This window comes from Cajanus cajan, chromosome 2 (assembly GCF_000230855.2).
Source record: "Cajanus cajan strain Asha chromosome 2, NIPB_CcT2T_4, whole genome shotgun sequence".
Taxonomy (NCBI): Eukaryota; Viridiplantae; Streptophyta; class Magnoliopsida; order Fabales; family Fabaceae; genus Cajanus; species Cajanus cajan.
In genome coordinates this window covers 64051872-64192014 of record NC_138518.1, presented here as the reverse complement: position 1 = coordinate 64192014, position 140143 = coordinate 64051872, and the positions used below count along the sequence as shown (strand labels likewise).

Genomic DNA, 140143 nt, shown 5'->3' with positions numbered 1-140143 from the left:
ATTTTTTTTTTCTTTTAATGTTTTGTAAGTTCAATTTTTTATACTCTCTTACATTAATTAACTCTCATTTATCTTAAATTAGAAAGTCTCGAAATTATAAAGTTTAGATGTTCTTTCAAAATAAGATGGTTTACGAGTAGCGATATGTATTAGCACTATTTATAGTTGTAAAAATTTTCACATTGTTTTTATCTTGTTACATAAAATATTTAGATTTTTGACACATCAAATTCTTACTGCATCAATTTAAACTCGCAACATCAAATATTTGGAAAATCATGCCATTGTTAGTTATATGGAGAATTTTTTTATACTTTTGTTTTTATTGTTGGTTATCATGTTAAATTATTATTATTTTATTTTCTAACAGCATCATGCATCTAAAGTAATTTTTGCGTTGATGTGTGATAAATATCATTTGATATATAAAACAAATTTCAAACATATATAATAAGATTGATTCAAGCCAGTTCCTATTATTATAAGGAGTGTCAATGTAGTTTGGTCTTGGTTAAAGCAGTTCATCTCTTTTTTGATTATTTATTTATTATTTGTGATGTGGTCAATAAATTCTTCAACTTGGATGGGAAAAGGGCATGTTGAGGAGTATTATCAATGAGATTTATATGGTCTAAAGACATACATCATGCATGTCTTAGTTAGTGTTGTTTGTGTAGGTTGATTATTTTAGTGGTGTTTGGTTAGTTTGTATATATATATATATATATATGAATTTTTGGTATCTCTTGTACTAATTTAATATATATTATTATCTTTGTTTCCAAAAAAAAATAAAATGAGAGACTACCTTTTGACCAAGAAATACATTAAAAGTTTGAAATCGCAACACTCTTGGTTTAGAGTCAAATAGAAATTGATGTAGTAGGATTTAAAAGAAATATACTTTGTAAAGTAAACAGGAGGGTACAAGTGTTAATGAGGAGAGAGAAAAAAAAGTGACATGAGAAGGAGGAAGAAAAAAGGAGAAATTGTTGTTATGGATTAAAAATTTCTCATATAAGAAATATAATAAGTTATTTCTAAGGAGTAAAAAGTAAAGGTTGTATATGTTTAAGGATCAAAATGTAAAATTATTGTAAGTATAGAAACTAAAATGTAAAGTGCAACATATATAAGTACATGTCAGTGTTACATCATCTATCTTTGATGACATTAACTTTTTTTTTTTTTAATGATAATTTTGGTCTATTATCACATGCTTCCAATAGTTCTATTGTGAGCCATGAGGTTTTGTTGAAGATCACTATGTAGGTCACACAATAGTATCCCCATATTCAAAAAGATTTGATTAGGAAGTTCGCGAAGTTCGAATTTATGGTTTATTGTCAGCAATAAACAATGTGTGCACCTGTTGAGGTATTTGTGAGTAGTGGTTAATGGTATTTGAGACTTTATTGATTGAGTCCCTTGATCACTCCATAAATTAAGCTAACGAGGTAAGTTCTAAAAACTTTTATTGTATGATCAAGACATTTATTGAAAGCGATTTCAGTTAATTATCTTATTTATTTAATTTTTTTTATTTTGTATTGACAACTGAAATAATTAGTAATATCATCAACAAATTTTTGTTCATTTTTTTTTTTTTTGATATTGTGTGGCTTGTGAAACAAGTTTGACTTACTATTAGTTTAAAACTTGTAGATGATCATATGGGTCAATTACTTGACATTTTTTCATCCCGGATATAGTCTCCCTTACATGTGCAATGATATCATTCCTTCTTTAGTGTAGACAATACACGAGTCCCATTGTACATAAACCTATAAGATGTTCTAGAGATAGTGGGAAGAATCTTATGCTTAACATTTCGGTTATATATAGCTACTGGTAATGAAAGTAATTTAATTATTTTTTTTATTTTGTTATTTATGTTTAACATTTACTTTATTCATTTTAGGCACTAGAACCAATTAAGTCGAGAATTTGGAAAAACATATTTGTACGGATTACTTGTGCCTCAATTCATATAGAAATTCAGGAACAATAACCTATACTAATATAAAATTTTGGGGATATGGATGAATACCTCAAGAAGACATATATTTTTTTTTATCTCTTTACACCAACAAGTTAGCATAAGTTAACAACATTAATTAATTAATTAATATTCATATTGTTACTAATTAGTTTCTTTTTCTATTATAGGTGTCACTGACAGTACATTGTCATTATTCTTGGGGAGTATATAATGGTGTCCTTATGTTCCTTTGCATATAGGAAACCCATCTGTGAGATGAAATCCTTATTACTGGATGAAATCCTTAATAAACTAATATATTAATTAACCAGTGTTGTGATCAGCAACAATGTGTTGGGTGGTATGTCAAATGCAAGATATATATACACGAGTGTGACTATTTATGTGATGTATTATAAAAGTTATTTGACGTATTGGATGAAGCTCATAATTAACGGGAGCATTACTGATTCTTGAAAATAATATAACTTGTATTTTGACATCTTAAAATAACTTTAATTTAATATTTATGATACATTGTACACTAATATATTATATATGTTTCAGTTGTTTTAAAATGCTCACTTAGTGTCTCATAATGAGATTTTGAAAATACATGATGAGTGGGCAAGATATGTCCTTCAAATTAGAAATAGTTAAAATTATATATATTTTAGAATTGTATGTTTTTAATTTGTTATACCTTAACTTAAGTAATTAAGTATAAAATATATAGGTACTTATTGTATTTAGTGTATGATTTAGAGTTCTTTGTGTGTACTAATTTGGAGGAACATTAACAATTTGTTGGATTTTAATGTTATTTTTATTATGTATGATGAACTATTATTTTGGATACTTGATTATCTTAATTATATATATTTGTGAATCTACCTGGTATGGATGTTGTAATATATTTAATTACAAATGTTAATAATTTATATACATAAAAAATAGAATATTAAAAAAGATACATTTTTTTTCTCCATTGTTATCACCTTAAATATTTATCCTTTTGATGTCATAATATCATTTAAGATTCTTTTTTTTTCTTCTTTTATACATATTAACAAATCATAATTTCTTTTTCATATAAATAATAATATTTATTACATTAGTAATAATTTAAATCATTGGCAGGACTTTTATATATATATATATATATATATATATATATTAAAATGTAGTTCATAAATAAAAATAATATAAAAATTTAAGAAAAATCTCTAAAAATGCTTGTTAGAAAAATCATCTAAAAACACTTTTGTTGAATAATAGTTATTAAAAGTACTCTTGATTCTAATTCATATACAGAGACATTTAAAAATATTTAAATTTAATTTTAAACTAAATAAAAATAAATTAAAAAATATGGGAGTTTGAAATTTTTTTTGAAAATGTTTTCATTAAAATATATTAATTAAGTAAAAATTAAGGATAACAAAATGGTTCAATCCACTTAAAGCAGGACATAAAAATATTCTCAAAAAAATAATTAGATATTGATTTTAAATTTATATAATAAAATATTCAATAATTTTTAAATTGTTTTAAAATTTACAAATTTCATTTATATATTAAAAACTTTTTATTTGATCAGTTAGATAGTTAAAATTTGTTGTATAACATGCATTATTGAATAGAGTCAATGAATTTCTCTTCACACACACTTACATATGCACACACGCATACACACGCGCGCACACTCGTAGACACACACGCACAACTGTAAGGAAAAAAAAAAGTTATGCCTAATTTGATGGAAACAGTGGCTGCTTTTTCTCTAAAATTATTGATAGCACTTTACATTTGCATTATTTAAGCACGAAACTAACACAAGAACTTTTTCCCGTTCTCAAGGATAAGATTTTCATTTCCTTTTCCCTCGTAATATTTTCGTGCTTGTCTTCATGGACATACATTGAACTCACGATGCCTCACAAATTATGTGCAATTTACTCAGTGCTGGTTTAGTGGAAAGCACCCACTAAATTGAATCCTCACAAAATTTCTGTCTATATACAATAAATGATGGTAAAGGACCCAAAAGGATGTTATCTTCACCTTTCTTTTTAACTCTAATGCGTAGTGATTTGGAAGTGGTTGTTTTGTTTCGCCTTCAATTATTTTTGTATCTTTATGATTCTACTTTAAAGTTGTTCAGTATGGTGTCGTTTTGGTGCTTCTTATTAGGGCATTTTAATAGCAACACTCAACGTCTTTCACGTTACTTGCCTTCCTTGCTATTCTCATTTCCTAATGTAATATATTCCAATACTCAACACTTTTCTTCTTCGTTCTACGCAAACGTAGCCACCTTTATTTTATTTTGTCCAATTGGTCTCTTCTACTTTAGTCTCATTTATAGCCTTTTACAGAATATTATTATTAATAATGTTACATTCATAATATATATGCGCAGAGTCAGTATCTCTCGAGAATGACCATCGATCCAATACAGGAAAAAACAACTAGGTGTGTATGGTTTAAACTTTATGAGCTAATACTATTCTAATGACAGACACGCTGTCTGTGGAGAAAAATAGTACTATTTTACAATTATGGCATCTCTCATGATCATTCTGAAAAGGCAAGCTGTCTAGATAAGGTACAACATCAAATAATGGATTCAATTTCACATTTATTTATTAGTTTTTCTTAATTTTTAAATTAACACAGAGAAGTTTCTAGAAAATTATTTGTTAGAGTTAATTAAGAAGGAAACAAAAGGTCTATTCTTTAGTTCACAATTTGATATGATTGATTATATCATATTTATATGGCATATGTATTGCATGTGATGTATGCACACTTCCCTCCCATACATAGCCCACAGATCGAATGTTGATGTGCATTTGTAAAAATTAACCTAAATTTATGGGGGAAATGCATATTTTTGTTCCACTTAGAAAATGTAACTTATATTTGAATATAATTTGTCTAGACTCGCTGATGATGCGAGAATATTTTGTTGTTTGAAGTATGGACAATATGTACATAATTATTATTATTCTTTTTTACCATGTAGTGTAAAACAGCTGCAAATTCAACAAAAAGGAATAATTTGTTATAAGTAATAATCGATACATATAAAATCACATGGAATTATAACTTTTTATATCCTCATAATATTAAAATTTTGTTGCGACATACTTTGACGTTTAATGTAATTTAAAATCACGTCTTATAAAATAATGTAAAATTACCCTTCAATAAAACGCGTAATTGCAACGAAAGAAAGCTTCACTAAATAGGCAGTGAGTTGATAGCAAGGTAAAAAAAATAATAAAACACTTTATTTATTTATTTTTTTTATCTATCAGAATTACTAGAATTCAAAAAAGATATTTATTTTTGGGAGCACCTAAAAGACAGTGTGCATATATCAAATGATTCGTTAAATAAAAAGTTGATCATCAAAAGCTTTCAGCCAAAAACAAAAGCACCCAATTCCACGCATGAAAAGAAAAAAACTTGAATTTAAGCATTTTGCCACAATATTGCGGAAATAAATTTCACTCGCACTAAACTTTAATTCAACAAATAAAAAAAAGCTACAAAAAGGTTTTCTGGTCTTATTCTCAAAACTATATGCCACCAGTAAACTACATAATTGAAATTATAATAGTTACAAGACATAAGCCATTTGCTATTGTGTAAGTGGAAAAATATCCACAATTGAAAACATTAGATACTTGAATTTTTCAACAAAATGAATGGATGTCCATAAAATAGTAGAACCGAAAAACACTCTTAATACTATCAAATAGAGTGCTAATGACATACTCCGATAGAGACTCACCTAAAGGATTACTGCACAGGCTTGAACCGCAAACAATTCCACCCTTGTATATATGTATTATAAATGGAAGAAGTCTCACATTGATTAGTATTATCTTTAAAGAATAATTTATATATCAAATTGTGATATAGTCATATACAAGGAGGCTAACAAAAATGGAAAAGCTCTTGCACATATACATGAGTCAAGTAGGCTTATCTTTAGTGCAACCTGGAAAGCGGAACCTTTCAGAAATCATGAATGATTTGATTAATATTACATGTTACATTAGGACATATAAATTCTTCTTATATAATTAATTACAAAGCTTGGACTTAATTTATTTTCATGATAAAAATATAAAAAAATGTGATATATGTGCTGAATCAAAGTTAACTAACACACCTTGTCCTTCTATTCAATGTGATTCTCAATTGATTGGTTTAATTTATTCTAATCTTGTTGATTTAAAATAAACTATGTCTAGAGGTGGTAAAAATTACTTTATTAACTTTTATAAATGATTATTTAAGATATATTAAAGTTTATCTTCTTAGACATAAAGACGAAGCTTTTAATATATGTTTTTATCTTATAAAGCTAGCTAGAGTAGAAAAATCAACTTAATAGAAAGATTAAAAGGATAAGACCAAATACGGGAAGTGAGTACACTTTGTTTAATGTTTTATGTGTAAAAGAAGGTATTATCTATGAAGTAACTCTACCTAATTCACTAGAGTCCGAGAGTAATGGAATAGCTGAAAGGATTAAGATGAATGTTTTGCTTATTAAGATGAATCTTTGGGGAGAAGCTAGTTTAATTATTTGTTTCTTCCATAGTAGAATCTTTTATAGGAAAATCAGTAATACACCTTATGAGGAAATTTGGTAAGAGAGAATTTTTTTCATACCTAGGAATCATCATTCCTAAGAATTACAAGTATTGGGAACCATGATTCTTGGGAATAGTTAAAATATATTTGGTTACTCATAAAAGTTCTTGTGAATATTCATATAAGATTATTAAGAATTAAAGATTTCAAGTATGGTTATACTACTGTATTCTTGAGAATATAAATATATATAATTTTTTTTACAAAAATAGCCTTTGTTAAAATATACTTATTAGATATATTTATTTACTCATATCTTATTACAAATATGACATTAAAATATTTTTAAAAAATTGAAAATTCATAGTTAAAATCATCTAAATACATAATTCTACAAAAAATAAACAGAAAAAAAATGTTACATAGTAGTTAAGAAGAATAAAAACATATATTTCATTTTATTCAAATAAATAAATTAAAAAATGTCAACAAATACTATTAAACTATAGAAACAAAATAAACTTTAATAATATTAATAAAATTGATATGGTTAAGAAATTATGAAATACAAGAGAGAGAGGAATAAAGATATGGGAGGGAGGGAGAGAGGGGGAGTGAGAGAGATAGGGAGAAAGAGGAATAAAAAGAGAAAGAGAGAAAGCAAGAAAGAGAGAGAAGAAGAGAGGGAGAGGAAGAGAGGGGGAGTGAGAGTGAGAGAGAGGGAGAAAGAGAAATAGAATGGGAGAGAGAAAGAAAGAGAGAGAGGGGGGTAGAGGGAGAGAGGAAGAGAAATGGAATGAGAGTGAGAGAAAGAGAGAGAAAGAGAGATTTTATGTTTTACCCCCCTCATGAAAATATTTTTGTGAAAAAGTAGGATAAAAATAATTTTTAGAAAATTACATTCTTAAATATTTTTTTTTTAAATAGTTACCAAACATAAAAATTCTCACTTTAAGATTTCTAAGAATGTAAAAATATTCTGCATACCAAATGTTTTTTTATGAGTTGTCAAAATTGTATTTTCTAAACTTGAATTATTTTAGGATAGTATTTAGCATACCTCGAAAATTTTATCTGTTCTCAACTAATTCATACAGGTGCCAAGGAATCTTTTTCAAAAGGTAGAAGCTAACAGAGCAACAGAGTTAATCTATGTTTTTGTTACAATACTGCAATTTGCTGTGAGTGGATCTATGTATTTGCTATTCTTTGACATTACAGTATTGAAATGTGGATTCAATGATACTATTGTACTAATCTCAATTGGCACTTCTTGTGCACAATTGACTTTATTTAATAAAATTATTGCCTTCCCAAAAAAAAAAAAGGGTTGCCCATGAAGCAAGAAAAGTGGCATTAGAAAAGTGTCATGTGGTATAAAATTTATAGCCAACGATTTTCTATACTCACCCGCTACTATTTCATAATTATTATGCGTTAGCAAAAACATGTAATATAGTTGATAGATAACATATGATTAAAATTCGATTAAGTTAATTCTTAAAAAAAGAAGTTTATACGATAGTTACACTTACACATGTATAATAAGACCGACATTAATTATAAACGTACGCAATTGCATCTAACAAGTTTTCTCCTTAAAAAAAAGGTTTATAGGATAGTTAGAGAATTCCAATTGGAAAGGAGAGAAGAGTGACAATACTTTTTATTAATTGGTGTAATATGACCATGGATAACATAGGTACATAAAATACACCCATCAGCACTATGACAACTAACGTAACACGGCTAAATTGTCTAATAACAGTACTAAGCGGTGCATGCATTGGCCCACAGCACATTAAACTAAAACTTTTCGTGTCAATTAATTCCATTTATGTCAATGGACCCTTCAGAAATGTGACACAGAGTCTCTTCCAAGCCTCCGTATCTGGCTCCCACATTGCATTAATCCTCTCCCTTGCTTCCACAGCTATAGCGTCCTGCACACATTCAAAACATCCACTCTTAATTACTATAGATATTTATTCAACACTTTCCAACCACTTTACTTGGCCAATTTAAAAACATGTCTCGTGACTTATAAAATTGAGATTCAACAGTTTGTGAGCGCGTACTATGATGTAATCTCGTTGAATCAGACGGTCAATAAGGTGCAAAAGAATGTCTTTGGAGTACTCAGGGTGACCTTGGATTCCCATAATGTGATCTCCATATGTGAACATTTCTATTCCAGTCTTATCCGAATAAGCAATCACTTCTGCCTTCACTGGTAGCTCTCGGACCTATTTTCATACAAAGGAAAAATCATCACTTAACTATAAATTATTTATGATCACAGAAATCAAACTCAGAACAAAACTAAGACAATGACAATATTTTTTTATGGAAAAATACACACCTCATCCCTGTGGCATTCAATAATAGGAAGCCTTGAAGGAAGATCGAGGGAAGACAAAGCGAATGGCAAAGATGGTGAAAATGTTATGGTTCTGACACCAATGTCCCAACCAGTTGGAGAAGGAATCACTTTCCCTCCCAATGCACGCCCAAGTATCTGATCAAATTAAACATTATCCTTTACTTATACATTGCCAAGTGCCAACAATATGTCATTGATCACAAATCCACATACATAAAGCAAACTGCATTTTATATATTTAGATTATCAAATTAAACACGATCCTTAACTATTATTTATTTTGCCATGCATGTGCCAACATTGTGTCATTGATCACAAATCCACACACAAAAAGCAACTTTCATTTTATATGTTTATGCAAACACACACACCAGGAACTACTTAATTATTATTTGATGGCATATCATATCATAAAGTTAAGTGATGCATGTGATAATCACATCATAGTGGTCCACACCACGCAGCCGAGTGAGACACTTTTCAGAGGTTTTCATGTTGCGGTAGGTGGTAAAACATTCTTGAAGAGAAATAATAATAATAATTTTCTGGAGTTTCTGGCAAACATTAATAAGAAGGGGATAAATAGAAACCGACAACCACAGTATCGTCTTCACTTACCTCTTTCTTGTTTTGGTCAACTAAAGATCAACTTTTTTATCAATTGGGTCAATTTTTACTTTTTAGTATTCAACAATCCTACGGGGCATGTCAGCAGGTTTAATGCAAGACAAGTGTTGTAAAGATCAGATCTTTTGACACTATTCAGATACATATGTGTACACTACCCCACTACCCCTTAAAATAAGAGATAGGAAGAAAAAAATGTAACAATATACGAAAAAGTACCTGAAATATAATATTTTAAGAAAAATTCTAACATAAAATAATAAAAAATATGGTAGAAGCATTAATTTTTATTATTAAATTTAATAATATAATATAATAATAAACTTATTATCCACAAGCGAAGGCAGAAAAGTGGCATTCTTGACATAAAAAAACATGATACCGGAAACTCAATCCAGATTGAACTTCCATGTCCTTAGCCTAACAGGGGAATTGGAGCAGGGCTGGTTACCGCGGTTGAAGGCAATGATATTGGAGGATTGACAGAGTGAAGCCTGAGCTCTATTTAATAGAGGGATTATTTTGTAATTTCAAACAAGTTACAATTAAAACTCTTTATTATCGGTCAAAAATCACCTCACCCAACCTAACTTCTTTACTTTAGAAGCGTTCATATTTTAAATATGAAATTAGAAAAATCATCAGGTCATCGAAAGTCCAAGTCCAGTGCCTTATGTTATATATGAGTCATGTCATTACCATGGTTTCCAAACTAGATTTTTTTCATAGAAAACATGGATAAGTGGAAATCTAACTAATCGAATATTTAAATATCTGCGTAAGTACTATTCCTGCACAAATGCCAAAGGGTGAGTGTATACGTACAGTTGAAATTCGTACGTTTCAATGTCCCCTGTGTTTTCGTTATAGTGGACCACCTGTACAGTGGATTTAACGAGATGACAGCACAATAATGGAGGATAAAAATATCTCTCCATTGCTTCACATCCACAAATTCGTTCTAAGCACCGACATTCTAATTAATCTTTCTTCATTGAAGAAAAAAGCATAGTTTAAAAACGGTACGGATGAATGATTATTCCATGTATTATTGGATAAATAAGAAGAAAAAAGGTAAAATATTTAAGTAAATTCTAAAAATAGTTATGTAATGTTGATTGGAGATAGTAAAAATGTAGGTACCTGGTGTCCGAAGCAAATGCCGAGGATTTTTTTGTTGATGGAATCCAAGTTGCGAAGCAAGGTGAGAAGGTCGTGAATCCATTTGTCGTTACCATGTGCGTCTCTGCAACTGCCAGTGATGACATAGCCTTGATAGAGAAGCAAGTCATGATCCTGCGGAAACTCTCCACGCAGCACCTTGTACACGTCCCAGGTTTCTCCTTCCTCCGCCAGCATTCTCATGAACACCTCAAAATACCCTCCGTACGCTTTCTTCATGTACTCCGATTCCTCTGCGCACATCAACACCGCGAACCTCTTCTTCTCCATTGGGCCCCAATATTCTTCTCTCTCTCTCTCTCTCTCTCTCTCTCTAACACACACAACTAGTGCACGAATAACAGGTGCGCTGAGTGTGTGTTTTTGTTTGTTTGTCGAACTACAACCTTAAGGGGCTTTATAAAGGGTTCAGGTTGCGTCACCTTTGGTTATAGTAATAACATGCCCTCACTCAAAACAACAATTTAGAGTTTGAAGAATCAAAATAAATTTATCTTAAAGAGACTAAAAATATATTTAAATATTTTATATATATATAATTTAATTTATCCTAAAGTTGGAGTTTGCCAAAATTAGCGGAAGAAGATGTTTAGTTTCATTGAGATGAATGTGGCCGGAATGTAGTCTATAGGGTAAAATCAGTAATGAATCTGTTCATGAAAGAGATGTAAATGAATCAAATGGAGGTGCATCCTATTCCATGCTTATGTAAAATTCCACGGTAATAATAATGCGATTACCATCTGTTTCAACTTTCCAAAGTTTCAAATTTTCCGTTTTGCCTTTTTGTTTAGACTTTTTTTTTTTTCAATTATCCGGGTTTCTTAAAAAACTGTTCACATTTATATATAGCTTTTTAAAATTTATAATACTAATAATAATAATTATTATTATTATTTGTCAATTATATTCTTATAAGTATTTTTTAATTTGTGTAATCCACATGTTAAATCTTTATTATATATAATTAAAATTTATAATAAATTATATATATATATAAATAAATATTAAATTAAAAAATTTTATGAATAAATATTTTTAAATATAAATTATTTTTATATTATAGTATAATATTATTTTTTTTTATGGTGAATTTATTTAAAAATTTTAAAATATAATTTATAAATAATTATGATAAATAAAATAAAATGAAATAAAAAAAATAAAAAATATATATAAATTTTATGTCTCAAAAAAAAATTAAAAAACGTTATCATATAAGAAACGTTTGTGTTTAGTATATAGAATTTATTTTACTTAAGTTTTAATTTATTTACATGTTTATAACTGCGATGTATTTATTATGAAATATAAATGAAAAAAGTATATTAGAATACCTGAATTTCTTGATTTGTGTATAAAAGTTGTAAGGACACTTAAAAAGTAACGGACTTCATGATTTATTATTGTCAGTGAAACTTTTATATATCAATCCCGTTCAATTTATAGAAGGCAGAAATATAGGTAATTTTGTTTTCTTTTTAAAGGTAATTTTACCATATTCAGCCAAAGTTTCTAAAATGTTAAAGCAAAGGTTTTTATTTTTATTTTTTATGTATGTTATAATTAATATATATTGGTGTCAATTACATCGAATTTTAAGATATCAAAATTTTAAAGATATCAAATTTTTGGTGTCAATTAACATCTAAATTAAATTTAAAGATAAAATTAATAAATATTTTAAGATATCAATTTTTTATTGATTATATTATTTTCTTATTTTATAAATGTTCTTTTATCTATATTTATATCTAGGCCTGAGCATCGGTCGGCCACGGTCGGTTTCGGACCAAAATTCCTAAAATCATCCGAAACCGATTAAGAAAAATCAGGGGCCATTTCCGACCGACGAAGAACTCAGATTTTGGCGGGTTCAATCCGTGCGGGTTACGGGTTCATCGGATGGATTTATCGGTTTGAGAAGCTTCCTCGTCGCCATCCGTCGCCATTCTTTGCCGGTCTCTGTCGCTGCTTCATTTGGGGGAAATCACGGAGTTTCAGATCTCCGCATCACCACCTTCATCAACCAGAACAGGAAGTTTCTCAGCAGCGGTAGCCATGGAAGAAGAAGAAAGAAGCAGAAGAAAGAAGACGAAGTGAAGAAGAAGAATAAAGAAGACAGTGTGAAGAAGAAGAAGAAAGAAGCAGAAGAAAGAAGATGGAGTGAAAAAGAAGAAGAAAGAAGACGGAACGAAGTAGAAGAAGAAAGAAGACGAAGTAAAAATGGAGAAAATAAACGGTGAAGACGAAGGTGAAGAAGAAGAAGATAAACGGTCGGATTCGGGTACATCGGATGAGAAAATTCCAATACCGAATCCGACCGTTCAAAACCGTTTGAACCCGAAATTTGCTTCAAAAAAAATTCGATATACCTAAGAATCAATCCGCCTCACCCAATCTGATCATCGGTTTGGCCGGTTTCGGATCGGCCGGAAATTTTTGCACAGGCCTATTTATATCATATCTACATGCATATTATAAAGAGAATATGAATTAGTGTAATTATTTTTTGTTTTTACTTTTAGTGGATCATTACATCTTTAAAAATATTTTATATTTTGTGAATAATCATGCATAATCGCTCTTAAATTATTTTATGTTTAATTTTAAAAAAATTAAGACGCACGAAATACTTTTTTTTTCTCCATTAATATATATAGAGGTGATTATCTACTATGGTGTATACAATATTTTTGACAAGTTTTACTAAAATAAAAAAAAATTGTACAATAACAATTACTAAATGTCATAAAAATTTTAAAATTAAAAATAATTGTTATTACATTACTATCTATATTCAAGTGGAGGCACGCCTTTTTCTCTACTAGTTATCTATATATATTAACATATTATAATGGAAATATGGTATAGTGTAATTGTTTTTGATTTCCACTTTTAGTGGACCATTATACTATACCTCTAAAAAAAACTTCTCGTATTTTGTGAATCTACTTACAATCACTCTTAATTATCTTTCTTTATTTTCTTTTAAAAAAAATAAGAGACATGAAATACCTTTTTTTTTTTTTCAAAAATAAGAATGAGTGCTAGAATTTTCTCCATGTCAATATGTTGGTCGATCAAGTGAAATGTTCAAGAAAAAGGTCATTAGGGGAGCCCTCAGTAACCTCTTCAATATGTGACCTCCTCAAGGAGGGTGTTATGTTCTTGGAGTATGAGGTGGTGATTGTTTCCTTCTGAAGTTCACTATTGTTGAATCAATTCCTCTGTAAAATTGTGTGAATTATGGAAATAATGTTTGGTGGTGAAATTGTTAGGGGAGAGCATTGGTTTCATTCCCATGTGGAGGAGGCTACAAACGCTTTGGAAATTATGAGAGGATTTTAAGGTAATGGATATATCACATGACTATTTTATGGTGGAATTTGATCTTGATGTCGATAGGGAGCATGTAATACAAGGAGGCACATGGATGCTCTTTGAACATTACTTGATTGTCAAATTGTCACTAAAGTTTGTGACATCTAAGGCGGAGGATGTTTGGGTATACCTTTTAGGGTTAGGCATGGTGTTTTATGACGAAAACGTTCTTCTTACCATAACCTCAATGATAGGAAGACCTATTAAGGTTAATCTCAACACCCTTAATATGACTAAAGGGAGGTTCGCTAGAGTTTAGGGTTTAGAGTTTGTATTGAAATTGACCTCTATAAATAGGTGTTAAGCAAATTTAATCTTAACAATGTATGGTATAAAGTAGAATACGAAGGCTTGCATTTACTTTGTATCATATGTGTGGTTGTTATGACCATGTTGCTTGTGTGTGCGTAAGTCCTCCTACAATATATAATAGAGAAGAGTGCCTAATGTAAGGAGTTAATGCCAAAAGGTAGAGGTCGATTCATCAACATTGAGTGGAGATGTTAGCATTAAAGAGAAGATGGAGGAGAAATATTAAATATAATAAATTTATATTAAATATTACACTGTTTAATAATTTTATATTAAATTAAATTTTATCGATCTAATTGGTGAATTATAATTTCATATGTATAACAAATTTTTATTAAAATTGAATAACAATTTGAAGGTAATCAAAATATTTATATATATATATTAATATATTTTGATATATATATATATATTTATATATATATATATATATAATTTTTTTTTATGAAAATGAGGTATCAAATCATCGTAGATTAATATAAAATTTTGTATATATAATCTAAGAATAAATAATTTTTAATCTAACAATAAATTTTGAAAAAAATTTAAAAAATTTATACTAATTCAAAATATGATAGGATATCTCATTCTTATAAAATAAAATTAACGTAATATATATATATATATATATTTATTTATTTATTTAAATATATTAAAATATAAATATTTTGATTATATTTAAATTATTTAATTTTAATAAAATTTAATATATGCATGATATTAAGTTATAATGCATTATTCGGTAAGATGCGTCATATAATACGCGTCATATAATATTCTCTCGGGGCACGTTTGCTATATATACTTTATGGATAGGCTCCCTCTTAGTGGCGTAGTTTCTCTTTCGTTTTATGATTCCGTGAATCATAAAAAAGTAAAGATTGGGTGGTTACGTGAACCGAATCACATGATATTTTATTAGTTGGTAACTAGGGTTGGATGCCAATATAGATAATATGCGAATTCCAAATAATTCAAATTGATGGAATGAAATTGAATCGAATTCTTTAAATGTTTAATCACACCTGATTTAATCCAAATAAAACTTAACACTCTATAAGTCGAATAATGAATATTTTAAATTTTTATCGTACTCAACCCAATAATAATAATAATAATTTATAATAATATAAAAATAATATTTCATTTTTGTGTACATAATTAATATGACATTTTTACTCTTTAATAATAGTATATTTGTTATTTTATTTACACAATTTTTTTAAATAAAAGTATTTGGTTACTTTTTTTTCCACTCTTTATTTTTTTATACTCTTTTCTTATTTATTTATTTATTTTTTTATATTTTTTAAACATAAAGACATATAATGTCTCATTTCCTCTAATAGTAGTAGTAGCGACACCACTTTGATTCGATATGTCAATGGTTTTACTTCACAACACTTCATATAATGACATATTGCAAAACTTCTTGTTGGTTAGAACCTTGCATTGGATAAAATCTTTCATGGATAGTCCTTTATGAGATGTTCGTCTGCTTTTAAAATCAATGACTAACCCACAAACAAACATTATACTTTTTAACATGTTTTATCCTCACTTACACGTTTTTTTGGAAATTTTTCTAAAAGGTTATCCATCCCTAAATTACTCCAAGTGAAATACACTTAACTATGGAATTCTTATGGGACGAACTACCAAAAAGTAGATACATCTTGTTGGTATAGGTAGTGCAAATTAATTCATTTAAGTTATCTTCAACTGTATAATCTCATACTCATACAATCTTTGAATCCCTTTAATTCTGATGTGTCCAAGTTATTATAATAGTAGAATATAATAATAATAATAATAATAAGTTAGTATGATTATTTACTTAAGATAATACTCTTTGTCACTTTTGTGCAATAACAAATATGTACTTTTAGGTTGACAACATTGTTATAATATAAAATATTTATTTTAAATTTTATTTTGTATTAGTTTTACTTGTTTGAGATGATAATACTGTAACATATCAACAAATTTATTTAAAAATTTAGTTTATATTTTTTTTATTGATCGATAACATTATATTTATAACAAGACATCAAATGATTTATTACATCTATCATAAAACACTTGAATTTTATAAAAAAATAATTAAATATAATTATGCTGATCTGATTGACCCTATCAAATCCAACCCATTCATGATTGGGTTGAGTTAAGTTGGATTTCTAAAAAACACAAGTTCGACAACTCAACCTGTTGAATTTTGATCGATTGAATAACAGATTCATTCAAACCTAACTCAACTAAACCTAACCTACTTACACCCCTATTGACTACTAGGAGAGCTTGGCTCGCCTTCCTCATTCCATAATATGTTTTCTAAACATGTGTCATGTGTGACTTTAATTATAAATAATTTAAACAATAATAACTCTTTAGGTTTTTATCAAATTAAGATTTATTAATTTTAGTTTTGTTGTGTAATTTCTTTGTTGTAGATTTTGTATATTATAAAAAAAATAACATTTATTACTATAATAACACTTACCTAAACTTTGTTTTTTTTTTTATCCATATAAATTATAACGACAATAACTATAAATCTAAAATAATGTGTATATTTTTCAAATCTTTACTACTAATTTGATCTTTCATAGTTATCATTACACCTATCATAGAATGTGTTGAGGAGTGTAAACTTTGTAATTGACCTTAACCTTTCTATGACAGGTATAATGATAATTGACATAAAAAAAATCTTTTTATGATGAGTGAAACAACACTAGACATAAAATGTTTTAAAATTTTAGAAAACACAAATCACGTTTTTCAACTCAAACTCTTTTTTTAGTTTCATCTTCTTTCCCTTTTCTTTGTCCTCTTCCTTCTTGCACATCCCGGTAATTATTTTCCTTTTTTGCTTTATATTTTTGTGTTTTATGTTGTTATTGATTAAATATTGATAATGTGGTGATTTGAAAGCAAACATGGTAGTGGAAGACAATATGAAAATGATGTTATAGAAACAAAGAAATGCGAGAAGAGAAAGTGCACTAGTACAGAATATACATTTTTCGTCGGTTATTTTAGGGGTTTTACGTCAGAAAAACCTCCGACGTCGAAGCGGGAGATGTAAATTTACGTCTGTTTTCGCACCCTGACGTAAATTTACGTCGGACATTACAAGGTCTGACGTAAAAAGTTGTAAAAAAATTTTAAAAAAAGAAAAATGACCGCAAGCAGAACGGGCCGTTCTGGTTGGAGAACGGCCCGTTCTCCAAGCAGATTGGCCCGTTTTGCATGGAGAACGGCACGTTCTGCATGGAGAATGGCCCGTTCTTCAACCAGAACGGCCCGTGCTGCAACCTGGACTAGGCCACTTCCCTCTCCAGCTTCAAAAACTCAGAATGCACAAAGAAAGTAGTAAGTAGAAGAAGATGGATTACCTTAAAGACCCTCACGAGGACAAATGCAACCGCCCCAGAAAACCCCATGTGGATCATGGTGAGCGTAATGGGGAGGGGAAAGTTGAAGTATTTGGGCGAAAGAACCCGCTGCCCCAAGACATGAAAAAATCCATTTTTTTCAGTGAGAAAACATTGTCAAGTGAAGAAAACGAAGAAAAGGGGAAATGGGTACCTTGTTGTACAAAATGACGCCGGAAGAGAGCAAGATGTAGATGAACAAGTAGACATAAGTGAGGAAGAGCCACGATTTGAGGAGGAGGCGGAGGGATTTCTCGCTGGGTTCCATTGCACAACGCGCGGGAGATGAGTTTGTGTTTAAATTTTTGAAATCTCCATTTCGTGAACTTCCTTTTAATTAATGGGCGTGAATTATTTACGTCGGCCCTAGTAGGGTCCGACGTAAATTTTAACATCTATGTCGGACACAATGCATAGCCGACGTAGATGTTAAAATTTACGTTGGACCCTAGGAGGTTCGACGTAAATAATTTAATTAAATTTACGAACCATGCCACCGCGTTTTTATTACGTCGGGTGTTTGTATGTCCGACGTAAAATGAGTGACGTAGTATCCTAATTTTCCACTAGTGGTGGTGGCAATGAAATGCAAAACACAACGATGGCAAAATGCAAAGATGTGAGAACAAGAGGAAAAAAGTCTGATGATAGAATGTGATGATATGCGACAACAAAAGGGAAAAAGTGTGATGGCGAAACGTAAAGAGATGAAACAATAAAAATAGAGCATGACAACAAAATGCGAAAAGAGAGAAAAAAAGACAATAAAGAAGCAATTATTAACCCAAAAATAACTTTTTATGTCAATTATTTTTATAACCAACATAAAAAGTCAAGACTTTCTATATTTTCGAGATCTATGACGAGTTTATAGTCGACATAAAAAGTTTTTTTACCCATCATTAAAAGTGTCAAACATGCTAGTAAAAAAAAATTAGATCAATCATCAAATCGATCAAGATATTGGGTCACATGACAAATCGATGAGTCAGTAGTTAAACCACATAACTTGATATTTATTAATTTTTTTTAAAAAAATGTTTACACCATATACGTTTAATACCTATATATTTTTATAAATTTTAATTATAGTTAATATAATATCGACAGAACAATAAAATTATAGACTAGTTGAATTAAATAAATTAATATATAATTTTATACAACACATTGTATATAAATAAAAAATGGTTACTACTTCCTTAACTTATTGGTTATTAGTTGCTTAAATATGCCTTGAGACCATTATTCGAATCATCATGGATATATTATTTTGACATAAATTTGTCGTGTAATTCACTACAAATTATATTTAAATTTAAAATTTAAGTGCATCCCAAATTTTGTTTCAATTCAAATTTGAAGTTTAGCTTTCTAAGTATATGATTGCACAATTTGACAACTGACAAGTTAATGGGCTCAAAAGTGTTAGATGTAAGTGTGTTTGGATAATGTGAAAAAAAAATGATCAAAGTTGACTCTGATCCAAGTTGAGTGACCGATTTTAATCGATTTAATAACAAGTTATCCAAGTTTCAGCAGGTTAAGTGTATTTCCAATCTAAATGTAGGACCAAATTGGACATATAAGACCGGGTTCCGATTAATTCGATCAGATCGACAATGGTCCGAGTTTTAAAACATTGAAAAAGTAATAGAGATGTATTATTTATGGTGGAAGATGTAGTTAACAAAAGCAATGTTAAATTCAACAATTATGATTCTTTTTTTTATTATTATTTTTTATTTATAGCAAACTGGTCCATTTAGTTTTTAAAAGTTAAATTTTAAAAAAGGAAATAAAAAGTTTGTCAAAATAAGTTGAGACTGAAAACAAATATTGGCTCAAATTAAGTTCCAAATCATTCTAATTCACCTATTCAACTTGTAACTCACCCAACACCCGACCCATCCAAATTGATGTACATTGTGGTTGAAAAACCTTAAAAAAAAAATTGTTTGCAGGTTCGTTCATATTAGACTTTTTAGACCCAAAATCTAACCAATGTTTAACCCTAATACATGTTATTGGTTAGATCCCTACTCATATATTGACGATTAACTTTCTGATGTATTCATAATTTGGTCTTTGTATACGTAACACATTCTTAATTTAGTTTCCTTACTTGTAGTAATTTAGCTTTTATATACAGATACCAAATTAATTATGCACTATATATATGTATAGAAACAAATTAAAATTTTGTAATAGAGTTAATAGTGATAAAGACCAAACAAGTGATTACACGTATAAAAGATTAATTTAATAAATTTTTATATATAAAAATTAAATTGATAATAATGAGATTAAATTATATGCTTTAACTTACATATTATTTGTTGGAAAATAATAGATGATATGAATAGATATTACGAACAATTTGATGAAAATTGAGTTGTACTAATCTTAATTTGAAAATGATAATTAGTAAGAAATATATATACAAAAGTTAGAGTAAGGGAGTTGAGCTCTAAACTATTATTTTTTGGCTTAATTGTGTTTTTGATCCCTCAAGTATTACAATTGTGCAATTTTGATCCTCAAGGTTTTAATTGGGTAATTTTAGTCCTTAAAAGATTATAATTGTGTGATTTTAGCCCCTTAATTTTTAATTGAACAATTTTAGTCTCTCAACTATTATAATTGTGTAATTTTAGTCTTTTCCATTAAAAATTTAGTAATTTTAGAATTTATATATATATATATATATATATATATATATAATATTATACAATTGTTTGCTTATTTAATTTAACATATATTATAATTTTTGTAATATATCAAATAATATATATTTATTGTTACTAAATAAATAAAATTTATACATTATTAATATTTTAATATTATTGATAAGTTAATATCAATAATATTTTTAGTATATTTATAGATAAACTAATAATTTGATAAATATGACTTAGTATATATTAATATATTTTTACAAAAATATAAATATATAAGAAAAGATATGTATATTTCTAATTAATATACTTATATTTTTGTAAAAGTATATTAATATATAATAAATTATATTTATCAAATTATTAGTTTATCTATAAATATACTAATAATATTATTGATATTAATTTTTCAGTAATATTATAAAAATAATAATATATAAATTTTATTTATTTATTAAAAATAAATATATATCATTTGATACATTGAAGAAAATTATAATATATGTTAACTTGAATAGACAAATAATTGTATAATTTTAAAATAAATGTACAATGAGATAGACTAAAATCACATAATTATGATATTTGAGGGACTAAAATTGTTTAATTAAAAATTGAAAGACCAAAATTGCACAATTGCAATGCTTTAGACACTAAAATTACCCAATTAAAATTTTGGGATCAAAATTGCATAATTAAAATATTTAAAGAATAAAAATGTAATTAAGCCTTACTTTTTTATGTTCTCACATTCTTAAGGAGGCTAACTTAGTAGCTGATTCTTTTGCTAAGTGAATTTTTAGAGGTGGGTGTAACTGTTTTTGAGTCCCCTCCATCTAATGTTTCTCCGTTGGAACAAGCAAATGTTTATGCTATTTAGTTAAGTTAATGTTTAGTTCTTCGGGCTTTTAGCCCCTGAATTCACCAAAAAAAAAACTTTGTTAGGTTATGGTTTAGCACTCTTTGATTAGTAAAGTTTAAATTTCTATGCATTTTTAATAGTTGTTCTCGTAATAATTTCTCATACTAAATAGCACGTCTACTTTGATTTTTGTCAAATTTATTTTTATTTCATATTTGTTATTTAAATTTTATCCAAGCAAAGGTTAACATACATTTTGGTGCATCATTCATACTTTATTTTTTTCTCACAAATATATATTTCTTCAAAAGTCAATCTTATTTGTTACATGATCACATAATAATGTAGACACATTTCCTAATGTAAATTTTTTTTAATAAATTTGCAGTTAACTTAAAAATAGTAGAATAGTTATACAAATTAATTAAAGGATAAAAATATATTTAACAAATTAGTTAAAGGATAAAAGGATAAAAAAAGTGGATAAAAAAAAGTATCCCTATTTTAATATCATAGATTTGGCCGTCCTCTTATTTGCTATGAATTATGACATTTGAAAAATTAATTTTGATATTTAATATTAAAAATTGAAAATATTATATTAAAATTAAAATAATTTTATTTAATTATTACCAATTCAACTATAGTTAAAGTGATCATTTACTGTATGTTTGATTTTCTGTTCAAAATCTACATATTTAGGTTTAACGTCATAGACAAAAAAATTTATTTTACATTTGGCTCAAACGACGCTAAATATTAAATCAAAAGCCTTCAGCATCTCAAATCAATATCCTTAAAAAGATGTAAACTAAACAACTAATAACAATTTATTAATGACAGATCGAATCTAGAACGTAACTGAAGCTTTTTATTTAATATGCAACTCATGAAACTGTTATATGAATGTAGCTAGCTAGTGCTTAGTGCTAACTTTTCCCAAACATTAGATCTTCTGTAGCTGTTGCACTTGCACAGCGGAGCAATGAAAATAAAGACTAAGCGAGACCTTGTGTCTCTCTCGAGAGATCACGGGGAATCAATCCCCATGCTTTATTATGATCTAGATATTATTTCCACCAAAGTCTTCAAATCACGTGACCTAGCTGCCTCTCTCACAGTTTTCTTCACATTAAGAGCATTGTCTCTAGTCTTCTTCCCCTCTTCCTGCACCAAAATCAGATTCAAGCTTTTAAGCAATCCACTTTTGGTGAACACTCTACCTTCTATTATCACTCCAATCTCCCAAATCTCCTCTATCACTCTTCCACACACCTCTTGGTCTCCAAAGAATGGCCTGCAGATCATAGGAACCCCACTCCAAACACTCTCACTCACAGAGCTAGATCCACAGTGAGTCACAAAAACTCCTACAGAATCATGTGCCAAAACTTGGGTTTGTGGAACCCAAGACACTATTTTCCCACGTATGCTGCTCCTCTCAATAAACCCCTTTGGCAAAAGACCCGTTAGATCTTCCTTGAGAGACCACAGAAACGGAAAACCACTTTGTTCCAATGCCTCTGCCACCGCCACAAGCTCGTGTGGAGGTGGAACCACCACACTCCCAAAGCAAACATAAACCACCGATCTAGAACTCTTCTTATCCAACCACGACAAGCACCCACTTGATTCTGCGTCGGGTGGTGGCAATAACGGTGAGGGAAGTGGTTTAACATAAAGCAAAGTCTGCAACTTGGATCTCATGTCTTGAACAAACAAAGGTGGGTCTAATTCCTCAAAGAAATTCATAACTACAGCCTTAGCTTGAGGAAGCACCCAACCCAGTGAAACTAGTTCCCTTGAAAATATTGTTTCCTTTTCTCCAACATCGAGCAGATCCTGTGGGATATCTTCAACACGCAGCTTAGACAACCCGGGAAGGAAATCCAAGGTTGAATTTCCAGCATGGTTTGCACAGTGATGGCGTATCAAGTCAGTGTAGAAATATAGAGAAAGTGAACATGACACTGGAAGCCAAAACGCGATCCAAGGAACATTGAGTTTGTTGGCGACGAGGAGAGAAGAGGTTACAAAAGCATCGGCAATGATGCAAGTGACTCTCTTGTTTGTGTCAGCTTCCGCTAGTTGTATACCCTTGTGCAAGTTGTCAGGACCAGTTTCCAGAAAAAGATTAAGTTTCTCGATTGGGTTTTTGCCTAGCACGTGACCCTCTGGGATTCCATCACTTATGCTGTAGGGCTTTATGTTACTGGGGATATAGGGTTTTGGGAAGAGGATTGCGTTGGATTTGTGTGTGCCAATGAATGAGAAGGAATAGTTTGGAGCAGCGTGAGCTAGTTTGAGGACAAGGTTTAAGAGAGGCATAAGGTGGCTGCCAAAGGGGAAAGCAAAGACTGCTACATGTTTGTTTTCCATTGTACTGTTTGAGAGTGGACAAAGATCAACGGAACCAAACAGGGGAAGGCAAATGTAGATTGCGTTTGAGAGTAGTTGTTTGTTCCTAGTAAACTATTTACACTGAGCTAGAATACCTCCATAAATTGATATAACAACATGTGATACATACCACACCACGTGGTTAACTGAACAAGAAAGTGATATTAAAAGACCTTGTGTTGTACACGACCTTAAATTATTTTGGATTAGTCATTTTTGCTGTATTAAAACCAGCCGTCCAGCTCATACCTTGGTATCATACGTTTTAATGGTATTATTATATATTATTTATATTTTTATTTATAAAATTCAACTTAAAATATTAATAAGATCTATTTTATTTGGTCTCATATATTAATTATTTAAATTAAATGCGCAACAGCTACAACTTTTTAAATTCTACCCGTTGACGCAAGATTATTTAACTAATGGGTCCAATGACTTTGATGCCTTAGATAGGCCGGTAGTAATAGTAAGGTTTTGCTAACCATAAATACATTATTTAAGGATCAATATATGAACTTTTATATTAAAAATTATGTTAAAATATTGTATGAGAGTATGCTATTGCATTTTTTTAATATTTTTCTTTAACTTCTTAATCAATATGTGTCTTGAGGATATTTTCATCATTTTTGTAATAATAATAAAGATTATTTGTTAGAAAACAGTACTAAGCTCAATTTTTTAAGTAAAATTTTATATTTAAGTCATATGAATGAAAAAAAAGTTGTTAGAAAATATTGTTTCCTTTTCTCCAACATCGAGCAGATCCTGTGGGATATCTTCAACATGCAACTTGGACAACCCGGGAAGAAAATCCAAGGTTGTATCCCCACCACGGTTAACGCGCAGATCGTGTATCATTTCAATGTAAAAATATGGAGAAAGTGAACATGAGACGGGAGGCCAAAACGCGATCCAAGGAACATTGAGTTTGTTGGCGACGAGGAGAGAAGAGGTTACAAAAGCATCGGCAATGATGCAAGTGACTCTCTTGTTTGTGTCAGCTTCCGCTAGTTGTATACCCTTGTGCAAGTTGTCAGGACCAGTTTCCAGAAAAAGATTAAGTTTCTCGATTGGGTTTTTGCCTAGCACGTGACCCTCTGGGATTCCATCACTTATGCTGTAGGGCTTTATGTTACTGGGGATATAGGGTTTTGGGAAGAGGATTGCGTTGGATTTGTGTGTGCCAATGAATGAGAAGGAATAGTTTGGAGCAGCGTGAGCTAGTTTGAGGACAAGGTTTAAGAGAGGCATAAGGTGGCTGCCAAAGGGGAAAGCAAAGACTGCTACATGTTTGTTTTCCATTGTACTGTTTGAGAGTGGACAAAGATCAACGGAACCAAACAGGGGAAGGCAAATGTAGATTGCGTTTGAGAGTAGTTGTTTGTTCCTAGTAAACTATTTACACTGAGCTAGAATACCTCCATAAATTGATATAACAACATGTGATACATACCACACCACGTGGTTAACTGAACAAGAAAGTGATATTAAAAGACCTTGTGTTGTACACGACCTTAAATTATTTTGGATTAGTCATTTTTGCTGTATTAAAACCAGCCGTCCAGCTCATACCTTGGTATCATACGTTTTAATGGTATTATTATATATTATTTATATTTTTATTTATAAAATTCAACTTAAAATATTAATAAGATCTATTTTATTTGGTCTCATATATTAATTATTTAAATTAAATGCGCAACAGCTACAACTTTTTAAATTCTACCCGTTGACGCAAGATTATTTAACTAATGGGTCCAATGACTTTGATGCCTTAGATAGGCCGGTAGTAATAGTAAGGTTTTGCTAACCATAAATACATTATTTAAGGATCAATATATGAACTTTTATATTAAAAATTATGTTAAAATATTGTATGAGAGTATGCTATTGCATTTTTTTAATATTTTTCTTTAACTTCTTAATCAATATGTGTCTTGAGGATATTTTCATCATTTTTGTAATAATAATAAAGATTATTTGTTAGAAAACAGTACTAAGCTCAATTTTTTAAGTAAAATTTTATATTTAAGTCATATGAATGAAAAAAAAGTTGTTAGAAAATATTGTTTCCTTTTCTCCAACATCGAGCAGATCCTGTGGGATATCTTCAACATGCAACTTGGACAACCCGGGAAGAAAATCCAAGGTTGTATCCCCACCACGGTTAACGCGCAGATCGTGTATCATTTCAATGTAAAAATATGGAGAAAGTGAACATGAGACGGGAGGCCAAAACGCGATCCAAGGAACATTGAGTTTGTTGGCGACGAGGAGAGAAGAGGTTACAAAAGCATCGGCAATGATGCAAGTGACTCTCTTGTTTGTGTCAGCTTCCGCTAGTTGTATACCCTTGTGCAAGTTGTCAGGACCAGTTTCCAGAAAAAGATTAAGTTTCTCGATTGGGTTTTTGCCTAGCACGTGACCCTCTGGGATTCCATCACTTATGCTGTAGGGCTTTATGTTACTGGGGATATAGGGTTTTGGGAAGAGGATTGCGTTGGATTTGTGTGTGCCAATGAATGAGAAGGAATAGTTTGGAGCAGCGTGAGCTAGTTTGAGGACAAGGTTTAAGAGAGGCATAAGGTGGCTGCCAAAGGGGAAAGCAAAGACTGCTACATGTTTGTCTTCCATTGTACTGTTTGAGAGTGGACAAAGATCAATGAAAACAAAGAGAGGAAGGCAAATGTAGATTGGATTGTGTGGTGGTGTTGGAATTGGCAGAATTTATAGTTATTCTGGAAACCCGATCACACCAATACCTATGAACTCACAAACTATTCTGCGCGTGTTTCGTCTGCCGTCAGGTACCAACCGTCGCACGTCCCTTAAAAAGAATAATTATTATTCTGCTGTAGTCAAATTAACAAGTCCTAACCGACCAAGAACCGGTTCATTTATTTTTTCCCACATTAACCAGTTCAATTTTTAAAGCATTGGATTTTATACACTTGGATTTTGCGAGACATGTCAGTGGACAAGTTGGACAAAACCATAATGAAAAATCAATGGTAACCCCAGCAGTACGTCTAACCAAATAGGGCAACCAACCACCGGTTTGAGAGAATCATTTGGATACTTCCCGTTGTACGTCTTCACTCGAAAGTTTAAAGTCCAAACTAACCACCATTCTGCATAAATTATATTAATATCTCAAAATTCAAATTGTCACTTTTACTTATCAAATATTTGATACTTACCTTTGATATTTTCCAATTATTTATTTATCTTATTTTGAAGTTTTGTCACATTTCTCTCTACATTTTGTTTTTAATCTCTATACTAACTTCTTAATTATTTGAAAAGTAATAAACAAATACTCTCTCTCTCTCTCTATATATATATATATATATTATTAACTTTTAATCTTAAAATTAAAACATATTATGCTCTTGTGAGGAATGTCGTTGTAAATGCTAAAAAGTAAGAAGTTGTGCACAATCTCAAGAATAATCGATCAAATAGAGTTACTAATTTAATTTACTCTAAGAAAATGATATTTATACAACATATTTTACTATATATATATATTTATTTATTTATTTATTTATCTTTCTGCATCATATCATTTATTACATTCATTAATGATAAAAAAAATATTATATGAATTTAATATTGTATGATTTGTTGCATGTGTATCCTTACTTTTTACTCTAATAATAGTTTTTTTAATCTAATAATTATTAGTTATTATTGTGACCTTAGTCATAACATTTAACTACTTTTAGAATTCTGTAACGATAATCTTTATAGGTGCCTACTTCCATTTCATGTGTTATTATAAAAATTAAATATATTTTTATCTCTATAAAATATTTTTGATCATCTTGAATTAATATAAAATTTTGCATATATGATTTAAGAGTATAAAACCTTCAATCTAACAGTTGAATTTATAAAATTCACATTTAATATAAAATTATTAAACAGTATAATATTAAGTAAAAATTATACCGGTATTATTATCTCTCTCCTTTTATATATATATATAACACGTCATCCATCTATACTAATTTCATTCCAACAAAATTATTGATCGTTATTTAATTTGCATGTTAGTAAAGATCCTTGTAATAATCGAAAAAATGTATGAACTTTTGTAACATTTTTTTTACTGGTATTTATAACAGTTACTGATATTAGTTTTTAAATGTTTATATAACTACCTATTTATTGACATTTTACTATTATCACTAAAAGTGTAATAAAAAAGGATTTTTCTATCTTATGTACTTTTTAATTACCCTATCTTTAGTTGATGTGAAACTTGTAAGGTGAGAGTTATCCTTTATTTATATACTCTTTAATTATCTTATTTTTAATCAATGTGAGACCAACACTATTGAGTTTGATACATGAATAAATGATGGATGGTCTAATACCATCTTAGAATAGTAAGTTATGAGTCTAACTCAACCTTACAAAACTAATTTGTAAATTAAGGGTTGTCCTTCATTTATATACTCTTTAATTGTCTTATCACTAGTTGATGTAAGACTTAATTTTTTTTAATAAAATGAATTAAAAGTTATCCTCACTTTTTACCGATCATTTTCAATAATTACTCTTATAAATATATCTTTAGTTGTTGTTATATATTAGTCATTAATATTTTTATTATATAATAAAATAGAGGCAATTAATTTATTATCATTAAATAATTATCGCTAATAATAAAATTTGATATATATTTTTAATGACTATTATTTATTATTTATTAATATTTTTATTAGAAAATAAAATATAAATAATTAATTTATTATCATTAAATAGTTGTTGTTAATAATAAATTTGGTGTAGTATTTGTATATATATGATAATGATAGTGATTATTATATTATTTTTTTAAAAATTATCTTTACTAATTTAAATTCTTAAATCTACTATTATAAATAGTAATTTATACTTAAATAATAATATAAAACTATTTTACATGAGTCATCATCGTTAAACTCAATGATTTCTAAACTATTGATTTACATTAATATAAAATCGTCATGCCCTTTTGTACGTTACTTTATTGACTCTTTACCAAACATTTTATATTGTAAAAAATACTTTATGGATGGGTTCGAAGTTCGAACATAGGTGTAGAAAATTGATACTTACTATATCGATTTCCATAAACCGCTATAGAAAGTATTTTTTCTATACAAGTACTTTATACGTACAATTAATCTACAAATTAATAAGTGCAGTTTGTGCTTGTCCGTTCATATTTCTACTACTACTTTTTATTCTTTCTAATTTTACAGCTCTCTTTTATGGCTGGGCAATGTTAAAATTAGGGATGACTAGAAATTTTATATATGTGGGTAATATTTCTATTTATCTTGATTTTGATAGAAAATATTCAGTTTAATCAAGTATAGGTATGATATGGAAAATATTCAATTTATTAAATCAAATATAAAGATAAGAATGTATATATAGTTACTTGATCCATACCTGCATCTGTTTTAAATTTTTAGAAACTTACTTTTTTAAACACTACAAGAAAAATGTAAATTATCGATAGATACAAATTTGTTTAAAAATGTATATTTTCGACAGATTTTACCGATGAGAAAAAATTCATAGAAAAAGTTATATTACCGACGGATAATTTCATATAGATACAAATCTGTCAAAAAAATTATATTTCTGACGGATAATTTTTGACGGATATAACTCTGTTGAAAAATTTATATTTCAGATGGATAATTATCAATAGATATATCCGTTGAAAAAATTTGAAGAATTAAATTATTTTCGACAATTTTTTTTCAACGTCCCTTTTTTCGACGAATTTGTATCCGTCGAAAATTTTTTTTCCTGACAGATATTTCTTTTTACCTACGGATTATGTCCGTAAAAAATTTACGTTTTTCTTGTAGTGAAAAAATTTACTTATTATTTATATAATTCTTATTCTTTTTTTAAAATTTAGGTCAAATGAAACTTAACTAATGTAATTTTGCAATTGTTATTCTATCATGAAATTATTGTCTTTTTATATTTTTTTTAAAAAATATATTTAATTAATTTTTAGATAAATAAAAGTATACTCAATACCTGATCAGGAAAAGGATGGGGACACAAATCATACTTGTTAGGTACGAAGACGAAGATAGGTATATGATATCAAAATAAGGATGGGAACGAGAATAATGAAATTCATACTCACCCCATCTTGTTGTCATCCCTAGTTAAAACCCTTATTTCTTTTCATATTTGAAACCAATTTTATTTGTTTTGAAGACTGTAATGACATTGAAACCATTATTTATAACATTTGTGGAGATCATTTTTCTTGTATTTATCTTTCTTTCTCTTTCTTGTTGTCTCTTTTTTTACATCTTTCTAACAAATTTTTGTTACCTTTTGTTGTTAGCATGTTTGCTGTCTTTTGGCGTACATTTCTTCCTTCTCTATTACATTCGGGGTTTTCTTGGTGTGCTTTGACAAAGTTATGTTCTCATTTGTAACATTAGATGTATGTATTATATATACAAACTATTGTGGAGACTTTTTATGTTGGTTATTTTAGACATTCAAATAATGATTTTTTTTGTGTTAACACTGTGCATGTTGATAATAGGGGACAAATTAACTTCAATTTGATAAACCTTATTCTTCTTTTAGGCCCCAAGAACTTTAGAGTGACATTCTTGTTGTTGGGAGCATTTTTGTGTGCTTGAGACATAGGATTAAAGCATATCAATGTATATAACTCAAAGTTACTTCCTTCTTCCTCTTCTTTTTCTCCTCTTTAAGTTAACTCGAAGTCAAGGTAAGGAAAGTTAAGATTAATAGTGAATGAAACGGTTGAATTACATGCTGCTAATTTTGATCATGCATGAATGTATAAATGATTTGCTTTATTGAATGATGAAAGGGGGTTTTGGTTGTTCTTGGGGTTGCTTAGATATGAATTGGATGACCTAAATTGAAATTTTTTGTTGCATGTTAGGATTACGGTGCATAATGAACTTTTGATAATGTATATGTGTGAACTGTGGAGTTGCATGCATATATTGTGGTATGAGTTAATTAGGTTAGCAATGGTGAAGATGGTTGCAACGTTGCAATTCTTGAACTTTAAATATGTTGGTTTTTGGGTATTCTCACTCAAAGTGTCCATGAGGGTTGCTTTGGAGGGAGTAAGTGTGACCAAGTTGAGGATGGTCTTTGATTTAACTCGCTCAAAGTGAATCGTTATCACTTAGAGTGAGTTTCGGTTGCTCAAAGTGAATGGAGGTGGAAATTCAGGAGTAGTCCTTGACTTTGTTTGCATAAAGTGAATTGAGGAGAGCTTTAAGTGAATTCAGTCGCTCAAAGCGAGGACGATGTCGCTTGAAGTGACCAAATTGGGACTCTAGGGGTGTTCTTTGTTTGGGCTCACTCTAAGCGAGTTTCTTGGCGCTCAAAGCAAAATTGTCTTGCTAAGAGCAAGAATCTTGGACACTTGAAACGTCAAGTTCCTTCTTTGTGGTATGAGTTGAATAGTTGTATGACATAGAATGAAGGTTTAATTTAATACCTTGTATGTTGATTATCCATTGATTTAGGATGATGTATGATGATGATTAAATGTTGTATAGGGAACATGAATAGAAATGCTAGAGTCTATTACATGTTGTATGATGTATAATGATGATAATGAGTATTGATATGCTATGTATGATGGATATGTTATAATTTGCATGGTTAGAGTGTTGATAAAGCATTGGTATGCTACTTTGAAAGAGTTGATTGGCATTGGTATGCTATGTATGATGGTGTGACTTGATCTATATATGCATTGACCTGAGATAATGTATATAGATGATGTATGTTGAGGTGTTAATGCTAAAAATGTTGTAGGTATTAAAACATGTTGATTGATTTAGAACTAGAAGAGAGGATGTTGTTTACAAAGTTGAAGATCCCATATAGGGAATCTTGTTTTGGCATTTTAGGAGGCCAATTGTTGAAAATCCTCGTTGAATAGGTGTGAAATTCTTGGAGCAAATTTTGTTGAATCTCCTTTAGGTCCTTAATTAGTCAATGTGAAGTAAAGTATGAAGTCGAGAGTTATCACCCTTAATTGATTATTGGAAAAGTTGCATGATTCCTTGAGAATAATTAGTGGGCTAACTCCATAAGTGACTTGGTAATACATGTTGAGGTCGTAGTAGCAGTTGTGGTTGATTTAGTAGAGTCAAGCCACTTAGGCTACTCATGTGTATTAGGAGATCTTCGTAGATGAATGTGTAACGACGCATTAGATGAATGTGTTTATATGCATTAGATGGATGTTTTATTGCATAATACTACTTGGCATGAGTTTGGCTGCTTGGTGTGAAGCTTTCAAATAGGTTGGTTGTTGTATGATGTGAATCATAAACTATTGGTTGTTGGTTTACATGTTGGTGAATATTTGATTACTTGGTTGTTAAAGTTTTCAAATATATTGATTGTAGTGTAAATTTATTTATTTTTCTATACTTGTATGTTTTTGAAATCTATCTTATCCTTACCTGTTTTCATATGGATAAACTGTAATAGTCATACTGATATGGGAGTAGAGTAGGGATAAATCTGCATAGGTGAGTAGTGGGAGCCATCAAATGGATGGTAGTACTTTTGCACATTGTATGCTACCCTCATATGGTAGTTGTATATATATTAGTGTTTGACCAGTACTTAGGATGCATAATTTACTCTTATTAAGTTATTATAAGTAACTGACATGACACTATTAAAAGATATGATTGGTTGCTAGTGTAGAAAAACTTTACACTGACAGTGCATAGGTGATTAACTCATATATATATATATATATATATATATATATATATATATATATATATATATATATATATATATATATATGTATGTATGTATAGAGAGAGAGTTTATATTTGTATAGTTGTTTTACTGTTATATGCATGTTATATATTACATATCCAATTATTAGTTAATGTATGGTTCTAATTAATAGTAGCTTTAGAGCGAGTGGGTGATTCCATGAAGTATGGTCATAGTGGGTCGTTACATTTTTCTTCCATAAAATAGGTTCTAAACAAGTAGATGTCCACCACTTCCAAATTTCCTCTAACTTTTCATAGCTAAATGGATTTAAAATTTTGAATACCTACAATTTCAAAATGGAGATGAGTTAAACATTAGTCGATGATTAAATAATAAAAAATTAATTAAAGTAAGTAAAGATTTGCATGTATTACCTCACCATGAGTCTTTAATATTGTTGAAGATAATGTTGAGTATGTGCTTATTAACTTAATAACTGCATTCATAATTACCCAGTTGATATGAACACTACAATTTAAATATATACAATTATAATATATTTGAATTTATAATTAAGTGTTAGGTTGATATTTGACTTACTTTTGAGATAATATATTGAAGCTTCTTCTGTGTTATTAGTGGATGCTCACACAACCAAATTAACCAAATTATTAACCCCAAAAGTATGAAACCAAATTAATGAAATCAACCCCCAAAAGTAAGCAACCAAATTAACAACCTTATAAAAATCCAATCAACTCCAATAACTATAAGCATCATTGGAACATCACATGCAACTCTAGTTAGCAACATATAAATTCACAAACTTGACAATATATATGAGTCAAATCAGCCCACAAAAGCCCCCAAAATAAGAAACCAACTTAACTCAAAACCAATCCCAAATTAACCACCAAAGGATGAACATCCGATCAACCCCAATATATAAACACCACCAATTAACAACATATAGACGACCAAAAAGCTCCAAATTTTGGACATGCATTTCATCAAATTCGCAATGTTCATTAACTTAAAAAAAAAAATCAAACCATAACATATATTTAACCATGTCTAAGAACACAATACACATACAAGATTCAATACCAACTAGAATAACTCATTTAATCACAAAAAAAAAATCATTATAGAAAAAAAACAAATAAATATAAAAACCATACATGGGAGCTCATTGAAAATGAATATTGTTGTAGCACCTTGAAGCGTCGTCAAAGGTTGCCGAAGAAGATGGAGCAGTTGGGAGCACTTTCACAGGGGAGAGGTAGCTAGAAAATGGAGTTCACCAAAAATGGGGGTTGTTGGAGGTTAAAGACAATGGAAAGCATGGAAGGTTTGTGCTCTCAGAGTTTATTAAAATATGTCGGGTATTATTTTACCCGATATAAAAGGTTTCATCTATGTCGAGCGAGTCAACACTCTTCATAAAAAAAGTTTTGATCAATTACAATTATTGACTATACACCAACATATTCTATGACAAATGTTGGCTCACCCTACATAAAAAAACTTTTCTATGTCAAGTGAAATAACAATTGACTTAGAAGGTTTTTCCATATTTACAACTGAGTCATTGCATCACTTTCTACATGTGTGGATTGAATCTAACATAAATTCTTCATTATAGAAAGTCCTTTTTACTCTAGTGACATGTAGATTATCTAAATAATGTGTTAAAAATTGTATCTAGGCTTAATTTTTTAATAATTATATTTAAATTATGTTTTATTGAAACTAATGTTGATTAGTTGATTTCTACAATTCTCTTAGGAGTATATTCTAATGGAATGTTTTATTTAGATATATTATGTAAATTAATCTAATATTTATTACATATACATAAAAAAAATATAAATATAAATAAATAATATATGTTTTAATATATAAATTTTATTATTTTATTATTTTATATAAATAAATATTTATAAAAATAATATATATAATGACGCATTTAAAATTATTAAATTAAATTTATAAACATATATAATAATAAATACACATTGAAATAGATAAAATGTTTAAAATTTTTCTAAAATTCCTTTCATTAAAAAAAGTGTCTAATAATACTCTCATAAAACAAAAACTCTTAAAAATTCTCCCGAAATAATTATTTATATTTAGTTTATATGAATGGATTATTAATTGTTTTCTTTAATTAATTACTATTCACAATTTTAGTATAGTTCATCAAATGCATTACCTATTTTCCTATTCAAAAAATGTATATTATGTTTGCGTAATACACAAGTAGTTTTTAATTTGTCCAAAAATATGCACAGTTTGAGATTGATAAATTTGCATAAAAATATATTACTAAGTCTCTATTTTTTTTTGAAGAAAAACAATTAAATTGAATTTTTTTATATTATTTTTATGTGCACAATTAATTAGGATGATAATATTGCCTTGATCAGGGAATGCTACCAAAATTTTCTTAGATGAAGAATAAAAGATAATCTAACGTGAATTTAACAATTTTAAATAGGATGGGACCACACTACCTTGCGTATATATAGTTGTGTGTTAAGCATGTAGTTAGCACTATAAGCAAATGATGAATGTTATCTTGAAATTTCTTTCAAAACATTGGGATAAAAGTTAAATAAATGCCAGACACAAAAGTGAAGAATATAAGACTCAAGTGGAAGCTTTTTTGGAATTTACTATAAAAAGAAAATATTTCTCATAATAATAGGAGTTTCTTTTATCCTCGTGTAAAACATTTAAATCAGTGACTAAATGTTATAGAAATAAGAGAATATATACTTTGTGACGAGTTTTGCAATAGTTGCACAAAACAAATATGCACGATGAATTATTACAAATTTGTTCTATTGAGTGAGCCCTAAAGTTTTGCACAAAATATAGATATGTATGATCAGATAAAAGACAACATTCATGAGATTGATGTAGAATTCTTTGAGTGGAAAAACAATTGGTGCACTGATGTCGACACCACTATACTTCGGTTGTAATAATTCTTCTTGATTATTATTTATACGTTGAAATTGTGCAATTTTTCAAAACAAAACAAAAGGGTGGAGTAATAATAGTCTTACAAAATTGTTGAGTTTTTTTTTTTAAATGCTTCCTATATATGAAAAATACATTTCCATGACGTAAGGAAAATACTCTACCCAATAAATATATGATATTAAGATATGCATGATTGTCGTGGCAAAGAATATTGTGGAGGAATGTATTTATTTTTAAAAGAAAGTTGTGATAAAATTATTTTATTTAATATATAATTCATATTTTATATTAAATTTTAATAATTAAATTATTAAATTTATTTTTTTTAATACATAAATTAATTATGTAAATTTTTAAAAAAATTTAAAAATCATAAATTAATGTTATATATATATGTGTGTGTATATATCCACATACATACATTACATACATACAGAAGAGAAATTAGTTTACTTCAAGAATAAATTTACCTAGACTTATTACTCAATGACTTATATTTTATATCAAATTTTAATAATTTAATTGTTAAATTAAAAGTTTTTAATGCATAGATTAATTTTGCAAATTTTTTAAAATTTGAAAACCATTTATTCATTTCATTAACTCAAATTGATAAATAATTATATATGTATATGTGTGTGTGAGATGAATGATCTATTTCCTGTAAGAATAAGTTTATTTATATTTACTCCACTTAATAATCCATATTTTACATTAAATTAAACAACTCAACTATTGAATAAAAAATTCTTGATACATAAATTAAGTCTACAAATCTTTTAAAAATTTGAAAATTATTTTTATTCTTTGTTTTATTAATTTGAATTGATGGATAATCATAAAATTATTTTATATATTGATTTGAATTAATGAAATAAAGTATTAAATAATTTTCAAATTATTTAAAAAATTAATTTATGTAGAAAAAACTTTTAAAACATTGAATTTTTTATTGTTGTGGATTTGTAAGATAGGTCACTTCATGACTAAGACAAAAACATAATGGAACGAGCCAACCACCATTTTCCAAGGAATGGGTTGGATCGATATAATATTCACCTCGTGTTCACCACTACGTCTTTCAAACTCCAAACCAACCACCTTTCTTCCATGGATAATATGGGATACTTACTTTTGGATGAGACTTTCTAATTTCTAACTCAGAATTATATAATATTAATTGGATGTTTCATATGGGCATAACACATCAAATCCCATATATGATGCGTGAAGGAGATCAAATGATCTTCAATATAAAATCCATTTTTGGATATACTGACACATCAAATCCCATATATGATGCGTGAGGGAGATCGAATGATCTTCAATTAAGCAATATAAAATTCATTTTTGGATCTACTGAAGCATCCTTAATTGGATATCATGGAGATTGAAGCCTAGTCAACATGACGGAGGTTTTATAGGTCCAAGTTAGGTGAGTACTATCCTTTAGTTAGAGAGAAATATCATTTATTTAATTGAAATTCTATTATTAATATTAATAGCTTTTTTATATTATATTAAATTTTAATAAAAATAATAATATATGAAAAATATTTTAATTAAGATTAATAAAATTAATAACATAAATATTTTTAACTAGTGGATAGATTAGTTGATTTTGCTTGAATTTAAATCTGGATGAATATCTCATCATTAAATAAACAATTCCTCAAACTACTAGCTTATATAAGCAAAATGACTTTGAGCTGTGGTCGACTCTATAACTTGAATTAGGTTGATTGAGTATTTTCCCACATGATACAATACTCAAAAGTATTCTTTTAAGTTTTGAAGTTAGATACTGAAAACATCAAAGCAAAATATTTTTACAATCAAAACCTATTTGTTATTAGTTATATTGAACTTGTTTATTTAATTGTTTTTAATAAAATAAACAATTTTTTTTAATTTGTTTTTCTAAACTTTTTTTTATAATTAAAAAATAATTTTATATTATTTTAAATAGCAACTCTTATTTACTTCTTTAAAAATCACATTTTTTATAAATACATTTTTAAAAGTTTGGAGAGAACTTAGTTGTCCACCAAAGTCTTCCATTTTAACTACAACTTTTTTTTCATTCATATGACTTAAATATAAAATTTTACTTAAAAAATTGAGCTTAGTACTGTTTTCTAACAAATAATCTTTATTATTATTACAAAAATGATGAAAATATCCTCAAGACACATATTGATTAAGAAGTTAAAGAAAAATATTAAAAAAATGCAATAGCATACTCTCATACAATATTTTAACATAATTTTTAATATAAAAGTTCATATATTGATCCTTAAATAATGTATTTATGGTTAGCAAAACCTTACTATTACTACCGGCCTATCTAAGGCATCAAAGTCATTGGACCCATTAGTTAAATAATCTTGCGTCAACGGGTAGAATTTAAAAAGTTGTAGCTGTTGCGCATTTAATTTAAATAATTAATATATGAGACCAAATAAAATAGATCTTATTAATATTTTAAGTTGAATTTTATAAATAAAAATATAAATAATATATAATAATACCATTAAAACGTATGATACCAAGGTATGAGCTGGACGGCTGGTTTTAATACAGCAAAAATGACTAATCCAAAATAATTTAAGGTCGTGTACAACACAAGGTCTTTTAATATCACTTTCTTGTTCAGTTAACCACGTGGTGTGGTATGTATCACATGTTGTTATATCAATTTATGGAGGTATTCTAGCTCAGTGTAAATAGTTTACTAGGAACAAACAACTACTCTCAAACGCAATCTACATTTGCCTTCCCCTGTTTGGTTCCGTTGATCTTTGTCCACTCTCAAACAGTACAATGGAAAACAAACATGTAGCAGTCTTTGCTTTCCCCTTTGGCAGCCACCTTATGCCTCTCTTAAACCTTGTCCTCAAACTAGCTCACGCTGCTCCAAACTATTCCTTCTCATTCATTGGCACACACAAATCCAACGCAATCCTCTTCCCAAAACCCTATATCCCCAGTAACATAAAGCCCTACAGCATAAGTGATGGAATCCCAGAGGGTCACGTGCTAGGCAAAAACCCAATCGAGAAACTTAATCTTTTTCTGGAAACTGGTCCTGACAACTTGCACAAGGGTATACAACTAGCGGAAGCTGACACAAACAAGAGAGTCACTTGCATCATTGCCGATGCTTTTGTAACCTCTTCTCTCCTCGTCGCCAACAAACTCAATGTTCCTTGGATCGCGTTTTGGCCTCCCGTCTCATGTTCACTTTCTCCATATTTTTACATTGAAATGATACACGATCTGCGCGTTAACCGTGGTGGGGATACAACCTTGGATTTTCTTCCCGGGTTGTCCAAGTTGCATGTTGAAGATATCCCACAGGATCTGCTCCTTGTTGGAGAAGTGGAGACAGTGTTTTCAAGGACACTAGTTTCACTAGGTAGAGTGCTGCCTCAAGCTAAGGCGGTAGTTATGAACTTCTTTGACGAATTAGACCCACCTTTGTTTGTTCAAGACATGAGATCCAAGTTGCAGTCTTTGCTTTATGTTGATCCACTTCCCTCACCGTTATTGCCACCGCCCGACGCAGATCCAAGTGGGTGCTTGTCGTGGTTGGATAAGAAGAGTTCTAGATCGGTGGTTTATGTTTGCTTTGGGACTGTGGTGGCTCCACCTCCACACGAGCTTGCGGCGGTGGCAGAGGCATTGGAACAAAGTGGGTTTCCGTTTCTTTGGTCTCTCAAGGAAGGTCTAGTGAGTGCTTTGCCAAGCGGGTTTGTTGAGAGGACCAGCATGCGTGGGAAGATAGTGGCGTGGGCCCCACAGGCCCAAGTTTTGGCCCATGATTCGGTAGGTGTTTTCGTGACTCACTGTGGAGCTAACTCTGTGAGTGAGTGTGTTTGGAGTGGGGTTCCTATGATATGCAGGCCGTTCTTTGGAGATCAAGGGGTGGCTGGAAGAGTGATAGAGGATGTTTGGGAGATTGGGGTGATGATGGAAGGTAAGGTCTTCACCACAAAGGGGTTGCTTAAAAGCTTGAATCTGATTCTGGAGCTGAAAGAGGGGAAGAGGATTAGAGACAATGCTCTTAAGGTCAAGAAGATTGTGCAAGATGTTGCTAGGCCTCAACGCCAACGCGATTTCAAGGCTTTGCTGGAAATAATTTATACATCTTGAAGCATGGGCAATGTTGTAGGCATTCAAAATGTTGTAGTTTAGAAGGGAGGAAATGTTGTAGGCATTCAAAATAAATTCTTGCATAAGAACTGACATTTATCTCGACCCAAAAGATAACAATTTGAATTGCCATTATTACATTCACCCAAATAAAATAAAGCTATTGTTGTATGATATTTGCAAGCTAAAATGAGACCCTTTTTTTCGGCTATTGCTACGGTGCCTATTATACGAGGGGGTTTTGGTGCCCCTTATGTAAGAACCAATCATATATTGACATGTGGATTCTATAAACTGACTCATTGTGAACTGGTCAAGGGGTAATTTGACATTTTGACATATGGTCAAGGGATAATTGGGTAATTTGCACTCAGGGCGTTACTGTAAACAAAGGAGTACTCTAGGTCGTCGTGTGACGACGACAACCACAATACCCACACCGCTAGCACTGCCTCGGGGTCGGTGGTTTCCGGTGCGAGTTTGTTCGGCTACGCATCCAGGAAGACATGTGGGATGGCCACGCGCGTGAGAGTTGCTGTTTACAAGGTTTGCTGGAAGGGAGGGTGTTTCAACTCCAACATTCTGGCCACGATTGATAGGGTGATAACGGACAACTTAATATTTTTCGTTGTCGCTCGATGGTGGAGTGACTGATTATTTCAGAGACCACGTAGCTATCGGAGCTTTTTCTGCAATGGAGAAAGGGATTTGGGTTTCTTGCTTCGTTGGGAATGCGGGTCCTACTTCTGATAGTCTCTCCGATGTGGCTCCATGGATTACTACTGTAGGGGCTGGCACTGCCTCGGGTCCTACTTACGCAGGGAATGCTAGCAACACCATGAATGGGAATTTGTGCGTGACGGGATGCTGTCTCCGGAGAAAGTTGCTGGGAACTTGCGTCACTTGCTTCGTTGGAGATGATTAGGGTTTAAGGCTCACAAACCAACTTGTTTCGTCGGAGAAGAAGACGGAATTTTCAGATCTTCAAACTTGCTTTGTCGTCCGAGAAACAGGTTTCCGAACGGGTTTCAGGAACCAGGTTCAGGATCGTTTTCACATATGTCAAAATCCTAAATTATCCCTTGACCAGTTTACAATGAATCAACTTATAGAATCCACATGTCAATCTATGGTTGGTCCTTACATAAGGGGGGCATTGAAACCCCTTCAAATAAAAGGGCATAGTAGCAATAGCCATTTTATTCCCGTTAAAATTTCAAACAAAATGGAGATGGAGAGAGTAGCAAATAGTACGATAATGCATCCAAACTGTTAGGTTGTTAGCTGGTTGGAGTTTTTCATTTTCATAATAAGAAAAGTGTTTCTTTAAAATTAAAAGTTATGTTTAAGATAATATTACTTTTTTTCTTAATTATAAACAACATAAAACAAATTGTTAAGATTAAGATAAGTAATTAATATGGTTAGTTTTAATAAATTTATGTTTTATTCCAAATATATCATTTACTTTAAGTGATTGATATATTTAATGTTAGTTATAAGTAAATGTATAAGAAATGGAGTAAACAATAAATGAAGGGTATAAAAGAAATTTAGTATTATGTAGCTTTAAAATCTAATAATTATTACTTATAATTAGGATTATACCAGGAGGACATAACCAATAAATGAAGTTGAAAACTCTTCTGTATATCCTTACAATAATGAAGTAAAACAAGTTACTCGCAAACCCTATAAACTTTAATGGGCTTGCTACATGGGGCCAAGCCCACTAACTTAGTATAAATATTGATGATGGAGAGAGAAAGGGGCACTTTTTGATATTTATTACAAAATTAATTGCAATTGACTTATCTGACATTGAAAACTGACTTAAACGTTAGAGTGCTTTCTGTAAGTAACTTCCCATTCTCATGACTGAAGGCAAACAACACACAAAGTATAGTAAGTAGCAAGATGAAGACTAGCAGAAGATGACTTAAGCAGTGGAATTATCGATATGCCCCATGCAAATACAAGGACCAAAGAAAAATTTAATTTGTTGTTTATAATTAGGATCAATGGTAATAATAATTAACTTTAATTAAACCACACAAATTATCTTGACATTACATTATAAATCAAAATCTTAAGATATCATATATATATATATATATATATATATATATATTTTTTTTTTTTATGTCATTTTCAGTTATAAACTACTCCATATACTAAATTATATCTCATGAAATTCTCTTTTATGCTTGAAAAAAATGGCAAAATTTTTAAAATAATATTATATTAAAAACTTTTGTTAAGCCATTATAAACTGAATTTTGAACCGTGAGCTTTTGGTTCTTTAACCAAGTTTTTGCTAAGCCAATTTTGTAATTTTTTTGAACCTGTCAAATGATTGCTTCATCGATTTTATGGTTCAATTTTCAAAATAGAGTTACAAATGTTGTGGATCGTATTATATGGATTGTGATATGAATTGTGCACAAATAAAAGAAAATAATATTAAAATTTTATGTATTATTATATAATTTTTAAAAACCTATAATTAATATTTTTCATCATTATGATATATCAAAGTAAAAAAAAATATCAATTAAAATGTAAATAAATTATTCTCGACTAATATATTTAACAAATTTTGCATTAATAATTTATTAGTTATTCTCGGTTATGATAATTTGAACTAACGACCTTAGACCTTTGCGTTGATGGCTTAAGGAAATATAAATAAATTATATTAATCATTTTTTTTCTTTATTTAACCACAATTGTCCATTTATACATATTTTATTATCTAGTTAAAATTGATTAAATATATGTTAGCATAAATTAAAAGATGTATTCGATATAAAAGAAAATACTCCGTTTTGAATATAAATAACAAAAGTTTATATTTGTTGGTCTTAAATGTATATAAATTTTATTTTATTTTATTTAATGTTACAATTCCTAAAATTGATTAAATATATGTTAGCATAAATTAAAATATTTATTCGATATAAAAAAATACTCCGTTTTGTATGAGACCCGTGGCTTGTTTTCTCACTTTCTATCTCTCAACTCTCAAACTCTCACTCTCTTCTTCCATTTTTGCTGGCTTTGCTCTCATTTGTCCTTGTGGTGAATTTGGATTGAAGGTGCTGAGTAGGTGGTTGTTTCTTCCGGAGCCGTGCGGAGATCTCTCAAGCTTCTCATCTTCCCCTTTTCTACTCCTTCTTCATTGTCTTCTTCGTCCCAGAGCTCGGAAATTCTTGTACCGAAGTAAGGGAAGCTAGGTTTCTTAGCCGATTCTGTTGGAATGAGTTCTTAAACTCATTGTGTGGCTGATTTCTTGAGGAATGATGGCTGTGTGTGATGAAATTCGTTTTCGGGGTTTTTCGGGGTTTTGATGAAAATTTGGGATTTTTCTTAATTGTGGTTGCATGTGTAAAAAGATGATGTTTTTGAACTCTTTGATGAAAATGTGATGTTTTGGGCCGATTACATGTGGATTTTCATCTATTTTGCAGATTTTTTGAAGAGATTTTCGAACTTGGTGAGTTGCTGTTGAGTATCACGCCGGACGCAGTTCTTCGCGTCGGGCGCGTGACCACCAGAGGGCTCCATTTGGGCAAGCACGTCGGGCGCAATGGTGTATGCGCCGGGCGAGCTTGAGAATGTGAGCCTCTAGATGGCCCACGCCGGGCGTGGTGGGACCGTGCTGGGCGCGATATCAGGAAGTAACTTGGTTTTTTATGGTTCTAGTGTGGTACCGGGCGTGACCCTGTCTCGCCGGGCGTGGGGACTCCTTGGAGTCTTTGCCAGAGGTGGCGCCAGGCGCAATTCATATTGCGTCGGGCGTGAGACCTTAGGGAAGTCTCTGCTTACCTTGCGCCGAGCGCGGGTTTGCACGTCGGGCGTGTGAGACCTTTTGAGGTCTCTGCCTCCTAGCACGCCGGGCGCAATAGGTATTGCACCGAGCGCGCTTGAGCCCTGATGCTTTCTGGTTGTGCTACGCCGGGCGCGACCATGAGTGCGCCGGGCGCGACCATGAGTGCGCCGGGCGCGAATGATATGTTGTCTTATATGCTGTTATATGCTTATATATGTTGAATTATGCTGAAATTGCTGATAGATGTTGTTATATGTTGAGCTAAGCTGTAAATAATGAATATTCCTGTGCTGTTAGATGATAATGCTAAATTATGATGTTTAAGTTGTGCGGTATAATGTTGAGCTGTGCTGTATGTTATTATTGCTGAAATGTTGTGCTGTGCTGCATGCTGATATAAGCTGTTGTAGGCCGTAAGGCTGAGCTGTTGTAGGCCGTAAGGCTGAGCTATTGTAGGAGATCTCCGAGCTGATATGCGTGACGATGCATTATGTGTTTATTGCTGTTTACGATGTATAGTTGATGAGTTGTATGTTGATGATGTGCTGATAGCTGTATCTGTTTACTATTCATGTATTTCCATATATGTATGATGATTCTTTTCACTAGCTTACCCTTTGTTGTTTCCATGTGTTTGGACTACGATGATCATACGTTGTATGGGAGCAGAGCAGGGCTAGGTTGGTGAGTTGAGGCAGGTCTAAAGCTGGCTGATAGAGCTGATTCTTTTGATGTTTTGTTGTTTTAGCTACCTAGTGTGGCATTGTTGGATGTAATTTGTATACTCTGATGTTAGCTCAGATTGGACCTCGTGTATATATATATATTGTAGCTACTTATGTATATGCATGTCCTTTCTGTGTGGTTCTATGGTGTTGGGCAGAGTGTAGTGGCCAGCCGGGTCGTTACACTTTAGTGGTATCAGAGCAATTCGAGTCTAGTGGGCACTCTTTGGGGGTGGTTCTTTTAGGCTTTTGTTGTGCTGAACTCTATGTTATGCTGATTTATTGTTGTTTGCTGTGCTGTTGATTGTTGTTTGGTTCATTTATTGTATACTAAAGATGCTGTTACTTTTGTAGACAATGATTATAACCAATGAGCAGATAGCCCGTGCCATGGAGATGATGGCCATGGCTATGCAGCAGCAAAATGCCTATTTTGCTCGGATGGATGCTGATAGAGCTGCGGTTGGTGCAGCAAGGCCCGCGGGGTCACAGGAGAGCCGGGATCTAGCTGAGTTCCGGAAGTGCCATCCTCTACAGTTCAAGGGAGATGCAGACCCAAAGGTAGCTGACCACTGGATCTGTGAGCTGGAAAAGATCTTTGCTATTTTGGGATGTTCTCAGGAAAGGAGGCTGGCATACGTTGTTTACATGCTGGTAGGAGAGGCTGAGCATTGGTGGAGGGGCACTCACCATATGCTTACTGCTAGAGGAGTGGCTGTTGACTGGGAGTGCTTCAGGAGAGTATTCTTGGAGAAGTACTTCCCGGAGAGCGTGAGGCACGCCAAGGAGGCTGAATTCATGTGGTTGCACCAGGGAGGGATGACAGTGTCTGAGTATGCAATGAGATTCGAGCACCTGACTCGTTTCTATTCGCAAGCTATATCTGAGGCCTGGAAATGCAGGAAGTTTGCTGAGGGTCTGAAATATGAGCTAAAGGGGGTGGTGGTGCCTATGGCCATCACTGAGTTTCCGGTCTTAGTGAAGAAGGCGAAGGTTATTGAGCGGTTGGAAGGTGGCAACCGTGTGATGAAGACTGTTGAGGGACCAGTTGGGTCCCAGAATGGAGGAAATCAAAGGAAGCCATATGATAGGCCCCAACCACAGCAAGGGGGTCCTATCATTAGGCAACTTGCTGATGCTGCTAGAGGAGGGAGACAGGGTGGAGGTGCTACCCTTAGATGCTACAGGTGTGCTGAGCCCCATTTGGTCAGGGATTGTCCACACACGGAAAGCCGGTGTTTCAGGTGTCAACAGATGGGCCATGAGTCGTTCAACTGTCCCACTAGAAACAGACCGGAGAGGGGTATTCAGAAGAGTGATACTCAGAGAGGCGACGCTCAGAGGGGTGACAGACCCACTACAACTGGTAGAGTATTCACTTTGACTGGGGCTGAAGCTTCTACTTCCTCAGATCTTGTGAAGGGGAAGGGCAGAGCTGCTGGTAAGGATGTGATGTTTTTGTTTGATTCTGGAGCTTCCCACTCCTTTATTTTTTATGCTTGTGCTGCTATGTTGGGTGTGCCGGTATGTGATTTGGGGTTGAGATTGCTAGTGTCGACACTCGCTTCTGCTTCGGTAGTTGCTTCGGAGCTGTGTGCTGGTTGTCCGAATGAGGTGAATGAGAAGAGATACAAGGTGAACTTGATCTGTTTACCTTTGGTGGACATTGACATAATCTTAGGGATGGATTGGTTGTCTACCAATCACATCCTTATAAATTGTGAAAATAGGAGGCTAATCTTTCCTCAGGTCGAGGAGGAGCTGTTGATTTCAGCTGGTCAAGTTGAATCATTGCTGAGAGATGGAGCAGAGTGTTACCTTCTGCTTGCTGCTATGAGTGTGGAGACCGAAAGGGTCATTGCGGAGATTGATGTGGTGAGGGATTTTGTTGAGGTGTTCCCTGATGAGGTGTCTGGGTTGCCTCTTGTTAGGGAGATGAAGTTTAGCATTGACTTGGTTCCAGGTGCGGAGCCAGTGTCGGTGGCTCCCTATAGGATGGCTCCTGCTGAGTTGGTTGAGCTGAAGGGTCAGTTGGAGGACCTGTTGGAGAAGTAGTTGGTGCGGCCGAGTGTTTCGCCGTGGGGTGCTCCCGTGTTGTTGGTGAAGAAGAAAGATGGAGGTAGTCGACTGTGTGTTGATTACCGGCAGTTGAATAAGTTGACCATTAAGAACAAATATCCACTTCCTCGGATAGATGACTTAATGGATCAACTAAGGGGAGCATCGGTATTTTCCAAGATTGACTTAAGGTCAGGTTATCACCATATCAGAGTGAAGGAGGGTGACATACCGAAGACTGCTTTCAGAACTAGGTATGGTCACTATGAGTATGTTGTGATGTCGTTTGGTGTGACCAACGCCCCGGCAGTGTTCATGGATTACATGAACAGGATCTTCCGGCACTTCTTGGATAAATTTGTGGTGGTGTTTATTGACGACATCCTGATTTATTCAAGGACCCTAGAGGAGCATGGTGAGCACTTGAGGTTGGTGCTGGAGATTTTGAAAGCGAAGCAGCTGTACGCTAAGCTTTCAAAATGTGAATTTTGGTTGGATGAGGTGAAGTTCTTGGGACATGTGATCTCAGCTGAGGGGATTGCTGTTGATCCGGCTAAGGTAGAGTCGGTGTTGCAGTGGGAGCGTCCAAGAACTTCCACTGATATTCAGAGTTTTGTGGGTCTAACGGGTTACAATCGAAGATTCATTAAGGGATTCTCCAAGATAGTAGCGTCTCTAACCCAGCTGACAAGGAAAGAGCATTCGTTCATTTGGACAGATGCTTGTGAGCGGAGTTTTGAGGAGCTGAAGAGGAGGTTGACTACTTCTCTTATGCTAGTGTTGCCCGATTTTGGTGAGCCTTTTGATGTGTACTGTGATGCCTCTCACCAGGGTCTGGGGTGTGTGCTGATGCAGAACAGGAAAGTGGTGGCATATGCTTCAAGGCAACTGAAGAACCATGAGAGGAATTATCCCACTCATGACTTGGAGTTGGCGGTAGTTGTTTTTGCCTTGAAGATATGGAGGCATTATTTGTATGGTGCTCGGTTCAGCGTCTTCAGTGATCACAAGAGTCTGAAGTACCTGCTTGCTCAGAAGAAGCTGAACATGAGGTAGAGGCGGTGGATAGAATTTCTGAAGGATTATGACTTCCAGTTGATGTATCATCCTAGGAAGGCCAATGTTGTGGCAGATGCGCTGAGTAGGAAATCAATCCACATGTCTAGTATGATGGTGAAAGAGTTGGAGTTGGTTGAGGAGTTCAGAGATTTGAATCTCCGTGTGGAGTTAGCTCAGGATCACATTAGTTATGGAATGATTACCATAACTAATGAGTTCTTGAGGTAGGTTGGACTTAAGCAGTTGCAAAATGTTGAGCTGGTGAAGCTTCTTGGTTTGCTAGGAACCGAGAAGGTTGTTGGTTTTGACTTGGGTGACGATGGAATCTTGAGGTTCAAGGGCAGAATTTGCCTATCTCAGGATGCTGAGCTGAAGAGAGCTGTGTTGGAGGAAGGCCACAAGAGCAGACTTAACATACATCCTGGTATGACTAAGATGTACCAAGACCTCAAGAAGACTCTTTAGTGGTCTGGTATGAAGAGGGAGATAGCTGAATATGTGGCGGCCTGTCTGACCTGTCAGAAGGCGAAGGTGGAGCATCAGAAGATGAGTGGGTTGATGCAGCAGATGGAGATTCCGGAATGGAAGTGGGATAGTATCACTGTGGACTTCATCGTCGGGTTACCTAGGTCGGCTAGGAATAGTGATGCTATCTGGGTGATTGTTGATCAGTTGACCAAGTGTGCACATTTCTTGCCTGTCAACATCAAGTGTTCCTTGGAGAAGCTGGCGCAGTTATATGTGAGAGAAATAGTACGGTTGCACGGGGTGCCTTCCAGTATTATTTCAGATAAAGATCCGAGGTTCACTTCTAGATATTGGCAGAGTCTACATCAAGCCTTAGGCACGAAGCTGAAGCTAAGTTATGCTTATCATCCGCAGACGGATGGTCAGTCAGAAAGGACAATCCAGTCCTTGGAGGATTTGCTGAGGGCTTGTGTGTTAGACCACTTGGGAAGCTGGGAGGAGGTCTTACCACTGGTGAAATTTACTTACAATAATAGCTTTCATGCTAGTATTGGGATGGCGCCGTTTGAAGCCTTGTATGGTAGGAGATGTAGGACTCCTCTATGCTGGTATCAAGATGGTGAGTCAGTGGTTGTGGGACCGGAGCTGATCCTACAGACTACTGAGAAGGTGAAGATGATTCAAGAGAGGATGAAGACTGCTCAGAGTAGGCAGAAATCTTATGCTGATAAGAGGCGAAAGTCTTTGGAGTTTGCCGAAGGGGAGCATGTGTTCCTGAAGGTGACCCCAACCTCTGGTGTGGGTAGAGCGCTGAAGGCAAGAAAGTTGACATCGATGTTTGTTGGTCCCTATCAGATCATACAGCGTGTGGGTCTGATTGCTTATCGGTTGGCCTTGCCACCGTCCCTTTCAAACTTACACGATGTATTTCATGTATCCCAGCTAAGGAAGTATGTTCATGACCCTAGTCATGTGGTGGAGCTGGATGATGTGCGGGTGAAGGAGAATCTGACACTTGAGAAGTTGCCAGTAGCTGTGATTGATCATAAGCTGAAGGAGCTGAGGGGCAAGTCCATTGCTCTGGTGAAAGTGTTGTGGGATGCACCTACTGGTGAGATTACTTGGGAGGTGGAACAGCAGTGCAGGGAGCGATATCCATTTCTATTCCCAAGTAAGTCTGTTTTCGGGGACGAAAACTCTTGTTGTTGGGGAGGTTGTGAGACCCGTGGCTTGTTTTCTCACTTTCTTCCTCTCAACTCTCAAACTCTCACTCTCTTCTTCCATTTTTGCTAGCTTTGCTCTCATTTGTCCTTGTGGTGAATTTGGATTGAAGGTGTTGAGTAGGTGGTTGTTTCTTCTGGAGCCGTGCGGAGATCTCTCAAGCTTCTCATCTTCCCCTTTTCTACTCCTTCTTCATTGTCTTCTTCATCCCGGAGCTCGGAAATTCTTGTACCGAGGTAAGGGAAGCTAGGTTTCTTAGTCAATTCTGTTGGAATGAGTTCTTAAACTCATTGTGTGGCTGATTTCTTGAGGAATGATGGCTGTGTGTGATGAAATTCATTTTTGGTGTTTTTTAGAGTTTTGATGAAAATTTGAGATTTTTCTTAATTGTCGTTGCATGTGTAAAAAGATGATGTTTTTGAACTCTTTGATGAAAATGTGATGTTTTGGGCCGATTGCATGTGGATTTTCCTGTCTGTTTTGCAGATTTTTTGAAGAGATTTTTGAACTTGGTGAGTTGCTGCTGAGTATCATGCCGAGCGCAGTTCTTCGCGGCGGGCGCGTGACCACCTGAGGGCTCCATTTGGGCAAGCACGCCGAGCGCAATGGTGTATGCGCCGGGCGAGCTTGAGAATGTGAGCCTCTGGATGGCCTATGCCGGGCGTGGTGGGACCGCGCTGGGCGCAATATCAGGAAGTAACTTGGTTTTTTATGGTTCTGGTGTGGCGCCGGGCGTGACCCTGTCTCGCCGGGCGTGGAGACTCCTTGGGAGTCTCTACCAGAGGTGGCGCCAGGCGCAATTGATATTGCGCCGGGCGTGAGACCTTGGGGAAGTCTCTACTTACCTTGCGCCGAGCGCGGTTTTGCACGCCGGGCGTGTGAGACTTTTTGAGGTCTCTGCCTCCTAGCACGCCGGGCGCAATAGGTATTGTGCCGGGCGCGTTTGAGCCCTGATGCTCTCTGATTGTGCTACGCCGGGTGCGACCATGAGTGCGCCAGGCGCGGATGATATGTTGTCTTATATGCTGTTATATGCTAATATATGTTGAATTATGCTGAAATTGCTGATAGATGTTGTTATATGCTGAGCTAAGCTGTAAATAATGAATATTATTGTGCTGTTAGATGATAATGCTGAATTATGATGTTTAAGCTGTGCGGTATAATGTTGAGCTGTGTTGTATGTTATTATTGCTGGAATGTTGTGTTGTGCTACATGTTGATATAAGTTGGTTTAGGCCGTAAGGCTGAGCTGTTGTAGGTCGTAAGGCTGAGCTGTTATAGGAGATCTCCAAGCTAATATGCGTGACGACGCATTGTGTGTTTATTTCCGTTTATGATGTATAGTTGATGAGCTGTATGTTGATGATGTGCTGATAGCTGTATCTGTTTACTATTCATGTATTTTCATATATATGTATGATGATTCTTTTCACTAGCTTACCCTTTGTTGTTTCCATGTGTTTGGACTGCGATGATCATACATTGTATGGGAGCAGAGCAAGGCTAGGTTGGTGAGTTGAGGCAGGTCTGCAGCTGGCAGACAGAGCTGATTCTTTTGATGTTTTGTTGTTTTAGCTACCTAGTGTGGCATTGTTGGATGTAATTTGTATACTCTGATGTTAGCTCATATTGGACCTCGTGTATATATATATATTGTAGCTGCTTATGTATATGCATGTCCTTTCTGTGTGGTTCTATGGTGTTGGGCAGAGTGTAGTGGCTAGCTGGGTTGTTACACTTTGAATATAAATAACAAATGTTTTATGTTTGTTGGTCTTAAATGTAAATATGTTTTATTTTATTTTCAGAATTCGGAGCAGGGACGGATCCATTCATATCATAGTGGGGCAGTTGCCTCCACTAAAATTTTACACTTATTTATTTATATATACATAAATTATATATTAATTTATTACAAAAAAATTATTAAGTAATGACACACATTTTATAGAGATATGATACTTGTTATTAAAAATTATTTACATATACTACAGATACAATATATGTTGAAATATTATTAAAAAAGATGTAAATATAAACTATAGTAACACTTTTTGTATGTAATTATATGTAATATTTTTTGTAATAATTATTTTTATATCTAATATGTTAAAATATATTAATATTTTATTTATATTTTATTCTATTGTATAATTTTTTTCACTTTATGATGAAATTGTCTTAATTTTTATTATTATTAGTATTATAATATACTTTATTTTTTGACTGAAAATTTTATTACTTCTTTATTCATTAAAGATGTCATAATTTAGTTTGCAAATATTGATTATTTTTTAAGTTTTATTTTAGTTTTTAACCCTTTTAATCTTGTATATGTACATTATCTATTGGTAGAAGAGGATTCAAATTAAGTGGAATGTGAGTAATTGTTACACAAAGTTTTTATTTATTTTTTTACTTAAACATATTTAATAAAAAATAAATTTACTCTTATAAAAAAAAATAGGTGTTGTTCTTATAAAATATTTTTGTTTTAAATAAACGTAAAAATTTAGAAGAGATACAAAAGATAATAAATAGTAATTATATTATCTTTATCTTAATAATTTATACTATTTTGTTCCTCTAAAATTAAATAAGTCACTAAAAATTACAACATCACACTTAAATATAATATCACGCAAAAAAAAAAAAAATTATCATTCTATTTGTGAAAAAAATTTAATTTATAAATAATAGGTATATTAAATTTTTATCACAAAAATATACTTTTTAAAAATTATGATATTTTTGATAAAAAAAATATTATAAAATATTTTATTGTCCCTCAGTTAACAAGTTTTCTATATTTTTAAAAATTATTATATTTTTGATAAAAAAAATATTATAAAATATTTTATTGTCCCTCAGTTAACAAGTTTTCTAGATTCAAAGAGGTACTTTTGGACTTCGACAATTTTTTTTCTTTGGGTGATTTACAGTTCGAAGTTGACAATATTTTTTTTTTATTGATCTTAAACTATATATATATATATTATATATATATATATATATATATATATATTATTTTAGTAAAATTATTTCGATTACTTTAATTTCAAACATTTTATGATTTTTTCCTATCATTGAATAAATTTCTATAAATGATGGCGTGATAAATAAAATGTCACATCATCGTGACACATGTCGTGCTATGTTTTAAAAACTTAAATGAAAAAATAATTTTGCTAGTTACTTAAAATATAAAATACCTTAATATAAATATTAAAATAATTAAAATAATTTTATAAAAATTAACAAAATAAATACAAAATCATATATAAAGACTAACAATATATTTAAACATAATTAAAATAAGATACAAACCATACAATAACATTAAAGAAAAAAAAATCATTCACCACCACTTATGCAAATTCTCTATTTTTATCCTTATATCATTCCAACCACTAAACACACCATACTAAGCAAGGCATTCCAAAATCTAAACTCGAACCAAATTGCAATCCTGAATTATGAATTCTTTTAGTAACATCGTTGGCAATACTGCAATCTTTGATGTGTGACACGTGGCTTTTTTTTATGTGACATGTCAATGACACACCTACACCAAAGCAATCATTTCACATGATCTAGTGGGCAAGGAGAAGAAAGAATAGCTTATAATGTTTCCCCTCCTAGTCCTAAGGTTTCAAAAGACATTGAATAATTGCATTTGACACTATAACGAAAATTAAAGATGATGATATAATGATGACAACATCAAATGAAATGTGGTGAATTTTAACATCCTTGACTTTGTGGATAGATAGAGATGGTGGATAAGAAAAATAGTGAAATACAACACAAGCAAAAATAAAGCCAAATGGGAAGAGGTGGTGAAAGATTCGTAATTGATAAAAACCACATGCATGTTTCATTACTAAAGAGTTCATGTTTATGACTTGTAGTTTGACTAGAGTGAGTTTAACTTATAAGTTGGCTTGCTTAGTGTGATGACTATCGTGATTAAGATGATGAAGGAAACAAATGCTGAAAAGACAAAACAAATGGTTTATTATGTGGTGAATGAGAGTGTATAATTTTCCTATTGACTTAAATATTTTTTTAATTAGTCTCTAAAATTTGATATTTTAATTTTTTAACCCCATAAAATTATTTTGGTCATTTTAGTTGCTATAACTTAGTATTTGTTTAGCCTTCATAAAATTATTTTTATTACTTAATATTCCCTAAAATATATGCCTACATAGATGACACATGGCACGGTGATATCATTTTTTGTTTTTCATGTCATCTTTTAATAAAAAAAAATTTAATGGTGGAGACTAAAAACACACAGAAAAATATTTTAGAGACTAATATGACAAATATTTTTATAGGACTCAAAATTTAAAATGTTTAAATTATTGAGATTAAAAATATATTTAAGTTTTATTATTATTTAAAAGTCATTTAGTTTGAGAAGTTAACTTGGATTAAATTATTATTATTATTATGTTTAATAAATTAAATTATTTATATCAGACTTTAAATATTGTTAGAATCGTTTAAATAAAACATTTGTTTAAACAAATGCATGCATATTTAATTTAGTTTCTATATAAAAATATCATCACTCTTTTTACTAGTGTTACTAAAATATTTTTTATTTTATTTTTTCAAAATTTAAGTTGAAATATACATAATTAAAAACTATTCAATTATTAATGAGATTTACCTTTTGTTGACAGGTCATAATATATATATATATATATTAGCATATTGTTAGTTATAGACATTATTGTAGGTAAAATAAATTATTTGCACATGAATTTAATAAATAATTTATAATTTATACGAGTTAATGATAGAAAAATACTAACATTAATTATAAAAAGGAGAAAATATTGTAAAAGTAGATAACATGGCTAACATTTATTATTACTGGTAGCTAGGATGAAAGGATAAAATTAATGAGTGGTTAATTAATATTTTAACAGTTAATTAATGGGTAATTTTTTTGTTACATATAGTTTTTTAAGGTAATTAATAAAAAGATAAAAATTAGAAAATAAATTGTGGACAAAAAAAGTAATATCCCATTTATTATTTATATAGATTATTAAACGATGGATCAAAAGGTTCATAAGTTTTGTTGTGATTGTTTTTTTGCAACTGTCTAATGAAGCTCATACAGTGATATTTTGTTAAATCAAACTTAAAACAAGTAAACTGATCCAAAAACAATAACCTTAAAACAAGTAATCGATCCGAGTTGTCCGGATAACGGTTACACTACGTAAATGTGCATGTGTTTGAATCAGCGTTTCATGACGTTGAATGTAAATCTATTCTGATAGGAAATCTCACAATCTCCCCGTTCGGCCATTTCCGACGCCACAATTTGTTTTCTTGATCTTTCTTCACTCTTAGTTTCAGCTTCCTAATTATGTCAAACTCAACAGAAAACAAACATATAGCAGTGTTTGCTTTCCCCTTCGGAACCCACGTTATTCCTCTCTTGAACCTTGTCATCAAACTAGCGAAAGCCGCTCCACACTGTTCTTTCTCATTCATTTCCACAGAGAAATCTAATGCACTAAATTTCCCAAAACCCCACATACCGATTAACATCAAGACACACAACATAAGTGATGGAGTCCCAGAGGGTCACCCACTAGCCAACCACCCGATTGAAAAAGTGAATTTTTTTCTCAAAACTGGTGTTGACAACATCCACAAGGGTATACAACTGGCGGAAGCAGAAACAAAGACGAGAGTCACTTGCATCATCGCCGATGCTTTTGTAACCTCTTCTCTCCTCGTGGCCAAGAAACTCGATGTTCCTTGGATCGCGTTTTGGCCTCCCGTCTCATGCTCACTTTCTCTATATTTCTACGTTGACATGATTCGTCAACACCATGCAAACTGTGATGCAAATGCAACCATGGATTTCCTTCCCGGTTTGCCTATGATGCACGTTGTAGATATGCCACACGATCTTCTCTTTGTTGGTGAAAAGGAGACAACCTTTTCAAGGGAATTAGTTTCGCTGGGTACGGTGCTACCTCAAGCTAAGGCAGTAGTTGTGAATTTCTTTGAGGAATTAGACCCACCGTTGTTTGTTCAAGACATGAGATCCAAGTTGCAGTCTATGTTTTATGTTGTTCCTGTTAGCTTCCCTACATTGTCTGTCACAGATTCAAGTGGATGCTTGTCATGGTTGGATACGAAGAGTTCTAGATCAGTGGCATACGTTTCCTGTGGGACTGTCGTGATTCCATCTCCACAAGAGCTTGAGGCGATGGCAGAGGCATTGGAAGAAAGTGGGTTGCCATTTATTTGGTCTCTAAAGGAAAATGTATTGCCTCTTTTGCCAAAAGGGTTTGTTGAGAGGACCAGTGCGCGAGGGAAAATAGTGTCTTGGGTTCCACAAACCCAAGTTTTGGCACATGATTCGGTAGGAGTATTTGTGACTCACTGTGGATCTAACTCTGTGACTGAGAGTCTTTCAAGTGGGGTTCCTATGATCTGCAGGCCATTCTTTGGAGATCAAGGGGTGGCTGCGAGAGTGATAGAGGGTGTTTGGGAGACTGGAGTCATAATAGAAGGTAGAGTGTTCACCAAAAGTGGATTGCTTAAAAGCTTGAATCTAATTTTGGTGCAGGAAGAGGGGAAAAAGATTAGAGACAATGCTCTTAAGATGAAGAAGACTGTGGAAGATGCAGCTACGCCTGAAGGGAAAGCAGCACACGATTTCATCAATTTGGTGAAACTAATTTTTACACCTTGAAGCATGGAGGAAGTCGGTAGTATATAGTATCGTATGCATTATTCATTCACCCAAATGAAAGAAAAGAAAGTTGAGTTGCTTTACATATACCGTCATTAATAAACTGTTAGGAGTGGCGTAGTTTAGACTATCAGAGAACAGAGAATAGCACCAAAATTTTTGTGTAATACAACCAAAATTTAGGGATTTTGTTCGAGTTTTTTCTTCATCTATGAGAGGAGAGGGGCTACAGGTTAGACAAAATTTATTAGTTAATTACGCGGTAACAAAATAAGGTGCTTCCCAGTCCGAAATCATTTCTTACGAGAAAGAATTAATAAAATTATATTTTATGTCAGTAAAAATTGGAAGAAAATATGGTAATTCCAAACTACCGAATAATTTCTCCTCTCTGATGAAGAGGAATCAATAAAAAAGCAAGAGAATTACTAAACACAAAAAATTTTGTATTAACTCCAAACTTTGTCAACTCATGCAAATCAACTGACATGAGATTCTCATCGAAGTTGCATATAGTCTCTAAACAAATAAATAAACTCTCATGGATTTGAAACCCAAGAGGGCAGCTGTAATAACTAATAAATAATTAAATATGCTGCAATATCCTTATGATGCAAAAATGAACGAGTTCATGGTCTTAATCATAAGGTGGTTCAACGAGTGGCTGGGTTAACTACGATATGTGTGAAAGTGGAGTAAAAAGTGGAACATCCAGAATGTACACTAGATAACAATTTAACAGGCTCTATATTATATATCTAAACTTCCTTTCAAGGAAAACTCGTCTACAACTTAATACATATATACTTCAGATTAAACTTCTAACTTTTTCCATATGCTTCTTCCCATTTTTGTGAGAGGCCAAGGTAATGTCGCAAGGGCATTTGACATTACAGATTTCACATCTGAATTTGGGATGATTCGTCCCAGCAGGTACATATTGTTTCTTTTGCGGATTTTGCACCTTCTGATCCATGACTTCTTTTCCTCCCTTCAACATGTTGTTAACTATACTCTCTCCATCCTTGGTCTTGGAATTTTTCTGATTGATAATGTTCTTCTGTTTCAATGCCTCTTTGTACTGATCACTCCGCAGCTTCTGAGAAACAGGTTGATTCTTTACTTTCAGAGCTTCACAAGTAGCCCTGTGTTTCCTCCCATGCATGTGTTCATTCAAAGTTTTCTCGCTTGAAGTTGTTACATGACATAAAGCACAAGTCCACTCCTTCTGCATTTCCTTATGTGTAGAACTCTGAGGAAGCTCTACACCGGCTGTCTCTTTCCCCACAATTCCTTTAGTTTCCACCATGGCTGGTGAAGCATTCTGACTTGGCGCATGGTTAGGCACAACAGGAATATCCTGCAATATTCAAGATTAACATAGAGGTAAAGTACTTATTGTAACCAGACCCAATATGATCAGTAGAATACATATTTTTGAAAAAAAAAACATTATATATTACTACAGTTACTCATGAATTAAAGGAGATAATTCAAACTAGGCCTCTTCTGAGTTGTGAGAAGAGGTGCAAATGCAAACCCTATTAAGCTTCTTTATATGTGGATTAGAAAACAAAATATTATCTTTGATCCTTCATTTTCTAAAGATGACAAACTTCAAAAGTGTCGAGCCCTTTGCTCATTGCTCAAATTTTTCACCACTTGTTTCCCATAGTTTCACCTTGTTTTTTTTTGCAATCAAAAGAAAAAAAATAAAAGAAAGGAACACTGCACTAAAAGATCTATTGATAAGAATAAAAACAACTATAATCACATTAGAATCAATGAAAAGTAGAAGAAAAAACAAAAGACAATATAACTAATTCAAGCACTTAAAAGAAATCCTCTCAAGTCCATGGCCACCCTGGGACTTTACTATGTTAGGAGTGAGTGTGACAATCAACAACGGAAGGTTAGCTTTTATTTAAATAAGAATAGAATATATTGACAGTATTTTATTTTCAGAGGAAAATACATAAAAACCTCGAATAAAAATAAGAATAGTATTGCTGAAATTTGTCTCCATCACCACCAACAAATGACTATCAAGATTTCTAGATGACCATATCCACATAATTCAAACGTATTTATAAGCCAAAACCTTTCACAATTCACCATAGCCTCAAGCCTAAAGTTTTAACCTGTCATTCAGAAATTACTATTTTGAATGAATATGATAAGAAACCTTACTTGTTTGCTAGCAGGATTTTCTCTTTTCTCGATGACCTCTAAATCTTTGAAGGCTTTGTGCTCTGTTTGGAGCTTTTTCTCAATTGTCTGCACAAGATGCTCTTTCAATAAGCACACTCACAACGAAACCGGGATGGGTGGAGCTGACTCAAACAAGAACTTGTAACAAGAATTATATTAATGATACAACTGCAATAATAACATAAAAAAACTTGACCTGTTGCATTTCTTTATTATCAGTGGCTCTAATTGCATTTGTTGCTTCAGCATCAAGTTTATAAGTTATGTTCTTCAATAAGAGAACAGGAGAATTAGCTTAAATTTTCAATTGCCAGATTCATACATTTTTATGGGTACACAAACTTAGCAATGTAGATGTTTACCTTGCTGGCAATGAGTTTCTCTAAGGCTTCAGTTCCATTCTCTTTTACATATCTTTCCGCATGCAGTAAAAAGTCATCTTTCTTGACAAAAAACTTCCTCCAGTTATTTAACCTACATATGACTGCATGTGGATTTAAGGAGATGCAAGAGCGAATAAGGTTATAGGCATTAGAGGCTTGTCCGAAGTCTGGTATGATGAGCCAGAAGATGATCATTAGCTTAATGTATGGCCAGAATTGGAACCTGATGTTAAACATGTGAATGAAAAACTGAAAAAGTTAAACATATTCAAAAACTGACTCAGAAAAACAAAATGAAAAGAACCATTTGCTACAACCAATTTTATTTAATTATAATCACATTCAATACAAGTTCAACTTTAAGAAGCCATTAGATGATAAAAACAGTAAAAATATGTAGAATACTAAGTTGAAATAATTATATCCACATTCATAATTTATTTCTATTACTTGGCTGAGTTTCATCAAAAGCTAAGACATAAATTAACTAGATAAACGTATGCTATTCAGCTTAACCAAATGAAAATCAATAATTGATAACTGAATTATAAAATCCCAACTTCAGAAAATGAAAATACTGTTTATCCAAAGAATGCTCATATCGATTCTTGACATTCAAACCATCTTAATATATTGATAGAATGAATTGCTTGTATTATAGAATGGTTAGGGGTCTGTAGTACAGTACAGTATAAAATAAGCTAGTCTATTAACCAATATTATGCAATTCATTTCTATAGTGAAGAAACCTAGAATAATGCAGCATGCATCTTCTCTGTCACAACATTTACTACAGATTTATGTATTATTCATCATGGTTATGGCTCCATGAAATAGAGCAATTTGTTTTTGACTAAATTACGCTTCAGGACCAACCAACTCGGATCTCAATTTGCTTTCAATTCACAGAACCAAGGCTCTAGAAGTAATGCAAAGAGTAAAGTAAAATGTTGCTTCAAAATAGTTTTTGAAGCAACAAAAGAGATAGCTCATGTTGGAAATCTCTATACCTTGAATGAAATTAATTTTGTCTGTCAATTAGGGAATACCCTCAGAACACACAAAAAAGAAGGGAAAAAAGTCCTAGAAGGAATTCCACGTCCTAATCTCTTTATTAAAAAAAAATAGAAAATTCGTGACACATTGGAAGTGCATTGATTGATCCTCCAACATTGATCTTAGAGTTCAATCAGATTCTGAATACCAGTCAAAGAAAAAGAAGTTACTAAGTTTCACTATTGAGAAAAAAAAAATGCTCTTTGTCTCTTACCAATTACCATACTACCATGTAAAACGACTTACCATAGAAGAAGCCTCGAAAATGCATACTCAAAGAGGTATATTAAGGAGAGAAGTATCCAATATGAGACTAAGTCCCTAGTTTCTTTATAGGAATCAGTCTCGATTGCTTGTACGGAAGCACATCTGTCAAAAACACAAAAAAAAAAGACGTAATCACAATCAACAAAGCCAAAACAACAGCAGCAATTTTTTGAATAAATAGCCATGAGAAACTTACAGAGGATACCCCAACGCAAGAAGAGGCCTACAAAATAAAGAAAATAAATAAATAATAATGATAATAAAACAATTAGTTAGCTAGCATTGAACCATACATAGTAAGAGACCAAGTACAGGTACAACATTGGAGAAACAATATGTAGACAAAAGTGTAAGATAAGATTTTGATGCGCGATCAAGTACGTAAGGAATATGGAGTGAGGAAATAATGAAGAATAAAGACGCATTGCGTACCATGCGACATGATCAAAGCATTTTAGGGCTAGTTTAAGAAACCAGATAGAAGGCATCTGTTGTAGCATTCGATGGTTGATGTTGTGATGTTTTGGCTTAGGACAGAGGAAGAGGAAGAAAGAGAAGTTATAAAGTTGGTGGGAAGAACATGAAACGGTACAAGAAGAAGACTTCGTGATGAAGTCAGGTGTTGATGGTAGTGGTGGAAGCCAAAAGGACAAGTGTTTTTTTTTATTTCCGAGGAGTGTCAACTCTTTACGACGCGCTTCTAACACGCTCTTTACCTTCGGCGTCAAAATTTATTGAATTAAAATGAGGGAGTTGCTATAGGAAGTATCAAGGATGGAGGGTTTTCAGAAGATTCTCTAGTACAATTTTACACACCAAATTTTTTTAATCTTAAAATTGTAAATATTATTTTTTAATATGTCACACTTTTGTTCTACATCGAAAACTCTAGTATGGGAGGTCTGACAAAGTGACAATGTGTTTTTTTATTTTATTTTTTTTCTTTAATTAAAAAATTAAGAAAATGTATTTTTAATATATATATATATATATATATATATGAACAAAGTATAAAGTTGTAAAAAATATTAAAGTATAAACTAAATTTAAATAAAATAAATTACAAAGAAATAAATATTTGATTTTTTTATTATTCAAATATAAAATATATTTAAAAACATATTATTATTATTATTATTGAAGTTGTGTATTTTTTTTCTTGAGTGTTTAGTAATTTGGAAATAATTATATCTTTCGTATTTTTTCTAAGATTCATTTCAGTGTGTACGAATAGATTTTAGGGAGGTTTAGAGTTTCTTTACGAATTTTAATCATAATATCATTGTTTTTAGTTATATTTCAGTCACTTATTTTCATTGAATAGTAATCCAAACGAAGTATTATATATGATGTGATACCAACTGTCGATTAATTTGTATGGTATGATTATTAGGATAAACTTAAAAGACTTAATTAAATAAAAAAATGATTTTTTTTCTCAAACGCTCCTTTGTCTAATACAAAAAAAAAAAAAAAAAAAACCTTTGTAAAGTTCTTTGACGTATTGATTTGTATGTGTGATTTTAAGGGGGGTGTATTGGATTAGGATTTTAAAGGACTTTTTTAGTTAAAAAAAATCCTGCAGATTTTAAAAGACTTTGCAGGATTTTCATGACTTTTAAGATTTTGCAAGATTTTATAAGACTTAAAATCAGGATTTTAATGGATTCTGCAAGACTTTTAAATCAGGATTTTAAGGGATTCTGTGAGATTTTGTGGATTTTGTAGAATTTTTGTGGAGTTTTGACATTTGATAAGATTTTAAAAAAAAATTCATACATTCAAATTTAAAAAAGTCAAAGACAAAAATAATAAAAAAAACAATAATGTCTAGATAAATAATAATAATAATAATAATAATATTAATTGTCCATAATATCCTATCCTCTTTTTATAGCATCTACTATCAATTGTAACAATTCATCGGAATCCTCCTTATTCCAAACTTCATATTTTTTTCTCTTTTCCTTTTCCTTTATTATTTCCTTGTAAATCTCCCATTTGAATTACTAAAACAATATATGTTGAAAACTAGTTATATAAATAATTATGGATAAGAGACAAAATCAATAAAATTATATTATTATTTTTAGAAGTACACCAATCATACAAGATCAAATATATCTTGGCTATCCCAATGGATCAAATACCTCAGCCATTATAAAAAAAAACATGCAAAAACAGAAATATAGAAACATAAGATAATTTTTTATATAAAAAAATCAGTATATTTGATACTGGGAAAATATTTAGATATATAATTTTTTTTATATAAACAAAAGTATTTAGATATAGAGAATATATATATATATATATATATATATATATATATAATTTTAGTTATATATTATATGATAATTTTTAACGATATTTATAAATGTAAATTATTCTAACAAATATTTTAACAATATTTCCTTTTTTTAAAAAAAATAAGCTAATGAAGGCATAAATCCTAAATCCTAAAAAATTATATACTACAATGTCTTATGTTAATTTTCTTTTTTTAAAATATAAAAAAAATCCTAATTTTACAATATAAAAATAAAAAGAAAAATTCATAGTAAAAAAAATAAAATAATTGTTGAGTCATAAAATGAGGAAGGATAAGAGTAACAAATTAAGGGAAGGAGAGAGATCGCAATTTTTATGCTGAGAGGGTTCTTCTCCCAATTAAGATCTATTTTCATCTCATTATACTCACAGAAACCCTAACAAATTCATCTTATATATATATATATATATATATATATATATATATATTGTAGAGATTATGATATCAATTTCATCTTTCACCTTTTTCTTTTCTTGACGTGTGTTATAAAAAAAAATTATCACTTGAAAGTTAAAATTTCAATCGTTTTTTTGTGTTATATAAAGGAACAAATTCAACTACATAGAATAAAATAAAGCAAGTCAATTAAAGAGAACTAACAGAAAAATATAACAAGTCAATGACACTATCATTTACATATCAGAGTTTCACAAAATAGGGGAATGAGATGAGAACAGTACTACAATATTATATATGAGCAATGAATAATAGTGTAGTATTATTAGTAGAGAAAAAAATGGAGAAGACAGGAGCATAGAAAAAAAATATGAAAAATTCACTTGAAAATTCTTGAAACACTTGAAAAGTCACTTCAAACAATCCTTCAAAATCCGATGGGTTTGGATGGGATTGTTTTATGAATCTGGTATTTATAGATAACACTAGAAAGTCCTTCAAAATCTCTCTCATACAACAATCCTTTAAAATCTTTATATTTTTGAATATCAATGGATTGTTTTTAAGTTGTAAAAAATCTCAAATGAATACCAGTGGATTTTAATTGACTCTTTAAAAAATCTTGAAAATCCAGATTGAATACCACTGGATTGTTTTTAAGTGACATAATATCCTGATTGAATACCAATGGACTTTTTTACTCAAAAAAAATCTTTTAAAATCCTACGAAATCCTAAACCAATACACCCCCCTAAACTTCAATTCGTTGGATGCAAGATTAAAAGTAGGATAATATTATAAGATTGTAATAATGCTATAAAAATATTAAAAGAAAAAAGTTAACAAGTAATAGAAGTGAAAACTAATTTACATTATAGAAATTCAAAATTTTAAGGTAAAAAGACAAAAATATGCTAAAAGATCATTAAAAATAAACTACTTAAATATATAATAATACTATTACAAAAGAAAAATAGAGCATATAGAATAAAAATAAAACGATTAGATAATTTAGAAAGAAAATGTAAGGATAAAATACACAATAAAATATATAAATAATTTAAAATATAATAATATTGTATGAATAAATTATTAAAAATAACAAATTTAGAATAAAATTGATAATTTCAACTATAACGATACTCTTTCAATTAAGAAAGGTGTTGTAGAACTTTCATAAAAATAATATGATTATTTGTCCTTTTTTTAATATATTTTTTTAGTTGTTATACTATTTTTTTGTACTTATCTTTACTTGTAACAAATTATCTGGTCATTACACTTATTACGGTCCAACAATAACTAAGCGAAAGTACAAGTATCAAACATTTGCCTAGGATATCATGTAATAAGTAAGTAAATCTCATATAGCCAGTAAGAAATAAAATAATTGTTTATGAACATATATACATACTTCATACAAAAAGAAGTAAGTATATAAAATAAATTTAGTCGTGAATCAAGCACCTATACATGACCTATCTACCTCAAGGATATTCAAAAGAGATTCACTTTCAACGTGACTCACCACTGAATAATACAACTTGGTTCGCTAATCTTGTCCTGCTCACATAGTCACATACCAAATATGATCATAATAGTCTAAACCACAAGGAAAAACACAAGATAGGTTTGTGATATAAAAACAATGTCATACAACAACATGCAACATAAACAACTTAAAAGAAACATCATTCATTACATCATATCATGTCTTGCCATACAACTTAAAGTATCCAAACACTTATATAACTTAGGTAATTTCATCACAGTTATCAAATAATACATCACCTTCATATAATATCAAGTTTACATTGTTCAACATATAACAATTCATACACCTTTGCACCTTCAGTTTAACAACATTTACATATATAACCAGTACTAGTTATGTAATAGAACAACATAGATATATAGTTGATGTTTTGTCACACATATCAACCACGGAGATTTCCTACAACTAAGGTTATCAATTTAAGTGGTTTAACCTTATTAAATCACGACGACTGGTATAATACCAAAAAATAACGATTGATACTAAGGCCAAAAAAAAGGATTAACATAAGACTAGAAACAACAACTAGCATAAGCTAGATTGATTTCTCAACTTTCACCACTTAAACTATGAAGTATGATACTACGTCATTGTAAAATAATTGGGTTTGAGTTTATCACAATATTAACTTGTAACACTAAGTCCCCTATGTGATTAGCCTAATAACTACCCTCCAAATAGCACAAGCCCCCAATACTTGGTTAGGGACTAAGTCTCCAACCTCGTACTTTACTAGGTTGGTCACTTGTAATTAGTATAGCTCGATGTTGCCTCCATACTATGGTTACTTTATACAAATATGTCTCAACCTTACACACATATGAATACCACATAAAACTTAGAGGAGACAACAAAAATAACATACCCATTTAAAAGTCAACTTACTTACTAAAAGGTTCAACACAACATATATCCACACAATGGGGTATTAAAAATCGAAAATATCTTTAACTCTCTTCTAGTTCATATGTATATAAACATAAACATGTATCACAACCACATTCCTAACAACTTATCATTGTCGCTAAAGCTTATACATCAATCAACTTATGTCTTAACCATACAACAACATAACATCATATCAACTTACATCTTGATAACTTAACCATATATCAACATGTATACCAACTTTTAACTTAACAACAATAATACACAATACTTAGCATGTACCTCATTACATAGAACATCAATGTACAACCATCTATATGATCAACATATCATTTCATCACACATCTCCAGCAACTTAATATCATACAATTCTTATAACTTATGCGTCAACTAACTTACATCATTCAACTTATAGTACTTCATAGTATATAAAACATATCCATAAACCATTTTTTGCCTTATCCACATAATTATCATATATCATACATCATCCATCATACAATTCATATATCTTAATTTAATTATAAGACAATTTAAAACATTATACAACATGTATCAACATACAACTTATCAAAATCAACTATCATACAATGACAACCTTCATATAACACAACACAATTGGAGTTCAATTAATCTAATCAAACTCATATATATCTCATATGAAAACTAAAAAAATTATCTATAACTCTTATGAAGACTTCAAGTTCTTACTCTGTCATCTACTATATTGAAAATCACAACGATTTATCTAAATGTTGACAACTTGACCCTTGTTTATTAAAAAGGTCATAATTAGAGTTCTCATCAAGTGGTTCATATACTATAAAGTGTTTTGATTTCAACCTTTTTTATGGTGTGTTTAATAAAATTAACTTATTTGAATTGTCAAAATTTATAAACTGTAAATTAGAAGCTAAATAGTTGAAAGTATTTAATAAAATTTACTCATAAGTTAGTTAATAAATATAAAATAACAATAACATGTAGACAAAATAATTTCTAAATTAAAAGGATAAAATATTTCAAGTAAAACAATCCTTATATATTAAACATAAATTGCTTGCATAAGTATACTTAAAAACTTTTCTTTGATGAGAAAATTTGTGAAAATTCTTTTAACTCCTATGTAATTCAATTTTTATTTATTATAATTATTTATAAATTCAATATTAATATTTTAAATTAAATTATCAATAAGTAAAAATATTTTTTTACAACAATATAAATTATTTATAATGATAAAATATAATTTATATGTTTAAAATATCTATTAAACAAATTTTAAATATAATTTATATATTTAAATATAATATTTATTTATATATAAAATTTATGGTAAAATATGATTATATATAAAAAAAATGTTTTTTTTTTCATTGCATGGGCTAAAATAAAATATTAGTTAACTAAAAAAAAAAAAGAAAAAAAAAGTTATAAGTTATAAGATATTTCAATTAACTAATAGAAATAAATTTTAAGTTTCTAAATAAATTCTAACAAACAAACTTATTTTGATCAAACTAACTTAAAAATCCCTCAAATGTTTTGTAAAACACAATTATGTTCATCTATTCTTTAAATTTATGCAAACTTAATTCCTCTAGTGTTTTTAGCCAATTATGTTCATCCATTAATACGGGTTCATGTGGATCGATGTGATATTAATAGATTAGGCTCCATGGAAACCCTCACTTTAGAGAATAAGCCAAAGAATCAAAATAGTCCAGGTGGAAACACGAAACATCAGAAGTAGGAAAAAGGAAAGAACGAAGACAAAGCATAACAGAAAGGGACCTTGACATTTTATTTTTATCCAAGAGCATAATGATTCAGAAACAACATTATATTACACGCTCTGGCTTATCAATATTTTTGAGAGGTTGGCATTGCCAGGTTAATCTTGCTACTGCCAGTTGAATCCTTCCACTGCTGTGTTATTGTCTTGATCTGTGTAAAGAAGTTAACCCCTGCCTTGCCTGTAATTCAACAAAGCATATCAAATTCAAACAAAATACTATATCCCGATATATCATAAGCAAAATGTAACTCAAAAAATGAAGTGATAAATGAAATTGCTGAAGAGCCAGATTTGGGAGAAATCATTATAATTATACCATAAAAGTTGAGATCACCGGCAAACGATCCCTTGTTGCCTGTGAATGAGAAGAAGGGCAAAGGAACTGGAATGGGAACATTGATGCCAACCTGGTTCAAATGCAGTGAAAAGTCATTATCCAAAGGAGTAAGTAACACTATCAAAAATATACCCTATTTATTAAAAGAAATGTAAGTATTTAGTGTTATTCTCTCATCAGAATTAGAATTTTACCTCGATAATATGAATTCACATTTCATGTAATCTTTAATTATACATATTATTGAGGTGAAACTCCAATTTTGATTGGAGAACAACACCAACACTATGGAAAGTATTGTATTTAAGTTTTTCCTTTCAACTAGTACGAGTGTATAGGAAACAAAGAGTTAGTGTGTTGTAATTTGTTAACACTCCTCATTTATTAATGCAAAACAAAACGTCTCACTTAGGTAACATTACCTGCCCAGCCTCAACCTCGGTCTGAAATTTCCTTGCAGCAACACCAGATGTAGTAAATATAGCAGCACCATTTCCGTACCTGTTGGAAAAGTCAAAAGTAAGAATAAATAGCAGTTTAACAGAAGGCAATGACAACAACTAATTGTCCACAAATACTTGTTATTGTTGATAATGTTTATGGCCTCTTCCAAGCTGTCAGCCTGAAGTTGAAAAGACAAAAGAAAAACAATGTATCAGCGTATCTGTCTATTGTCAAAAAGAAAAATTCAAGATTATTGAGTCTCTGATGTGGAAATATTTGCAATTTAGAAATAGTTTAACTCCTCAAGCGGTTAATCAATTCTAAAAGTGGTTATTTATTAACCATATAAGTGTTGATGGGTTAATTGTCCTAAATAAAAATATTTTATCATGAATTATACTTTTGTGATTTTTTTATTTATGAAAAAATACAATTCTAACGATGAATCAAACAGACACACACCTGCATCGAAAGAAGAACTGGGCCAAAAATTTCCTCCTGCAAGTCATGTTAGAGACAGTCAAGTCTAATATACATACAAACTTCAATTCTCTATTTAGTGGAAATTCTTTTAGTAGACACTTTTAAGATTGGATGCTAGTGAGTAACCTGGTAGCACTCCATGTTGGCAGTGATATCTGATAAGATGGTTGGGCCAATAAAATTGCCAGATTCATATCCCGGGACCTACTTGCCATGCACGTATGAATTCATAAGTATAAGGCAGAGTGCTATATTACATTCAACCGGAGTTTTTTTAGGAGGATATAAAATCTACCACTATATTTCTTCCATCAAGCAGTAGTTTGGCACCACTTTCAACCCCAGATTGAACTAATCTGTGAATTCGCTCCTTTGCCTGTGCAACCAGTAAGAATATTCAAGAAACATAAATATAAATAGGTAAAATATACCTAACAATTGGCATGGAAATGGGAAGCACTAAATCGCCATGTCAATGATTCTTGAATGATACTAAATTACTAACATTTTTACTTCAAATTCAATGTGGAAAAAGTAAATAGAAAAGTATAAACAAACCTGTTTGCTAATCACCGGACCAAGGTCTGTATTGGGTTCAGTTCCAGCGTTTACTTTAAGAGCTTTGGCACGCTCAATAAGTTTAGCTTCCCTGTACAAATATTGCCAAGGATGCAATTATTTAAAAATTTCAATCACAACATTGAAATCAATTTTCGAAGAACGAAAAAATAAAAGTCAATTTCCCCATACACCTGCATCACAGGGAAGTCCAAATCCTGAATAGTATTTTCTCGGAACAATGTTCTCAGAATTATTCAAAAAACACGAATATAATTAATTGGTCATACTAATATAGGCATCATAATAACTATTTACAAGTTGTGATTACAAAATAACTGCACAAAACTTGAATTTCAATTATGTCTTGGGAACAGAAGAGGATGATTCCACTTGGCACATCAAATACATCAGAAATCCAGATCATTTTGGAACAACCAACTAGAGGAGCTTCGAATTGCTCCAAGTATAATATGCTACTACAATGGTCATAATAAATACGAATTAAATCCAAACAGAAGAGAATATGATACCATTGTTGTGAGCCACCAACAAAAATAACTGTGCTGAGAGCCATACACCTTTGTCCAGCAGCACCAAAACCAGCAGCGACTAAAGCATTTAAAGTAGCATCAACATTTGCATCTGGCATGACAATTGCATGATTTTTGGCCCCCATGTTAGACTGCAAACAATAGTTTATTAGTTTCCCAACTTCATAACTTTGCATGGTTATAAACTAACAATTTTACCAAGGGGAGGAAAAAACTATGCACGCCTACCTGAACTCTTTTCCCTTTAGCTGCTGCTCTTGAATATATGTGCATTCCGGCCTTAGTCACAAAAAAAGAACAACAAATAAATATTGGGGTCTATCATTTGCAAAATTTTTGCATGTGATTGGTTGACCTCTTTTATCTATCTTTCTAACAACAGTCTAACCAGAAAAAAAGTATTCAACTTCGCAGACAAGTAACAAGATTGTCTTTGGCTAGTTTAAGGTCACAAAAGAGAAATCACATAAAATCATGAATTGGAGAAAACAAACAATTATTAAATGACTTACAGTATTTGAACCAACAAAGGATATGGCTTTAATGTCGTCATCATCACAAATAGCATTCACAATATCCTGCACCAATTGTATCATTAAGAACATCGGTAAGAATAACAAGGATCAATTAGTGCTTGAAACATCATAATGTGACAAGTTGTTGCCATTGGAACAGTTGTTTTATAAATCAAATCAAATCCGAATAGTATCAATTATTTTTGGTATGGAACAAGCATAATATTATATGCGATTTTTAGATTTAAAACTTAAATATATGATGAAACCACCAAATGCCAAATGAGCCCAGGAGTACCTTTATTTGTTAACTTTCACACAAAATAGGCGAACAAGAATAGTTGAACAAAAAAAAAAAAAAACAGGTGATGTCATACATGGGTTCCGTGAACTATATTTAAGACACCCTCAGGCAAACCAGCCTCCAATGCCAATTCTGCAAGCAGTACAGAAGCACCTGGAAAATAAAACAAATTAATCATATTAGGTGGTCTGCAGTTGAGATATCACATCCAACTACATTGAAATTTATTTATCTTCATGATGTCATGAGAAACCAAAGATGATGCGCCATAAAAGTAGACTGATGAATCAACATTTGTGTGACACAGTGTATCCAGCATATAATATTACAAGGCTAGGAAAGAAAAACTAACGGATGGCTGATAATATTCAGTATTAAATGACTAGGTGGAGAAATAAGACCATAGTTACTGTGAAAATTTGTAACATCTGTCAATTTTCTCCTAATACACTCGCACATCACAGTAAATAAGATTATCAACATGAAGTGGAATCATGGCCTATGTCAAAAGACACCAATCTTACTTGGGTGTTGACTTATTTTACTTTTTTTCTTGCTATAGTAGCATTTTCTTTCTCATTTAAATAAATTACAAATCTAAATGCATTAATTGCAAGTGCAGAGTGGACAGACAGAAGTTGAGGGTTGACATTTATTATTTAAAATTAAAAATGACAATAGAATAAAGATTGTCCATTTACAATATTGCTCCAAGAAATAAGTTTTTGAAAATTCTTTAGTGAAAAACTAAAGATCAAAGCAAAAATAATGTATTTGTATGTAATGTGAAACAAAGGTAACTCCGCCCACATTTTCAAACTCTGCCTAATGGTTTTATCGTTCTGTGATCATATATTTTTCCTCACCTAGTTGAATAAGGCTTTGCTATTGTTTTTGTAATGAGAAACAAGGGTGTGAAAAAAAAATTGTCAATAACATTTTCTTGGAACTTTCAAATTAGTTTCTTGCATGTCATTTTCAAAATCTGAAATTCTCTGAGACCCTTTATAGCAATACAGATGAATGGCCCAGTGAATGCAAAATCCTTTGCACTTTCTGAAGAATAGGTCATATTACAGGCAATTATTTTGTTTAGAAAGTTTCCAACTCATGTACAATTCAGGCTGATCGATTTGAAATGCCTTAAGCTTGCTTTAATGACAAACAATATTCAAGTCTATTTTCCCATTATAACATTACACTATGCTACAGATTGAGGAGGAAATTCAAGGGATTAATAGAACACATCACCTGGGTCTTTCTCGGATGGTTTTAGAACAAAGGTATTACCACAGGTAACAGCGACAGGGAACATCTGCAGATCAGAGACATTCAGAATTTGTTATTATGTCCAATACTTAATATTATGTACATTACATTCCTGTGAGAAATAAGAAAGTTATTCCGGCTAAATATTTCTCAATCATTCTTTAAAGTAGATTTTTTTTCCTATCCCATGCATGATTATATGAGATGAACAAGCAAATAATAGAGGTGTACCCATTTAATAAAATGTGAAATATTAATTATATAGCCAAAAATCCACCCAAAGGATAGAAGACTGCTTACCCACAAGGGAATCATTGCAGGAAAGTTGAAAGGACAAATACCAGCACAAACACCAAGTGGTTCTCTAATGCTATAAGTATCAATTCCATGTGATACATTGGAAACAAACTCCCCCATTTGCAGAGTTGCCATTCCACAAGCATGTTCTACCACCTCTAAATTACAATTTTAAATATTAAGAATTGCATTATAAAAAATTATGAGCATAGTTATTATCAAGCTACAAAACCTTCTCAAGCAACATTTTAGAGAGACCAACCTAAACCACGAAACACATCTCCTTGTGCATCCTTTAATGTCTTTCCTTGTTCAGTGGTCACATTCAGAGCAAGTTTATCCTAAAACAATATCAAAGTGGTGAATATGATATCAATATATGTGTTCCAGTAGTGTTACAATATTTTCTAAGGTGCTTACCATATCTCTGCGAATAAGCTCTTGGAGCTTCAACATAACCCGTTGGCGTGTTGTAATTGGTGTGTTACGCCACAGTGGAAATGCCTTCTTTGCTGCCAATACAGCTTCCTTAAACTCTCCATTCGTAGACAAAGGAACTTGTGAAACAACTTCTTGGGTTGCCTATGATCAGATTATAGAATATTATAATTATGTGTTTTTTGAAACCACAAAAAAGAGATATAACTGCAATCGCAGTATAAATAAATAAATAAAAAATGAAAAACACTTACTGGGTTTATAACATCAATGAAAGTTGACGATTTTGAGTCAAGAAAACTGCCCCCAATAAGATTTGGAACTCTCTGATCGAATCCAATAAAAAAAAAAGGAATTAGATGTTAAAAAATCGTATAAACAGCAAAGGCACTTATCTTAATGCTCGTAAGTTTATGACAATAGCATATGTAAAATCTAATTCAGACTTATTGTCAAATTTCCACTGTGAAATTTCTTTTGACAGAGGATCTAAATTTCTTCAACTTAAGACCACTGTACATTGAGACCTTGTTTGTTCACTGTTTTCAAACACAGTTATCTGTTTTCTAGAAATTGTTTGGCCCCCTTGTCACATTCTGTTTTCTAATAATTGTATGGCCCCTCCTCTCTCTCTCTCTCTCTCTCTCTCTCTCTCTCTCTCTCTCTCTATATATATATATATATATATATATATATATATATATATATATATATATATATATATAAACTTTTTAACAGCAGTTTCTCTGGGGAAAAAGCCTTCAGCAAATAAAGCTTCGATTTTTCAAATACCCATGAAAGCAAATATTCCAATCTTGAGCTTACCGGAGGGTTGCGCTTGCTAAAAGATGGTTCAGCAGCTGTTGAAAAATGGGAACTTCCCAGAGCATAGATCTGACACCTCAGGGAGTTCAACTTCCTCGCTGCCACACCAAAATATAAAATAGAAAGAAAAAAAATCAAAACATTTTTCACCTGAATCCAACTTCCAAGCATTAATCATCAACCATACATGTGGACATGCCAACAAAGACTACCCATCACGACTTACCTCGTTGAATCGAAAGCCGCAACATCCTCGTTTCAATGGAAATTAAGGATTAAGATAAGTTCTGAATGCTGATGCGAGACCTAAAACACAGACTGATTCCTCTTTTTTTTTTTATAACGACGCCAATCAGCTTTTAAATTTAGAACCACTGCAACAAACAGCCAAAAACACTGACTCTGACTCTGTTTTAAAGAGTATAATATTTCAGGTTCGTCCATGTGAAACCAGATTCTATACAATCACGCATTTATGAAGTTGTGAATCAGCACCGTTCGATAAAGATTGGACGGTTTAAATTTAGATGCGTATTTTAAATTTCTCTTATGAAATAAAACTCATCCATCCGATCTTAACCAAACAGTTACAAATAGCTGACTACTTGAATGTGATGAATTCCGACCGCAGAGGGTTCTTGGACATGCAAATCAGATTCAGTCTTATCCTATTAATCTTTTAATTACATGTCATTATCTTTTAATTAAATATCATATAATTCAATGGGCTTATGATATACTCTCTCGGACTACTATAAAGAAAATGAACTAATTTATTTGTTAATGGTTTCAAATCTTTTCCCCTAAAATATACTCTCTCTTTTTTCTTTTGATTCCTAATTTTTTTTTTGCTTACTTTACAGTGAAAAAAAGTTATGATAAAGACTTAAAAACTAGAATATTATTTACAGGAATCAAAAGTTAACAAAAAAATATTTTAGAGACCGCAAACAAAAAATATGTATATTTTTAAAATTAAAAAATATTTAAATTTTTGTTAATTAATAAAGTTTATCAATATTTTTAAAATAGATAAATAATATTTATTTAAAAAATTATATAAAAATAATAAAAGTATCGTTTGTTAAATGAAAATACAAATAATTCTAGGCGTCACTTAAGATAATCACTTGGATTTTAATATATACATAAATGACATGAGTATTTAACAAGGATTATAAAATAATAGAAACTAAAAACATTAATTTTATTGGATAAAAAAACTAATTTTAAATTTTAGAGGATAAAAAATAGAGATTTTTTTTATAGAAACTAAAATTAAAACTAATTCATTTTGTAATGACTAAAAATATATTTAAGTGAAAATGTATATTAATAATTTTGTTAATTTCTTATATTTCTGAAAAATATAAAATCAGATAAAATTTCCTCAGTAAGAAACTTAATTTATTGTTTGAATTATAGTAAAAAAAAGTTATTATATTAATTTATTCATTAATAAAAAAAATAGAAGATAAAAAAATATAGTTATTTTTTAATATAACTATAAAGATTAATTTCACAATGTTTGCATTCTTGAATTCAATAACTTAGTTTATTATATGAATTGTAGTAAAAAAAAAGTTATTATATGAATTTATTCATTAATAAAAAGTAGAAGATAACTAAATATACTTATTTTTTAATATAACTAAAAAATTAATTTCACAATGTTTGCGTTCTTCAATTCAAGAAGTTTTTATTGAGAAATTAAATTATATTTATATTTTTTTTGAAATTATACTTTTAATTTCACAAAATTAATATCTTGATCCTTTAATTAATTAATTTATTTTTGTTTGGTCTTCTAATATTTATTTATTTATTTTTGCCCCCTAACCTCTCAATGTTTAATCGATTTTTCTATTATTTTCATCCAACTATGTTACTCACTCGGTCTGAAAGGTCTTCTCTTGGTTAAAAAAAAAAAAAAAAAAAAGGTCTTCCTCTTATTTATCGAATAAAATCACAAAGTTAGGCCTCACCTTCATAGTCTTAACTATTATATAATTTCCTATGAAAAGCCTCAACTATGATGGCTTCAACCATAATTTTAAAATTTGGATCACTATTAAATTAATAAAGATACTAAGTTAATAGATTAAAGGACAAATTATTAAGTCACAAATTAAATTATAAGACTCGATCTTTATTAATTTTTTAAAAAATATTCATGTTATATATATTTTATATTTATAAATTTAATAAAATTTATACTATGTTTTAAAGGAGTCTAAAAAGAATTATAATCAATATAATACTCATAAAAAAAATTAAATTATAGATCGAATTAACCAAATAAATTGATACATAATTTAATATTAAAATATATTATATAAATTATTTAAGTTAAATATATAATAATAGAGCATCTTGATTTAATGATCATTAAAGTGATTAAATAATCACATTCACCAATATTCTAAGTTTCATCTAATTCAAAATTATTATTATTTTTTTATGAAGAAATAAATTAGAATTGAATCAAAAGAATAAATATATAATTTTTAAAAATATACTATAAAAATTATTTATGTTATATTCATCTGTATTATAAACAAAGTTTTAAATGATGTAATGAAGATCGAGGTAGTCCATAAAACTTAAGATTGGGATTTGAAACTTGTCAACAGCCTTTTCATGATACATTTACGTTCACTCAAAAATTAAAATCAACACAAATCGAAGCACTGAATCCTCGGATGAGGCCATGGATAGCCGAAACTCACACCACATGATTGTCACATGTCCCTTTTGTCACTTACCAAATCTTCTTCCATTAAACTACTTACACGTATCTTAAACACAAAGAAATTTATTTCTTGACCATATTTTGAAATAAAAAAGTTTATCTCATTTCGTACAATTCTTATACATATTATTGTAATCATACTTAGAGTTTTTTTTTAATGTTTTATAGAATTGTCCTTTTATTATACTTCAAAATTATTTATTTCATTTCTAAATTCAGTTTACTTTTATATACATTTTTTTATTATAAATTTCTTATTTGGTATAAACAATTTACTTGCTTGTGAGTTGTACGGGTTCTTAAACGAATTTAGTTGATAGGGTGAGGATCGCTACTATACATCTCTTGTATCGATGTTAAAATACTTTCCATAAATTTGACGGTGCAAATATATGGTAGTTTCCCAAGTATTTTCTTCATAAATACAAATGGCCAATGCCAGGATCTAGGGTAATTTGTGCCTGCAAGAAGATGCAAACCATCTACCCTAACTGAGAGAAAGAAGAAGAATATATGCAAATATACGTTTGTAAAGTTCATCATCAAAGGTTATTTATGCTTGCAAGGATACTAAAATCTTTTGTTGAGACTACAACAATTGACAACATGAAACTCCCAAATGGCCATAGAAAATGTCTACAGTAGCCGACAAGTGCGAGGCCATTACAGTTTTAACTGCTCTAATGAAGTTTATCACAAAATCACACAAGAAAACCTGAAATTTAATGTCCACCGGAAATAATCCTTGCGGTGGCAAGTGTTTCAATGTAATTCATTCAACAAAGTTAAACAAGTAAAAGAAAATCATGAGGCTAAATGGCTCATATTGTTGTCAACTGCATATCAGCCTGCAAGCATCGGAATCAGATCCTTGAAACTGCCAGTGCTTCATACCAATTCATTCAACAAAATTACTCTAATAAACTCTAAAGTTAAGAGACTAAACCACAATGTCTGCTCCATTGCATACACGGTACACAATGGACAATGTTTTGTGAATAATAAAATGAGACAATAAAACGTTGTCTTCTTTAGTTTTGATGTGTTTTTTATATACATGTATACCAAAGAAATACGATGTTAAAGATGCAAATAATTATATATAGTATCACATTCAGATTCAGTTTTTTTGTTCAAATAATAGAACTAGCACATAACTACCAACCAATACCACAAACATCAGACCCATGAAATGTAAGTGTTTCATTTCATTAAAGTTATTCACAAAGTTACACAAGTAAACCTGCAAGTTGAGGCTAATTTAACTTTTAATACGTCCACTGCAAATAATCTTTGCAATGTCTAGTATTTCAATGCAATCCAGGCAACAAAATTACACAAGTAACCTAAAACTTAAGACTAAATGGATCATGCACGATACTGTCAACAAAATCATTAGTATCATATCCTTGCCCGCTTTTTATTGTCAACAAATTTACAATTTACAATAACAAACTTGAAAGTTAAGAGATTAACCCACTATGTCCCCTCCATGCCCACATGGCAAATAACTCTCCCACACTATAAGCATCAGATCCTAACAACATTAAATGCTTCGTTGAATTTATCCACACTTATACTACTAAACCTGAAAGTTGAGCCTAATCCATCATGCAAAAAACATAAAAATTACATAGCCTTGGATATTTATTAATAATTAAATTATGGGTAAATACAATTTACAGATGGAAACCAAAAAGGTCGACTTAAAGGCAATTTTGTATATAACAACCTTCAAAACTTACAAGGTATGTGATTCAGTTTCAGGAGAGCTAACTACTAAATTAGCATCAGGATCACCATTAGGGTCACCATTAGGGTCACCATTAGGGTCACCATCAGGCTCACCATCAGGCTCCCAATCAGGATCCCCATCAGGATCATCATCATCTTCATACATATTAAAACCCCTACTCACTTCAACTTCAATTTGGTCTATTTCATCATCCCTCATAAATTGCCTTAGTTCCTCCCTAACAATCCCCAACTGATCCTCCAACTCGCACTTCTGAGTCTCGTGCTGCGTGATGGACCACTGCAACGACTCAATAACCTCCTGATCATAATCCAGCTTCTGCTCCGCCATCCGCCGGAACTGCGTGGCCTGAATCTCCGCCGCGCTCTTCTCGTTCTGCAGCCGCAGGATCATCGCCATGGCCTCCTCCGCCGACGAGGCGGCGGCGGTCCGCTCCTTCTCGAGGTCCTGACACGCGGCATTGGCCTTCTGCCGCTCAATCTCCACGAATTTTCTCAGCGTCGTTACGTCGAGCACCTCGTCCTCATTGCAAACCTCTCTCTCGTTCCCCCCCTTTCCCTCCGACCCATCTTCGGCAGCCGCGTTGGGTTTCTCCCCGGCGCCATTGGGGCGGCTCCGGAAGGAGGATTTGGAGCCGCGGCGGCGCATTTTCTTCAAAGGCTTGGCCTTTGGCTCGGAGACTCTCTGAACGACATTGTCGAGGCAGAAACGGATTCTGGGGACGCCTCCGGCGTCACAGAGGAAGCGAATGACGCCCTTGAAACGCGAGATGAAGCAGAGAACCTTGATGCAGAAGGTGAGCATCATGAGGAGGCCGAGGAGGTTGAGGAGGCGCGAGAGGGAGCGGAGGAGGACGAAGCTGCATCCGAATTGGGTGAGAAAATCGAGTGCGGGAGGGAAATCCATGGGCAGCGGAAGAAGGAACCTCTGATGCAAGAGAGAGTCTGCATCTGAGGTTGGGAAAAGGGAAGGAACCAATCAGAGTTGGCGCTGGTGATGGTGAAGGTGTTGTTGCAATGCGACGGTGCAAGTGGTGGCGGAGAAATAGAGAAGGGGTGTCGTCATTTGGACCATTTCAGAGATTCTCTTTCGGTGGTTACATTACATGCATTCATTGCACACCAGTATTTCTCATCCTCTTCTTACCATAATCAACTTTTTTTACCTACAACATGTCAACCTTATAATTTCCCCCCCACACTACATCTCTAAATTCATTATCATTATATATATATATCCATTATTAATTACTATTACTATACCCTATTATTAATTGCACTATAATATTAAATAAATAAAATTAATTTTCTAAGCTATATTAAATGTTAATTTAATATTCTAAAACTGTATGATAATATAAGAAGATAACAAATAAATTATATTTTAACTAATATTTCGTAATTGTGTCATTTTAATTTATTAAAGTGTATATTTAATTATATATGTAAAGTTATTTATTTATAATAAATTTTAATATATAAAATAAATAATTATCCTGTAGAATGTGAAAATTAAAAAAAAAAACAATTATGAATTTTGTCATAACAATTAAAAATAAAAAGGCTAAAAAAAAATTACAAAAACTAAAATAAGACATGGATATATTTGTGAGACTTAAATCATATTTAAGTCTATTAGAAAATAAAATTTAAATATAAAGTATGATTGCTTAAAAAAATTAATATTATTTTAAGCTTTAAAATCGATAAATAAATATTAATAAGATTTAATTTAAAAAATCAACGATTAAAAAAGAATGAAAAAGCAGTATTAAATAATAATAATAAGTACTGTATTTATTAAATACATGAATTTTATATTAAAGACATTATTACAAAATTAACGATTAATATAAATTTTAATAACAAAATATATACTAAAAATATATTTAAAAACAAAAATAAAATGTGTATTAATATATATTTAAAATTATAAGTAAAGATGTATATACTTATATAACTTAAATAGTCCTTTAAGTATTAAAAGTGATTAGCTTAAGTGGTTGTTTAGAAGTATTTTTTATATCTTTGAATGTAATGCATGTATCAGGTGACAAAGGGGATTCTAACTAGAAACAAGATGACATCCTAATACCATTAGTGATGAGAGACTAACACTAGCTGTTTCCAAATTTAGGATGAAAATAATTTTAAAAAAATAGAATACCCTAAATTTAATGGATAAAAAATATATACAAGTAAAACAAATTAAAAGGGAACAGTATTTATTTTTTAATTAATAATTCCACATCTTTGAAATTTTTTAAATAAAAATTCTATTTCCATTTATTTCATCGTTAACTTCACTTTTAATTTAATATAAATATATTTCTTTTTTTAAGGTTATTCTTGATATACATAAAAACACGGTAATTTATGATGAAAGGTAATTTTTTTTTTTTTTGGTAATTATCAACTTAAAAATAAAAGTTAATATTGTGATTAAAAGCGACAAATTATAAATGGGCCTGTATGACACACTCGGCCCTCTACGCGGCCCAACTCATGGTATTTATAAGGCTCATGATAAACACACCTCCACTCACCTATAAACACACCTCCTTTTAAAAAAAAAATATATAAAATGTCTAAATTATCCTTAAAAAAAAAAATTCTTAAATTTACACCCCCTTTTCCGCACCCCCTTCCCCTCACCCCCTTCTCCTAACCCCACACCCTCTTTCTCCGCACCCCCACATTCATAAATATTAATCACAATTTCAAATTAGACCATCAATTTTTTTTTATTATAACAATGGCTAAGGATAACAATGGCTCTGGACGCGCTTCTGGCGAAAACGGGAATTGAGGCGAAGGACATTGATATTCTGGTGGTGAATTGCAGTTTGTTCAACCCTACCCTTTCTCTTTCGGCGATGATTGTGAAGCACTACAAGCTGAGGAGCAACATCAAGAGCTTCAACCTTGGGGGATGGGATGCAGCGCGGGGTTAATCTCGATTGACTTGGCGAAAGACCTTCTGAAAGCAAATCCTAACTCGTACGCGGTGGTGGTGAGCACGGTGAACATAACGCTGAATTGGTACATGGGGAAGGAGCGGTTGATGCTTCTGTGCAACTGCATTTTCCACATGGGAGGGACAACGGTGCTCTTATCGAACAAGGGGGTGGGGTGTAAATTTAGGAATTTCATTTTTTTTAAGGGTAATTTAGATATTTTATATTTTTTTTTTAAAAAGAGAGTGTGTTTATACGAGAGTGGAGATGTGTTTATCATCTGCCTATTTATAATAGGACTCACGAGCGTCGTGGCTGCCCAAAAGTCACACAAGCCTTGAGTTCGCTTTGGGTTCATGATATATACAGTACACATTCTTTTAAAAAAATAAAATTTTAAAATATTCTTAATTTTTTTATTTTATTTTTTAATTTTACATCCATAATATTTAATTTAGTATTTTTTTTACACATTTTCCCTCTTTTTTCTAATTTTTATATGCACATTCTTATCTTTCCTTCATCCACCTATTTTAGTAGTATATGAAAACAAAAAAAAAAAAGTGTGTGAAAAAGAAGAAAAAAATAGCAAATTGAAAATTAGAAATGTAGAATTAGAAAATTTTTAAAAATATAATATTTTATAATTTTTTTAAAAAAAATAAAGGAGGTGTACTATAAAAAAAAAGGTGCATATATCACGAGCCTTCGCTTTGTGCTTGTGGGTGGTTGTTTACTTGGTTTCATTCCATGTTACTGAGAGTGAAAGAAATTAAAAAAAAAATAAAAATTAAGATCTGGTTCACGGTTAGCTCATTTGAATTTGTCTTTGTTTTTTGTTTTATTTTATTTTATTTTATTTATATTTTAGGTCCGTTATCTCTTTCTCTCTCTGTGTTTCAATGTTATATTATTTGAGTTTCTTATCTAATTAATAGTTTGTTACAGCTTTAATTGTTTTTTTTTCTATAATAAAGAGAGATAATATAGACAAAAGGTTGGTGAAGGATATTACAACATTCCTCTCTATAAAATTCTTAATTCTCTCCTTCAATTAAGAGAAAATTGTTATGAATAATAATTAGTGGCTTAATTAGTAGATGCCAATATTTATTATCAATTGTACTGGCCAGCCGAGTTGCCGACTTGTCCCTCACCAATCTGTTGACTCGGTCAAAGGTTTACCAGCCTGACCAAGCAGTAAACTCATTATTTTCGAGTTCCTCAACTCGGCCATGACACATGGCATCACGAGAGAGAAGCGTACGCCAAGAGTCACGAACCTTTACCAAGCTCAGTATTAACTCCTCGACCCACGGTCTTCAGAGCTCGGGGGGCTAGTGTACTATTCGTACCGCGAAGCCGAGCTCTAGCTCGACATCACAGCGCAGAACGACCTCGGTTACGCGCTGGGTGACCTCGGCCAAGGCGAGGTCCGCTATCTAATTAGGTTATAACTGATCTCAGGCCCAAGGCCCAACGAAACCCTAATTCACACAAAGGTACGTGCATTATTTATACGAGACTCGTACTCATACAAATCCTAACTTTAGCATCAGAGTCTCTTTTGCAAGTACCACCCCCATCTTGGAACACCAGCGTACCAGTAAAGGAGGCTCACCGATCTTACCCAGCGGATCAGCTCTACAGCAGATTTTCGGTAAGAACATTTGGCGCCCACCGTGGGGCCGATCAAGACGGTTCTTATCGGCCACCCGTATGGTTTTCACTAGAAGCCATAGCAGACGAGCAACAGACGACGCTGATCACGCGACAAGCATGGGTGACGCAACATCATTGAGAAGACTGATAGAACAGGTCGAGCAGATGCGGCAACAACACGACGCCGATCTGCGAAACATGCGTGCCAAGCACGAAACTGACCTAGCGACGCTGCGTACCGCTAACAAAGCTGACCTAGCGGCGCTGCGCGCCGAGAATGAACGTATTCGCGCCCAGCTTCCTCGACGCCCTTCTGATCAACCCCCTCCATCGAATAACCAACACGAGGAAGAGGGGCACTCAGTCTCTCAACCCCCAACCGCACCTAGGGCACCCACTCCCCGACCTGTCGCACATCAGTCTCACGCACAGACGAACAGGTCGACCCACGAGGTCAACAATGCTCCTGCCCACGTCATGGGAAATCAAGCGACCTTCCGCCGTCATCCTTTTGTGGATGGCATCATGGAAACGCCTCTCCCTTCCAGATGGAAGCCTCTCCACATCGACCGTTACGACGGCACGACAGATCCAGACGAGCACGTCGATCTGTACATTACACAGGTAAACCTATACACTAATAAAGATGCTATTCTGTGTAGGGTTTTCCCGACCTCGCTCAAGGGGGTAGCACTCAACTGGTACACTCAACTGCCGGTGGAGTCAATAGACAACTTCGAAACTCTGGTAAGGCGATTCACGGTGCAGTATGCCACGAGTCGACCTCACCATGTCACATCAGCCGCCTTGGCCAGTCTCAGACAGGGCGACGACGAATCACTAAGGGCGTTCATGGAACGCTTTGCCAGTATCTCGGTCAAGATTCAAAAATTGAACCCCGAGGTCGCCTTACACGCCATGCTCATGGCGCTCAAGCCTGGACCTTTCGTGGACAGCCTGTGTCTACGATCTCCTCTTGATATGGACGAACTTCGTGCCCGAGCTGTAGGGTACATTCAGATGGAAGAGCACTCTGCTTTTCGTGACCAGGTTCGCAACAAACCATAAGGAAAGCAAGACCAAGGTCAAAGCCACAAACATTTAAAGTTGGCGACCTTGTTTGGTGGGGTGAGAGATGCAAGAACAGACCCCTCCAAAGGAAAATTTGGAACCTGGAATTCCACCCACCTCAAATTTTATTTCTCTTAACTTGTAAATTCAGGTGATGTACTCTTTTTCCTCCTCAGCCTTTTTTCCCACTAAAGAAAAGGGTTTTTGGCCAAGGAAGGTTTTAACGAGGCACACCTCAGAAATAAATCAATAAAGCAACTCCATTCCCATACATTTTCGGTATTGGCACATTAACCATGACGACTTGTCAAGGTCGAGTCCGAACCTTGAGATCACATTTTCTTAACCAAGGTCGAGTCCGAACCTTGTTATGCCGAGGTCGAGTCCGAACCTTGAGATCACATTTTCTTAACCAAGGTCGAGTTCGAACCTTGATATGTCAAGGTCGAGTCCGAACCTTGAGATCACATGTTCTTAACCAAGGTCAAGTTCGAACCTTGTTATATCGAGGTCGAGTCCGAACCTTGAGATCACATTTTCTTAACCAAGGTCGAGTTCGAACCTTGATATGCCAAGGTCGAGTCCGAACCTTGAGATCACATTTTCTTAACCAAGGTCGAGTTCGAACCTTGTTATGCCAAGGTCGAGTCCAAACCTTGAGATCACATTTTCTTAACCAAGGTCGAGTTCGAACCTTGATATGCCAAGGTCGAGTCCGAACCTTGAGATCACATCTACTTAACAAGTTCAATTTTGAACCTTCAAACAACAAATTTGGGAGCTCCTTAGAAGCCCCTTCGCTCTTACATCACTCGACGCTTGGGGGGCTAGTGTACTGGCCAGCCGAGTTGCCGACTTGTCCCTCACCAATCTGTTGACTCGGTCAAAGGTTTACCAGCCTGACCAAGCAGTAAACTCATTATTTCCGAGTTCCTCAACTCGGCCATGACACATGGCATCACGAGAGAGAAGTGTACGCCAAGAGTCACGACCCTTTACCAAGCTCGATATTAACTCCTCGACCCACGGTCTTCAGAGCTCGGGGGGCTAGTGTACTATCCGTACCGCGAAGCCGAGCTCTAGCTCGACATCACAGTGCAGAACGACCTCGGTTACGCGCTGGGCGACCTCGGCCAAGGCGAGGTCCGCTATCTAATTAGGTTATAACTGATCTCAGGCCCAAGGCCCAACGAAACCCTAATTCACACAAAGGTACGTGCATTATTTATACGAGACTCATACTCATACAAACCCTAACTTTAGCATCTGAGTCTCTTTTGCAGGTACCACTCCCATCTTGGAACACCAGCGTACCAGTAAAGGAGGCTCACCGATCTTACCCGGCGGATCAGCTCTACAGCAGATTTCCGGTAAGAACATCAATCATTACCATTTATATTTCCGTTATGTATTATTCCCTTTATTATGTAATTGTTCAGTTACCATATGTACTTATAAATAGGTTACTCCTCTCCCAAAGATAATACAACAGTCAGATTCTTTTCTTCATCACATACTGTCTTGTTTCTTCTCGCTACTTTTTCTTCTTTTTATAACACGTTATCAGCTCGATAGTCTTTTATCTATTGGTGTTGTAACTACAAGAGAAAGCTGTGAAGAATTTTCTTGAAGAAATTCATATTTATCGAGACAAATATTTCAAGGTTAGCTATTCATTTTTCACAATAAGAATTTTATCAAATATTTGTATTGTTTACATTGTTACGAATCAAAGTACTCTTGAAGATATTATAGTAGTCCTGAAGACACTATTAAATAAATAAATTCTTCATACATTTTTGAAATATGTCTAGAAGACAATATCAAAGAAGAATGTTCAACCTATTTTACTTTATTATTTTTTTTTCTCACCAGAAGTGAGAAAATGATTAGAAAAATGAAATTGAAAGAATAAATTTTCTCACTAGAAGTGAGAAAATAATATGAAAAGTGAAAAATAAAATAAATTTCACCAGAAGTGAAAATTTTGATATAAATATATTACATTATATTTGATCCTTTGATATAAATGAGGTCATCACCGGAAGTGGAATAATTTTGTAAATGTCATAATTATAATGTTGAATGATATTTGAGGCACATATAAAAATTATGACTAGCGAAGCATGTCCTCAAGCATATTTAGGTTTTGTGTGATGTCTTGAAAAAATTATGAGTTTTCCTACATTTGTAATTTGATATTGTTCGTGATTAAATTGATTAAAATAAGCAACTTGTCATGTAATTGATTAAAGTGTTAGAGAATAGAATCTGACTACACATTATCTTTAAATTGATTAAAGTGTTAGAGAGATATGTTTTTAATTTTTTTTTGTTTGAAGCATTTATTTTTAGATAATATACATGAGATGATATAAAAAAAAATTAGTGTAGATTTTGACATTTAATTGATGTCTAATGATACATAACAAGAATGTCAATTTTATAATAATTTCTTAATTTGAAAAATATACTATATTTTTCATACATCTATTTTTCTCCAGAAGTAGCAATATTTAAAAAAAAGGATTAAGAAATATCTTTAGTTGGTTTATTGTCTCTTGAAGACTAAAACAAAATATTGAGATTTTTTTGTATGCAATAAACCATTTTAACTAACATTATTTCATTCCCTAAAGTGAATGTTCTAATGTATTAATTTTTATCTTCTCATATTCAATAATGCAAGAAAATAATGTTATATGATACTACAAATATAATTGAAGGCTCTAGAAGAGCTAATATATTGTTACCAGGAGGAACGAAGTTGCATATTAAAAATGCATTATATTTTTCTAAGTCTTACAAAAACTTATTAAGTTTCAAGGATATTCGTTTAAATGGGTTTCATATTGAAACAAACAATGAAGGCAATGTAAAATATCTTTATATTACGAAAATCCACTTGAATAAAAAAGAAGTATTAGAAAAATTACCTGCTTTATCCTATGGACTGTATTGCACGTATGTTAATACAATTGAAACACATACTACTGTAAACCAGAAGTTTACAAATCAAAATAAATTTGAGGTTTGGCATGATCGATTGGGTCACCCTTGTCGCCACCCGCCGAAACGGACGTTGGCATTCGCGACGATGGTCGGACTCTTTTTAAAGTTTTGAAAAATGATGGATTGTTAGAACGACTTATTCTCAAAGCCGAGACCTCATCGAACTAACAATTTTATTAAATGAGTCACTAATCCATGTTAATCTCAAGCGAGACCCTCCATGGAAAAGTGATGTATTGTTAGAACGACTTATTCTCAAACTGAGACCTCATCAAACTAACAATTTTATTGAATAAGTCACCAATCCATGTCAATCTCAAGCGAGACCCTCCATGGATTAGTGGTTTTCGTAAACGAAGGGTTCTTGGAGTCGCCACCAATGTTTTACTCAAAACATTGGAAAAAGATGTAAGGCAATTGATTTTATAAATCAACTTTGGCCATTACAACCAGAGTCGGGTAAGGGAGTCGGTTACGTGCAAGGAAGGTGTTAGCACCCCACAACGCCCCTTTCGGGTTCCCTATGACGGATTATTTTATGAATAACAGTGTAAAATTACTAAATTACCCCTATTTATTAGAAACGACTATGAACAAGATATCTACATGATGAATAATTTAAACATGCGATGCAACAATCAGAAAGCAGTAAAAGGAAGGATTTTGAAGAAGAAACCTTTGAAGCGTGCTTTTATATATTCAAATAATAGGAGGCTTTTTGGCACTCCTTCCCACTACACGCTTGCTCACTCCTTCCCTAAAAATTAATTTTTACTATGGAAATCAGAAAGATTTCCCTTCGACTAGTTCGATTCCTCAAGCAAAATGCTCAGAACTCAAGAACTTCGTCGGATCGGCTCTCGGAGAGACTTCTAGGGCAGAACACTGCTCAAAAACCCCAGAATTACTCAACAAGAGAGTCCAAAAGGTGTCCAAATGTGTGGAAATGTGTGGAATGACGTCCAAATGACGTCCTATATATAGGAGTGAGGCGCAGTACGACCTCTGACATCAATACGGCCCGTACTGAAGTTTTGAACTACAGTACGGCCGTATTGAATTCAGTACGGCCGTACTGAAGTTCAAAAACTTCAGTACGGCCGTATTGGTTTCAGTACGGCCGTACTGAAGTTCAAAAACTTCAGTATGGCCGTATTGGTTTCAGTACGGCCGTATTGTAGTTCAAATTGTTCAGTACGGCCGTACTGAACTTCTAGGAGGCCGTATTGAGCTTCAATCCTCCCACATCCTTATTTTAAGCTATTCTAAGACTTCTAAACCTACGAATAATCATCCTAGGGTCTTCCAGGGTCTTCCAGGAGTCCTTCCGGCTGACTTTCCTTCGGTCTTTGAGAGTCTTATTTCCGACCCGGACAATTTTAGGGGTCTACAACCCTAAGACTATTATGATGTGAAAAATAATTGAAAATTCATGTGGACATTTATTGAAGAACTAGGAGATTCTTTAATTAAATATTTTCCAATGTACTACTTGTTCCCAAAGGAAGTTAATAATCAGATCATCACTAGCAAAAATTGGGGATGAATCTATCTTATTTTTAGAACGGATACAAGGTGATATTTGTGGACCAATACACCCCCATGTGGACCATTTAGATATTTTATGATTTTAATTAATGCATCAACAAGATGGTCACATGTTTGTTTATTATCAACTCGTAACCAGGCGTTTGTGAGATTATTAGCTCAACTAATTAGATTAAGAGTTCATTTTCCTGACTATCCAATTAAGAAAATTCGTTTGGATAATATTGGTGAATTCACATCTCATGCTTTTAATGAGTATTGTATGTGCATTGGAATTAATATTGAACATCCAGTAGCACATGTTCATACACAAAATGGACTTGTAGAATCATTTATCAAACGTTTAAAACTAATTGCAAGACCATTACTCATGAGATCAAAACTTCCAATGTGAACTTGGGGGCATGCAATCTTACATGCCACAATATTAATTTGCATCAGACCAACAAGTTATCATAAATTCTCTCCTTTACAGTTGGTTTTTGGTGAGCAACCCAATATTTCTCATTTGAGAATCTTCAGGTGTGTTGTATATGTTCCAATTGCCCCCTCAAAGAACCAAAATGGGTTCTCAAAGAAGGTTGAGAATATATATGAATCTCCATCTATAATAAAATATCTTGAACCATTAATAGGAGATTTATTTACGGCTAGGTTTGCTGATTGCCATTTTAATGAGTTGATTTTCCCAACATTAGTGGGAGAACAAAAACAGTTGGAAAAAGATATTAGTTGAAATGAATTATCACTATCTCATCTTGATCCTCGTACAAAACAATGTGAACTAAAAATTCAAAAGATAATTCATTTGCAAAATCTAGCCAACCAATTACCAAATGTATTCACAGATCCAAAAAGGGTGACTAAGTCATATGTACCAGCGGCTAATGCTCCAATACGAGTTGAAGTCCCTGTTGGACTATTTAATACTACAAACGAGTCACAAATACGCCTGAAGCGTGGTAGACCAATTGGTTCCAAGGATAAGAATCCTCGAATAAAAAAGGGAGCTAAAGAGCAAAATGACCAAATTGAGGATGTAAAAACTCAAAAAGATTCCTCTGACATAACTAATATTTCAGTTCTAGAAGAAACTCAGGTACCTGGAATTATTGAAAATAAAGAGATCTCAATAAATTATGTCATGAATGGAAAACGATGGAATCGAAACAATGTCAATATTGATGACGTGTTTGCATATAATATAGCGCCAAATGAAATAAATAATATTGAGGATCAAGAACCAAAGTCCATCAAAAATTGTCGACAAAGAAATGATTGGCCAAAATGGAAAGATGCAATTGAGGCAGAATTAGACTCGCTTGCTAAGCGAAAAGTTTTTGGACCAATACTACGTACACCAAAAGGTGTAAAACCAATTGGATACAAATGGGTTTTTGTGCAAAAACGAAATGAAAATGGTGAAATTGTGAGATACAAAGTAAGACTAGTTGCTCAAGGTTTTTCACAAAGACCCAATATTAATTTTGAAGAGAGATTCACCTGTAGTGGATGAAAAAACTTTTTGATATTTAATTAGTTTGGTTGTACATGAAAAAACTTAATTTACATCTAATGGATGTAGTTACAACATATTTATATGGCTCTCTTGATGCTGACATTTATATGAAACTCCCAGAAGGATTTAATTTGCCTGACGATGCAATTTCTATAGAAGATTATTCGATCAAATTGAATAAGTCTCTATATGGGCTAAAGCAATCAGGTCGTATGTGGTACAATCGACTAAGTGAATACTTGTTACAATAAGGATATAAAATGATCCAATTTATCCGTGTATATTTATAAAAAGATCTGAAAATGGATTTGCCATAATTTTAGTTTATATAGATGACATAAACATTATTGGAACTCCTAAAGAGCTTTCAAAAGCAATAGATTGCTTAAAGAAAGAATTTGAAATGAAGGATCTAGGAAGGACAAAGTTTTGTCTAGGATTGCAAGTTGAATACTTAGAAAATAGAATTCTTGTGCATCAATAAGTTTATATAACAAGGGTGCTTAAAAGGTTTTATATAGAAAAATCACATCTATTGTGCACTCCCATGGTTGTAAGATCTTTGGATGTTAACAAAGATCCATTTAGACCCCAAGAAAAGGGTGAAGAAATAATTGGTCCCGAAGTACCATATCTTAGTGCTATAGGAGCACTAATGTACCTTGCTAATTATACACAGCCTGATATAGCATTTACTGTTAATTTGTTAGCAAGATATAGTTCTTCACCTACACGAAGACATTGAAATGGAGGTAAACAAACCCTTCATTATCTTAGAGGTACAATGGATATGGGGTTATTATATTTAAATATTCTCAAACCAGAACTAAATGGTTATGCAGACGCAGATTATTTGTCAGATCTTCATAATGGTAAATCACAAACAGGATATTTGTTTACAAATGGTGGTACAACCATTTCATGGCGATCTGTAAAACAAACCATATCAGCCACTTCATCTAATCATGCTGAAATTTTAGCATTACATGAGGCAAGTCGTGAATGTGTTTGGCTAAGATCTGTGATTCAACACATACGGGAAACTTGTGGTTTATCTTCTGGAAAAATGACATCGACAGTTATATATGAAGATAATGTTGCATGTATTGCACAATTGAAAGATGGATACATAAAGGGAGATAGAATAAAGCATATTCTACCAAAATTCTTTTTTACTCATGATCTTCAAAAGAATGGTGATATAAATTTCAACAAGTCCGCTCAAGTGACAACCTAGCAGATTTCTTTACAAAGTCACTTCCAAGAAAAGTTTTTGAACAATTGATACACAAGATTGGACTCCGTCGTCTTAAAGATTGCATGCATGAGGGGGAGAAATAAATATTTATGAATGATGTACTCTTTTTCCTTCATTAGGTTTTTATCCCACAGGGTTTTTCCCAGTAAGGTTTTAACGAGGTACATTCTAAATATTGGACATCCAAGGGGGAGTGTTATGAATAATAATTAGTGGCTTAATTAGTGGATGCCAATATTCATTATCAATCATTACCATTTATATATTTTCATTATGTATTATTCCCTTTATTGTGTAATTGTTCAGTTACCACATGTACTTATAAATAGGTTACTCTTCTCTCAAAGATAATACAACAGTCAAATTCTTTTCTTCATCTCATACTGTCTTGTTTCTTCTCTATACTTTTTCTTCTTTTTATAACAAAAATTACTATTAACAACATGTTCTCAAAGTATAAAGAGATATAAGAGAAAGAAAGAGTATTTGAAATATTTAAAATGAGATCGATACATGCAAGGTTTTCCATGATGAGGATCACTTTGGTCTTTGATGAGAACAACTTTTTAATTCCTGTACACATATCTTTAAAGGAAGGACGAGGTTGAGAACAACCACCGCCACCACTGTCTGGAGGCTCATTATCCGATCCACCAGCATCACTCAGTGCTCCTAGAGAAAACCAAACCATGTACCGTCATTCCAAAATTACCAAGTACATATATATCAATTACCGAAGATTATTTTAAAAGATTAATAATTTTGAATTTGTTGCTCAAAGTAATTGACTATTTGTCTCTAATTCCACATGAAATAGTTGGAATTGGATACCTAATATTCTTTGGGCTCTTTTATGTTTTCTAAATTTAATACTATCAACAAAATTAAATAACTTCTTTAATTATAATGAATTAGGTAATTAATTCTTATAATAAAAAAAAGCCAAAGTACTATAACTAATATAATATATAAAAATAAGATTAAATATATTTTAGTATCTAAACTTTTGTCATTTTTTTATTTTAAGCTCTTGAACGAAATTTTAATTAATTTTAGTCCTAAATTTATATCAATTTACACTTTTAGTTCTTAAGTTTTTTTTTTCTAGATAACATTTTAATCTCTAATGTAAAAAGAAAAAAAGAATTTATTCAAGGAGAAAACTTTTAGAGGCTAAAATCAAATAAAATTTATTTAAGAACTAAAAACAAAAATTGACAAAAAGTCTAGAAACTAAAACATATTTAATTTAAAAAAGTATATTATAAAAAATCTATAAATATTTTTATATTGACTAAATTGTACTTTAAATATCTTATTTTTGTATTTAATCTTTTATTTTAAAATAAAGATATTTAGTCTCTTTAATTAAAAAAATACACAAACTTGATCTACAACTAATTTGACATCCATCAATTGATAAATTTTAACATTGACTAGTATTGTAAAAGTATTATTTAATTTAAATTAATTTTTTAATTGAATATATTAATAAATAACATTATTGAAAATAAAGAAAAGAAAAAAATTATTTTTTATAATATTATTTGTTTCTTTTATATCTTAATAACCTTATTAAATAAGTTGATCTTAATAATATCATTAAATAATGCTTTTTATCTTAATTTTATTATTTAAATAACTTTTTTAAATTACATTATGTAAAATTAATTTAAATTAAATAACACTTTTCATGTCACTATTTCCAAATTTAACTGTCATTGCATATCAAATTAATGTAAGATTAAAAATATGTTTTTTTAAAATTAATTTTTTTAAACATCTCTATTTTAAAATAAGAAATCAAAATTAGGAACACTAAAATTACAATTTAACATGCAAAACTAATTATAATATATATATATATATATATATATATATATATATATATATATATATATATATATATATATATATATATGAGGAGGGTTCAAACGATATCGGTGTAATTTTTATTAAGTATTACACCGTTCAATAACTTTATATTAAATGTCAATATTGTAAATGCAACCATTAGATTGAAAATTCTTTACTATTAAATCTAACAGTTTAATTTATAAAATTCACTCTTAATATAAAGTTATTAAGTGGTGTAATATTTAGTAAAAGTTACACCGATGTTATTTAAACCCTCTTATTATATATATATATATATATATATATATATATATATATATATTTTGTTGTTGAAAAAAACTAGATATATCAAGGCATCATAATGTAGAAAAAAAAATTCTAATTAGGTTAGCACCTCAATCTACACTAATCATCTACAACACATAAAAAATACACTAAAATATAAAATATAAAATACAACTACAAATGTTAGTTACATCTCAACCTATTAGATCCTATAATGAAAAATACCATCCCTATCCCTAAAGTAAAAAGACACTACACAAGAGAGAATAGAAGTTCACTCGTAAAATCTGAGGTGTCAAAGACCAAACCCCACTAAATTATTAACACAACCATTTTTCTCTCTACAAACATGGGAGAAACCAAATCTCATACTCCTAACATACAGTCACCAGAAAACTAAGAAAGATTGTAAAAAATCATGATGACTAATGACGAGTTCAACTCTATCAAAGAGACATTTAGCCATTATCCCGAGCAATACAATGAATCTAACAAGTTTCTAACATCCAAACCAAAAAATTGTTATTACAAGTGATTTCACATTTGTGTTTTTTAAGTGGGAATCATAATTTAATATCGGTATTAAGTATGAAGTGATAATTGAAAGTTGTATTTTATCTCTGATATGCGCTTATTCGGTGGGACTGGGATGCCTCTTAAAGTCTTAATTATAAAAACAATAAAAATAAATAGATGAATGAATATATAAAATTATCAGTATGTTTGCGTGGTGCCCAAGATGAGCCTTAATTTCTTGGAGGCCACGTCCACGTTCCTGTTATTAAGGACACCAACCTTAATCTAGGCTCAAGCCTCAAAAGTCAAAACACCCATTGTTATTGAAAAAAAAATAAATAAATAAAAAATTAATGGCTCCAATGGGGAAGAACAAAAAAAAGCAGCAGCAGAAGCAGCAACCTTCAGTCAACAAAGAAGTCCCCAAATCCAAATCCTGGCTCGACCTTCCAAACCAACTCGTTAACAGAATAGAAGGGAACCCAAATCTGGACAAAAACATCAGTTTCGGGGGCATAATCAAGTCATGGAGAACAACACCAAAGCACTGCAATCCAGATTCCAAGCTTCCCTGGCTTCAACTCTCCAACCCTGATGGCACAAACATTGAAAAATATCGCATGCACATTGCACAACGTGGCTCCATCAGAACTTCATTTGCATGCATGCCCTCGGGGTGCTGGTGCAGATACTTCCTCATAAAACTTCCAAGGTACCCTTGGAAGCATTACGTGGGGTGTTCCAATGGCATCCTCATAGCCGAGGCTGAACCCCTTTACGTGTACCATCTGTGGAATCCAACGCACAGAGAAATGTTTCGTCTCCCTTTATGGGACCCCAAGGTGCCAGTAAAACTCGCAGTGCTTTCCTCACCACGTGAAGATCCAAATTGCACGGTTATGATGCTAACGGGAATTAGCCACCCCGCTTTTGCATTCTATAAACTGAGAAGAGGCTCTAATAATAGTATGTGGATAACATCAGATTCAGAACATCAATGGACCATGGAAGATTGTACCCTTACTGAGCCATTAGGTCAACTACAGCAGGCTATGCAAATGCAATTCGCTGATGCCATTGGTTTCAACGGTAAGTTCTATGCTTTGAGTGTTCAGGGTAGTCTCGCGGTTATAGAAGTCGTTGATTCTTCCCCTAGAGTCACGGGTTTAAGTGCTACAAGGATGGTTCCTTCGGTTTCATCAAAGCACTTCAGAGAATATCTGCTTGAGTCTGAGGGAGAAATATTGCTGGTTTATCTTATATCGAGAAAATCATCGGTGCACAATGTGGATGGTGTTGAGGTTTATCGACTCAATTTTGCTAGGCTCTCTTGGCTCAAGTTGGAGACACTTGGGGAAAGAGCAGTGTTTGTGGGGAGTAATTGTAGCATGTCTGTGATGGCAAGTGAAGTAGGATGTAGGAAGAACTGCATCTATTTTAGGCACCCTGTGGATGATGATCTATGGTGGGTATATGACATGGAATCAGGCAACATATCCCTCGGTTGGAGTGAGACAAATCCAGCAACATCTGCAATTTGGATTGAACAAATAGATGAGTAAATATTTCGGAGGATAAAACTTATTTAGATACTGTTTGTTAAGTGTTTTTTAATTTGTATTGTTGAATTAATTGAAATTTTATGTTGGTAATTTATGTTGATTTGTAAGGTAATGCAACTTAATGAAATAAATTTTATTAAATGATTAGGGATCGAATAGTATTAAAAATATTTAAGGGACTGTGTTTAAATTTTGTCTGAAATCATAAGTTCATAAAACATCAATGTGATTAATGTTGTGTAACTAGTTGATTTATAATGATAATATGTTGAAATGAAATTCATCATCCTATGAAATCATAGATATAATTTTTTCAATATAGAGACAACTAGGTTTTTTTTTTTTTTTTATTTATTTATTGTATATGTAACAAAATGTTACTTCGATCAAAACCATGATTTACTGGGCAAAATTAATTCTCTGCAAATTTGACAAATATCTTGGCATAGTATTCGTAGCCCATTTCTACTTGTTAGACGTGATTCCATTTGCTCAGACATTTTTAAAGGATAAAACTAATTACAATTATTTTTTTAATATGTTGAGTGTTACTGACTAGATTATTTAGGTCAAATTTCAATTTTAATTAAAAAATAATATATAAATATTTATGATAATATGTTCAATTTTTATCCTATAAATATAATACTTTTTATTAATGAAATTGTTTTTATAAAATAAAGATGCTCTAAAATTAAAAAGAAAAAGTTGTCACGCATATATAATGAGTCACGTGAGCAAAACCATTAATTTTACACTTTGGTTGCTATCCATACGTTTTAATTAGATGTTGGACCAAGGTCAACGTGATGTAACACGTTAACACATGTCATGTAGGCACAACTATAAAGTTTAATAGAAATCACTTAACATAGGGACTATATCATCCAATGCTTAAAACACAAGAAAGCTCCAAATTTTAGTTTCATCATGAACACCTATGTCATTCTTGAGTAATCATTGATGATAGAGAGGAAATACCTTGCACTTCCCAAGGATGGAACTTGTGAAAGCCCCCAACAATTTGATGTAGTCCAACGTAACCTTCATTGTGTTCACTACCTTGGCAAATTTCAGTTTGTGTTACTTCCCAAACACATAACGTTCACAAAATTGGAGAGGTTGCATTTGATGGTTACCTAATAACCCCTATTTGCATAGTATCTCCACTTCTCTCTCACTTATGTGGCCCAAAAGCATATGCCATAAATTGTTCTTAGAATTTTCAGCTACACAAACAATGCCACACTTTTCATAGTAGAACCTTGAAGGATGTAGAGGTTTCATTGCTTGGTTCCCTGCATTACCACAAACATGCTCTTCCCCTTAATCTACATCACTCCACCTTCTAACACAACAACTAAAACCTTTTGTATTGATAGCTACTATGGAAATAAGGTTTTTCTTCAAGTCTGGAAAATCATGAACATTGGTCAATGTTCTCATAACTGCATCATGCATACTAATTTGTACATATCCAATGCCCACTATCTAACAAGACCCATCATTCCCTATCAGCATATTACCACTGGCCTTCTCTTTGTATGTCATGAACCAATCTTTGTGTGGACTCATATGAAAAGAATAATCTAAGTCAAGAACTGAGTATTTAAAATGATGTGGACAATCATCAACAAAGGGCACCGATTTAGAATCTAATGATGTACATCATTCTAGATGGTGGCAGCAACAAAATTATTGTTCCTCTTCTTGGGACAATTATTCTTACTGTGATTTAGTTCTTTGCAATAATCACAATTATCCTTTGAATTGACCACAAACAACAAAACAAAATAATCAATCTAACTTCAAATATCCACCAATAGGTACAAAATTGTGATATATCTCAATTGAGCTCACGATACCAATTTGTTGTGCCAAATTGAGTAAAATAGACGACATATAAACAATAAAGAACTAACGTAAAATAAATGAAGGATGATCTCTTAACCTCTTACACTATGTTTACTTGCAACTCCCTTACATTATTTCATATATACAAAGACCTAATTGACTAATGAACTAAATGAACAATAATTGGATAAATAAGGACCACGTGTCATAGTCAATACCTTCGACAGTTCAACCTCTAACTCGATTTGAGCATGAGCACCTTTTTTCCAAAATTCATTTGATTCAAGTTGTGATTGGGGAAATAACATTATTAAGTATTTATATTTACATTACTAGAATTTTTCTTATTACATACGATTTTTATGCGAATTTTTATACAAACATTATTCTTATGAATTTTTTTGCAAAATTTCATCTCCAAGTAATACTTTCGTGGATAATATGTTTTTGCGAATTTTAAAATTTGTAAGAAATTTTCTTACGAAAAAAATTCACAGGAAAGTTTTCTATGAAAAAAATTTGCAAGAAAGTTTCTTGAGAATTTTTTCGCAAACAAGAAAATTCCTTATGAAAAAAATTTAAAAAAATTACTACAAATTCTATTAATAATTCTCCAACTTTCAAATGCTCACAATGAATACATTCAAAGCATTAGGAAATTTGCTTCCACGCTTCCAACCATTAATACATTACCTTTTAAACTCTTAGATTATATATTATAAATCTAACACTTAACCATACAAATCAACTTGTAAGGTAAGTGTTGCCCCAACTTATATACTCTTTAATTGTTTTATTTTCAATGATGTGTGACTTGAAGTTTTCTTTAAATATTAATTAGATCATGTTTTAGAAAAATGATTAATTCATCATATTGAACAACAAAATTATATTATTGTAAATTATTTTAACTCTTAAAATATTCAATATTCTAAAAAAACAGTTTTTTATTAAATAATTTTATTTTAAAAACTATCATTAAATTAAAACTCATCATCATTAATTTATACATTTAATTAAAATAAATATTTAATTTATTAATATTGTAAATTAAAAAAATTATGAAATATTTATAAATATTTTAGTAAAACAATATTTTATTAAGTAAATACTTTTAATTTTAAAATTTTATAAATTATCATTAAATTAAAACTCATTATCATTAATTTATCATATTTATAAAATTATATATATATATAATTTAATTAAAATAAATTAAAATTAAAATTAATTATAACGATATATTTATAAATAATTTAGTAAAATAATACTTTTAATTAAAAATCTTTTAGTTCTTAAACTTATAAATTTAAACATTTTTTTTATTTTTCTTGCGAATTAAAATTGGCAAAGAAATTCGCGAAAAAAGTTACCTGCGAAATTTTTATACCATTTAGTAAACATTACCTGCGAATTTAGTTTTATAAGAAAATCCTCAAGAAACAAAATAAAATTTTTACAATATTTTCTGCAAATTTTTACCATGAAATTTTTTTTAATGATCATTAAAATTGTAGTAAAATTTACAAAAATTTCTTGTAGATTATTTTTCATAAAAAAATTTGTAAATTATTTTTTCGCAAATAAATTCGTAAATTTTTTTATGAAATTATTATTGCAAAAAAACTCACAAAAAAATTTTACAAATATTTTTTTAAAAAAAATTTGTAGAAAAATAACATTTTTCTAATAGTGTCAATATATATATATATATATATATATTTTATAACATGAGGGTTTATTCCACAATTTTGGTTACAAAATTTAGCGAAATAAGCTAAAATATATTTTTAAAATCAATGTAAAAAAGTATTAAAATAAAGTTGTAAGTTTTTTTTGTCAAATCAAATAAATTTATGGTAAACTCTTGCAAAATTCTCCTTGACGCGATTGCCTCTTTCATGAAATTGATGTTTCAGCGAATTGAGCCTTGTAGTTGTTAATGGATAACGAGGAAAATGGCTACAAACAAAACAACCCAACAATGCAAACGAACATTTCCACCCACAAAGTCGCACGCAAAGATGTTTTTTAATACTTCCTCTATACTTTTTGAAAGCAGCGTGTTGACGTAAAAAGTCTTCTAAAACTTGTGAAAGAGACGCGTTTTAAAGGAAATATTTTCGATCTTTGGTTTGCTTCATCAAGAGACCCAACCATATGACCGGCCTTTACCCTATTATTTATTGTTCACTTGCTTTCTGGTTTAATTACTCTGTCATTCATGTTTGACATTAGGCGAGCTTCTTGGCAATTACCCAATGCAATCACGCAACATTGTATCGGTTGGTGGTGAATTTGTTGGCAAAACAAGCTACATTTGGAAAAGAATAGAAAGAAAAAAGGAATCTTATGTGCTAACAAAGTTGACAAGAACCTCTGATTCCAGAGATAAAAGGCATGTTTTTAGACAACCACATTCTGTTGCTATGTAACAATATATTCACATAGTTGTTCTGTGGTTTCTTAGTTTACCCTAATGATATGTTACAAGAAAAAAAAGAAGATAGAAAACGGCATTGGATCGGTATATATCAATAAAGAATTGGAAGTCATTTCTGGCACTAACTTAGAGTTTCATTTCAACTTTCCTTTAATTATATTACATAATGGCAAGGCGAGTTTTTAACATGAAATTCCTGAAAGAAAATGAATTAAACCAGAAAATATTACTAAGCTAAAGATAACGTGCGACACACATGTAGAATTTCACTTCAAGACAAAAAGAACAACGGAAGAAAATGTACTGCTAAAAATATAAAACTTAATATGTATGAAAATATGCAGCTGATGGAGAAATGACTTCAAGAGTTGTGTTGGATTGTGAGGATCCGGTGAATAAGCTACTGCCTGAAGATGAGGACACAGGTTGGTGGTTATTTGCCAAAGCAGGAATACTAGAAGGAACATAGCTGAAAGATGCATTATAGGTAGATGCTGGCACCCTTGGTGTGAGAGTGGGCAATGGAGCTTCAAAATTAAGCACCTGGACAACTTGCCTAATTGTAGGCCTCACAAGAAAATCTATTTGAGTACACCAAAGGCCAACAATCATTAACCTCTCCATTTCTTTCTCATCAAAGTGTCCATACAAGCTTTGATCAGATGCTGTAAGGATAGCACCCATGTCATGTAGTTCCCAAACCCAATCCACCAAATAGAGTTGTTCTTCATTAAGACTTGGCTCAATTGCCTTTCTACCACATGCTATCTCCAAAGCCACGACTCCAAAACTGAATACATCCGACTCCCTACTAGCCTTGCCTCTTGTGGCAGCTTCAGGAGGCAAATACCCAATTGTTCCTGCTAAACCTGTTGTTTTTGATCCTGTCCCATGATCCATTAGTCTGGCTAACCCAAAATCTCCAAGCTTTGCATTAAAATTAGAATCCAACATAACATTGCTGGATTTTATGTCTCTATGAAGCACACATTCTTCCCACTCTTCATGTAGGTATAATAATGCTGAGGCTAGGCCTCTAGCAATATTATATCTCACCTTCCATGTCAGCAGGCCTTTTCCTTTAAACAGATAAGAATCCAAGCTTCCATTTTCCATGAACTCATAAATCAGAAGTAGGTCATTGTGCTGATGGCACCACCCAAGTAGTTGAACCAAGTTTTTATGCCTCAGTTGACTAATGATCTTCACTTCAGACGCATACTCCTTCACCCCTTGTCTTGATCCACGAGATACCTTCTTAATTGCAACAGGGGTGTTCAATTCTCTCATCAATCCCCTATAGACTGCCCCAAAACCCCCCTCTCCAATTTTGTTTTCTCTTGCAAAGTTATTAGTTGCCCTTGCAAGTTCTTCAAAGGAAAACTTCTTGGGCAGAGACATTCTTTCGAAATCATTGTCCATAGCATGGTCAAAAAGTGACACATCCTCCAAACCTCTACTCCTCAGCATCCATCTCACAAGTAAAACTAGCCCCAAAATAACAATTAAAACACCTACACCAACGCTAAGCCCTATCACCAACCCTCTTTTGCTTCCACCCTTGTGTGATTCCAAGTCTAAACTAGAGTTGAAGGACCATGAGCTAAGAGTATGTGGCTCATAAGTAAACCCCGTTGCTGAAGAGAAACCAAACTCAACCCATTCAGGTAAGACATCACTCAGATTCACCACAGCGAACAAGTTCTGTTTAATTGTAACATTATCCTTATATCCGGTGAAGGTGACACTTAATTTGTTTGAACCAGAATCGTAACTAACATCAGCTTCATATCCTCTCTCATCCATGCTAGCGAACCATTCTGTAGTGTCATAAGTGCTAATAGAATTAACATCAATACCCACATGGTAATATTTCGGATCCCAGTCATTAACTAAGGTATCAAATTCAACGGCCACAAAAGGATGCTTCTCTGCGTAATTTAGACTCTTCAGTTGCTCAGGGGTCGTAAGACCAATACCACTTCCATCTCTTGGATTAGGTTGTGGAAGGTTTGGCTGTGCCAGAAAGAAGGTGATGCCATCTCCGTACGGGGTATTATTTGGGGTGCTGAATCTGTTGATGGTAAAGGTGAAATTGGTAGTGAAATCTGCGACCCTTCCCGTGTTCTTGTCCCAAAGATGCAATTGTTCGTTATATATGACTCTACCATAACTATCTGCCTTAGACATGGTGAGTTGGAGGACTTCTCTGTCAACTTCGACATCTCCTGAAATATTGAAGGCGTTTCCCGTGTCACCAAATTGCTGATAGTTGAATGCTAATGAAGCTACACGAGGAGTTACAAGAACAAGAAGCAAGAGTGTTAATGTTACATGAAAAGAGGCACGTACATAACTTTTCTTACAGTAAAAAGATGCTGCCATGGCTGGAGAATTGATGTTGAGTACCGTGGAAAACTGGAAATGGAATGAAATCGTACAAATTTGGCTTGTTCGGGGTAGCTGCATGTAGTTATTGTTGCTTGTTTGGTTGAATGAGTCTGATGGTTTAGTTGACATAATCAAATAAGATGCAAGTCAAGGAAATTTATCTACTTAGATTATGTAGGTTTATTCTGCATTAGGACATTCTTTTAATTTTCCAAATTGAACGATTTCAAAACATTAAACTATGGTAAACTGTAAGTCAGAAATACCATTTTTAAATAGAAGTTGTGAATTGAGCCACGACTTTCATTTTCGATTTCTATTTTAATTATGTTTTGCTGAAGACATAATTTCGTACATGACTTCTTAACTCTTTTTTTTGTAATTTTTTAAAATAAAATCATAACATGGATCATTTATGACATTTTATTTTATATTTTAAAAATTGAGATCATAAAACATTACATAACTTTCATTTTTGACTTTTTTTTTTTATTAAAGTTGTGAACAGCTCATGAGTCAAAACTTCCTTTTCAAATTTTATTTTTTATTTAGGTACTAAATACAAACGTTATTTTTATTAAATATAATTTAAGTTGTTACGAAATTAATAAATTTTTATATTTATTTTTATAATTTTTTTTTATATTTTTCTTAAATTAAAATTATTATTTTTAATCTTTACTTTTTATGTGATTATTTATTAAAAGTGTAAGTATTCTTTATGATATCATGTTAGTTTAATTTGTCCTCTTGAGTATAATTTTGACACGTAGAAGTAGAATACAAGGAGTATATCAGCTATCAAAATCAATTGGCCGTTCATTTCGTCAATCTCGGCCTGCAAACCACAGTAAACAAATATTATCTGGTGTAGCCCAGTTTCAACTTTGAAGCGCTCAATGCTTCAAGCAGATGAATTTTGATGGAGAATTTAAATAAAATAATTTTTTAAAAATTTTAAATAATTTAGAATAAAATATTTTGATTAGATAAAAAAATTTGAAATTTAAGTATTTATATTTTTTAATATTGCAGAATTTGAATTTTTTTTAAATAAGAATTTAAAATTTTTCATATTTTTTGTTTGAATATATTTTTAATTCTTTAAATTTAAGATAAACTTATTTTTAGTTTTTTAAATTTAAAATTAGTATTCTTTATTTTTGTAATTTCAATTTTTTTTTAGTTTTTATATTCAAATTTTGTTAAAGAATGTGTATTACATAAAATCTATCTATTGATGTCTTGTTAGTTAAAATATTACATAAACCAGTTAATGTTTCATAACTGTCTTAATCCATCATTTTTAGATATGTTATTAGTGATCTAAGATATTAAAACAATATTTTTAAAAATTATATGACTAAAAACAATAAATTTAAATTTGAGAGATTAAAAATAAATTTACCCTAAATTTAAAGGACTAAAAACATATTTTTTTTACTTTCTTATCTTGCTTGTATATATATATATATTATTTCTTTCTCCTATCTCTTAATTATTAAATATTTTAAAATATTTTTTAAATTATTAAATATTATCTAATATTAAGTTTTAAAAACCACTAAATATTTATAAATTGACTAATATTTATTTTTATAAAATTTAACCTTAAAATCTCTCTCTCTTTATATATATTAGTAGGGAAAGAGGCACTTCGTGCCTCCCTATATTTATTTTTTAAAATATTTATAAAAATTAAACTTTACTAAATCTAAAAATAATAGTGTCAAATACAAAAATAAAAATCAAAATAGTAGTTATCAAAACTTATTCCTTTTATAGATAAATATTAAAGTGGCCGAGATACTTTATGTCTCTAATAATTATATACAAAAAAAATATTAAAAAATTATGTGTAATTATCTAAAAAGATATAAGATTTTTTTTCTACATTTGAAAGATATAATGATCTACTAAAAAATAAAAACAAAAAATAGTTACATACATATTCCCTTTATCCTAAGTATATAAATATATATGACAGAACTCTTTAAAGGATATAAATATATATGACAGAACTTCTTTAGAGAGGGAGGCATTCATGGCCCCCCAAAGCTTTTCCTTTTCCTTTTAAACAATATATATTTTTATATATTATATTATAAATAATTTAAATTATATGTATTTAAATATTTTGACCCCTTCAAAATATTTTGTCAAGATCGGGCCATTAAATATGATGGCACAGCCCTAAATCATGTCATAAAGTCACTTGTGATGTTATCATAAGAAATGACAGGGTGAAAATATTTTAAGCTTTGCTTGCAATATTGGCCATTGGTCTGATCTTCAAGTAGAACTTTGGGCAATTTACTACGGTATTCAAATCATCAAAGAGTGAGACTTTTCAAGAAATATTATAATTGAATCTGATTCAGCTTTACCAATGAAGTTTCTAAATGAAGGGTACAGTATTTCCCATAGTTGGGTAATATTGGTTAGCACAATTGTTGAGTTAGCTAACATGAGTCAAGAATTGGTGTGCAACCATGTTTTCAGAAAAACAAATCAAGTTGTAGATGCCATGACCAATCTAGGATTATCTTTAGGGATAGGATTGCATATTTGTATCATTCTCCATCTAGAATTATTTTTCTTTTACTTGCTGATTCCTCAACTATTATAATGTTTTACGGTTTCTAGTTTGTGCTTTTAGTCCAATTTATTAAAAAAAAAAACTAATTCCCTATTAAATTACATTCAGAAGTTTATAGAACTTGTTGAAAATCGTTGGATTAGTCGAAGATATCTATCTTCCTCAAAGACAAAAGTAAATAAAATCAGAAATTATCAAACAAAAATAAAAGTTAAATTAAGAATAATGATAAAATAATATATATATATATATATATATATTATAAAATTTAAAATTAATTATAATATTTACCGTTAAATTTAATCCTCGCATTAGAGGAGGAGGAGGCAAATCCTATTTTTATATAGCAGTAGTTAATTCACAAGCATAACAGGAATAAGAATATTGAAGTTGTGAGTGACCTAGTGGTTGAGGTTAACAATTTAACATAGTGCATGGAGGTTCTAATGTGTTTATGAGATTGATTTTTTCTTCATCTTCAAGATTTGACGAAATCATTCAAATAAATACAAGTTATCCTAGAAATCGAATCTTAAAAGAAAGCTAACAGCAATTTCCAGACATAGAATGTTCCGTTATTAAGGGTTTCAAAATATGGTAATTGGTAACAGTTTCAAGCAATTGTTGATAGGATCTTAGGTGAACAACTAGGCAGAAAATTGAACTACCTTTTTCATATCTAAATTTGCAGATGAGAAAATCTGTCTTTACAGAAACGTGATTAGTACCGTGTACAGAAAGAGAAGTAAAATATTCATAGGAAAGAGGGAAAAAGCATTCAGATAAAATATTCACCGCGAGTACAGAAGCGACACAGAGGGAGAAGCATCATCAGAAGTTGTAGTGAAGCCAGAGGAGTTTGTGTTTGAACTGAAGCTTGTGATCTGGTTTTGAGCCTCCTCTGAAGCATTTATGGTGAATGGGGCTATAGATAGGTGCAGTGGGTGCTCAAGATATGTTGGAACAGGCAAAGATGATGGAAGATTAGGCAAGGGAGCTTCAAAGTTAAGCACTTGAATTGCTTGTCTTATAGAAGGCCTATTATTATGGTCAGGGTGAGCACACCAAAGGCCAACAATCATCAAGCATTTGATTTGCTCCTCTTCAAAATCCCCATCTAGTCTTGGATCTGCTGCTTCAAGAATTCTCCCTCTTCCATAGAGTCCCCACACCCACTCCACAATGTTTATTTCATTTTCTTGAGCCTTGAAGTTAATGGGTTTTCTTCCACTAGCTATTTCTAAAGCCACAACTCCAAAACTGTAGATATCTGATTCCTTACTAGCCCTTCCTGAGGTAGCACATTCAGGAGCCATGTAGCCCATAGTCCCAGCCAAAGCTGTAGTTTGTGCACCTTTTGCATGGTCCACAAACCTTGCTAAGCCAAAATCCCCAAGTTTGGCATTAAACTCTGAATCCAGCATAATGTTGCTTGACTTTATGTCTCTATGCACCACACATTGCTCCCATTCTTCGTGCAAGTATATCAATGCAGAGGCCAAGCCCCTGGCTATGTTATATCTCACTGCCCATTTCAACAAGCTTTGCTTCTTGAAAAGATGAACATCTAAGCTTCCATTTGGCATATACTCATACACAAGCAAGAGCTTTTTCCTTTCATGACACCAACCAATCAAGTTCACTAGATTTCGATGCCTTAACCGGCTAATAGTCCTTACTTCTGATGCAAACTCCTTTATCCCTTGATCAGAATCTTCGGACACCCTCTTAATTGCAACATGAGACTTTATGTCTTTAAGATAACCCCTATAAACTCCTCCAAATCCTCCCTGTCCTAGCTTGTGCTCATCTTTGAAACTATTAGCTGCTTGTGCTAGTTCAGCATATGAATACTTCCGGGGTCCTGCCCCCCTTCCAAAATCCTCACCCATATACTCTTCAATATCATGATCTCCCTCTTCATTGGTTCCTTTCTTCCACAAGCCAATTGAAATCAAACACAACCCACCAATCAAAACAAAACCACCAACACCTAACCCCACTGCTAAACCTGTCTTGTCCTTTTTCTTCTTATTGGGATATATATTGGAAATTGGAGACCTTGCAACTGGGTCTCCTCCTCCTTTTGTTATGTTTTCTTCTGCTGCCAAAGTTGAGCTAAAATCCCATGAATTAAGACTATGTATAGCAGTTGCATTTCCCGTGGCAGCTGAGAAGCCAAACGTAACCAACTCTGGTAAATGAAGCCTCAGATCAAGTATGACAGATAGATGTTGCTGCTGAATGGTATCATTGATAAAACCAGTGAACACAACACTCAAGTTTAGTGAACTAGAATTGTAACTGATCCAAGCCTCATTGAGTTTCCCTTCCTTGATATCGGCCAACCACGTCACATTAGCAACAGATCTCATAGAGTTGATGTCGATTCCAACATGTTCACGGGGTGGATCCCATCCATTCTGATAGATATCAAACTCCACAGCAACAAATGGATTCTGAGTGGAATTCAGTGGTTGGTTATCAAGTGTGAGACCCATAGAACCTCCTTTTCTGGCATTAGGAATCTTTGCACCAGCAGGGGCAAGGAAGAATGCAATCCCATCTCCATATTTACTTCGGTTCTGAGAATCTATGACAAAAGAGAAACGGGTGGTGAAATCTGTGAGATTCCCTGTGGCTTTGTCCCATAGGTGCATGGGTTGGTAATATGTGGCACGACCAATGCTTCCAATCATGCTCTTGTCCACTTGGTTTCTTGTGAGTTGGATAGTTGGTGCAACAGGGTTTGCTGATCCCCCATATATTATGCTCTTATCATTAGGATCGAAACTAGAGTAGTTAAAGGATAGAGAGGAAGCATATGGGATAATCAAGAGGAACAAAATAGATAACAACATCACTAAGAAGTGATAGGGGAACTTCAGATTGGTAACTGGACATACATTGTTTGTTGGGAGCTAGATTCTATTCAAGCTCGCAGAATTCAAATCGCTTTACATGCTTCCTGGAACACCAGTGTTGGCTTCTTTTTGTTCCTTTCCATTTTCAATAGTTCTACTTTTAATATTTTTTTCATCTGACTTGTGTAAGCAAAAGTTGTCGTGTATATAGTTCTAGAAAGAAAATTAAAAAAGTGGATTACATAGCATATTTTAGGTGCGAAGCAGCACTCACACTTGTCACAAACGCGTTTAAGTTATTAATTAAATTAACAATTGTCACTTTTTTTCTCTCCAATTTGTTACCGATGTTTTTGTAAGAAAGTTGCTATACTTGCACGCGGATTGTGAAGCATTATTCAATTATTCATATAAAAAAACTTGCAATGTATTTTAAATATGATGAGATATTGTTGCTTTTGGATTTAAGTCTTCACAATTTTATTTTTGATTATTATCTAAAAAAATTTAATTATTAAAAAAATATATTTTTTTAATAAATTATTATTTATTTTTTTATTTTATTGAGGTGAGATTTATTTATATTTCAAGTGGTTGAAGTATTGTCAAATAAAACGGGGGCAGTTTGTCCCTTGAAAGATGGTTTCTGCATCTGTTTCTTCTTTGCTATACAATACAATTGAATGATGGTTGCCGTTTCGATATTAAAAGTAGCAACTAAGAGCATCTCCAGTGGGAGTTGCTCATAAGCAACTCCCAACCACTTTAAATGGGTCTCATTGTGCCACGTCACTCATAAGCAACTCATACTATATTTTTACAATTTTTGCTCCAATGACAATTGCTTATAAGCACTCCTACTTTTTTACAACTCATACTACACTTTTTGACAACTCACATTATACTTTATGATAAATTTTTAAAAAATTAATTATTATAGATAATATATAAATATGAATAAAAAACAAAAGAAATTACATAATAAAAAAATTACAACAATAAAAAAAATTACATAATAAAAAGAATTACAAAATAAATTGATAAAAATTTATATAAAAAAATAATATCTAAAATATTACAAATTTCTAAAATAATTTTTTAAATTTTTACTTATTCGATTTATTCGAAATTTAAATTATTTTTTCAACACTTTTCAATTTATTAAAAAACATGAAATGTTTTTATTTTTTAAAAATATGAATCAATAATCGTGTGCTTTTAATATAAAAATAAGCATGTAAAAAATATTATCAACATGTTATGGTTTTTTTTTTATCATATACAAGCCGCATAAAATTTTTACCATGTTAAATTTCAATAAAATTAATGTACATTTAAATTAATTTTTTTAATTATTACATATGAAGTAAAATTTTATTTAATTTTAAAAAATAATATTCTAAATATGTAATAATTTTTTAATTTAAAATAATAAATTTATTATTATTATTATTCTTATTTACGTTTTCTTCTTCTCACCAACGGCTCTTTCATCATTTTATTTTTTTTTGTTTTCTTCTTCTTCTCTCTTCTCTCTTCTTCTTCTTCTCTCCACTGCCACGTCTTGGGGGGTTTGGTCGCGCGGAGCCGCACGCGCCGGGGGGTCTGGTCAGACGGATCTACGCGCCAGAGGGGGTTTCGGTCGGAGCCGCGCGCACAGGGGGAGAGGGTCTGGTCAGAGCTGCGCGCAGGGGGAGGGGGTCCGGTCGGAGCCGCGCGCGCAGGGAGAGGGGGTCTGGTCGGAGCTGCGCGCAGGGGGAGGGGGTCCGGTCAAGAGCTGCACGCGGGGAAGGGGTTCGCGGGGGGAGGGGGTTCTGGCGCGGGGGCTGTCGGGACTGGCTGTTTGGAGGTTCCACGTAGATCCGATTCAACCAATCAAATGCCTCTCCTCAGTGCTAAGCACCGTTGCTTGGAGAAGCAACAAAGAAATTTTTTTAAGCAACTGGATTGCCACGTGAGATCACTCCAACGGGGATTTCTTCTAAGCACCGTTGCTTGTCAGTAAGCAACGCTCTAAGAACTTGCCGCTGGAGGTGCTCTAATACAGACTCTGCAGCTCGGAAGTCAATGCAGTTGCAACTTGCAACATGACGCCATCAATATATATATATATATATATAGATATATATATATATATATATATATATATATATATATGGAGAGATATATTTATTTTAGAAGTAAGTTTACTTAAATTTATTTCATTCAATAACTTATGTTCTATATTAAATTTTAACAATACTTTATTTTATTAATTTAAATTGACGAATAATTATAAAATTATTTTATATATTAATTTGAATTAGTAAAATGAAATATCAAATAATTTTTAAAATTTTTAAAAATTTATAAATTTGATCTATGCATTAAGAACTTTAAATTTAATGGTTGGATCATTAAAATTTGATGTAGAATATAAATCATTGAACAAAATAAGGGTCAAAGATGGATCAAAGATACCTTGGGTAAAATGGGAAACGGTATGTAAGTCAAAAGATAAGGGTGGACTAGGAATCAAGGATGTCAGATTGTTCAATTGGGCACTATTGGGGAAGTGGGTGTGGAGGTATATGATCTCTCCAAGAACGATATGGGCTAAGGTTCTTCAAGGTAGGTATGGGTGCATTGAGTCCTTTCCTAAGACTCCAAATGTGGATAAGAGGGATTCTTGGTGGTGGAAGGATATAGTTTGGGTGCTCCAACAAGGAAATTATTGGTTGGATGAAAAGATTGAACGTTGTATTGGTGATGGGTCTTCAACCAGATTTTGGGAGGATAAGTGGATAGGTGGTTTACGTTTGTTGGATGTCTTTCCTCGTTTGTACTCCTTTGCTTTTGATCCGTTGTCAATGGTGGGTCATAATGGTAATTGGGAGGGATCTACATGGCTGTGGCAGGTTAAATGGAGAAGAGAAACTTTTGTCCATGAAGAAGGAAGTGTGAATACATTAATAGAAATGCTCCAGGAAATTCAAATTTTCTCTTCTAAACAAGATCAATGGAGATGGATTTGTGATAAAGATGGTGTATTTTCAGTGAAAAGTGCGTACTCTTGGCTGCAACACTCGATGGGTGGAGAAATTTCATATTCTTCAGATTTTATTCTAGTCACAAAAAGTCTTTGGAAATGCAAGGCTCCGATCAAGTGCTTGGTGTTCTGTTGGCAGGTATTCATGAATGCATTCCCTTGCAAATCATTGTTACAAGTTCGTGGTGTGGAGGTGGAAAATAACCTTTGCTCTCTTTGCTCTTTATTTATAGAAGACCCTATTCATCTCTTTCTATTGTGCCCAATGACTTTTAATATTTGGTTATCTGTAGCCAATTGGTTGGAGGTAGAGGTGGTCCTTCCAAATTCCCTAACTTCTCTCTATCTATATTGGACGAATCTTGGTATTTATAAAAAATCCAAGCAGTGTTTTAAAGTGGTCTGGGTGTCTGTAATTTGGTCACTATGGCTTCATCGGAATGGTATAATTTTCCAGCAAGGTGTAATGGATTGCAAGGAAGTGTTGGACAATATTAAAATGCGGTCATGGAAGTGGATTAAAAGTTCTGTCCCTGGTTGTTCTTTTAGTTACTCTAATTGGTATTTTAGCCCACGTTTGTGTATTTCGTAATTTTTTATTAGGTTTTGAAATCTTCTGTAATGGGTTGGAGTACCCCTTGTACTCCTTTTAATCTAATTCTTTTGCTTATCAAAAAAAAAAAAAAAATTTAAGGTAAACATATTCCTCTCATATATATATATATATATATATATATATATATATATATATATATATATATATATATATATATATATATATTTCCTTGGATACTACTGTATATGCCAGCTTTTTGTAACATGTAAATGCAAATTTATTTTTATAATTCTTTTCCTATTACTTCCACGAATGTTTTGGTACTCCGAGTTAGACCAATAAGATGTGGTCTTCTATCCATTTTTACAATATAATTATAAAAGGTAATTTTTTAAATATTACTCTTAACTCGAGGTGTTTATGTACAAATATATATATATATATATATATATATATATATATATATATATATATATATATATATATATATATGTGGAGAGAGAGAGAAAGAAAGGAGAGAGTAAGTGTTAGTATACTTACTTTGTTCAAAATTCAATTAATGTATGGATTAAATCTATAATTTTTTTAAAAATTTAAAAATTATTTGATATTTCGTTTATTAATTTAAATTGACAGATATATATGAGGTGAGATCTATTTACTTCAAGTAAATTTACTTACTTCACTCAATAACTTATGTTTTACATCAAATTTTAACAATCCAATTATTAAATTAAAAATTCTTAATACATAGATTAAGCCTAAAATTTTTTAAAAATTTGAAAAATATGATATTTCATTATACAAGTTCAAATTAACGTATGAAATATTTTTATGATTATCCAACAATTTGAATTAATGAGATGAAGTATTAAATAATTTTTAAATTTTTTTAAAATTTGTAAAATTGATCTTTGGATTAAGAATGTTTAATTCAACGATTAGAGAAAAAAGCAAGAAATAAAAAAGTAAAAAAGAAGAAGAAAATTGTATGAAAAATGATTGGAGAAAGATATAAAGTTTGTTTGTTTAAATTTAAAGATTAGTATTTTTAAATAAGTGTTTTTTTAAAATAATCATGGACTGTGGGTTATCACACATACATTGATAAGATATTGAATATTACCTATAAAAGGTCTTTCTACTAATATAGACAATCGTGTGTATATAAACTTATGTACATCCTCTTATTTGAATGATGTGAGATTTTATTTGCATCCTAACAAAATAAAACAAAAAAGTGCTTATTTTATTAAAAAACTTTTAATTTTTTTTTAAACAAATAGACTCATAATAACAAAAGAAAATTAATACACAAATAGAGGGTGAATGGAGGAAAAAAAATATTTTAAAAGGAAATAAATTAAAATGATATTAATTTTGTTTTAAAACAAATCGAGAAGAGAGCGTATCTATGAGTAAAGGAGAAGTATATATACCATTTCCTATAAATATCAGTAGTTAGTACATAAGAAGATCCGATTAAACCCTTTATACTTGACATAATAAGGTTATAATTATTTAATATGTGCTTACAACATGATACGGTGTCTATTTTTATTTATTTATCATCTTTAACATTATAAAATGTTTTATTTATTTATCATCTTTAACATTATAAAATGATATATACTCAAGCATATTAATTATACTAATGAAAATGAACACTACAAAGAAAAAACAAAATCTTAAAACTCTTATTTTGGTTAAAACTAATATTATTTTGTATCTATTCATATTATAATAGATATCAAAATTTTTAATCATTTTTATCTCTACTTTTATGAATAATAATTTATTTTTAAAAATTTTCACTCACTTATTTTATTTCATCCCTTTCTCTTTTATTTATTTAAATAAAATATATAAAAACATGAAATGTCTCAATTCTACTAACAAAGCATATATAAAAAAAATATGTAATCATATATGAAATGTTTCTAACCAAATAGTAATAGTGATACTAATTTTTTTTTCTCTGTATTTTACATTTTATTTATTATTTTATTCTTTAATGAAACATTACTAAACGATTTATTACATATGTTTAAGACCAATATAACTTCTGTAAAAAGAAATGACCTATATAGCTTGGTAGTCGGTACCATAATTTCGTGTCTCGTCGATGCATGCAAAGTCGGATTTACAATAATTTTCAGTGGGATTGTATGGCAAACCTTTTATTGAAGAGGTGAATCTTATGACTCCAATACTACCAAACCAATCAAACTTAAAAACTGCATTCTGTTTGCTTCCATTTAACTTGCATCCTTAAAGCAAGATGAAACTGAGAAGAAAAACTCATCTGTTGTTGTTGGAGGGATATAGTCATCAATCACCGTATTTTATAAGGGTTATTACACATGCATATTTCATAATAATGAAATATTGTCCGCTTTGAACCTAAGTCCTTACGGTTTTATTTTTTGTCATTATCTAAAAAGTCTCTCTGTCATTAAAATATATTTGTACTATATAAGTTGTTATTTCTTGTCTTATTTTATCGACGTGGGACTTGTTTGTATCTTAACAAAGAATAGGTTATGGAGCTTCTAAGTTAAGCACCTTAATCACTTGCTTTATAGATGGCCTTGATTTGCAATCTGGATTAGCACACCAAAGACCAACAACCAGTAAGCATTCCATTTGCTGCACATCAAATTACCCATGTAGATTTGGATCTGCTGCTGCAACAAGATTTCCAAATCTATACTGCTTCCACACCCACTCAATTAAATGATTAATGATACATGACCCTTTTTCTCTTTATGGTGAAATATGGCTTTTCTTCCACTGGCCACTTCCAACAAAACAACCCCAAACTATGAATATGTCGGATTCCTTTCTAGCCCTACCAGTGTTCACATATTCACGGTCTAGGTATCCCATGGTCCCAGCCACAACTGTGGTATGTGACCATTTCTTATGATCCACCAATTTGTTAGGATTAAAACAATGTTGATAAAATAAAAGAAGAAATAAGAATTTATAAAATACATACATATTTTAATAGTTAAGAGACTTTTTGATTAACAACTAAAAACAAAATCGTGATAATTTAATTTCAAAGCATATAATATCTCACTATTGTGGAATTGTGTATAACTTATTTTGATATCATAAACAAGTGATAAGTAATGATATATAAAGACGGTTCCTTGTTTAAGAATAGAATTGTTGGATATAAAAATAATAAAGTTATAACCGTTTCTTACCGTGAAAAATAAACCCAACACAACCTAGTTAGGCCAAAATCTCCAAGCTTAGCATTCAAATTTCAGTCCAACAATATGTTGCTTGATTTGAAGTCCCTATGAAGCACACGTTTTTCACACTCTTCTTGTAGGTAAAACAATGATGAGGCCAAGCCTAGAGCTATGTTGTACCTCACATGCCACGACAAGAAACTTTCTCTTTCTCCACAAAAAATATGAGAATCTAAGCTTCCATTTGGCATGTACTCGTATATGAGGAAGAGATCATTCTTCTTGTGGCACCAGCCGGTGAGTTTCACCAAATTCTTGTGCCTCAACTGGCTAATGATCGTAACTTCTGCTGCGTATTCCTTCACACCCTGTGTTGAACCTGCTGATATCTTCTTTATAGCAGCATAGGAATTTGAACCTTTGAAATAGCCTTTGTAAACACTACCAAAACCACCTTGCCCCAGCTTCTGTGTCTCTCCGAAGTTGTTTGTTGCAGATACCAATTCCTTGTAGGCTGTAGCTGATCCTTCTTGCTCCAGTTCTCATTTGGAACTCATCATCCATCTTCAAATAAGAAGTGGATTCTTCCTCTTTTCTTTTATTCCTTTTCCTTAATAAAACGTGGACCAACCCAAATAAACAAACACACAAACCTAAACCAATTCCTAATCCTTCCAATAATTTTGTGTTGATGAACTTCCTTTTCTTCTTATGATCGGAATTACAGGGTATGGTTTGGTTATCCACATGATCAAAAGATTAAAAAAACAAGCTGATCTCCTCCTTTTAGTACTGCTGTATCATTCACGTTTGGGAGATTTGAGAAAGTGTCAAACTCGACTGCCATAAATTGATGCTCAGTTGGGAGAAGTGTTTGCTTATGCGCATGACCAGGGCTAAGGCCTACTCCATGTAGTTCTACAGTGTCATTTGCATTTGGGAGATTTGGTTTTGCTAGGTAGAATGCCAAACCATGATCACTATAACCATATGAACTCTGATTTCAGAAAACAACAAAGGATAAATCGGTAGTGAAGTATGTTAGTTCATTTGAGCTCTTGTTCCAAAGATGAATGAGTTTGGATTTGGAACATGTGACTCTAGTAACATTGCAAAAGTTGTGGTTCCACTGTGATTTGGATGCCACAATTTATAGCATCACTAAGGTGTGTCAACAATCTAGCATTGTTGGTGAGTGATGAGTAAAGTTGACTTTGAACTTTAAGCCTAGCAGGTGTGTATTTATGTTTTATTCTTGCTCATCATAGATCTATCAAAATTTCCTTGTTTTTTTTTTGTTTAATATGCTTATTTTTTTTCCTGTAATTAAATTTAAAAGAAGAAAACAATGTTTTTGGCAGCTGTTTCCTGAATATTCAAACCGGCGAAGATAAGTTTGTCTCTTATTAATCCCAACATGTAATGAAGACGAATATTGCCGTTTTAACTAGCAGAAGCAACACAGCACAATATCTTGGCCGTGATCGCTGCTCATTTTTATACATGGTATGTTGAGCTATGTAGAAGCATTTGTCTAAAAGTTGGGAGTCGTAAACAATATTTTTTTTCAGTCTTAAAATCCGTGAGTTAAAATAGCATCAACTAATTTGTAGATGGACCTATTTAGGCATTATTCTAGGTTTTGACCTCTTAAGTACACTTAAACTTGAATTACTTGGTTTAGAAGCAGTAATTTTAGCTTGTAATCATCTCTCGAAAAGTATGTGCCCGTGCAAGGAATGGGTATATATCTAGTTGTAATAACTTATTTATTTGCCTATTTCAATAATTTAAAGTTCCTAGTTTACATGGACATTCAAACGAATTTTACCCCACTGAATTTTGACAGAGGACAGTACAATTATTCCATCAGACATAGAATGCTAGGAATACATTTAAGAAAACATGAAAAGAATTCATTTATTAGGAAATATATGCAAATTAAATCAAAATTATTCATAGATCATACACTACTTGCAGTAATATTTTTACGTAAACTGAATTATTAAAATGTTACAATTTATAGTACGTTAAGTGAAATTCCATTTACAATTGAGTTGAACCCTACCAAGTCAAAACTGGATAAGATAATAATACTTGCTGACTACTTTCTGTTCACTTCTAAATAAAAGTGAAAAACAAGTCATCTGTAGTTGGAGGGAGAAAGGCTAGCACAGGGAATTATGGTTGGAGAATTGGAAAAGGAGCTTCAAAGTTAAGCACCTTAACCACTTGTTTTATTGAGGGTCTTGCTTTGCTATTTGGATTAGCACACCAAAGACCAACAGCCAGTAAGCATTCCATTTGCGGCTCATCAAATTCCCCATATAGGTATGGATCTGCTGCTGAAAGGAGATTTCTCAATCCATAAAGCTTCCACACCCACTCAACTAATGATACTTGACCCTCCATGTCTTTGTGGTGAATGGCTTTTCTTCCAGTGGCTACCTCCAACAAAACAACCCCAAAACTGAATATGTCAGATTCCTTTCCAGCCTTGCCTGTGGTCATATATTCAGGGGCAAGGTAACCAATTCTGCCTTCCATAACCGTGGTATGTGACCCTTTCTCATGGTCCACCAGCCTAGCCAGGCCAAAATCCCCAAGCTTAGCATTGAAATTGGAGTCCAACATTATGTTGCTTGATTTAATGTCCCTATGAATCACACATTTTTCCCATTCTTCCTGAAGGTAAAGCAATGCTGATGCCAAGTCCAGAGCCACATTGTACCTGACTTTCCATGACAACAACTTTTCTCCACCAAAAAGACAAGAACCTAAGCTTCCATTTGGCATGTACTCATATATCAAAAACAGATCATTCTTCTTGTGGCACCAACCAATGAGTTTCACCAAATTCCTGTGCCTCAATTGGCTAATGATCATCACTTCAGTTGTGTACTCCTTCACACCCTGTGTTGAATCTACTGATATCCTCTTCATAGCAGCATAGGAGTCCATGTCTTTGAAATAACCTTTATAAACACATCCAAAACCACCTTGCCCCAGCTTCAGTGTCTTTTCAAAGTTGTTTGTTGCAGATACCAATTCCTTGTAGCTGATCTTCTTAGGTCCAATGCCCATTAGGAACTCATCATCCATCTTCAAATCAGAAGCGGTTTCTGAAGTGGCTTCTTCCTCTCTCTCATTTCCTTTCTTCCTCTTCCTCAATAAAAAGTAGATCAACAAAAACAAAGTCACACACCATCCAAAACCAATTCCTACTCCCACCAACAACTTTTTGTTGATTAACTCGCTTCTCTTCTTATGATGATCGTTACTTGGTGTTTTTTTATTAAATGACCACGACAGAAGGCAATGTTCCTCAGACAAAGCTGCCGTGGCAGCTGATATACCTACAATAACCCACTCTTGTAAGTAATGACTCAAATCAATGTGGTAACCAAGGTACTGTCTTACAACATTTACGTGTTCTCCACTGAATATGTATCCAGTGAAAGAAACGTTTAGTAAATAATCTTGCGAGTTGTATTCAATACTGCAATCATAAGGGAGTCTTGAAGAAACACCTGTCCCCCATTTCTCAACTATTTCAGACTCCATAGAGTTAACATTCACACCCACATGCGGGTAGTCTGGGTCCCAATGGTTTGAGAAAGTGTCAAATTCCACCGCCACAAAATGATACTCATTTGGGAGAGCTCTAAGTCTAACGTTATCCACACGGCCAATGCCAATGCCTCCTCCTTGTATCTCATCTGTGGCATTCACATCTGGGAGATTCGGGTTTGCTAGGAAGAAGGTGAAACCGTCTCCACCAGGAAGCTGGTTTGTGAAAACCGTAAAGGAAAAGTGGGTAGTGAATTTTTTAAGTTCATTTGAGCTTCTGTTCCAAAGATGAAGAAGTTGGGGACTTGTGACTCTCCCAACACTCCCATTCCCGTTTGGATCAGCTGCGAGGTAAATGCCGCTACTTGAAGCAGAAAAATTTCCTTGCAGGATTAGCTGTTTTACATCAGCAGAATCAGTGAAGTTGTAATCAAAAGAAAGTTGGTGAGCATTTGCAAGAGGGGTTATGAGGAGGAACAGAAAGGTTCCCCATGCATAACAAAAAGGAGGAGTGATTGCTTTGTGACCAAAATGCCGATCACAATCACAATCACAATCACCCACCATTACTGAGTGAAAATAGTGTTTCAAGTTCAAGCCTAACACACTTTCATGTCTGTTTTATATATTCATATATATGATATAATATTTAATCACATTTGTCTTAACTCCACCTTGTGACGAATGTTCCCACGTATACACAACTGACGATTCGATGAAAAATGAGCAGGGATCACCACCATGGTGCTCTGCTTAAAACGGCAATATTCGGATTTATTACATGTTTTCATTCATTATAAACAAACTTAGCTTTGCTTAACCTTCTAAACGGAAAATTTTAACTTAGAGCATAAACAAGGCTAAATTATACTTTCCTTTCTTCTGCACTTTACATTCGTCCCAAGTGAAATCAACTTAATCTCGTTTAAGAAGATTTTATGTAGAAGTTGTGTGGATGTAGAAGTAGGTTTAAAAAAAGTTATACATTGACAATATAAAATAATTTTATATAATCATTTAATCATAAAATATTATTTATGGTATGTTTATTAACTATTACAAAGTTATCTTAAAAGCTATACAAATAATAAGTTTTGATTCGTCCAAAATATAAAAAAAAAAAAAAAAATTATACCGATATTGTATGACATTAAATTAATATTTTATATATAATATAAGTTTATAATAAATTTTTTTAAATATATTTTATATTATAATAAAAATTATTTTTAAACATAAATTATATTTTAAATTTACATAAATAATCGTAATGTGATATAAATTATTTGAATTATTGATAACTTCTTTTAAAAATATTATTATAATTAAATTTAAAAAAGAAAATGAAAATTATTTATTAAAATAGATAAGCGGCTAAAGACAATCCCAAAAACTGTAAACTAAAATAGATCCGCTTTGGTTAATTCTTGCCTTTTAATTTGTATTGTTTTTTTCTTTCATGTACTTTGCCAAGAAAAAGAAAACTCATATAATTTATTTTTATTTATTTTTTTAAATATTTTTTTGAGATCTAGTTAAATCAATTTCAATATATAAAATATAAATCGTTATTTTACACGATAATATGTATAAGAAATTTAGAAATTTTTTTTATTTTAATATCTATTTTCTTTTTATTTATTATAATTATTTATAAATTAATTTTAATATTTTAAAAATAAATTATTAATAAATAAAAATAATCTTATACTATAGTATAATTATTTATCATAAGTTTAAAATATAATTTTCATATTTAAAAATATATACTATTCAAATTTTAAATATAATATATATTTAAATATAATATTTATTTATAAACATAATTTATTTTAAATTTATTAATATAAAATATGTTTAAATATATTTTTAGTCTCTTAATTTTAAAATAAACTTATTTTTAATATCTCAAAATTAAAACAGATATTTGTAATCATGTATTTTTAAAAAAAATTATTTTAATCTTTATACTCAAATTTTATTAATAAATCTGTCTAATAATATTATATAAAACCTACTTACTAATATCTTTACTAGTAAAAATAATATATTAAATCAAAATAATGTTACGATCTCAGTTACTTTCATATACATCAGTGAGTGATGAATTAAAAAATTAAAATTTTAAAAAGTTATTAAATTAAATAATAATTTTAAATTTAAAAAATTAAAAACAAATTCATTCTAAATTTAAGAGATTAAAATTTATTTAAACTATAAAATAAATATTTGACTTATACATCAAATTAAAGATGAAATTATCACCGTTCATTTGTACTTGGATTAGGGATGACAAAAATATATCCCGCGGATATTTACGGGTAAAATTAGCTACGGATAATAAATAGATAGACTAATTGGGTACCCGCGGATAATGGAGACGGATAATTTTTTACACATTTATAAACGGGGCGGGGGCAGGTATGATGATATTCATACCCGCTGGTACCTGTTTAATAATATTTCTTAAATATCCTAATTATCCTTATACCACATAACCCTAAAACTACACTCTCTCATCTTATTTTCTTACAAAAGTGAGGTTGATGAAATTACCAACTTGTGTTAAGCATGTTATAGAATTATGTTAGATGTAATTTGATTAATTTTCTAGCTTTGATTGGACCAATAAGATTTATGTATTTTAAGTTGTTTACTTTTGTTTTGAATTATGAGATTGAATTATTGTAGCTTTGTGATGAGACTCTAACTTGTGAAATTGATGTATTTTAAGTTATTGATTATTTTGCATTTTTATTATTATTTCAACAAAATTAACGTTAAATACAAGTTCAAAATTAACACTGAATTTTTATTTTTAATATTTCAATAATATTAAATATAAACTTAAAATTATTTATAATATAATTTTTTTAATTTCTTAAAAAATTTATAAATATCCATAGATATTCGTGGATATTTAAGAAATTCATGGATACCCACTTAATAAATACCCGTGTGGATATGAAATAAATATAGGACCAATTTTCATTCAGCGAAACAGGAGCGGATTCACTATTAGCCACCCCACGGGACCCATCGCCATCCCTAATATGGAGTAGGGACTCAAATAAGTAGGTTTCTTTCATAAAAGTACCCAGAAGAGCCGTGTTTAGGGGATTTGGACGAAGCATTTTCGATTCTCTGCACAACACACTTCTTTCTAGGCATGTCTCTACCTCTCTCCCTTCGCCACGTACCATCCATTTCTAAATCAGTTTTTTTTTCCTCAATTGTTCAGCCTAACATCTGTTGAATGTCAAAAACTTCTATTGTTTCTTGTTTGTTTAATTTAGGAAGGTAATTGTCAAATTAATGATTGTTTAATTCATATTTTAACACGTGCGAAAATATTATGCCAACAAGTTTTCATGCATTACTGTTTTAATCGTGGACTTTCTCATACTTTTTTTTTATTAGACGATGAACCCTTTAGAGTTTACAGTCGTGTAAATTATTGTTTTTCCATCCACGCTGTCAGAGTTGATTAGGTAACGCAAAATAACTGATCACTACGTGAACTCATCAATTAGTAGTGGAAGCTATTTGAATACATTTAAAAGGAGAAAATGAAAAAGTAACATAATTATGTGTAGTAAATAAAGGATGTGTATATAGTGTTGTCTGTTTAACATAATTTCCTAACCAATTAACTTGTAGCCTTTGAGGAAGATGAAACTGTAAGAAACAACTCATTTGTCATGGGACAGAGAAAATCTTGCATTGGAATCTGTTGTGGGAGAATTGGTAAAGGAGCTTCAAAGTTAAGAACTTTAATAACTTGCCTTATAGAGGGTCTGGATGCTGAATCTGGATTTGCACACCATAGACCAACAACCAGCAAGCATTCCATTTGCTGCACATCAAATTCCCCACATAGGTTTGGATCTGCTGTGGCAAGCACATTGCTCAAACCATAGAGCTCCCACACCCACTCAACTAATGACACTTCACCCTCCATGTCTTTGTGGTGAATGGCTTTTCTTCCAGTGGCTATCTCCAACAGAACAACCCCAAAACTGAATATGTCTGATTCCTTTCTCGCCTTGCCCGTGTTCATATATTCAGGGGCAAGGTAACCCATGTTCCCTGCCACATCTGTGGTTGGTGACCCTTTCTCATGATCCACCAGCCTAGCCAGGCCAAAATCCCCAAGCTTAGGGTTGAAGTTGGAGTCCAACATTATGTTGCTTGATTTAATGTCCCTGTGAAGCACACATTTTTCCCATTCTTCTTGTAGGTAAAGCAATGCTGAGGCCAAGCCCAGAGCTATGTTGTACCTCACCTTCCATAACAAGATGATTTCACCACGAAAAAGGTGATGATCCAAGCTGCCATTTTCCATGTACTCGTATACCAGGATGAGATCTTTCTTCTTATGGAACCAACCGGTGAGTTTTACCAAATTCCTGTGCCTCAATTGGCTAATGATCTTCACTTCTGCTGTGTATTGTTTTATACCCTGCTTGGAACCTGCTGATATCCTCTTTATAGCAGCATAGGTGTTTGAGTCTTTGAAATAACCTCTATAAACACCACCAAAACCTCCTTGGCCTAGCTTCTGTGTCTCATCAAAATTGTTGGTTGCACTTACCAATTCATGATAACTAATCTTCTTAGGCCCAGTGTCCACGAATACATGATCCATCTTCAGATCAGAAGTGGCTTCTGAAATGCAATCTTCTTCTTTTCCTTTGGTCAGCCTCCTTAATAAAATGTGAATCATCCCAAACAAACTAAAAAACAAACCGGTTCCAATTCCTATTCCCTCCAACATTCTTTTGCTGAGTAACCAGCATTCCTTCACTCGATCGACCTCACTTGTACTTGTACTAAATGACCATGACAGCAGGGTATGTTCCTCAGCATAATCTCCTGTTGCAGCTGATATGCCAACAACAACAGACTCAGGTAATATCTGTGTGATATCAACGTGGTGTGAAAGTTGGCGTGTAACCTGTGTTGCATGCCCATCACGGAAATTGTATCCAGTGTAATAAACGTTCAAAATATTGCTTCTGGAATTGTATACAATACTACAGTTACAAACTTCCCCTTGTGTAATATTTGTCGACCATTTCTCATACATTTCAGACTTCATAGTGTTGATATTTACACCTACATGTGCACCATCTGGATCCCATGTGTTTGAGTAAGTGTCAAACTCCACTGCCACATATTTATAATCTGGTGAGAGGCTATTTATCTTATCATCCACAAGGCCAATGCCAAGGCTTCCTCCCATTAGTAATATATCACTTATGATTACCAGATTTGGACTTGCAAGGAAGAATGCTAAACCATCTCCATAAGGACTCTTATTTGAGGAAACAACAAAGGAAAAGTTAGTGGTGAAGTCTTTTACTTCATTTGAACTTTTGTCCCAAAGATTTATTAGCTTGGGATACGTGACACGCCCCACTGTCCCAAACTTGTTGTTTGGGTTCATTGCATTCACTGTGAGTTGGATAGCAGAACCTGAGGAAGAAGCATTACCTTCCAGATTGAGCTGCTTAACATAAGTTGAGTTAAAGTAGGGGTAGTGAAAAGACTGAGGCTGAGCATTTGCAATGGGGATTATTAGGATGAATAAAATGGTTGTCCTGAACAGCAGACCAAACTGCCATCCACAACCAGCCATTGCTAGGTGAAAGCTGAGTTTGATCTTTGAAGCCTAACAAACACACTTTCGGTTCCTTTTATAGTTGGTGTCATTTAATTATATTTGCCCCTTATTTTAATAAACACATTGTGATGAATGTTCCTATGAGCACACACAACTCACCGTGCATAAAAAATGAGCATAGATCACAATCACCGTATTGTGCTGCGGCTGCCTGTGCAGGTGAAAACGGCAATATTCGAAGTTATGGAATGTGGTAATTAATGACAGACAAACTTAGTCGTGCTGGTTAGCGGAAAAATTCATGAAATAAAGGCATCTGCATTGTGTTAATTATGTATAAAATGGTTTGACATCAATTGGAAATAAAGAAGAGAAGTTTGACAGAGACGTTTCACTATTTAAATAGGTGTATTTTCCTAAATGTTATAACCAGTGTTTTAAAACTCGGACCGACCCGGCCGGTCGGACCGGTTGGACCGGGAACCGGTGGTCCAGCCAGTCCGAATCTGAAGTTGGATCGGTTATGCAGTCGACCCGTTTCAAACTGGATTGAACCGGTCAATTTTCCGGTTCAACCGGTGAACCGGTGGGTCAAACCGGTTCAACCACTTTTTTTTTTATATTTTTTTTTTAAAATTTTTTAAGGACCATAAATCACAAAAATAATAATGAAAATTGAATCTCTTAATGAAAAAACAAGGAGTCTTATTAAATATAACAATGACTACTTGTTCTAATATATTTGTTTGCAATATATACAACTTAAATAACTTTTATAGTATATTATAATTTTAAATTATATATTTAATAATTCAATATCTATGTAAATATTACATATATTATTTTGTGATATTAATTGCAAGCATATTATATATGTACATATTATTTATATTTTTAATTTGTATTAATATATCGTTTAACATGTAATTTTTTTATGTATTTTTTTACAAAATAAAAATAAAAATAATTTTAAATAAGATAGAAAAATTTAAATTTAAAATAAGATATGAATTTATTAAAATTTATAAGTATAAATATATTTAATATGAATATTTTTTAATAAAAATAAATAAAAATCGAGTCATGCGGTTCAACCAATGACCCACTAGTTCAACTTTTGACCCACTAACCCAATACCTTAACTGATTCGATGACCGGTCCAGTTTTTAAAACTATGTTTATAACTAATAAGCTCTCCTGCCGTCTTTATAGGTTCATGATTAGTTTTGTCACAAAAAGGCTGTGGCCGTGGAGATACATAATCCTTGCTTTGTTCTCTGAAAGAATCTTTATACTAAGGTCAGGTTTCACGGTCCCAACTTAAAAATTGTCTGAATTTGTAACGATTGAACTTGGATTTATTTATATGGTTTTTATTTAATGTTAAAATGGCCAATTCGATGTTTTCCCAGCTGATTCTTAGTAGCTGTACAGAAACGTGATCATAATTTTCCTGCCATGTCAATTTAAAATACTAGACACTAAGCTAAAATGTAAAAAAATGTAATAACACCAAATACTACTTCCATTTGTATTTATAAGATTTGAACAATCGTTTTCTTTATATAAGATTCAATGCATGTTGTCTAATATATTAATTATTTTTAGACTAAAATATTTTTAATTAATGTATTCTCTAAAGTTGATAAAATGTATTAATTATAACTAATTGATTAAGAGAAAAATAAGTATTAATCTTAAGAAGGAAAAATAATATAAAGCATGCATGCCAATTGGTTAAAAGATACTAGTATATGAATATTTATTAGGAAGGAGAAGTAATATAAAGGTAGGTTTAGAAAATAATATAAATAAAATAAATTTATTGTTATCAATTAAATTAACGATTTTTATCAATCTTGGTGAATTATGTATTTGGTTCTTATATATAGGAACATAGATAGTCATTTTTAGCATGAAAACCTTCTAGAAATGAGTTAGAAAAAACCAATGAACTTGTAAGTTACTTAAACAAACCTTTTCTATACCAAATAGCCTTGATGCCCTTCAACATGATCAAAAACCTCAAGACAATAAAGTATGTTTCCTATTGGAAGCCGAATTATTTGAATAATCCCTACTTGTGCAGAAGGGTTTTTCTTTTTGACAACCATACAACTCATAATAAAAAATAGTATTGTAATGTTCACATAACTCATCATTATCATTAATGATTAATAAAACTCCCTTATTATATCAATTAAATGAGTTTTAATATAACTATCACCTATAAAACAATGTTAAATCCAATCATAAGGTAATTTTATCTAATTCTACAAATTACTTGCAATACCAAATCCTTCATATTTGGGCGTAAGAATGTCTTTATCAGTACTCCATCTAACAAAGAGTTTATTGGATCACATGTAGGTGAGAAGGTGGAAGCTTTCAACTTTTGTTAGGATAATTTGAGTACCCATTTTCATAGAAATACAATTTTTATTTTATTTTTGGTTTCCCATTAGTATATTATTTTATAGAAAATTATCATGTTTGAGATATGGTCTACACTAACTATACTTAGTGGAGATTTAAACCTTAATTTGTTATGTTGTGGGTGACTAACCTCTTCTACTAGAACCAAACTTTGTTAATACTTTAGCTTAAACTATAACAATAATGAAATACAAAAATACAATAATAATGTAGTATCAATTTATATAACACTTTCACATTGACTTACTATTTTTTCTCTCTAAAAAACTCTTTAGAGTTCTCTATATTTTTCTCACTATTTTTCACTTTGAATTAACTGACTATTTATTGTACAATCGGTGTAAAAATGTTCACATTTTAACATCAACGAGAACTAGGGATGATAATGGTTGAGTAATATAGTACCATATATGTACCCTTATTTGAAAAAAAAAAAAAAAAAGTTTTCACCTCAAACTGTTACCTTAGAGATGCATGTGATTGTATTCTTGCTCAATGAGTTTATAGTTGTTGAGCGGGCCTTCATAAGTTGAAGGCTAGAATCCAAATGTCGAGTTTTCACTCAACGAGCTTAGTCTCACTTAACAATTTGGGCTTGCTATTGGAAGCTCGTTCGGCGAGCCAAAACTTGCCCAAAAAAAATGGCCAAAGAAGGTGATGGAAACTGAGTGAGAAATACTTGTTCAACAAGATGTGAGCCACAAAATGTGTTGTCCACTTAGCAAGATGGGCTTGCTCAACAAGAATACCCATAGAGGGTCAAGGTCACTCAATGAGCTAGTGCTCGCTTAACGTGGAGCTACAGAGAACATGGGTTGCTTAACGAGCTTTAGATCGCTAACCTAAAACGTTTTTTTAACTAAAAGGTTTCCTAATGTTGTATGAGGTGTTTTTATATCCTAGATAGGCTACTAAGGATGTATGAACCACATATGATGTATATAATGTTGATGGTGCTTATAATGTTGACAATAATTATCATATGTCATTGATGATGGTGATGATATTGTTTATGTTGATTATATATGTATCTTTCATTGTTGAGTGCTTAGATGTTGGCACCAACCTATGGTGGTTGCAGTTGAATTGTATGCTTATGCATTATGTTAGAGTGAATGTACGAAAGGCTTAAGTCGTTAATTTGCTGACTTAAGTGTGCTATTAGGAAGGTTGGACCCTTTTCACTCAAGCTAGATTTTGAAAAAGGCCTTATAGGTAGTTTAAAAGAGAATGATGAGTTAAGTTGTTTTTCTAAGATGTTTAGTGGGAGATTTAAGATGATTGGATCTTCGAAAGCTTCATGCTTTGTAGTCCTAGATGGAGATGTCTTTTTTAAAAACATGATTCTCCTTTAAATGATGTTGTAAAAATGGTGTGTGGTGAGTCATAGCATAATAGTTGTTGGATGGCCATGTCTAAGTCTCCTAAACTTGGATGTTGAGTTGACATGTAAGTTGAGGGGTGGTCACCAATATCAGCACCATCTATACTTATACTATTTAAGTTGGTGACAAGATATGACTTATGTGCCAACTAAACATCCAAGTCCAGGGGACCTAAACATGGTCCTTCAACAATTATTATGCAACAGCTCACCACACATCATTTTCACAACATTGTTTAAAGGAGAATTGTATTTTTAGAAAAGAAATCTCCATCTAGGACTATAAAGCATGGGACTCCCAAAGATCCAATCATCTAGAATCTCTTGTTGAATAACTCAATAAAACAACTCAACATATCATTTTCCTTTAAACTACCTGAAAGACATTTTCGAAAACCAGCTTGAATGAAGAGGATATAGCCTTCCCAACACCATATTCAACTATGTGAATTAGGGGCTCAAGTCTTCCCTACATTCACTCTAACATCATGCATAAGCATACAATTCAACATCATCATATATGAAAGATACATATATAATCACCATAGAAAATATCATCAATGACATATTATAATCATCATCATCATCATAAGCACCATCAACATTATATACATTATATATGGTTCATACATCACTTCCTAGCCTATCTAGGATATAAGAACACCTCATACAACACTAGGACACCTTCTAGCTAAACCAACATATTTGGTCAACTATTTGAAGGTCATTGAGCTACTCGAGCTCTCTATAACTCCACATTGAACAGGCCTACCTTGGTGAGAAACCTTGACCTTTTTTAGGTCTTCTTGTTGAGAGAGTTAATCTCGCTCAACAACTTCCACATCACGTGGCTCGCTTCTCATTGAGTGAGTATCTCTTGCTCAATCACCATCACCATCACCTTTTGTGGCCATTCTTGCTCAGCGAGTTATGGCTTGCCAAATGAGCTTCTAATAGCAAGCCCAGGTTGTTGAGCGAGACTGAGCAAAAACCCAACATTTAGGTCCTAGCCTTCAACCTATGAAGGCTCGTTCAACAAGTATCAACTCACTAAGTGAGAATGCATCACACCCCTATGGTGCTAACCTTCTCCTTTGCTATCCCAACCTAAAAAGCCACATGCATTTCATCCAACACATGCAACAAATATTTAGGCACCAAAGCAACAATTCCATCTTTAACCAATCTAAACATTCATCCATTAATTCAAATCAAAATAATTACATTTATCTTATATAATATATATAAACTGCAATTAACCTTTTCTTACCTCGATTGAACTCCCTAGTTAGAAGAAATTGAGCAAGAGGAAACTCCCCCTATAATTCTCACTAGAGCTTCATTAAGTTGATTCTCAAGAATCTCATCTCCACAATCTTTCTTTGGCTTGAAGATCCAATCCTTAGCCTTTAGGAAGATCCATGGCCTTAGAAATGCTTAAAAGTTTGAACAACAACTCAGTTTCGAGAGACCTCTTTAACTTCTTTCTAGAAATCTTAACTTATGAATTATGAATTTCACTTCTCAAAATCCGTTTTATATACCTCAACACTCTTTGAGTCCATGCTTAAATACTTAACCTATATCTCTTATAACTTAAACTTAGGATCATCTAAATTCTAACCATCGTCCCATATAGGCCAAATATTATATAACAACTCAAACAACTTAAAACAACAATCTTAATTACACACATATCAATATACATAATTAATAAAATCATGGTGCTACAATATCTTCATTATTGAAAACCTCTTTGTTAAAGGTATGTAACTTTTTTTTTAATTGTGGGTTTCGGTTACTGTTTTGTGACTTATTGTTTTTACTCATCACATATTTTTCATTACAAAAATCAAAATTCAAATACTCAAGTCTCATTTTATTATTAATTTTTTAAAAAATAAAATTGGGTAAATGGTGACTAGTAATTTTATTATTATTATTTTTAATATTATTGTATTATATAATGTCATTTTTAAAAATTACTTAGTTATTTTTTTATTTTTTTATTTTATTCCTAGTCAATATTTAATTTTTAATTTTTTAATTTTTAAAATAAGACAATAATGCTTAAATGATAATATATCCAAACACTTTAAAATTATATAAGTGTTTATGAATATATACATCCAAATACAACTTATTAATTTTTAAGCACTTATAACGTAAATTTTTATTATATTAAGTTTGTTTGTTTAAACTTAAAAAAAAAATAAAACAAATGCTTTTAAAAAAGGAATTATTTAAGAAGCGGATAAGAATTGCTTCTTAAAAAAAGTAGAAACTATTTATTTAAAAAAAAAAAAAGTTTAGACAAATATATATATATATATATATATATATATATATATATATAAAATAAGATGTTTATTTTATTTAAAAAATGCTTTTATAAATAATTTTCTTAAAACAAATCGACCCAAGAGTTTATTAAAAATGGGCTTATAATTTATGTGGGTGGGTGGGGGTGTCTCTAATGAATGGAAGGGTAAGTTTGTATTTCTATAACCTTAGTACTTATCCTTCGCAATACGAATTCAATGGTGGGCTAAGAGACTGGTCTTCAATTATAGTATTTCACATGCATAATTCTAGTTGCTTTAATTATTTCTAAACGCGAGGAGAAAAGATGTGATTTGGAAGAGAAAAAAAAACTATGTAATTTCTTGCATGAATCTGCAAGAAACATGGATCGTTTAGTAAACCAACTCATCTTTCGGTGAGATTCGTGAGAAAATGCAAACCTATAAAAGATAACTCATCTTTTCACGAACAAACATACATATATATATATATATATATATATATATATATTTTATGAATAGACCATTTTTATTTTTTAAATACAACCTTAATCCTTGAATCTTTTCATAAATAGATACAGAATTTCATGAAAAGGCACAACCTACCATTAATAAAAGGACACAACATTTCATTATTTGAAAATCTCTAGCTTGTTGTCAGACAGGGATACTAGGGTTGTGCGGGATCTGTTGTGGGAGATTTGGTAAGGCAGCTTCGAACTTGAGCACCTGAATCACTTGCCTTATATTGGGTCTGGATGCGCAATCTGGATTTGCACACCAAAGACCAACAACCAGTAAGCATCCCAATTGCTGCACATTAAATTCCCCACATAGGTTTGGATCTGCTGCTGCAAGGAGATTTCTCAATCCATAGAGCTTCCACACCCACTCAACTAATGATACTTGACCCTCCATGTCTTTGTGGTGAATGGCTTTTCTTCCAGTGGCTACCTCCAACAAAACAACCCCAAAACTGAATATGTCAGATTCCTTTCCAGCCTTGCCTGTGGTCATATATTTAGGGGCAAGGTAACCAATTGTCCCTTCCATAACTGTGGTATGTGACCCTTTCTCATGGTCCACCAGCCTAGCCAGGCCAAAATCCCCAAGCTTAGCATTGAAATTGGAGTCCAACATTATGTTGCTTGATTTGATGTCCCTATGAAGCACACATTTTTCCCATTCTTCCTGAAGGTATAGCAATGCTGATGCCAAGTCCAGAGCTAAATTGTACCTCACCTCCCACGGCAACAACTTTTCTCCACCAAAAAGACAAGAATCTAAGCTTCCATTTGGCATGTACTCGTATATTAGAAAAAGATCATTCTTCTTGTGGCACCAACCGGTGAGTCTCACCAAATTCCTGTGCCTCAATTGGCTAATGATCGTTACTTCCGCTGTGTAATCCTTCAAAGCATGTGCTGAACCTGCTGATATCCTCTTTATAGCAACATTGGAATTTGAGTCTTTGAAATAAACTTTATAAACGCCACCAAAACCACCCTGGCCAAGCTTCTGTGTCGCTTCAAAGTTATTGGTTGCAGTGATCAATTCATTATAACCAATCTCCTTGGGCCTCTTTTGGAGTTCATCATCCATCTTCGGATGAGAAGTGGCTTCTGAAGTGCGTCCTTCTTTTCTTTTGTTCTTCCTCCATAAAAAAATGTAGACCAACGCTAATAAGCTGAAAAACAAACCTGTACCAATTCCAATGCCCTCCAACAATTTTGTGGTGATTACCTTGCTTTTCTTCTTTGGTTCAGCCTTATAACTTGGTGAGCTTGTACAAAATGACCATGACAGCAGTGTATGTTCCTCAGCATATGCTCCTGTTGCAGCTGATATGCCAACAATTACCGACTTTGGTAATTGATCTATGATATTAACGTCGTATGAAAGGTGTTGTGTAATCTGTATTTCATCCCCAGCAAATAATTTGTATCCAGTGAACGAAACTTTCAAAGTATTTTTTCTAGAATTGTATACAATACTACAGTTACAAACTTCCCCTTTTGTAATATTTGTCCACCATTTCTCAAGTATTTTAGACCTCATATCGTTGATGTTTATGCCTACATGTGAGCCATCAGGGTCCCAGCCATTTGAGTAAGTGTCAAACTCCACTGCCACAAATTGATAATCTGTCTGGAGAAGATTTTCGTTACTACCCACAAGGCCAACACCAAGGCCTCCTCCTCCTAGATTTTTATGATCTGTTGATGGCAGATCTGAGCTTGCTAGAAAGAATGCCAAACCTTCACCATAATTAATCTGATTTGAGGAAACAACAAAGGAAAAGTTGGTGGTGAAGTCCTTCAGTTCATTTGAACAATTGTCCCAAAGATTTATTGGCTCTGGATATGTGACTCTTCCTACTGTCCCGTTGATGTTAGGGTCTGCTGTGTTCATTGTGAGTTGAATAGCAGAATCTGAGGTAGAAGCATTACCTTCCAACTTTAGTTGCTGTACATTAGTTGCATTGAAGTTGGGGTAATCAAAATACTGAGATTGAGTATTTGCAATGGGGATTATTAGGATAATCAAAATGGTTATCCTAAACAGAAGACCAAAATGCCATGCACAACCAGCCATAGCTAAGTGAGAGTTTAGTTTGATGTTTGAAGCCTAAGGGCTAAGACACTTTATTAGTTTCCACGTATTTACTTATATAATTCTTATTATGTGTCATTCGTCTAACTTGGTTCCTTTGTAATGTGATTTAATTATATTTTTCTCAACCCTCGACATTGTGATGAAAGTTTCTACGACCACACACTACTCACGATGCACAAAAAACTAGCAGGGATCAAAATCACCGTATTGTCGTGCGGCTGCTAGTGCAGGTGAAAACGGCAATATTCGGAGTTATAGAATGCTGTAGTTAATTACGTACAAAATCGGCTGTACTTGTTTGCGGACATATCCATGAAACAAAGGCTTATGCCTTGTTTATTTATACATAAAATGGCTTAACATCTAATGGAAATAAATAAGAGATGTTTGATAGAGACGTTGCATAGTGCTTTTTGACAGTATTTTCTTAGAAGTTATAACTAACTAGACATAGATTCGTGGATATTTTTTTTTAATTTAAATTTAAAAATATTATTTTGTTAGTTAATATATAAGTTATATATATATATATATATATATATATATAATTATGTAATATACTTATAAATCAGTCTATTTCAATATTTTATAAAATTAAAAAATTGATAATAAAAAAATATACATATATTCATTATTTTCAAAAATGCAACTCCTCATATACAATACAATTGATGAGAGGTTTGCCCAAAGATTTTTTTTATTGTTATCTAAAATTAGTATTAATAAAAAAATTTATTATTTTTCTTATTAATGAACATAAATGTCAATTAATTACTATAATATTTATTATTTTTTCGAAACGGAGAATTTAATCAAATTAAATTTCTTAAATAGTAAATTAATGATTGAATATTTTAATCTACAAGTAATATCAACTAATATTGCTTCATTTTTATTTATAATTATAATTAATTTGTTTGTAGTTGAAAATTTAACAAAATTAATCTCTTAATTAATAAAATCATTAATTCATATATAATTACATATTAAACATAATTTTAAATTATCACACATTATAGTTTTGACGAAAAAATATTTTTATGTTACTCATAATTAATAATAATTACACAAAAAAATTTGTATTTTATTTTTTATAATGAACAATTTAATTAAATTTAATCTCTTAATTATTAATTAATATGATTATATATATAATTACTAATTTACTAATTAAATACAATTTGAAGTTACTCAAAACAAATATAGAATGATAATAAAAATAATATTATAGAAAATGCTATATAGATAATATATTCTTGTCACTTTCAATTTCTATTAAAATTAAAATAAATAAATCATATTGAGTCATCATTAAAAAATAAATAGTTTCATATTTAAAAATAATTTAAAATTCAAGTTCAATGTAGGTAGGACATAAATTAGATAAAAATATGTGGCAAAATGATAATAATAAAAAAAAATGAAAAAAGTAGTACCTTCTATTTTTTGACAAAGATTATGATGTGATTATATCAAATCTCATTTTATGTGACAAATTGAGAATAGTAAAAAAGATGAAAAAAAAAGTATGACCTTCTATATTTATGACAAAGATTATCATGCGAGATGAAAATTAAACAAAGAGGGTAGAAAATAAATTAAATAAAATGTAAATATGTAATATTGAGGGTTGAGGAGAAAAAAAAAGGAAGAAAAAAGTAGTACCTTTTATTTTTGACAAAGATTGTCATGTGAAATAAAAAATAAACAAAGAGAATATGAGATAAATTAGATAGAACGTAAATATGTAAAATAAACAAAGAGGATGAGAAATAGATTAGATAGAACGTAAATATGTAATATAAAATGTAGAGAAGAAAAAAAAAGGAAGAGAAAAAAGTAGTACCTTTTTAATGATGATGAAATAAAAATTAAACAATAGAAAAATGAGGGGAGAAAAAAACAAGGAAGAAAAAAAAGTAGTACCTTTTTAATGATGATGATGAAATAAAAATTAGACAATAGAAAAATGAGAATTAGATTAAATAAAATGCGAAAAGATGTAATATATAGAAAATAAAGGAAAAATATAATAAAAGATAGGAATTTAAAAAATTTGTCACATGGATAAATATACTAACATTACAATATGTAAAATTAGTTTTATAATAACGTGTCAACATAATAAAATGTAACTCAATTTTTATATTATAAATAAATAGATAAATAATCACTTCTTTTATCTTTATAGATTGGTTTTGTCACAAGATAACCACTGTCTTAGACAAGACCCTAGTCCATGTGAAAAATACGAACTTACTTCATTCAATATAATCGATTATTTCATACTCCTTCTATTTTTTTTTTCATTGTCTTTAAGGTTATGCACAAGAATTAAGAAAATAATTGATATTTTATTTTTTCAAAGTATTTATTACTTATTTTCCTGTTATACCTTTTAGGTGGTTGGAGAAGAAATAGGTATATTGAAAAATGAATAGACACATTATTCAGTAAACATACATTAATTATCAAGGATAAAAATGAAAAAAAATTAATAAGTTATTAATTTTAAAAAAATGACAATGAAAAAAATAACAAAATACTGATAAAATAACTATAAAAAAAATAGAGAGAATATATAGATAAAAGATCGATGAACTAACAGTAACTGACATGAAAATTTAACTAACTTAGCCACTAATTACTTTTAAATAGTTAGATGTTGACATTATAATCATAATACTCTCTCTCAAGGTGGTTGGTTCCATGCAAATATTTGTGTTGTTGTCTTTTTTTCTTTTTTTCTTCGGGCATTCTAAAAGGTTCCAAATCTTAATAGGGTAATTTGGTCTATCTTATGGTATATATAATAGTATAAACTCCTGCATACGAGAAGTAGGTTAAAATTAGTTAGCAAGAGGCATGAGGTCCGCATTCATAAGATCAGGCTACATAACTATGGGGCACTGCAAATCGGTTGATTGATGTGAATGGTGTTTTATCCAAATATAACGTTATGTTTCACTTGAAACACGATTTTAATTTTATAAATATAAATAAACATATATATATATATATATATATATATATATATATGGAATGTTAATATACTCCTACCTATTTTTTAGTTGGAGTATGTTAGTAATCTACATCAAAATTTTAGGACAAGAAAATCACTCATTTCTTTTGATTTGGTTAATTTGTATAAAAGATATTATAGTAATTTAATTTAATTTATAAAAAGAATAAAATATTTTCTCTCTTTTATTAATTTCATTCTCTAAGTCATTTTTTTCTCTTATTAAATTCCTTCTCCAACCTGTTTCTCTTTCTTATTAAATTCCTTATCTAACTCATTTATCTCTCTCGTATTAAATTCTTTTTTTAACTCATTTCTCTCCCATCTCTCATGATGGCTCGCCCCTCTCTCTAAACAAATAAAAAATTAATTAATAAAAAAAATGAGTTAAAAAATGAAGTTATTAATAAGATAGAGAAAATATTTTATTTTGCTTTTAAAATTAAATTAAATTACTATAATATCCTTTATACAAATTAACCAAATCAAAAGAAATGAGTGATTTTCTTGTCCTAAAATTTTGGTATAGGTTGCTAACATACTCCAACTAAAAAATAGATGAGAGTATATTAACATTCTCATATATATATATATATATATTCACTTTTACATAACTTTGGTTGATATTATATATGGTAATTTTTATATTTTTTGAGTGATTCATTGATTTATAATGACATGAGGTGCACCAAATTATGTTGTATTTCAACAATCGTTGGAAGTATAAGATTTTAGTGTGTTTTATAAAGTCTTGAATTTTTCAATTATAATAGCTCATTTTTTATTTAACTAAAGTCAATATGGAAACTTATTATAGAAATTGGACTATTTTGAAACTTATTTTTATATTGGACTATTTTGAAACTTATTTTTATATTGGACTGGTCAACACAATCTCATCTCATGTCATGCAATTCTTTTTTATATAAAAAAATTGGCTTGAAAGTGCCATGTGGCGTTGAATTGGCACTGTATTGAGAAAGCTAGAGTCGTGTATGTCAATGATGATCCTGCACACAATTCCAGCAAAACCCGTTTTAACTAATTTAAAACAAGTGTCGCTACTTCCAAGTGGGAGATCTATTTTTTTGAATTGATGTTGCTATCCCCCAATGGAGGACTACCTTTTTTTTATATTTTTTTCATTATTCTTCTAGTGTTGCTATTCTTAAAAAGGAGACTAATTTTTTTTATTATTATTAAATGGTGTCGCTATCCCCAATGGAGAACTACCTTTCTTATTAAAACAAGTGTCGCTACCTCCAAGTGGGAGATCTATTTTTTTTTCATTGATGTTGCAAAATAAGGGAAGTGTAACTAATTTAATACATGTATGGAATAGAAAGTTTGATCATAGATTGTCAATAAGGCATGCATGTCTGACGCATGCCGAAATAAATGGAGTTCTACATCAAATAATTCTATTTTTAGACAAGGTTGGCTTTGGATGGATTACCATACTTAATTTTATAAGAGTCAGTCTTATTTCAATCATAGTAGAAAGATAGAGACCAAAGACATACATTTAATATGTTTTTTGGAGAGTGTACTATTACTTTCAAGATGTAGCATTACTTGTTGGACTCTATGGCAGAGAAACAATTTTATCGAGACATGACATTGATTGAAAAGCATTAAGTAAAGAATTTCATAATTTATTTAACTATTTGTATTTATTTAAGTATTATTTCTAATATAATTTTTCATTAATATATGAAATGCACAAAAATTAAATTTTGAGAATTTTCATGTAATTAATGTAGCTTACATGTATTTAGAGATTGTTTCACCTGATGATAAAATTAAAGGATTAGTCACAAAATTGTCATGGTTGGGTGAAGCATTCAACAACATCAACAAAAATAATAATAACCTTCAATATTTGCATTGCATTATGAGACCACGTATTTCGAGATATATTAGTTGATAGGGGCCCCCATTGGGTAAGGTTGAGGTGATTAATTTATTAACATGATTTTGACACGATAAAGAACTATGCATGAGGTGTTGTGCATTAGGATATCTTTATCAACAATTATGCATATTAACGGATTATGCTACCTCATTAATTAGTGGACTGGTCATTCTTATGCAATAATCTGCATGGGAATGTTTTCAAAGGCTAGCTCCACCGGTTACACCACCCATTTCTCCTAGATGCCTAGTAGGTTTAAGGTAATTGTCAAATAATTTTAAATTTAAAAGGTTATGTTATGCTATGTTAAATTGGTTATGAATCTAAAAATTCACATTTTATTTTAGATGGTCTGGCACAGGTCATGGAATAATTATACAAGATGACGTTCAATATTACCATACACAATTTAACATGATGAAGTAAAAACATGTAAGTTCTTTTTGTTGACTTTTTAAAAAAAGGAAAACTAACATGATAACAAGTCTATAATGTTTATTAAATTTTTTCAGATAAATTGGCAACCATACTCTGAGGATTTGATAACCTAGATCCTTTTGGATTGCACTCAAGGACGTCATATATAAGGGTTTGTATGTCCCCTTATTTCTCTTATTACATGTGAGTGACATCAACTAGATAGCGTAATGAGACAATTAGGTGTTAGCAACCTATACCTCAAGATCCTAGTACCCCAACAAATGTCCACGCGTTGACCTTGCATGATAAACATAGTGAGATTGGGCTAGGATTTTTAAGTTTAGCTCTACATCAGTTGAAAGATCGTGTTAACTTGCACTTTACTCCCACTACACCTTAGATTGGACTATTAAGTCTGAACTCATAACATATGAGGTGGTATTCACGCAAAGGTAAATTGCGAATTGATATAGATGAGGTGACAGTGTGTTTGATGGTATATCAGTTATATTAATCTATTTATTAGTATTATATATATCATTGCATTATTAGGAATTTATGACAAATTCCCCTTAATTTATTATTATGAAACAGAGTGTTGTAGTTGAATATTTGGCATTTATATCATCTCCTGATAGTTTGGACTATTTTTTAATGGAGAACATAGTTGCAAAAGCTAACAAAATTCTCATGTTAATTAATGAGCATGCTCGTTTTGTAGAGTATCTTGCACCATCTCCATTTGGATAATAGCGTATAGGTTGAACCAATAACTATCCCTCCATCATCTAGGGAAGGAAGGGGAATTCAAGGAAGAATAAGGGCAACGGAGCCAGCTAAATACACTTTTCCTAGTATGCTAGAAAGACAACCAAGGATGTACTACACGCTCTTTCCCAATCTACAAAAATACAAATTAAACTTAAAAAAAAAACTTACCTTGTATGAAAGATGATATCAAGTCTAAATCTAACTTTGCATGATCTTGTGATAAGGACATGCTTAAACAAGTATGTTATCCACCCCATTGAGTCATTTTCCAACTACCTAATTTTTTTGACTCAGTTGCCTTCATGTACCATTCACAACCATCAATCACATTTGAAAATCTAACGACTCACTTTTTTTTAGATTTAATCACATAAAAACTTTGATGCATTTTGATTGCATTTTGCTTAATCACATTTTTTTGCAACATCTTTGTTTTCAAACTCAAGACCAACATATAAATCATCACCAATTGACTAAGTACTTGGCAGTTTCATCCCTTGAATTTCTTCCTGATTCAGATAACTCTAATTTATGATTGTATAATGAGGTAAATTACCCAAAAATTAACTTTCACCTCTTATAGCCAACAATAATAAAAAATAAAAGACTAATAACAACTAAAACTTTTATTTAAATATTACCTTCCTTGAAATGAACCACAAAAATAGGTTCGACAATGACATCATTAGATTATGTATAATCATCTATTTGATCTTCACTTGATTTCTCTCCACTTTGAAAAGAAGGAGAAATATGGTAGCCTTCATTGTCTTCATCATCTTTTTCTCTTGGCATATTTGATAAACATTGACATTGTTGTTCATTACCTGAGTAAAGTATTAGATTTTGTAATGGAATTGAAAATGTACCTTCGACATCAATTTCAATGTATACTTCCATTTTTTATATAATTGTTTGGCACTAAAACCCGTCTATCATGCAATGAACGTCAACATCATCACTCAATTCCATTGCTTCATATTTATTTCCACCTAACAAAATGATATTGTAAAGATAATATTACTTGATCATCTTCAAGAAAAAATTTGTTGCAAATTCTTTTTTTCAAGATATATCACATTTAATATACATTCCTTTCTTTGAACCATTAAACATAACACCTTCTAAACCTTCAAAAATTCTAGTATAAATAAAAGTCACAATTTGATCCATAATATCCTATTAATATATCTAAAAACTAAAAAAACAACAATAAACAAATTAAAACTATCAACAATAACTAATTTTAAATAAATTTATCATACTCTTACCACTCGGTCATATAAAACATACAAATTACAATGTGGCAGAAAACTTATATAAAAAAAAGGAGGACAAAGTCACTTTTTAAAAAATAGAGTATACCACTTGGGGACATCACTAAAGAAATGCAAAAATATTTAAGTACACATATCTTACTATTAGAGAAAGTGATGCCATTTAATGAAAAAAAATTCTATATATATATATATATATATATATATATATATATATATATATGTATGTATGTATGTATGTCCCCCTACTGGGGGTAGCAACACTAAAAGAACAAAATAAAAAAGACAGTCCTTCTTCATATGGGGATATAAACACCATAAATTAAATAAATAAACAGATCCCCGTGTAAGGGATAACAATACTGCAAGAACAAAAAAAAAGTAATCCCCATTAGGGGATAACGACACTACAAGAACAAAAAATAAAGGTAGTCACCCATTGGGGATAGTGACACCATCAATAAAAAAAAATAGATCCCCTACTCAAAATAGCAACACTTGAAGAACAATTAAAAAATAAAAGGCGTAGTCTCCCATTAGGGCATATAGCAACACCATGAATTAAAAAAAAAAAAAATAGACCCCCTATTTGAGGGCAGTGAAACTTATTTTAAATTAGTTAAAACAAATGTTGTTGGAGTCACATTCAAGATCATCATTAACACACGTGGCTCCAACGTCAATACTATGATGTCATGTCTCTTTTTCAAGCTAGTTTTCTTTTTAAAAAAAAAATACATGGCATGGGGTGATTCTATGTTGACTAGCGACACCCGTGTTGAACGCCTCAAAGGGAAAATAAGTTTCAAAACAGTTCTATTTCTGTAATATGTTTCCATATTGATCCTAGTTAGGTCAAAAAACCATAATAGCTAGTTGTTGTGGTGTGGTTCTTCCATGTTTCTTATCAATTAGTATCAAAACCTTCTTCGATGTCCCCTAATTGCAAACGAGCGACATGAGTAGTGATGTACATTGTAATGTTTGCCTAAGACTAGTCTAAGGGGTTAGTACATAGCTCTCTCGGCCAAGGAAGTGGCTTACATTAAATTTTTTACTTCCCTCTTGAGATCTCTCTAGGCCAAGGATGTAGCTTGCATTATTTACAAGTTTTCCCTCCCAAGGTCTCTCTCGGCCAAAGATGCAGTTTACATTAATTTTTACGAGTTTTCATCCCAAAAAAAGATTATAAATTTTACATCGATATACGACAGCAAGGAAAATCCAAATTCATTAACAAGGCACTATCGGCCTAAAAACGTACATTAAAAGGGCACTATCGGCCTATCATTACAAAGAA

General features: G+C 31.6%; 12 protein-coding genes and 5 pseudogenes across 16 annotated transcripts; 4 read left to right on the top strand and 13 right to left on the bottom strand.

Annotated features, from left to right (window-relative positions):
* Window positions 1-8231: 8231 nt before the first annotated feature.
* Window positions 8232-11183, bottom strand: LOC109804642 (gamma-glutamyl peptidase 5). Its single transcript, XM_020366476.3, has 4 exons — window positions 10749-11183; window positions 8958-9113; window positions 8674-8841; window positions 8232-8538 (listed from the first exon to the last, which is right to left on the bottom strand). The coding sequence occupies exons 1-4, from the start codon at window positions 11055-11057 to the stop codon at window positions 8431-8433; spliced, it is 741 nt and encodes a 246-aa protein (XP_020222065.1). The 5' UTR covers window positions 11058-11183; the 3' UTR covers window positions 8232-8430.
* An 11087-nt stretch (window positions 11184-22270) lies between these two features.
* LOC109805124 (anthocyanidin 3-O-glucosyltransferase 7) lies at window positions 22271-24092 on the bottom strand. Its single transcript, XM_020367107.3, has one exon. The coding sequence runs from the start codon at window positions 23840-23842 to the stop codon at window positions 22520-22522; it is 1323 nt and encodes a 440-aa protein (XP_020222696.2). The 5' UTR covers window positions 23843-24092; the 3' UTR covers window positions 22271-22519.
* Window positions 24093-24568: 476 nt separating this feature from the next.
* Window positions 24569-25174, bottom strand: LOC109805023 (anthocyanidin 3-O-glucosyltransferase). The gene has a single exon (XM_083069838.1). It carries the CDS (start codon window positions 25172-25174, stop codon window positions 24569-24571), a length of 606 nt encoding a protein of 201 aa, XP_082925964.1.
* Window positions 25175-25900: 726 nt separating this feature from the next.
* Window positions 25901-26506, bottom strand: LOC145955130 (anthocyanidin 3-O-glucosyltransferase pseudogene; annotated as a pseudogene).
* Window positions 26507-38256: 11750 nt separating this feature from the next.
* LOC109805008 (anthocyanidin 3-O-glucosyltransferase 7) lies at window positions 38257-39972 on the top strand. The gene has a single exon (XM_020366935.3). It carries the CDS (start codon window positions 38465-38467, stop codon window positions 39794-39796), a length of 1332 nt encoding a protein of 443 aa, XP_020222524.1. The 5' UTR covers window positions 38257-38464; the 3' UTR covers window positions 39797-39972.
* A 4792-nt stretch (window positions 39973-44764) lies between these two features.
* LOC145955129 (uncharacterized) lies at window positions 44765-49733 on the top strand. Its single transcript, XM_083069837.1, has 5 exons — window positions 44765-45988; window positions 46103-46309; window positions 47699-47764; window positions 49283-49395; window positions 49646-49733. The coding sequence occupies exons 1-5, from the start codon at window positions 44765-44767 to the stop codon at window positions 49731-49733; spliced, it is 1698 nt and encodes a 565-aa protein (XP_082925963.1).
* Window positions 49734-54554: 4821 nt separating this feature from the next.
* On the top strand, window positions 54555-55898 carry LOC109804763 (anthocyanidin 3-O-glucosyltransferase 7). The gene has a single exon (XM_020366605.1). The coding sequence runs from the start codon at window positions 54555-54557 to the stop codon at window positions 55896-55898; it is 1344 nt and encodes a 447-aa protein (XP_020222194.1).
* Window positions 55899-56442: 544 nt separating this feature from the next.
* Window positions 56443-60539, bottom strand: LOC109804888 (uncharacterized). 2 transcript variants are annotated; one of them, XM_020366801.3, is made up of 7 exons: window positions 60248-60538; window positions 60012-60038; window positions 59795-59917; window positions 58472-58715; window positions 58306-58377; window positions 58089-58175; window positions 56443-57258 (listed from the first exon to the last, which is right to left on the bottom strand). In XM_020366801.3, exons 1-7 carry the CDS (start codon window positions 60313-60315, stop codon window positions 56707-56709), a joined length of 1173 nt encoding a protein of 390 aa, XP_020222390.1. In that variant the 5' UTR covers window positions 60316-60538; the 3' UTR covers window positions 56443-56706. The 2 variants fall into 2 exon arrangements, with proteins under 2 accessions (XP_020222390.1, XP_020222391.1); XM_020366802.3 differs by lacking the exon at window positions 58306-58377 and having other exon boundaries at window positions 60248-60539.
* Window positions 60540-66766: 6227 nt separating this feature from the next.
* ALDH6B2 (aldehyde dehydrogenase 6B2) lies at window positions 66767-73224 on the bottom strand. Its single transcript, XM_083068683.1, has 19 exons — window positions 73035-73224; window positions 72809-72906; window positions 72238-72309; window positions 71966-72127; window positions 71808-71886; window positions 71549-71703; window positions 71231-71294; window positions 70053-70132; window positions 69673-69738; window positions 69389-69439; window positions 69140-69291; window positions 68607-68697; window positions 68344-68424; window positions 68175-68252; window positions 68028-68063; window positions 67700-67743; window positions 67544-67622; window positions 67101-67191; window positions 66767-66962 (listed from the first exon to the last, which is right to left on the bottom strand). Exons 1-19 carry the CDS (start codon window positions 73057-73059, stop codon window positions 66850-66852), a joined length of 1617 nt encoding a protein of 538 aa, XP_082924809.1. The 5' UTR covers window positions 73060-73224; the 3' UTR covers window positions 66767-66849.
* A 3719-nt stretch (window positions 73225-76943) lies between these two features.
* On the bottom strand, window positions 76944-78511 carry LOC109805160 (uncharacterized). The gene has a single exon (XM_020367158.3). It carries the CDS (start codon window positions 78220-78222, stop codon window positions 77302-77304), a length of 921 nt encoding a protein of 306 aa, XP_020222747.1. The 5' UTR covers window positions 78223-78511; the 3' UTR covers window positions 76944-77301.
* A 14851-nt stretch (window positions 78512-93362) lies between these two features.
* On the top strand, window positions 93363-94562 carry LOC109804705 (putative F-box protein At1g65770). The gene has a single exon (XM_020366534.1). It carries the CDS (start codon window positions 93363-93365, stop codon window positions 94560-94562), a length of 1200 nt encoding a protein of 399 aa, XP_020222123.1.
* A 4409-nt stretch (window positions 94563-98971) lies between these two features.
* On the bottom strand, window positions 98972-101496 carry LOC109805085 (L-type lectin-domain containing receptor kinase IX.1). Of its 4 annotated transcripts, none has more exons than XM_020367040.3 (2): window positions 101212-101490; window positions 98972-101087 (listed from the first exon to the last, which is right to left on the bottom strand). In XM_020367040.3, the coding sequence occupies exon 2, from the start codon at window positions 101047-101049 to the stop codon at window positions 99181-99183; it is 1869 nt and encodes a 622-aa protein (XP_020222629.1). In that variant the 5' UTR covers window positions 101050-101087; window positions 101212-101490; the 3' UTR covers window positions 98972-99180. The 4 variants fall into 4 exon arrangements, with proteins under 4 accessions (XP_020222629.1, XP_029128470.1, XP_082924808.1 ...); XM_029272637.2 differs by having other exon boundaries at window positions 101226-101490; XM_083068682.1 differs by having other exon boundaries at window positions 98972-101147; window positions 101269-101488.
* A 2906-nt stretch (window positions 101497-104402) lies between these two features.
* LOC109804706 (L-type lectin-domain containing receptor kinase IX.1) lies at window positions 104403-106892 on the bottom strand. Its single transcript, XM_029272659.2, has one exon. The coding sequence runs from the start codon at window positions 106708-106710 to the stop codon at window positions 104641-104643; it is 2070 nt and encodes a 689-aa protein (XP_029128492.1). The 5' UTR covers window positions 106711-106892; the 3' UTR covers window positions 104403-104640.
* Window positions 106893-112424: 5532 nt separating this feature from the next.
* LOC109804707 (L-type lectin-domain containing receptor kinase IX.1 pseudogene) lies at window positions 112425-115008 on the bottom strand (annotated as a pseudogene).
* Window positions 115009-115387: 379 nt separating this feature from the next.
* On the bottom strand, window positions 115388-118414 carry LOC109804708 (L-type lectin-domain containing receptor kinase IX.1 pseudogene; annotated as a pseudogene).
* A 2188-nt stretch (window positions 118415-120602) lies between these two features.
* LOC109804710 (L-type lectin-domain containing receptor kinase IX.1 pseudogene) lies at window positions 120603-122714 on the bottom strand (annotated as a pseudogene).
* Window positions 122715-129236: 6522 nt separating this feature from the next.
* LOC109804711 (L-type lectin-domain containing receptor kinase IX.2 pseudogene) lies at window positions 129237-131741 on the bottom strand (annotated as a pseudogene).
* Between the last annotated feature and the right edge of the window lie 8402 nt (window positions 131742-140143).

Excerpts from the sequence above, each read along its gene's own strand:
- LOC109804642 (XM_020366476.3), bottom strand. The coding sequence starts at position 11,057 with ATGGAGAAGAAGAGGTTCGCGGTGTTGATGTGCGCAGAGGAATCGGAG. Across the intron at positions 8,842-8,957 it reads TTGAATGCCACAGGGATGAG|GTCCGAGAGCTACCAGTGAA; the intron begins GTGTGTATTTTT and ends GTATGAAAATAG. Across the intron at positions 8,539-8,673 it reads TTCAACGAGATTACATCATA|GACGCTATAGCTGTGGAAGC; the intron begins GTACGCGCTCAC and ends GAATGTGTGCAG.
- LOC109805124 (XM_020367107.3), bottom strand. The coding sequence starts at position 23,842 with ATGGAAAACAAACATGTAGCAGTCTTTGCTTTCCCCTTTGGCAGCCAC.
- LOC109805023 (XM_083069838.1), bottom strand. The coding sequence starts at position 25,174 with ATGGAAAACAAACATGTAGCAGTCTTTGCTTTCCCCTTTGGCAGCCAC.
- LOC109805008 (XM_020366935.3), top strand. The coding sequence starts at position 38,465 with ATGGAAAACAAACATGTAGCAGTCTTTGCTTTCCCCTTTGGCAGCCAC.
- LOC145955129 (XM_083069837.1), top strand. The coding sequence starts at position 44,765 with ATGCAGCAGCAAAATGCCTATTTTGCTCGGATGGATGCTGATAGAGCT. Across the intron at positions 47,765-49,282 it reads GTTTGCTAGGAACCGAGAAG|GTGGTTGTTTCTTCTGGAGC; the intron begins GTTGTTGGTTTT and ends GGTGTTGAGTAG. Across the intron at positions 49,396-49,645 it reads TCGGAAATTCTTGTACCGAG|ATTTTTTGAAGAGATTTTTG; the intron begins GTAAGGGAAGCT and ends TCTGTTTTGCAG.
- LOC109804763 (XM_020366605.1), top strand. The coding sequence starts at position 54,555 with ATGTCAAACTCAACAGAAAACAAACATATAGCAGTGTTTGCTTTCCCC.
- LOC109804888 (XM_020366801.3), bottom strand. The coding sequence starts at position 60,315 with ATGCTACAACAGATGCCTTCTATCTGGTTTCTTAAACTAGCCCTAAAA. Across the intron at positions 60,039-60,247 it reads TGCTTTGATCATGTCGCATG|GCCTCTTCTTGCGTTGGGGT; the intron begins GTACGCAATGCG and ends TTTATTTTGTAG. Across the intron at positions 58,176-58,305 it reads ATAATAAAGAAATGCAACAG|ACAATTGAGAAAAAGCTCCA; the intron begins GTCAAGTTTTTT and ends CATCTTGTGCAG.
- ALDH6B2 (XM_083068683.1), bottom strand. The coding sequence starts at position 73,059 with ATGTTGCGGCTTTCGATTCAACGAG. Across the intron at positions 72,310-72,808 it reads TTAGCAAGCGCAACCCTCCG|AGAGTTCCAAATCTTATTGG; the intron begins GTAAGCTCAAGA and ends GGATTCGATCAG. Across the intron at positions 69,440-69,672 it reads CCTTTGTTGGTTCAAATACT|GCCGGAATGCACATATATTC; the intron begins GTAAGTCATTTA and ends TTTGTGACTAAG.
- LOC109805160 (XM_020367158.3), bottom strand. The coding sequence starts at position 78,222 with ATGGATTTCCCTCCCGCACTCGATTTTCTCACCCAATTCGGATGCAGC.
- LOC109804705 (XM_020366534.1), top strand. The coding sequence starts at position 93,363 with ATGGGGAAGAACAAAAAAAAGCAGCAGCAGAAGCAGCAACCTTCAGTC.
- LOC109805085 (XM_020367038.3), bottom strand. The coding sequence starts at position 101,379 with ATGTCAACTAAACCATCAGACTCATTCAACCAAACAAGCAACAATAAC.
- LOC109804706 (XM_029272659.2), bottom strand. The coding sequence starts at position 106,710 with ATGTTGTTATCTATTTTGTTCCTCTTGATTATCCCATATGCTTCCTCT.